Below are 144,179 nucleotides of genomic sequence, written 5' to 3'. Positions count from 1 at the left end.
GTCCCCTACCAACACTAAAATGGCAATTACTGTCACAGCCTTTAGCATGACAGTCAAAACGTGGCATTGTAAATATCAAAGAAAGATGCATGAGGCTCATCATTTGATAGTGTTTCCAATTTTTACACATGTGCGCTCTGTGTTAGCTGAAAGTGTATCTGTGTTACCTACTTGACATACATTGGGATACCTGCAGGGCAACATCAAACTTTTATTCTGCTGAAGTTGATACAATGAATTACTTTGAGCTGGGAAATACTGTTATTAGGTGCCAAAAAGCATATTAATTTATATTATGTGCTATACGAGTGACCTTTAATAGTGAAAATACAGGTATACACATGTGGATCTAACTCATTGCATGTTATTGAATACATATGCTAATTGTAATGTTTCTGATGCACCACAGCTGATCTCTCCCCTTGTTCTTCAAGTATCACGCACATTTTCTTTAGTTTTTCTTTTAAATTCCTTTGCCTCTTTATGAGGCTTACCAAAGCTAGAGTCCTATCCAGGTGCATCTGTTGGCCACCTTGTCAGCTGCCAGCCCAGGGTGCATGAATGCTTCCCTTGATGGCCTGCTGAGTCTGGCAACCAGGTGTGTCCCTGCTGTGCTGCTTTTGACCTCTGACCGCTATTATGGGCCTCAACTCTGGTAAAAGGCCTTCACTGACTCCCTTTACGGAATGGCCTGCAGGGGACTCTCTCTTCCTTCTGTAACCTTTGTTCGCTTTACAGCACGACGTGGAGGTGCAGCTGGAGTGCAGAGCGCACAGCACGGTCCTTACCCTGGGGGTCTTGTGCTCACTTGACATGGTGCCAAGCGCACTAGCTAGGCCACGCGTTACACTGTGAAGGCCAATGCATTAGAGCGACTTCCAGGGCTCTGTGAGACCACATGTGCCCCTCTAGTGGTAAACGGCGTGCAGTTCCCTCTTCAGGCCCTGATTACGAGTTGGTCATTATATTCCGCCCGTGCGCAAATCCCTGGATATGCACGGGTTGGAATTACGAGTTGGTAGATATTTAAAGCACCCGAAATACCTCAACCTTCGTTAAATTTTGGCAGGTCCAACCTGCTAAAATTTAGCGTGAGAAATGCATAAGGTATTTACCGTACCATGCGGATTTTGTTGCGTTAAACACAAAAATCTGCATGCTATTCTCCACCAACTCATAGTAGGTGTTAACACTGCTTGCTGATTGCGAACAAGGGGCACGCTTATTGTGGGTCCCATTAAGGGGACCCACCATCCTCTCTCCCCTTTGTCTTGGGCTAGTGGGGCAACCTAAACCACGGTGCTTGTTAAGGTTCAAATACATTAGATCAACACTGTCGGCTGCCATTTTGATAAAGGGGCTCATCTTTGATGCCGATGGGGGGGCGTGGGCAATGCTTTAAGTGGGCAGGTACTATCAGGTACTCAGTACCTGCACTTCTTTAATGTGAATGGGAAAATACTGTCACTTCTCAGTCCTGCTGCAATGCTTTTAATGGAAGAGTTCAGCACTTCTGAGCAGCAAACAGGTTCTCTGAGACAAGGAGTACCCGCACTTCTATATTTCCACTTCAAGCACTGGTTCGGGTAGATTGACTGGGTAGCTGGGTAGCTCTAGTCGGGGCTAGGTTTTGAACACGGGTTTCTAATTCCTAGATTGCCTCTTTTGCTTAATGCCATGATAGCTAAAGGGAGCGCAGTGTATTTTAGGAAGGTTAACATTGCCATGGAGACGGTTATTGTGCTCCCGGGATCTAACACCCGCTGTCTAGGGTTCATTGTTGGTACATAGGATGTTTTCTGCCAGTTGACAACAGCAAGTATCTCATAGTAAGAAGCTGCAATTATTGTTTGGCTTGACTAGAAAGGGTTTTTGCATGAGCATCAGCTGCGTATCTGAGTACCCCAAAATGGTATTTTTCCTCACATCAGGAGGGCTCGTTATATAGGTATGAAATCTCACTTTCTGTCCCAGAATCACAGCCCATCTTATTTTGATAATTTGCGTTGTTATTTAATGGAGTGGGTGTCTGTGTAAGAGGTGGTGCGCGCGGTGGAGCAGCATATTCTGCCAGCACGTTCCGTCCTACCCCAGACCCTGAAGGAGACGCGTCATTTAGCGCCACGGGATGACGTGATGAGCCTACATTCTGCATGTCAACACCCCACCTGTAATCTTAATCAGTTTTAGGCTGAAAGCCAAGACCATGAAAGTCCAGTAAGTGCTCTAATTAGCAGCAGATTGGTTGGCTGAGATGTCCTTTCTGCAAAGCTCTGAAAATGCATTTTGGCTCAGCTCCAAGCGCTTTCAAATTCTGAAGCCAGGCTGTTGACCGGCTCCATGGGATGTGAGCATATGTCTCACATCTTAAATAAACCTAATTGACTTCACCTCTGGAGTCACATGAAAGAAGCTGTTCCTCGTGTCCAACATGATCTGACCTAACCTATCAATGTCCGAAGACCAGCCTCACCATGACCACCAAAGGGTTGTCGTCCACTTTCCTAGATGCTGATGTGCTCCCTCTCCTGTGCAGTTACCCACCTGGTTACCCAATGGATCTCCAATTGCTAGAGAAACCTCAACGATAGGCAGGGCCGGACTGGCTACCAGGCGTTTTGGCATGCTGCCGAGCTGGTGGCTGATTTCATTGATAGTGACCTGCGTGTACTGAACTGTTTATTTCGAAGCACACACAGGTCTCCATCAACGAAATTAGCCCCCACTGCGGTGAAATCAGCCCCAGCTCGGCAGCATTCCAAAATGCCCTGTAGCCAGTCCGGCCATGACGATAGGTCAATTCTAGCTGTTGTTGTTTTGCACATTTGCAAATTGGATGATGTAAAACTGTCTCTCTCCCTATATATAAGTGTGTGTTATGAAGTTCCTTATTTATTTTATGCTGCTGACAATCTTGGTCCCCAGGCTTTCTTGAAACACAGTTACCCACTACGCTGCAAAGAACGATATTTCATCCATACTCTTGCTGCGACGAGGACCACACTGTTCAAGGTATACCTACATAGACGGTGACACATGTTCCTAAGCTCTGTGCAGTTCATGACAAAGGTAATCAACTTGTGTCACCAGTGAAATTGGCAGAGATATTTTAACAAGACTGCTCAAGGGTCACCAAGAAAATATCACAGTTTGGTGCTGTCTGGTTCTCAGTCAATCTGAAAGGGTGGGAGAGAGGGTAATTTTGCAGATCACTTAAATATTTATCTGTAGAGGTCTCCAACACCATAATTGTGGACCCCACTCACCTGAGATCTAACAGTTCCTCCTACTTGCATATAGCTGTAATGGTACAGACGAGCTAAAACACGATGGCTAGGAATGCACCACATAGGGGATTATCAGTGGCTAAGAGTAATTCAACCTATCACTTTTTATACTGTCCAGTTCACACATAGAGCAACTCATTTAAGACAAGATGATGTTCTAACCAATTTAGCATTATTAATTGTGAACCAGCGCCTTTACCCCATCTCTGGCCTTGATATAGCATAGTTTTGATTGATAATTGATTAATATTGTCCCAATTGGAAGCCATAGGTAGGACAATAAGTTCTCTCCTGCTCAGAGGCAGAGATTAATTTTGACTCTTCCTGATCAGTGCCACAAGATTAGATTAAGGAGAAATCAGTTTTCTAATTTATTAGTCCTGATAGTGGCTCTGGACCCACTGGTATTTCCAGTTTTTGAGAGTGAAAGTCTGAGCAGGATAGGAACCACAAGATGCCCTTGGACTCCCTGTTTTCAAATTAGATGTATTACAGGAATTGCTTGGGGGTGGTCGAGAGGGAAGTGGTTACCGATAATCTCTGAAAGTGGTGAGGCGCAATAATAGCCACGGGCCCACCAGTGTGCCATTGCCATAGTATTTTCATGGGTACCTCTTTATGACAAGAATTACATACAATAGGCCAGTACCACAATTTCACCATTGATACGGACCCTCTATCATTGGCAACCCATATGTCAATAATGACCTTTTTGACATATCATGATGATCATTTTAGAATGATTTCTTTCCTCCAACCTGACCCTCCACACTCGGCCCAAATATGCCATGGTTGGCAAAAAGTAGCTCAAGTATGCTAGCATCAGAATGATTCCATTGATGGGAAGAATGTCTTCCAGTATGTGAGGGCAAGTGCTTAATTTGAGCTGGTGGTTGCCGGTATGGTCCACCAGCACTCATTTTTGGGGACTGGCAATTATTTATGGTGATAAGATTTTTCCAGAGAACAAGAGAGGGAAAAACATACATAGGGGAAAAAGGAAGATGAGAAAAACATAAAAAATCACAAAGGGAGAAAGGAGTAGCTTGCAAGAGTGAGATAAAGGGGCAAGAGATGTCTGGAGGTGGATTGAAGAGGCTTGAGGTGGATTGACATTTATGCATCCTTGGTATTGTGTGTACTACCATTTAATAGCACCAGCTGTGACCTTCTAAGCATAACTATAGCACCTTCACTCATCCTTTTACAAATTAAGCACTGATAAGGACTTACATTTTGCCATACCTAGAATTACATTGAATATGCCAGTAACAGTATGTTAAGTTGGATGCCCCGGTAGGCCAGTGGCCGGCTCACAAGCATAAAACACACTAACAAAGACTCTCTCATTCGCAATCACACTCACTGTCTATCACATTGCCCAATGCAAGAGGGACACATGGTTCGGTGATTGCCCCAGACATCCCCCTGAAGACAGGTGTAGTCACTCACTGCACCGGCCTGCAGAGGGATCTCTGATTCCTGGTTAAAGTGCAGGCCAGGTGCTGCCTGCACTGTGAAAGATGGGGCAGCTGTTCCAAACAGCTGCTTCACCTTTCACTAATACATTGACCTCAAGGCAGCTGTGAGTTTCTGTCTGGCCTGGGGCATTGCATTTTCTGTAATAGGGCGCACTATCCCTGTTTGCGTCTGCTACACCCCGTTAAAGGTGCATTAAGACACAAACAGGGACAATACGCCCCATCGATAATACGGTTCATGGGGTACTGGTGCTTTGCTTTCTTATATAGTTCCCACTCGAACAGAAAGTATACATCATCAGAGACTGTCGGCCCAATTATGAGTTAGTTCACCGTGCCTCATGCGAACCCCTAACTGGGGTGGAAGGTGATTTTGGCAACCACGAACATGACACTCTGATTCCCAAGGTCGTGGAAAAAGATCTTACCCCTTTCATTGTTTACTTATGGATGCCTATAGTAAACACAAGGAAAGATACAAATGAAGTTTTCAATACATTTATTGAAACAATCGTAATCTTGCATAGAAAGAGTGAGCTGCGATTAACAGGCAGATAAAACAAAGCAATGTAACCAGCATTATGAACATGGTCAAAAGAATAAACAGTCCAACCATGGGAGCCTGATTATATATATATATATATATAGATATATATATATATATATCTATATATATATATATATGCCTTCTTTCATCAAGAAGAAATTAGCACGCACTCACAACATCATCCCATATTTCCAAGTTTTCTTTATTTGCAACAGAGCTTCTGTTTCAGAAAATACCATATATATATATATATATATATATATATATATATATATATTACCTACTGGCGATAGCCAGTAGGTATATATAGTTAGGATTTTTTCTCTATGGGATTTTTGAAAATTCTATGTCGAATAACTTTGGCGTTTGAGGACGGAATTGGCTGAAATTTTCAGGAAAATGGAACATTTCGTTTCTGAGCAGCCCCTGAAAATTTGGGGGGGTTTCGTCAAGGGGGGGCCGAGAAAAAAGGGGGGTCCCAAAACGCGTTTTTCCCATGCAATTTTCCATAGGGCGGTTGGCCTCACTTTTAGCTCGAACGGCTGAATGGATTTCCACGAAACTTGGCAAAATTGTAGGGACTGGTAGCCCGATGTGCCTTTGCTAGGTCTCAATATATGTGCTCCAGTGGATTTTGAGAAATTAACGTTAAAAAAAAATATATATCTGTAAGCGCGCTCCGGGCAGCGCCCCGGTTCGCGTACCTGACGCGTAACGGAACTTCGCGAAGCGAAGCTGATTGGCTCTCCGGTGTCTGTCAACATTCTAAACAGTCCGGAGCGGCCGCCATCTTGTCTCTCGGTAGGATCGAGAGACAAGATGTGGTGAAAAACGAAGGGGGGAATGAAGGAAAGGGGGCAAGGTAGACCCCTCCTGACCCCCTAGGATTGATGAGGGGGATATTAAAGTGCCCCGCGGGGCAAAAAATAAAAAAATAAAAATTTTCGCAGTAGAGGCGCGTCCCGGTACGCGAACCGGGCAGCTCACCGGGCAGCTAACCGGGCAGCTAACCGGCAGCGTAGCTGTCAACATTGTAAACAGTCCGGAGCGGCCGCCATCTTGTTTCTCGGTAGGTTCGAGAGACAAGATGTGGTGAAAAACGAAGGGGGAAATGAAGGAAAGGGGCAAGGTAAACCCCTCCTGACCCCCTAGGATTGATGAGGGGGATATTAAAGTCCCCCGCGGGGCAAAAAAAAAAAAAAATTGCGATTTTTCGCGGTAGAGGCGCTTCCCGGTACGCGAACCGGGCAGCTAACCGGCAGCGTAACGGGAGTCCGCCATCTTGTGTTTTTGGAGCGTCCGGTTCGCGTACCGGGTAGCGTCCCGCTAAGCGTAACAAGAGAAACAGTAAAAAAAAAAAATAATGGAATAGATTATCAAGAAAACTTTGAAAAATTGTAGGGACTGTTTGTTTGATGTGCCTTTGCAAGGCCTCAAGATATGTGCACGTGTGGATTTTGTCTAATTAAGGTAAAAAAAAAATATATATCTGTAAGCGTGCTCCGGCGCGCTTACGTTACGGGTTTTGTTTGCGCTGCAGAGCCGATACGTCACGGTTATGCAACGTGTCATGAGGCGTCTCACGTGGCTACGTGATACGTCACGTAATAAAGAATATATTTTACAGATATAGATATTAGCTTTTAAAAAACCAATGAAATTCACTGAAAAAACCATAGGTTATAGACCATATATAGTTAGGAATTTGCATTTACAAAACCTTGAAAATGCACTGAAAAAACCATAGGTTAGAGACCATATATAGTTAGCTGGACATTTTATTGACATAAAACCAATAAAATTCCATATATAGTTAGTTGCACTAACTATATATCGCGCACCCGCAATCCACTGCTGATGATGTCACATATTACATCATTCATGACATGGTCAGTGACATCACTGATGACATCACTGATGACATCTCAAATGACATCACTGATGACATCACTGATGACATCATCTAGTATTTGTGTGTTTTTGTAAAGTTTAAATATGTTTTACATATTGAAGAATGAGTGGATGTATGGAAGACTGAGTGTGTGTGTGGCTGGCTGGGAGGTGTGTGACTCTGTGCATATCAATATGTACTTGTATCAGTGATTGTGTAAGAGAGTAAGTATGTGTTAGTATATGTGTGAAAAAGTATGGTGTTCTGTGTTTAACTGTATAGATGAGGAAATCGAAGTGTGATTGATTCTTTACAGAACTGACTAGGTGTGTGAGTAACTCCATGGATGAGTGGCAGTGTGTGAGTGTCTGCATAGGTGTATGAGTGCATATGATAGTGTTGTAATAATGAGTGACTGTATGTATGAGTGATTGTATGGGTGAATGAGTGAATGTGTGTGTAGATGTAGGAATCAGTGAGTGCGTATGTAGTAACTGGTATTGGTGTGTCATGATGTTATCAGTGATGTCATTTGAGATGTCATCAGTGATGTCATCAGTGATGTCACTGAAGTATGGTGTTCTGTGTTTAACTGTATAGATGAGGAAATGGAAGTGTGATTGATTCTTTACAGGACTGACTAGGTGTGTGAGTAACTCCATGGATGAGTGGCAGTGTGTGAGTGTCTGCATAGGTGTATGAGTGCATATGATAGTGTTGTAATAATGAGTGACTGTATGTATGAGTGATTGTATGGGTGAATGAGTGAATGTGGGTGTAGACGTAGGAATCAGTGAGTGCGTATGTAGTAACTGGTATTGGTGTGTCATGATGTCATCAGTGATGTCATTTGAGATGTCATCAGTGATGTCATCAGTGATGTCATTTGAGATGTCATCAGTGATGTCATCAGTGATGTCACTGACCATGTCATGAATGATGTAATATGTGACATCATCAGCAGTGGATTGCGGGTGCGCGATATATAGTTAGTGCAACTAACTATATATGGAATTTCATTGGTTTTATGTCAATAAAATGTCCAGCTAACTATATATGGTCTCTAACCTATGGTTTTTTCAGTGAATATATATATACATATATATATACATATATATATATATATATATATATATATATATATATATATATATATATATATATACATATATACATACATACATACATACATACATATATATATATATATATATATATATATATATATATATATATATATATATATATCTTCCTATCACTGCCCCTACTCTTAGAGAATAGTGGGTGTACCCTCTGCCCAATTTCTTAGGTTAGCCCGAGTCCCCATACCTGGATAACCTGACCAAGGAATCGGCCTGATGTGGAATTGGCAATCCCTCTTCGTAGTTTGGAAGATCAGCGTAAGCAGAGCTCCAAGTCAAACACAGCATTTGTTCCAGGGCAATCATGGCTGGAGTGCCCTTCGGGTCCATAAAGGGACAGTGCACTGTTTGACACCACTGTGCTAGAGGTACAGTTCTGATGCAATGATGTGTCTAAATGTTAGAAGCTGTCTCTGAACGGGCAACGCAAGAACTAGGATATCTTGTTCTGTGTTCTCAACCTTGAACGAAGTGTACAGATTATGTAGCAGAAAGGCTTTCTAAAAACAAGCAGCATGTACAGTTGCTTCTCAGAATAATATTGTGAAAGCATTGTCAGCCTCAAATGTATAAAATGTAACACTAAAATGGAGAACAAAAGTGGGCCCCAGAAGGCCTCACTACTTGCTTTACTAAACAACTGCACCTCTTGCACAATAGATAGCTGCACCCCTGAATCACTCCCACTTGCGCTCTGTCTCCTCTTCACAATTCTAACTCACTCACATTCGTTCACGCCCTCACACTCGCTTTCACATATTCATACTCACTCTTATACTGACTCTTACTGATATTTACTCAATTTCACTCTTATTGTCATTGTAAAACACACTGAACAGACTCCCTATCACTCAATCTCATCCACGCTGAATCACTCAGAAATACAATCATAAACACGCACTTACACATGCACAAAGAACCAACACTTCCAGCCAGGCATGATTCCCAACAAGGAGCCTGTTGGTTTTAATTGGTTGTATTTTGTTCCATCAGTTTTGTAATGGATTGTTCGTCGTGTCACTGTGGGGTGGAATGTTCTGGTAGTGGGTGGCAGTTGGAGAAGACTGGGAAGAGTAAGGATATGTTTGGTGTTGCCCTATGCTGTGTCTTATTAAACCGCCTTTCTATCTCAAAAGCTTTGGGTTGTCTTCAGTAGCTGAGGAGAACGCAGCTGACCCAGTCAACGCAGTGGGGCCTAGGTTAAAGTGAAGACCACCTCCAGATCTTTTCCAGTTTACTGATAGGCTTGGAAGTGCGGCCTATCAAAAGCTGGGACAGTGCTTGGAATCCTGCCCCAGCTACTCTATGTGACTTCTAATTGGCCTTATGTGTGGACTGATGTGTGCCCTAACACTCCATTTTAGCAGGTATACTGTGCTGCCGGGGACATGCTTAGTGTGTCTGCTAGATAAAATGGATTGTGCCTGTGTGAGTAGGACTTAGTTGAATAGCTCCCCTCAGATGTGTGCAGTCCAGACATCTATAGAGTTATGACGTGCCATGTTTTTAAACAGCACTCTGTTAAAAGATCATGATTATTCCTCAGCACTCCCCCTACTTCACCCCTGAGGCTGGGAGGCCTGACCTGTGCACTGGCAGTGTTCAATGGTGCTCTTTGTGTGTGACTGCTAGAAACACTTTCAAAACAGAATCTATGTTATTTCACTTTAGATGTCCTGCATGTCACGTTCAGACACTTGTTCTTGAAGGCACAGCAAGGGCCATAATAGTAATGCGATCGTGGAAAATGAGCCCTTTGCCCGCCTGGTTTGGTAGTAAACAACAGCCAAAAATTCGTGCGGTGGGGCTTGGACCCCAATGCCACTACACCTGTTGCACTACTGATAGCTGCTTCCCTGGTCCCTCGCTACTATTTATCTAAAAGCACTTATCTGGCTATAGTGACAACCTGCATTGCAAACTACAATCTCTGTCAACCCACAATGCTTATTCCTAAACAATCTAGATTGGCTGAAGGTGTCACACGTGACATGGATTCACTGGACCCCTATGTAAAGTTGAACCTTTCCTGGCTGATGCTAGCTCAGATCACTCCAATGCACATGTATCAACTTCATTACAGATTCCATTGTTCACTCTCACAGTGCCCAGGCGGGCCACGGAGAGACTATTACAAGCAAAGCAGAAATCAATACATTGTCTGTGGTTGGCTAGCTCGTCTGCCGGCCTGGGTGATAGCCTCATCTGTGCGAGAGGATCCACCTGGAGAAGAAAAGCGTAACAAGGATGCCATAGGCTCTGGTGCAAGCAAGGGGAGTGGTCTCTGGCTGTTGTTGGGGCTGTAAGTGTTCAATGGGCCTCTCAGGATTCTGGGCCTCTGTACCACTGCACCTGCTGCACCACTGGCACCCACCCCCTTACTGGAGAGGTAGGTGTTATGTTATTTCTGCAGGCCTCAGACCACATTCCAGTCCACTGCTTGATGTTTGCCAGCCTGGACCAAGGAATGGGCCTCGTGTGCCTAACGGGGCAGCATATTGGAAATGTCAGTCCGTATTTCTGTATTTAATCAGACAGCTTCTGTGTGTGGCCCACAATCAGCTCTTTTACCGATGTGTTTGAATTGCTGCCAAGTGGGCTAATTTTTTGTGTGACATCTTTAATAAGCTCTTGTGTTTTAACGAACAACATCGTGTGTTCTGGGAATTGTAGTTTTGCGTTTTCCTTTAGAAGCTACTATTTGCATCTGTGGTTCTGCAGATGGATGGATGAATGTGAGAATGATTCAGTGGTTTGAAGAATAGAGCACTTTAATAGTTGGGTGAGCCAATAAATGAGTGATTGTTTGCATGCTGAAGGCCATGTGCAGCGGGCTTTGGCCACTAACAAATATGTTGATGCAGGACTTAGTGGAAGACCAGCCATACAATGCTACACACAGTCGACGGTCATGTGTAGTAGCATTAAATGTCCTTGGAGTGTTGGGTGCAAGGTGCAGTGGTGGGATTGATTGTCCGTTTGTCAAGCTGGAAATGCTATCATAAAGTGATGTCATAGATGACGACATTTGAGATGTCATGAGTGATATCAATGAGGTTATTTAAGATGTCATGAGTGATGTCTTGTGTAGGGTAACCACATATTCATCCTTTTGAACATATTCCCCCTGCCCGGTCTGGGGTTGGGCCGGCCTTTTAGTGGGTCATTTATGGCACTTGCGAGATACGATATACCCACCTCCTTCCCAAAGTAACAGCGTTCACCTGGTCTCCTTTTGAGAGTTGTGTCTAGCGCTGGGACGCCCCTTTGCTGGGGCAGCTGCTCGCTTTGGCAAATTTATAACATATCATAACAGAAACTGCACCGATACCAGCTGGCCCAATTACTGACTTTGAGCACTCACCAGACATTTTTTTCACAATATATCTTGTTTAGAGGATTCTATCTTGGTTGACTGGTGCTGGTCCAGGGAGAGCCACGCATGTCCCTCGCGCCCTCCTGGTAGAACACGCGCAGGAAGCTTGCGGTTCTCGCGAGAGCCAAGGGGAGCATCCTGCAGGGCTGACGGGCAGGCGGGAGGTACTGGAGCAGAAATTAATTAGTACCGATGTGTGTGTGGGTAATCCGCAGGCCTGCTTGGCTGAGAGCCAGGGAATCAGCAATCTCAGCACAGGCATAGGAAGCAAAGCAAGCATTCACGGTAGGAGCAGAGCCGGCCGGGCCAGCCTGGGAAATGGAAAATACAGGCTAGCAATGGAGTGTCAGACCTCAGTGCTATGTTACCTCTTTCCATTTCTCTCGTATCTTCCCTCCATCTCTTCCTTTCTGTCCCTTTCTATATCTGCTTTCTTCTCCTCGCCCCTATTATTTTCTCCTTCTCTCTGCCTCGTTCTCTTATTCTCATTCTCTTTATTTCCGCACCACTTACTTCCTACATCTGCCTCTGTCCCGCTTTATCTTTCGTTTGATCTCTTCTCTCCTCCCACGCTTATGCTCGCCCACATCTCTTTTCTCAAATCTTTTGATTCATTACAGCTGGTTGGAACGGAGGCAACCATGGTTACCAAGTACCCCATGCCATAAAAAACTCTTGAGATTTAAGACAACAAAATGTTGCCAGATGGGATTTGTAGTTTAGTGTTTACAATAGTGTTTATGGTCTCAAAGATGCTTGCTTGTAAAATCTGTTGGCTAAAAGTCAGTACTGATTGATGGTGCTGCACATGAATTGGGACTCTTCAAAGCCATGTTTGGTGAAGCTCAGGTTTACCCATGACTAGTTCCATGGGGCATTTCAACGTTTTATTCAACCCCAGTAGTTGGCATCTGAGCCAATCAGGTTGGTGGAAATGTCCGTGCCTGCTCCGCATGCAGCTTTGTAGTGACTGAATGGCGCATACAAAGGTGCATGGGTACCACATGTAGTGGTTACCCTACTGTCTCCCTCATAGCTGCCAAGTTTCCCAATTCCATGCTTGAGTAAGTAGGATAGTCCTGTTTTTCTTAGAAAACCTGGACTTGCAGCCTTGGTCTTATACTGGGGTATAGGCCTAGAACTCCCAGATTTCTAGGAAATAACTGAGGACTCGCCTGACTAGTCATGCAAAGACATGGGAAACATGGGCAGTTTCGTTTCCCACATGTTCAACCCTATGGTTATTCCAAGAACAAATCAGGGCAATAATAGTGAGTGATCTGTGCAGATAAATGCATACAGAGATGTGTACCAAGCATCTGGCCTACACACCCACACAGAGGTCTACCAGACTCGCCGGGGCGTGACGATGGGGTTGTGCCAACCGCTCGATTATGAGTCAGGCAGGAGGACTGCCACAGCCCCGCTGCCAGGGAAACGTCGTTCCCTGGCTGTGTTGCGGCAGTCAGGAGGCTGCAATATGCTTGACAGGACCATCATGGTCCCACCAAGCATATTACAAGTTTCCTCTCCACCAGGGTGTACGTGGAGGAAACAAAGAGGGCCCTACAGGTCCCCCTGGTGCCTCATGCCCTGTGGATGCACACAGGGGGGGGCAAAACATGTGCCTCCCTGTGTGCATAGCACACTAGTTACTGTACGGCATAGACTTTTAGGTCCATGCCTTGCAGTAACTGTTTTTGGCATTCCCATTACGGTGCCTGTTTTTAAAGGCACTGCCGTGCGAAGGCCAAAAAAAGCCAGCTAGACATGAGAAAAACTCATAATCTGGTGGGAGGCCTCACCACAGGTTTGGCAGTGCAATGGCAGGGCAAACCAGGTCTCTCTCTCTCACACACACACGTGCTGTGGCTCACTCCAGTTCATTACGGACACTGTTTCAAGCTCTGCACTTTTGTGTGATAGCTAATTTTATCCTAGAAGTTGTAGCTGTGTTTGCTTACATTGAACCAATTAGATTAATACATCTGAAATCAATGTATTTTGGTGTTCAGGACTAGATACACTCTCCGTAAAGATCTGGAGTCCTGGAGACCCTAGCGGTGGCAGTGCCACACAATCCAACACATGCACTCACAGATGCATAATAAACATGCCCACACATATTTACACTCACTTTCCAAGCTTCAGGAATGTCTATAACAGTGGTGGTTAGTGTTCTTTGAAAGTTGTGGGTAGTAATACCGGTCCTGGTTTCTAGAAAGCAAGTGAAGTGACTGAGTACGACTTGTTCTAAAGAAGTTGGTTAGGAGGAGTCTTCCCCCTGATAAAATGCTGTAAGAAATTGGGCCAAATTGAGTATTTAAAACACAATTTTCATATACATTTGCTAGATGTCCTCTGAATGGGCACTCATTAAATATTCAAGTCCTTTCATGGTGTGCCAAGCCAATGAAAAGGAATGCGTCCAGGAGTTGACCTCTTTAAAAAAAATGATGGTGGGCACTCCCATATGTCAAACTTACTTCATTTGTGCTCGTCCAACATATTGTCGTAGGTGCACCCCATGAGCCATGGTTGCCACATTATGCCCACATTATGCCAAAACTGAAATACAAATGCCAGACTTTTAGACTGTTGACATCGATGCCATCCACATATGTGGATGCCATCCACATAGTAAGGGTGACCCTAATGTCAAAAATGATCTTCAGTATGTCAGGGCCAGCATTTTGGCATGGTCGCTCTTGGACCTTGCTCTTTTTGGCAGGTTCACCCCGAAACTTTTTGCTTTTTGCCTAGCCTTTTTCTGTAACCTGGTGTTGGTGATTTTAGGCCTCTGCACACTTTTTCACTGTGGTACAGTGTAAAGTGCATGAGCTCTCTGTGTATGTGTGGTGAGGGACCTGCCCTCCCATAGGAATGCATAGGGAATATGTGTGACCCTGGTAGTTCCTGATGTGTGGGGAGTGCAGGGTCGAGTTTGGTATGTGCGAACTCGTGAGATTGAATGCTGCGCAATGATGTATGCGGCATGATTGTGTCTAGTGTGGAAGTGCCACTTCTAGAAGTTGGCATGTTAGTGTAATTTGTGTCTGGTGTGTGATTGGCTGGAACTGGCTGGTGAGCCTGGCTCCAAGAGTCTGGATGGGTCTGCCCCGGTGGTGAGTGGAGAGATTAGCATGCTGATGTAAGGGAGGGGTGCACCTGGGACCTGAATAGGGCTGGGCTTTCCCCACACAATGCTGTGGTGCGACTGATGACCGTAGCCTGACTAGTGAATGGGAGGGGTGGCTGAGCTCATCAAGAGTGCTCCCAAACCAGCTGCGCCTGGTTTTGCCCCCACCCTGCACCTTTAGACAAAGGATTGTGCTGTATAAAAAGGGGCCTGTGACCTCATGAAGTTGTTCTTGTTTGCAGATTTGAATCTACCAGGGGCGTGCTGCTGCTGGGGCCCAGGGGAAGGCTTGCCTCCCTGGGCCCTACCCAGCCCCTGGATGCTGGAGGACTCTTTGGGACCCCTCTGCCTTTCCTGGGATGATTAGAGACTTTGCTTTACCCTGGAAACCTTGTCCTATGTTGCTGGGACCCTTCTTGCTATAGGGGTCATCTCTGGGGGCCTGTTGGTGCTATCTATGCCCCCAGCGCCTTGAGAGCGCTTTATTTTCCTTGCTGGGCAGAGCGCTGTCGTTTTCCCTTGGAGGGAAGCGCTCCTGCCCCTTTTATGCTTAACTGCAATTTTTTTATTATACGGGAGCCCACCCCGTTTATGTGCTCTGTAGCGAGTGCCCACCTCGCTTCTATATTTTGTTTTACAACCAAGGGTGCCCACCCCTCATTTTGCCCCTGTTGAATCACCGCCGCGGCCCTCGCGCCGCAGAAATAGGAAGTCAGGCACCGTAGTGCCTGACTCTAGGCGGGACTTCCGGTTTTTCAAAGGAAGTCCCCGCCGCCGCACTGGGATTGGCCAGCGCCTGCCCGGAAGGGAAGAAGGAGCATGGCGGCCGAGGGTGCAGGCGGGGCTCTGGTGGTTGAGGAGAGCCCCGCGCTGCCCAAAGGAGACCGGTGATGCGGCCGCCGACGTCGGAGAGGCTCTCGAGAGTGAGAGAGCCCCGCTTGCTGCCGCCTTGGAGGAAGTTGCCACCCGGAGGAGCCCCAGCCTGCGAACAGCCCGGTATGTGAGGGACTGCGGGCGGAAGCTCCGGGCGTGGGTGTAAGTGCCTGAGTGAGGCACTGTGTCCGACCGTGCTAGGAGCGGCCCCGTCTATGCAGCGGGCCGCTCCCAAAAGGCCTCACTGACGTCAAGAGCCCCGAGTGGCTCCACCATGGGGGCCTGTCTTGTTTTGAGAGCCAGTGAGCTCCAAAGGGGGCATAGTTGTTTAAAAGGCCCCAGTGGGGGTCCAGAGCTACAGTGGTGCCGGGCCCGTAGTTGTCGCCAGGGCCAGAGGAGCCCGGGGATGCCCTAGTCGTGGGCCCATTCATTTTAAGAGCCATGTGGCTCCACCAGGGGAGCAAGTTTATTTAAAAGCCCCGTGAGGTGCCAGTGAGGGCACCATAGTTATTTCCTGAGCGGCCCGCTAGCTAGAGGGCCGCTCCAACGTGGTATTCATTTTACAGAGCCTAGGTGGCTCCAACGTGTTGCCTGGTGAGATGTTCCTGGAGCCCAGGGGTCCCCATGTTTGGCGCAGTTTTGTCCCAGGGGCTAGTGAGAGCCCTTGCCGCAGTTTGAAGTTCCCAGCTGCCCAGCAAGTATTGGGCAGCTGCACCGTTTAGGCGCAATGTGAAAGAGAGAGTCCCTGTGAGGGACAGAGGTGGCACAGAGGTGCCAGGCCTTCTACAGCTGCGCAGCACTTAGTGCCAGCTGCAACGTTTTGGCCCTGTTACTGTTCCCAGCTGCCCAGCAATTAGTGGGCAGCTGCAACGTTTAGGTTTACGCCGGTGGCGCACCCCTGACTGGCGCTGCGTTGCAGCGCGCCCTGACATTCTGGACACAGGGCATTTGAGCCCCTTCTTGAGATGGCCAGTTGGCCAGGGGGCTGGTATGTAGGTAGGGCGCAATGCCATAAGGTGATTTCTGCGCAATGTGATTTTACTATGTTTAGAATGGTAATTGCCTAATGTGATTTTTGCGCAATATGATGTTACTATGATTATGAGGTTATTTTACCTATGTGGGTTTATGTCAGTGAGAGTTTACTTCACTGTGACGTATGCCCCTAAATGTTATTTATTCTTAGGAGGCAGAGTCTAATGTGTTTAGACTAGTGAGGAGATTGCCTACTGTATTTTTACTGGTTAGGCCTAAATGTGATTGCTGCGTAATGTGCTTTGCCTTTATGCTTGTGTTATACTTCTAAAGGTGCTCATGCTTAGAAGTTTGCTTTGCCTAGTATGTTATACTAGAGAGGTTATGTATCCATGCGTGATCTAGGCCTATGGTTATTAGTATTGCGTAGTGTGTACCTACCTTTAACCAGTGGTTACTGGTGTTCTACAATTGTCCGTTTGTATTACAGTTATTCTAAGTGCTAGTTCTACTAAGTGCTGATTCTGACAGTGGCCCACGTGGCCCTGTCCTAATGTAAATAATCCCATGTGAATATTGCCCGTGCCAGTTGGCACAATGTATATATTGTGTGATTCTATCTGATGTGTTTTGACAATACAAAAGTTATTTTTATATAACCTTGTGTTGTGTTCCTTTTGTGGTGTGCCTAGGATGTTGTTGCTGTTGTGTGCGTGTGCAAATGCTTTACACATTGCCTCCGGGATAAGCCTGTCTGCTCGTGCCAAGCTACCAAGGGGGTGAGCAGGGGTTATCTTGGCGGGTGACCCCCTTGCCCTGACTAGAATGGTGGTTTCTGCCTGGCTTTGGCGTAAGCCTTAGCCAACCAGAAATCCCAGTTCTAACAGTCGCCACTTTTATGCTAAAGATTACCTCCAATATTCAAGCGCCAACATTTTGCCAAGAATTTTCTCCAATTGCCAGCACCAGTGTGAAAGAGGTACACATTTGTCAAAATATGGACAAGACGAAAGTAAAAGAAAATGAAGTGCTTACACATGAGGGGGTGTGCTGTGTGTTTGGAGTGGTAAAGTGAAGGAAGTGCATTCAGAATAAAATGAAAAGAAAGTGCTGAAGAGGAAAGAGAAGAGGTGTAAGATATGCAGATCGAGGAGATGTGGAGAGAAAAACAGCCCTTCATGTCTAACGTAGAGTAAGCATAACAGGAGTGATTGAGACACTCTGGATGCCCCCATGTGTCAAAGGTTACCTCCATATGCCAAACATTCTGTACTATATGGAAGAACCAGGATTACGCCATAGGGGCATCCATGGGAGAAAAATACTGGTCCTGGCAATTGGAGGATATTCCTGGCATATGCAATCTCTGTGGCAAAATGCTGGTGCTTGCATTGTGCTTTAAATACACCATTTAACCTCATTTCTTTTAAATTCTATCCAAATTCATGTCAGACATTTTTCCTTGATTATGTCAGGGTCAGCATTTGTCATGCTTTTCACCTCACATATGCCATGGTTGTCCTCTCTTATGCCGATGATTACATCTTTTACTATGTCAGCACCGGCATTTTTCAATTTGTGTCTTGTATACCAAGAATAACCTCCAGAATGCCAGCACCAGCATTATGTCTTGGATGCCTATCGGCCAATGACAATTTGCAAGCATAACACTACATTTGAACTCACACCAACCTATGTTAACTCACTCACACTTATCCTCACTCACGCGTACTCTTCTCTCACTCACACTCATTCATTCTCACTCACTCGTTCGGTTGCATATCAAACCCTCGTTTTCACTCATTTGCTCTAATCTCTTACTCACACCTACTCTCGCTCGCTCACTCATACATTCTTACTCACACTGACTCGTACTCTCAATCACTCATTCTCCGTTTCATTTATTCTCACTGACTCTTTTATAGCAGTGACTTTCCCTCACACATACTTTTTCACACACTTGCACTACCTCCTACTCAGTCATTCTCAGTAGCAGTTACACTCACTTACTGTCAAGCACACTCATTTAACTCGCAATCCCTCCCTCACAGATGTCACTGGCTGTTTCAGGCCGCTTGACCCCCGCTCGCAGTAAGGAGGCTCTTTTTTCTTATACTTATTTTGAATAATATTGTATTGTTTACTATTAGAGTGATAAATCATCCAAAACGGGGCAGAAAATAATGATGGCAGAGCTATGATGACCATAAAGGCGAACAGCTCCTGGTCTTTGTGTGATACAGTGATGGATGAGTGGCAATTTCCTTAAATTGAACAGTAAGAAGACCAAATTACTGTTCAATGTGATAAATGAGCACAGCTGGCAGGCTGGTATCTAGCCTTTCTCATTAGGTCCCCTGACCATTCCAGGAGCTAAGGTCCAACCATTAGAGATCTAACTTGATGAAGACCTTTCATTTAAGGCACAAATGCATGAGTATTTTTCTTTGCGCGGAATTGTTTAGGTAAATCCACCTTTCCATACCAAAACGGTGCATCTAAGGTCATTTCTGAACATGTACTCTTTAAGTTTGACTACTGCAATAGTTTTTACTTGGACCTCCCTGAACAACCTACATCTAAACATGTGCGACAGCAAGGCGATTGGCTGAAAATAAATAAGTCTCATAAGGAAGGCAACAATTTCATTAAGATGTGGCCTAATGGCTAGAGCCTGTGTACGTTTCAAGTGACGGGAGAAAGGCACAATAAAGTCACAACAGATTTCTACATATAAAGTGATCAAACATATACACAATATACACATCTCTACATGGACATATAAATCACACTCATATATATGATACATTACATATCTACAATATATACAACATATACAACATATACAAATATCACAAAATAAAGGATCAATAATTAATTCCCCTTTTGCGAACAAAACAAACAGAGCATACACTCTTGATTTAGAGTAATACACTTAAGGTAGTCCCTATAGCGCTTGAGGGATAACAACTCAAAAATGTATAAAGTGGCGCTTAATTTCTTTAACACAACTCTAAATGGGGGGACATCTTAATGAATGTCGACGCTGGCGATGTCGCGTTTCAGCCAGAGATTCCTTTTGGCTTCATCAGGACAGGGGATTCTGTATTTCTACAATAACAATAACATATCTCTTCACACTTGACCAATAAACTAAACTCCACTCACCCTTCAGTGGCCGTGCAGTGTCTAAGAGGATTACACACAGTGCTCAAAAGATGCACCAACGTGAGAAACACACGACAGTGCCACCAACTCAAGAACAAAAAAAAGCAAAGTCACAAAGAAGGAGCAGCAACCAACGTATAGCCTAATCAATTACATGCTCAAGGTATCAGTAGAGGAGAAGGAGTTGGTGGCAATGTAGTAGGAGTTTTGACCTTATTGATTTGGGTGTTCTGTCCTTGCTGCCTTAGTGTTGGTTTTTCCTCTATGTGTGGCGATGGTTGTGCCATTTTCCTTCTTCTCTACTGATACCTTGAACATTGCGAGGAAGAACATCACGCCGACTGAACCGGTACTTCCCATTTCCGTGCTCAGACTTCTTAAGAGACACGGCCGTAATACAGCTCCCGATCCTGGGCAGCCAATTCATCTACCCCCGCCAGAGCGCCTTAACAAGGCTCTGCACCCGCCCCGCCAGCTTGCTCACTTCGAGCACACCGGGGTCCTCCCCTCGGCAATAGAGGCTTACAACTATTAGGCATTAAACTAATGTCCTGATGATGGTCCCCATGACTTAATAGTGGGACCGAAACTCCGTCGACCTTTATGCGCACCTTATGCACAAACGTAAACCATGTGTTATATATAAGTGAAGGTGCCTGCTTGAATTTTCTGTGCATCTGTAAACTACAAAAATCTGCTGCTTTTGCCTAAAAAGCTCTGTTTTGTTTTCTTCACTGTACTGATCTGTATGTGCTTGGGTACAGGATTGTGCCCTACTACGGTGATTTGTTGAAGGAATCCTTTTTGTGTATCTATCATTAGGTAAAGATTGAGACCTCTGTCCGGCTGGACATGTCAAATTTAACCCCTTGCATGCTCATGACGGAACGGTTCCGTCATCAGCGTCGGTGCTGATGACGGAACATTTCCGTCATGAGTCAATGTGATTTATGACCCTTCAGCACTGCAGCGAAATTCGCGCAGCACTGAAGGGGTTAATATAGAATCGATTGTGTCAATATTTATTGTTTTTGAACATTTCCTGTGCATGGGACCACTGTTGTTTTGAAAAAAAAATCCCTGCAGCACGCCATATGTACAGAGGGTTTTATGGTTTGGACAACTCCTGCTTTAATGGGGTAACTTTTTAAGAATGATTGCAGAAGGGCCCTCCCTTCTGATTTCCGTCTGTTGAACATGGAGGAGCGATCCTATGAGGGATAAACGAATAGCGCGGAAAAAAGGCCAGAAAGAAAGAGAAAATGAGGGACAGACAACAGCAATCTGTGCCAAGGATTGTTTTCTTTTCTATTCTCAGTTTGAGTATTGAAAGAAGTATTTTATAGCGTCCAGGTGCTGCTGGGGTGAATGCGCGCGCTATAAACGATGAAGCGCGCGCTGTAAACGATAAAGCATGCGCGCGCACGGTCTCGTGATCCCGCGCGCGCTGCGTGCCCTTTTGACCACGCTCCGCCCCCGCCTTCACAGCCACCTCCGCTTGGCCAAGGACAGGTCTGCGTGACTGATCCGCGCAGCTTAAAGGGGATTCACGTCAGTGGTTTGCATTCCTTTTATTAAACCGAGCCGTCCGCCCCCTCCTTCCTGGTTGATATAAGGTATTGATGCCTGGATATTGTTTAAGCCGTAGGTTATTGCCGTAGCAAAGGCAAGTAATTAATCGTGCTTTCACTTGCAGCTGTGTGCATCCTTCCGCACGTTCCTGTCCTTGGAAAGCGGAGACCTGAATTCTGATCCAATATTCGGTACCTGACTTTAAAATCACGCAATTTCCCGTTTGCAAACCCTTCTCCCAAATGATAAGAAATGTATGTGTCATTTTCTTTGTTTTAAAGGCACGGACCTGGCCCGAGGGCATTAAAGCCCTTCGCAAACCGGGTCACGCATTTCTTTAGCTTTTTAGGCACACCGAGATTGGACGATGTGCAGAGAATCGCAGGAGGTCGAGTCGAGGCTGGGATTCGAACTTCTACTCTCCAATCTCTGCATCTCTAGTTACTAGACTGCATAACCTCCCATGTAAAAACATGCTAAATGCAAATGAACAGTTTGCTCTATAGTCACAGCTCCATCCACTACATGTTTCAAAATCCACTTCCCATCACACCCTGGTTCTGTAATCTTGTCTCAGTCAGATCTATGTGAGATTGTAGGGAAAATCGATCTTTCATTTGTCGTTTTTCAACCTCCTGTTATATGTGATCCACAGAAATAAAACCCACGCGAGAGGATTCTTTCCCTAAACTAGTTGATAGTTCATAGTTCCAGGCATACTCACAGAATTTGAGTACACTTGTTTTTAATTTGTGGATATATGTTATTCTGTTTCCTGATAATCTAAAATCTCCATTAATTGTGTAAGAGCATTTTGGCGAGAAATGTTTCACTCCCAGGCACTCAGCAGTATGAGCTTTTTCAAGTGTTATAGAAACTATTATGCAGGTCATAAGGACTTTGTTGAACGAGCATGGTCAGCATCTACCAACATTTGAACTAACACATAATATTTCACTCAACTTGCACGTTGAATCCTTTTTTAACTTTTGTACTATCCTCACAGGATATCAAATATACCTACAAACAGAATTACTTGTCCCACCATTGTTTCCCACCCTTTATTTCCCTACTGCGTTTTGAGAGAGGCGGTATAAATACATCATGCAGCACCTATGTTAAACCAGAATCTTCAACGCTACAGGGGGCTCAATTCTAACATCTCATTCGCACTCTGAATAACTCCATTTCCACAAAGACAGAATCTGCAGCTTTTTGCTCATACTGAAGCGAGAAGCTTCCATTAGGCATGTTTCTACAGTGGAGAAAAATCCATCAATCGCTTGTCAGAGGCTGCGAGTGAATAACCTGGAACAAATTAACAGAAATTGGTTTAGCACAGTTATTGCTCCTCTGGAGACATGTTTTGCGGTGGTGTTTGATGTGCCTTTGGGTGCATTGATCTGAACATCCGACAAAGGTATAGTTGGAATTATATTGGCGCCTGCTTGTTAATATGCCCCAACTTGTATTTTTCCTCAACACATTTCTTCCTACTGTTAATTCCTTTGTGAGATGGCATAGATATATCACATTTGCCCACATGTGTGGGCTCAACACAACTTACAGCAGAGCACTCAACTTCTAATTTACTCAATACCAAAGGCCTGCTCTTGTGATAGTACCAGGGGTAAAAAGGTAACTCTACAATGCACAATACATTTCCATGTACCAGTTCAACCTTCCAGCAATACCTAGCTTCCGATGAAAATCATCTGCAGGGTTCTCCATGGTTTCATCTTGTCCCGCCATCTTCCACCTCTGTGTGGATTCCTTGAGGCTCTCCTCACAACATCAACATACAGCAATGCACTGACGACACACAACTGCATTGATTGTTTCCTCTGCTCCACACATCCTGAAACACTGCTTGCACCTCATCCAGACCTGGATGTCCAGCACCTGGCTGACGCCTGTAATGTCCTGCGGGACACGTTCTAGTGTTCCGCAGGAAGCTAGACTTCCAGCAACTCCCTTGAGGGCTTGACACACTGCACCCCCACACCCATCCATCACAGGTGTCACGAGTGACGTGACCCCACTAATAAAAGGGCCCGGGTGCACGTGCTCGAAGCCAGTTACAGAAGTATATTCCTGAGTGTCTGTGTCCATCTTTTATGCCATGTGGGCCTGAGGCCCAACACCACACTGGCGACGAGGCGGGTAACTAACCCCGCAGGCCTGCTGCTCTGTCCTTCATCATTTCGCGTGGGGGAAGAGAGAAGCCCGGCAGGCGACATCCCGGCACGCTCTTTCGCGCCACCAGTGACTGAGGTGCAAGGTGCGCCTCTCCTGCCACCCAGGCACGCCTCCTTGCCCCGAGATCAGCGCTGCCTGCACAAGGGTTTGCACATAGCCCCATCGTCAACACAACGGCCGCAGCCGCGCTGCTGAAGGTGAAATACACTGGGTACTGGAGCCAGAATCACGGGGAAGACCTCAGGAGGCACCCGCAGTCACCCACACGAGGCCACCGACACAACCCCAATGCCGACCAGCCCGACAGCGAGAGGTCAGTGCACCCCCCCCGCAAGCCCGAAGCGCCCACAGGCAGCTCCACACTCCGCGCCAGCGCTGTGAGCAAAGGGGGAAGGTAGCACTCTCGTCATCTGCCAAGATTGCTGGGGAGCGTGACCAAACCCCCCTTGCACTGCCTGAACTGTGCCCGCAGCTGCACCCGGAAGGCCGCCCCGACAGGACCACAGCCCGGTGACCCCACAGGCAATGGGAGAAGGACACGCGAGGCCCTGCCCCAATCCTGCTTACCGTGCCACCTGAAGCACCTGCTCTTTGATGGCTGCCCGGAGTGAAGACACCACAGGGAGGAAAGGTGCCGCGGAAGGCCCCGCGCCAGCTGATCGTGGCGCGTCTCTCTGCCTGCGAAGAAAGCGAAAGCCACCTCAGCCTGAAGCAACAGCCGTTCCCTGCTTGTCGATGGCTGCCCGGAGAGAAGGCACCACAGGAAGGCAAGGCGTCGAAGTCACGGGAGGTCCCGCACCGGTTGCTCACAGTGCATCTCTCTGCCCGGGGGAAAAGAGAAAGCTGCCCCAGCCTGCTACATGGTGACTCCGCAAGCCGCGCCACCTAGCGGATGCTTGCCGGGGTCACACCATATGCCTCCCTCACTAGCGAAGGCACATGCCTCAACAGACTGCCCTGCCAACCGGCATAAGCACCCAAGCCACACTGCTGCTGTTGCACATCCGCAGCACTACAAAGGGCCCCAACAAGACGGTCCTGTCGACCAGCATGAACGCCAAAGCCACACTGCTGCTGCACATTATCAACCCCACCAAAGGCCTCAACTCCTACTCTCGGAAGTAAACCTACTGCATGCTGCAGGCACCGACAGCGCCCCCAGCGCTCGCTGGTCCCGCCGTACCGAGGCACCACCAAAGCCTGCATAAACGCACCACAAGCCTCTGCGAGACCCTACAGGGTTCACCTCCCCAGCGCCAGAAGCAGCACTGTGCCTGCGCCTGGGAGGAACACAGAGCTCCAGCAAGGGATGCCCCTCCTTAAAGCTGCAGTGGCCCAGAGAGAACTGACCACGACGCAGCGCCACCCAGCGGCCGCGTGCCGGCACCACACATAAGGGACCAAAGCAACCACCGGACATAGGACTCAGTGGAAGAGCTCCAGCACCCAGAAACCCAGCAAGGCACCAACCCTGAGAAGCCCCATGCAACCCAGATGCCACAGGGCGCACCCATGCGCAAGGCAAACACAACAGGAAAAGCAAAGCTGCTGATACCACCGACATCAGCCACACCTGGCAGCCATCCAGAAAGGGAACCACACAGTGTTCTTGACCCCACACTGCAGCCCACAGACAGTCACTGCACGGAGTCCTGCGCCACCCGACATCGCCCTACAGACCTGCAGTACTAAGACACCGCATCTTGTTAACCAACCGGCCCATGCCCAGCAGCCGAGACGACTTGCGCCAGGCACAGCAAAACGTGCCCTCAGAGAAGAATGCTCACAGAGTGGCCCTCTGCACCCTGCAAGTGAGAACTGCCAAGACGCCTTTGAAGACGGCGAAGTCTCCAGGGGCCTGCCACACTCAAAAGCCCCAAGGGGGCCCGAGCTGCACCAATGCAAACCAGCATCATAGAGGCGAGAGCACTACCTGCTACCTCTGCAAGGTATGGGAGAGACTAACAAACCCCACCAAGAAATGCAAGAAACTATAGCAGCAACACCGAAGACAACCCCCACCAGCAAGAGTGGAGGACAAGCCAGACAGCAACGTCTCAAGGTAACTACCCCACTACAAGCACAAGAAAGACTGGTGCGGAGCAAGCACCACACGTGGCTGCCCAACGCCACCACCAGTGAAGAAGGTCTCATTACCCACTCCTACTGGTGAATATGCTCAACCACTAGCCACACCACAGGCACCCCAAGTGCCAGAAGAAAGCGTCCAAGAACGACACCGGGCACGCAAAGAGCACGCACAGCCAGAAGCGCGCAGAAAGCTGTAACAGTGAGCCTGACTGCACAGACAGCACCCAGGAGACCTCTCCACACAGAAGCACTGCTGGATGCAGGTAGGAGAGCACCCACGTCTCTACCACCCCAGCGAAGCCCAGCAGTAGGCTGAAGACCACCAACGGTGTTCTCCCTCACACTGCCTCAAGACGGAGTCGGCCATGACCCAAGATTGGCAAGAGAGGAGTCGCACACCCCACATGGCAGGCGGCCACAGCACCATGCGCTCCAACAAACAGCGACACAAGACCAGACGTCATGTCGCCCAGCAAGCAAAGAGCATGTCACATAGTGACCAGTCCAGACTAGCACGCCAGAGCCAAGGCAGAAGCCGGCGCCATGACAGCGCCGCCTCGAGGTACAAGCGCAACGCCCTCGAAGAAAAGAAGAGAGTGACAGCCCTGTGACCCCGAAAACCGGATGCACAGAGGTGGGCTGAACAAACCAACAAAGGGAGAAGACCGAGGAATCACCGCAAGCCAGGAGCACACCCTGACACATCAGACAGCCACCAAGGCGGACCGGCGTCGCTGGATACAACCTCATGGGTGAACCGAACGTAAGCTGCAGCAAGCGCCAACCGCGTCTCATCCTAACGCTTACTCAGGCGACCGTCCATCCCGAGCGTCAGCAGTCTAAGTCAAGTGGCATCCCTGCTCCTGCCCGCAGATGCCACAGGTGAAGATCATCACAGAGTGTCCGTCCTCATACCGCCTCCAGATGGAGTCGGCAGTGGCCCCAAGCCAGGCAAGAGAGGATCCCCACACTCTACGTGTCAAGCCGCCACAGACACTCCAGCTCAGCAAGGCGGAGGCACATGGCTGCCAAGTCCCTCCGGACATTCAACACTCCCAGCAAGTCACCACCACCTGTCATCCCGAGTCACCACATGGCTGGCAACCACCATCACGCCAGCCATCAGCACCTGCGTCAAACAACACCACTCCCAGAAGATCGGCGGACTGGAGTCCTGCATCGTCGCCACACTAGCCGACAAAAGAAACCAGAGCCCACCTGTGAACCTGGCCTACACCGGACCCATGGCAGCGAGTGCAAGTCTTGGCCAAGACTCATCCACCCGTGAGGGTTGTGCGTGCGATTAAGTAACGGCTCCTCATCGGTCCTGCATCTGCCCCCAGATGGCACAGAAGCGGCCCCCAGGGCAGCCCTCCTACATTCCCGCAGCAACCCCGACAACGGGCCTCCCCAGGCGGGAGAGCGAGAAGAGACATTGCCCCACCGACAGTTTCCGGTCACAGCCCAGCAATTCAACAGGGACAGTCGGCCCAGCAAAACCTCCGTGAATTCTCACGTGGGACTCCATCCATGTTCACGACGCAACCCACTAAAAGGAACTGTTAGAACTTACCACAGACCATCACCAACGTCAGCATAGCGGGAGTCATGCAAGAAAGCAATACATGTCATCTTCAGCGTACCGACAATATGCAGCGGATGTCTCCAAGCCAGCGGTCGTGTCCTGAGCCCTCAGGTTAAACTACGGGTGCCCGCCAAGAAGGTTCTGCCACAAGCAAAGTCACCAGCCCAGGCCTGCTGTCGTCCTGCCACCTGACTCTAGAGACTGATGGACCCTGTGGTATCCAATAACTGTTTGCTTTATCCCTGCAGGTTGGACTAGCACTTTGTTTGTTCCTCAATAAAGTTGGGGAGGAATGTAATGTCCTGCGGGACACCTTCTAGTGTTCCCCAGGAAGCTAGACTTTGAACCACTCCCTTGAGGGCTGGACACACTGGACCCCCCCACCCATCCTTCACGGGTGTTACGAGTGATGTGACCCCGCTAATAAAAGGGCCCGGGTGCATGTGCTCGAGGCCAGTTACTGAAGTATATTCCGGAGTGTCTGTGTCCAACTTTTACACCATGTGGGCCTGAGGCCCAACACCACACCGCCTAGCTCCGCCGAAGTCCTGCTGTTCGCAGAGGAAAAGAAGCAGTAACTAGACCAAACAGGGCTTAAAAATAAGACCCTTGATGGATTCAAACCCCAATTTTCACCCAATACGAAGTCTTTCAGATTCACCCTGATCTAGCCCTAAAGAAACACATTGCCAAGAAAGCTAAAATGCCTGGTGCCAACTCTTTCTATTAAAGAAGGTGAAACGATTCTTCCCAAAAAGTGACTTCAGAACTGCTGTTGACCCTTATGTTCTAGCACCTGGATGATGGCACAGCCCTGCTCGATGACGTCCCAGAACCACATTAGCCCCCTTTGGGGTGCCTACATGCAGCAGGATGCCTCATCAGTGCAACCAAGAACAATTACATCATTACCTGGCACCCCAACCCTCATGGCTGCCTTGGCTCGCTTGCACCATCACCACAGCCAGCTACATCATCTACAAAGCATCAACAATTACATCTGCTGGCACTCCTGATTATCTGACTGACAAGCTCCACAACAATGATGGCTCTTGGCACGCCAGAACATCATCAAACTGTAGATGAAGAAGGGCAGGAAAGAAAAATAACAGGGCAACATGCCTTTTCATCTATGTTCCTAGGACTTGGACAGACATCCCTCTATCCATGAGGACTGCAGAACCATGCTCCAACTTAGGAAACAGCTGCATGCACACTCCTTTAAGGAATATGACATCTTGACTTAGTATCAGCTCACTCTTGCCTTAGACCCAAGCTACCCCTCCAAATACATTGAAAGTTTATTTACTTTGGACCTTGTACAAAACACAACCCTGCCTTTTGGCTAGAGTTTTGTTACATAATTACCACATAAATACATGCATACAAACACTTATTCAGGACATGGTCAAACTATTGTTATAATCAATAAAGTGTTTACTAGCTACCGTGCTATCAAATAGTTGGCTTCTGGGCTTCAAGAATACTAGTCAGTCATCACCAGTGCTCTATAGGGTCAATGTCCACTGCAATCTTTTTCCATGGCACTAACATATACTTGTGATTCAAAAGCATATCACACACTTGAGGGTTTTATCGCACTAAATAGAACCCTTCATAACTTCTGCAGCCACTACAAAATTATATAAAGTATTAAACAGATGAAAGATCCATTCATTCATCCTGTTCAACATAGCAAAACATTAATCAACTCTGTTTCATCAATTGATTGGGCTTCCCCAGTATTACTTCACTGCACTGGACAAAGTCCTATGGTACACCACTATAAAACGGAACATTTCCACCTCATATCATCGCCTGTCTGGTTGGACCGCTACAGAAATAGGGCCACATACAAGCGACTGACACATGTATATAAAGCTATTCGTAGTATGCCTATTAACTACCTCTCAGGTATGTTATGACACTCAAAAACTATCCAGATCTCAAGATCTACTAGTCGTAGTATACTAGTCTCACCCAAGACGCTGCGTACTCTATTAGAACTTTAGTCATTAATCTAATAGGACCTATACACATGCACTCTTAGCCAGAGGTCATTTAAGCAATTGCCTCTCTTCAGGAGTTAAAAAACGAAATGCCATCTCCTGCTACTAGAATGTGTTTAGCTTGATATAGATGCATACCTAGATGTTTGTTTGTCTTCACCACTGAAATCAACACAATAGTGCCTACTTATTCACAGTGCGATAGCTCATTTTTGTCTCTGTTATAGACTCCGACATCAGTGAACCGTGTATACTGCCAATATATACTTTGTACGTTGTTTCTGATTGAAATGTTATGGCTGAGTATTCCTCCATGCTTGACTCTTAAAGGTTGAATGTCTACGATGGCTGCTATTATGGGATCATGAGTGGCTATATGAATGACCGGTGTGGTGCATCGGAGGGTTGGCTGCCAGCAGACTATAAGTTTGTATTGACATTAATAGATAGACATGACAAACAGCATATATCCATTTTTTATCACTTAACCATAAAAGGTGATTCTAAAAAGAACCTTTTTTTGAACTTTTTCTTCCTTACTGTTTAAAAAACATAATTGGAATTGAACTTAACACTTGAAAAAAGGGCATCAAACTTAGATACAATGAAGAAAAAAAACCTTTTTCCTTTTGCTCACCTAATCATGTGCAGTCAGGCGCTGGTTCCTGGTTAGGGTACTTTGTTCCCCCTCCCCTGCAGGAACACATTTTCCGCAATCTATGTAGAAGAGTGCAGTATGCTTGTAGAGCCAGTTTCTGTCTTTATAAAGGGTGGCTGCAGCTTGAGAAGGAGTACTATCACCAGGCAGGAAGGTATGGTCTGGAGCACTTGATGTTGAGGCTCCTTCACCGTCCTGCCTCCTCCTCTTCGCTGCGTCGAGTAGCCTGGTGTGCCATGTCCTGAGATGTTTTGCCTTCTAATAGGCATTGAAATATTTTTTGTTGGGAAATTGCCTACTGCACAGGGAGCACATCACTGTTTTTACTAACACTTTAGTTTCCAAGCTGGTCCTGAAAAAAGTCCAAGGGCGATAAACTGTGGTGCAGAGATTGAGCCTTCCTTGTGCTCCTCCTCTTCCTCCAAGTGCTCCTGCGTCTCATGCTCTTAAGATGACCCCGCCCCCAAAAAAAGATCCAAACAGATTTTTTTAAAAGCAGATGACAGTGCACAGCGTGTGCATAGTTTAAACTGTGACATCTTAATAAGAGTAAGAGGATGGAAACTTCCTTTCTATACATAAAACAAATTATATCAGCGAATGAAATGGTGTTTCTCATTCTGCCACAGGTATTAAATCACTGTTTTCAGGTACTGTGGTACCAACAACACCTAAAAACGCAAAAAATCTACTAAAACCTTCAAGAGACCTTTCTTATTTGCGCCTATTAGGAAACCTCTAGACTCAAAGTTTAAATCAACATACTTCATAAGGAAGATAACTTTTTTTTTTTAAATATCTGGTTTCTATGGAACTCCTGCGAGACTTGGAACAGGGTTCCTCTTTGTAACAGCCCCCCCACCCAAGACTCTCTCATTGGTTCTATGGGTCCCACAGGAGTATTGCGGACCCTTATAGGTGGTAAAAAAAATGTAAGCAGTCATTTCTTTGGCTACTCAGGAGACACTATTCAAAAAGACCACACCCTTTAAAACTACATCCTATGATTTTGCCAAACACCATTAATGGATTGGTATTTTACAGAGACAGTTTGCAGGAAATACAATCGGAAGCCATCATGACCTCAGATAAAACTGGAGACAAGCACATATATCCACCAGGGCTATGCAAGGTATGCCATCTGAAGATGATAACATCAGTGTTCTTCCAAGCACTTCTACTACACCACAAGAAACAAGTCCAGTGAAGGAATCACTGGTGTGGCAGTTTTTCAAACTTCCAGCTACTGAAAAAAAAATACTGTTCAGATGTTTACCTTTACTTTGTGCCGGAATGTTGCTGCACAGAGTAAAGACTGGACAATATTCAGTGGGAGCCACTAGAATGTGGAAACACCTGAAGGCTTTGCAATAATACAGTATAGCATGTGTAAAGATACGGAAGAAGTGAGTTGTAGAAAGAGAACCATCTGCTCCTGATGGAAATGCTGAAACAAAAAGAGCAAGAAAATGATGACAGCATGAAGCATTTCAGGATATGCTGCAGACACTACCATAAAGTTGTGGCCTATGGTAAAGTTAATAGAATATACAGAAGGGCTATGGAACAGCATCTGTAAGCAGAAGAATTGTGTAAATAAATAAACTGAAAAAAGACAGGTTGGGATAGTGTCCCACAAATTCACCATGTAGGTACCCTGTTGAAATGATCCTTGGATGCCTTAGAACCACATTTGTTGCTCAACGTACAGTGGTTATTAATGGTCCATAGAGCCTGCTAACACTCATTAATTTCATCCTCTTCCTTGACTACATTTGGTCTAGGAAGATATGGCCCTGGACAATGCTACAATACATCTGTTTGTAATGTTTGTAATTCCTTATTGTTCCTCTTGATTCCTAGAAGTGATCTAAAGTTCTGGGGTCTGGTCCCCAATATATATATACTACAAAATCCTTTGTTCTCTGTAGCAGAGAAGCCCGGTGCTTGGTCCAAACCAATTCTGTCCTCTCTGGTGCAGCTTCCTGGCAGGAGGTGGAGACAGCATTGAGGAAGGCAGATCATGTCCATTCAGTTGAAAGGAGATCTCCTCCCCCTACTCTATATGCAGTCCAAATCTATTCAGCCCAGTCCTGACTCATCAGGTTCTCTGGAGCCACTACTGCTCCCCAGCCCCTGTCATTCAAAAGCCAGACATACAATACACAAAGCTAGCAGAGGCACACTGGATGGCTAAGCAAGAAAATACCTACTTTCTAAAAGTTGTATTTTCAAACACAGAATGTTAAAATCACCCTCACTAAACGATGCATTTTAACATTCTAAGTTCAGGCATATCACACTTTATTTTTCTTCCTTGTTCCCAGGGGTAGATATGTTTATAAGATGTTATAAGCAAACGCCCCACTCTATCCTATCGGAATAGGTAGCCTTGCAATAGTAAAAAACAAAATTGGCAGTATTTCACTATCGGGACATACCACACACACCAGGGCATGTCCTACCTATCACATACACTGCACCCTGCCCACAGGGGTACCGTGGGCCTACCTTAGGGGTGACTAACATGTAAGAAAATTGAAGGTTACGGCCTGGCAAGTGGGTGCACTTGCCAGGTCGACATGGCAAATACCAGACTGCACACAGGCTCTGCAATGGTAGGCCAGAATTACATTTACAGGCTGCTGATGTGGGTGGCACAATCATTGCTGCAAGCCCACGAGCAGCAATAGAGTTATAGGCCCTGGGAGCACACGGTACACTGTACTAGGGACTGACTAGTAAATCAAATAGCCAATTATGGAAACACCAATCCATAACAACAATTTACAGGGAGAGCATATGCACTTTAGCACTGAATATCAGTGGTAAAGTGCCCAGTCATAAAACCAACAAAAACAGGTTCAGACACTGGAGGCCAAAAAGCAAGACGTCTGGGGATAAACCCGCTGATAAAGAGAGGTGTAACAGTACCTTTACCCTAAACTCAAACCTAACCCAACTCTGACCCTAAAAGTGTCTATCTAGTGATGCCAGAAAGTGGTTGGTATAGCTAGTGAATTTTTTGTAGTGGTTGATATCAATGAAGTGTGCATACGTGAGGGTGTTTTGATGTAGTGGATTCAACATAGTTGAGCTTTCTGTAGGGACTCACCATAAAGATCCCCATTAGTGCTGCATGCAATGATGCTGTGTAGTGAAGGGAATACTAGGAACTTCGGTAAATGGTAGCTTTATTTCCCTGGGGCTACTAACAAGACACAAGGGAACCAACTTTGAGGTTAGAGGCTCTAAAATTCGGTGGAATAGCTACTGTTCAGATGTCTTTAGGCCATAGGTAGGAGGCTACAGGGTCACGTCTCCCACTTTTTGCTCCTATTGTGAACTGCAGGAGGGTTCATGTCCCTGATGCCTTCAAGTTAAGCAGTATCCAGAGGGGCTACATAGTTTGCTACATTTATCCTCTCCTGTTCTTCTACTCTATCTGCTCTCCTTGCCTACCTCTCTCCTGCTCTCTTTTTAATTGTTCTAGCTTGCTTTTTTTCTTCCTCCTCATTTTCTATCTTGTCTTCTTCCTCCCAGTCACCAGTTTTCTTCATCTGCTTCTTCATTCATTAATGAGTTTGCAAGCATTTGCTGTGTTGCGAACAGAAAGAACCATCATTTTCCAAAATGGCAGCCATTTTATATTTTGCAGTACACCCAGAACAAATGATTATCCGGTTCACGTTGATAAGATGAAGATTTTCATGGTGCATGTCTCTTTCCTAAAGGAAGCTCATTTATCTGCTGCTCTTTCCTGGCGCCAAGTCCCTACGCTGAAATTTCACAAATTCAGGCCCACCTCTTCATTTATTCATTTTACATTTCGTCCCTCTATTTTCTTTAGCCCTGTGCCAGATCCAGTTTTTCCTTCTTCTCGCCCCCTACCTGCACCTCCCACTCCTTTACCGCCTCCTCAGCCCCTTCATGGCATTACCACTCAGATGTACCGATGCACGCTTCTCGCTGGGGCCTCCAGCTCAGCTTCCCGGAATGGAAGATGAAGGAAATTGCTCTGCCTGGCTCTTTATATTTGCATTTCAATAACAGCTTCCTCTCTTTTGGTGTTTCTGCCCTGAGTAAGAAACCTGTCTTATGACAGAAGATACTGTTATTCTCAGGAGGTTTTCAGTTGTAGACTGAACTTGCCTGAGCTAAAATGTCCGCCTTGAGGTTTCTTATCTTGTTAGCAACAACCAAGAGTGGTATAATCTGTGGTGTAAACGGGTGGCTTTTTTGGTGCCTGAGGTGATGGTGGGTGGTATCTATGCTGTGAAGGATGGGCAGCTCTGCCCTGCCTCTCATTGGAAATAGTGATAATCATAATCCAGCCCACACACATTGTTTCCAAATTACCACACAGTACCCACTAGTCCACTTCAGCTTGGGTTTCAATGCCTAAACAACTAGGTTGAAAATGGATTATTTTGGGTACACTGTGTGAAGCTTCAGAGAGGTCTACCTTCTCAGAAGCATGTACCTAAAAGATCTCTTTCTCAGTCTCTCTCTCACACATACATACATACATACACACACACACAATCACACATAGACACACCTATCTCTCACCCACAGGCCCTCTCTTTGTCTCTATCTCTCACTCTCCCACTATCTATTTCTCTTTCCCTCTGAGAAACCTTAGGCACTCCCACTTGGTCTGCTGGCAATCACACTCAGACATCACACTCACTAACTCCTAGGTAGTCCATCGCAGCCCCACGTGTTCCAGCTTTTTGCTATGAGATCCCAGCAGATTAGCCCAACCCAAATAGGCTTCTGCACTTCAATCAGGTGTTTGTTAATCAATCAATCAAAGCTCTCCGTGGTCCCCCGCACCAGAAAGACCAGATTGGGAGGCCGCTCCTTCTCCTTCCGCGCAGACAGAGCCTGGAACGACCTTCCGCTCCACCTCAGACTGGAACCTGCGACTCACCCCCCAGCGCCTTGAGACCCTACTGGTGAATAGTCGCCCTTAACAAACACCTGATTGATTGAAGAAACTGAAGAAAAGGACTGACCCCTGCTGTGTGTTCTGGGGATGGCCTGCAGCTTGCTGATTTAACCATGGAGAGCCTAAAGGGACTTTGCTGTGTGCTGTGTCCTGAAGTAACTGAACCCCAAGGGCCCGAGGAGAGCTTGCTCCCTGTTGTGGAAACTCAGGAACACAAAAATTTCCAGGAGAGTCTCAGCGACGCTGTGTGAGTGTGCTTTTTTTCAGCCTGAGATCCTCGTAAGAATTGCCCTGTGATCGTGGGCACCTGGAGTCCAAGCGAGTCTCAGCAACGCTGTGTGCGTGTGCTTTTTGCACTCTGAGCCCTTTGTGAGGATTGTCCTGTGATTGTGTGCACCTGGAGTCCAAGTGAGTCTCATCGACACTGTGTGTGTGTGTGTGTGTGCAGCCTGAGACCTTCGTGAGGATTGCCCTGTTATCATGCACACCCGGAGTCCAAGTGAGTCTCAGCAACGCTTTGTGTGTGTGCTTTTTGCAGCCCGAGACCTTCGTGCGGATTGCCCTGTTATCATGCACACACGGAGTCCAAGTGAGTCTCAGCGATGCTGTGTGTGTGTGTGTGCTTCTTGCAACCTGAGACCTTCATGAGGATTGCTCTGTGATCGTGTGCACCCAGAACTCAAGTGAGTCTCATCAACGCTGTTTGTGTGTGCTTATGCAGCCTGAGACCTTCGTGATGATTGCCCTGTTATCGTGTTATCGTGCACCCGGAACTCAAGTGAGTCTCAGCGACGTTGTGTGCATATGCTTCTCGCAGCCTGAGACCTTTGTGAGGATTGCCCTGTGAACGTGCACACCCGAAGCTTAAGTGAGTCTCAACGACGCTGTGTGTGTGTGTGCCCTGTTGCAGCCTGAGGTCTTTATCGATAACAGCCCGGAATCCCCAAAGTCGGCATCGGAGGCCCAAGTCGCGAGAAGCAGAGAGGAGAGCCAGGTCGCACCCCCCAGGTAACGTGTGTCGCCTACAGGGGCGGGCTGCGGGCTTGCCGAGAAGCAGCAGTACCAGGGCCGGAGTACGGAGCTGCACTTTGTTTACACCATACCCGTGTTGGGGGCACCTGTTGACGGAAGCTGACCCCGAGTCAGTACGAGTGGCAGAGAGACCGCCTAAGGCACCGTGATCGGTGTTGGAGTGTATTACGCATTGCATTATTTCTGCATTAGGAACTACCTGATTAGTGTATTACGCATTGCATTATTTCTGCATTACGAACTACCTGACTCCTGCATTACACGTTGCATTATTTCTGCTTTACGAACTACCTGATTGTTGCATTACACACTGAATTATTTCTGTATTACGAACTGCCTGATTGTTGCATTACGCATTGCATTATTTTTGCATAACGAACAACCTGATTGTTGCATTACGCATTGCATTAGTTTGCATAATGAACTGCCTGTTTGTTGCGTTACGCATTGCATTATTTTGGCATTAGGAACAGCATAGCATTGCATTAGGACTGCAGTGGATCATCTAGAATTGCTCATTAATATCACCAGAACCAACAAGGGCTGGCTGGCCTAATAACCGGCCAGGAGGAATATTATTATTGTATGTCCCTCTAGGTTTGGCTGGGGTGGTAGTGGATGTTTGCGATCTTTGGATCTGACCTTCCCCGATGGAACATAAACATTAAGATGTTCATCTCTCAACCAACCCTTCAGTTACATACCATTAAATCACAGAGCTCTTTCATGCTATTCCATACCCTTGTTGAGTGCTAATGAATGACAATGGTTTAAACCTTCTGCTTCAGAAGTCTATGACCTAACCATTTTAATCTACTTGCTAATAGGGAAGGAAGAGCTGGGCGCCAACTTCCTACCAAGAATACTATTCGCCGATAGATTTGAGTCGTCTAAAGACACCTGAAATGGGGATGCATATATTGAATTTTATTATGTGGGTTTCAAAGTCGGTTTAGGATCACGGAAGGGCCACAAGAGCCCTCCTGTAATATTGAAAGTTGAGGTGCTGTATAAGCACAGGCACTGTCCTAGAGGGTGAGCCCCAATGGCACTGAGTGAATCACATGTGAACTTTCATACCCAACCCTTCCCTCAAGTGTAGCAAATAGTGTTTCCCCTGTTTAAGGGAAAGAGTGGTTCCTGCCACCTACAAAAGCCACTCCTGGTATTTATTATAATTGTAAAATACAAACTTCAAATGAAGTAGCAGGTTAGATGTATTTTTCATCTCACAACATCAACTGAAACAACAACTGCCTATTGGTCAACTCATCTGCTGTGAACATTCTAAGGATCGAACCATGGGAAAAAACACGGAGAGGGGCAAGCATATGACGGGAATTACCAAAGTGGTGATAAAATTGTCAGGAAAATATTAAACTAGGAAATGAGTAGGAAATACAACAGTATTCTGTAACGGAAAGCCAAATTACATGCTTGACCACAACACCAGAATGTTGACAGAAGATGGGGAACACAAGTGTGGGTGCAGTTGGGGACTGCACAGAACTCTTTGAGACCCAAGGTCATCCTTTGAATGAGGAGAAGAGACACCCCCTCCATAATCGAGACCATTGCTGGGATTAATATGCGCTGGATGGTCTGCTGCACCAGCGCACATTTAGAACAGGGTTGGATTGGGAATCAAAAATAGGCCCAGGCACCCTAAAACAAGTGGCCCACACTTGTAGATAGCGCCTTTCCCCAAAACACTGCTTCAGTGTTTTATGTATTATGAAAAGATGTAAGGGGGGGTCTCTAAAAGAGGCATGTTTTGTTAACTTCAGTTAGATAAAAAAAAGAAATGTAAATGTTGCCAGGACTCTTTGAGCACAGATTAGTTAACAATGGAGAACAGCACCTGAATATAAGTGAGGCCACTTCTGCTCAGGCACCATTCCCTGCTATATCTGCATTCATTAATAGTCCCAGCGAGAGACTGGGACTGACACCTCCATCCTGTTGACAAAAGGGAGGAAATAGAGGCCCATCTTCCTTCGGAATGACCGCTTAGGCCATCACTGACTGCTGGGCGTATCTGAACAGCACAGATACAGTCCAAATCGACCACCACGCTAGCCAAAAAAGCAGCCCACATCTGCAACTCAGATATTGGCCCATTGTCCATTTCCCCCCAACCTTACCAGTCTGACGCTGATGCATAAACTGTGAATCTAAACAACTGTGTTGGGGCTTTTATTGAAGCACAGTGCCCAGGGCTGGCTCTAAGGAAGTGTGACCAATGCGACCGCACCAGGCGCTGACTTCGTGTGGGGGTGTTGTGTTTGCAAGTATATTATGGTTTGAAAAGCACCTGCTGTCGTGTTCCTGGTCTCCAGCAATTTAAGGCAACAATACAAATGTCGAGATAACGCTGGTAATTAATATTCTTCCTAGAGAGAGACTGGAGGTTTGTCTAGTGGAAGTTTTGACTCATGGCAAGGTAATACAGAAGGTTACTATGCTTGCTGAAAAGAACATGTACCATGCAAATCACAAAGTGCAGATAATGTAAATAGATCAGTGGGTTACTGCTTTTGTCTGAGATATCCTTTTGTTACTTGCAGTTTATAAGTTAAAATCCTAACATAGAAAAGTGAACTATTAACTGTCATGAAAGAGCTGCATGCAAACTGCATGGTATAGGTTAGAGCGTTATTTTTTCCTCAGTCTTTCATTATCCTAATGTTGCAAAAAGGGTTAATTTGGATATAAATCACTTCTGATTATTAAAGAGAACCATCAACCATGCTGTTATGTTTTAAATTCTGAGTTTGTGCTTCTCCAGACCAAGCACCCTTAAACTATACTGTCTACCAGTATGGATGACGTGACTCCTCTGTCTTACGTAACATTTCCTATGCACTGATTTACACACCTATGACTGATTGTCTCTGTGTGGTGTGTGTGATGTAAAGTGCTCTGACACCCTACACAGGTATTAGTGGCGCTATAAAACGAATTAAATGCATGTGAGAGAGTGGTTATGGAGGCGTGAGGGGCACTGTTAAAGGGTGATAGTGAGGGAATCCGTGGCGAGGTGGTCATTGGGGGACGGCAACCAAAATTTGTTGCACTGGGTGCAACCAGCGCTAAAGCAGCCGCTGACAGTGCCCCAGACTGATGTGCAGATGCCCCTCCACCCCACATTCGCTTTGGTGGTCTTTACTTAAGAGTGTCTGTCCTATGTGATCTAGAAAGCCAGATGTGTCCTTTATATGCAGATATACTTAAATCTTTGTGGTATTTGGGTTCAGGCCCGGACTGGCCATAGCGGGCACTGGGCAATCCCCCGGTGCGACGCATGGGTGGGGGCCGGTTTTGGACCCCTGGGGGCCGTTTTTGGAGCATAGCTACAAAATCGTCCGAAAACCGGCCACGGCAAAGAGCTCGGCGGCACCTCTACCCCCCCCTGAGTGGGGCCGGCCGTGCACTTTGCCAGGGCCGGTTATGGTTCCCAGTCCGGCCCTGTTTGGGTTAGCACCTGTTGTGTTGCACGCCGGGCTGGCGCCAACACTGAGGTGACTATGGTGTGGGCGTGAGGGGGCACAGTAAATGAGACACGGGAGGCAGGTTGTGGGTTGCTACTGGGACTCGCTTCCGTAGCCTTAATGGCATACGTTTGCGCGTACCTTACTTTTATTTAATCTAGGTCACATGACCTTAACGTAACGTACGTGCCTGTTACGCCACAGGCATGATACAACAGCACCCTGTGCTTGGTACAGACCCCGGGTAAGAGGCTGTGGTTTGAAACCAAGAGTACAAGAAGGGGCTCGGTGATGCTACAGTGCCACCCACACAGTCCCATCAATAGCTATTAAAGGGTCTTTATGAAAAGAGACCCTAGCACAGTGACACACTAGATGATAAAAAAGAGCAGGCAGCCTCCAGGCCGCAGCGGTTGCTCGCGATTGCTCTGCCCACAGATGCTCCGATGCAGCTGAAGTCAGAAATAGAAACACATTTTGGCAAAAGCTTCATCCCTTCCAGGCACATACTCATTTCTCATTTTTTTTTGTCCGGGACATGGAGGCTGCGGTTCTGAGCTTTGCGTGGGTGGGCGGTGCTGGAGCGGAGAAGATGGCGGGGACGTACGTGCGTGAGTTTCACCGATCACCTCTATGGAGGCTTCCTGTTTATTGGCATGAACCCTGCGCGGTCTCCAATTAAGATCCTCATCATAACCTTTCCCGCCTCAGGGTGAGCGTAGAAGGGCGTCCATCTGCTTCGAGGGTGAAAGGAGATTTATAAGCTAGTTCTGGCTCACAGTATGTTTTCCCAGAGTTAGCGGATTTCAGTGAAGAGGGGAAGGACGACAAAACTGGACGACCTATTTTTTTTCATTTTTTACAAAAAGCCTCTTTCTATTTTAATTACTTTTTTTTTTTTTTAGAGCTCCAACTAACTGCTGTGCGCCATAATTCTAGCAATTTCCTCGCCCGGGATCGTTTTTGTGGTTTAGTATAAACCAATAATCTTTGAGAGTACCAGAAAACTCACAGGACTGTGTTTATCGTTATATTGCCATAGAAAATAAAGACTACATAACCGTTGAAAAAATAACACTGTTAAATGTTTTGTATTAGGCATTTTGAAGGTAAAAACATAGTGCAACTCAGCAACAGAAAAGCCAAAACCCTGTTTCTGGTGCAGAGCAGAACTGTTCTTGTGGGGTATGGTGGTGGATGGAGGACGAGGTTCAAAGTGCAAGGGTAGTACATGAAGTCAGTGCTGGCCATTAGTTGTAATAGCAGTAGGAGAAAGACCATGCACAACTGTGAGTGCTGGCCAATGTGAGATAAGAGCAAAGGAAATATGGAAGGGATATATTATATTTAATTCTGTTTTAATGAATTTTATCTTTTTATAGATATTTATATTTGTAACGGTAACTTGCAACGATAAATGTTATGTGTATTTATGACTGCCCACAGCTGTATTTAGCATTTTATTAATTATTTCTGCCTTTTATGATGTATAATCGCAATAAAGACTTTTTTGATGATGATGATGATGGAAGGGATAAATGCACCATGGAAAAGAAATAGGCTAAAGTTGAAAACATTAATCCCCTCTCGGAAAAACAATACACTGAGAGGAAAATGTGAAAATGTTTGTGGTCAATGTTTTAGAATGGCACAGAACCACCTGCACTGACATTCTGCTTGTATGAGAAAACATCCGGGACAAAAGTGTTGTGATACACGATTGCGGCTAAAATATTGGGAAGCAAAATATTGAATTTGCCTACTTGAATGTAAACTACAAACATATATACAACAAAAGCATATCGTTGACCAGCATGTTATAAAAAAACAGGCATTGGCAATCAGGGGCGGTGGGTGACATTTGAAAGTGGTGGGGCGCAAGGTGATTTGCATACAGCACCGTAGCGAGCGAGCGCAGCGAGCGAGCCCGAACCCCTTAAGGGGGTTTGGGGGTATAACCCCCCCACGAAAATTTTGAAAAAAGAGAAGAAAAATCATGCATTTTCCAAGCAAATTTGAGAAAGCAGGAAGGTTAATAAAGCAATTGTGAAAGTGCAGTTATTACATAAATAGATGGCATAACATAGGTAGCTGCTTATACAGTATAACCACAGAGCTTCATATATTCCGTCCTATTACGCTGCTGAATTCAGACTATAAGACTTGCATGAAAATCTCAGCTCTAAGAGTAGAAGAAGTTGCACAGCAGTTGGGAGACAGCCTTTACAAAGCCCTCTGTCCTACTCGTTTTTTGCACCTTTCTGCCCCCTGTTCCACTCGTTTTTGTGCCCTTCTGCCCTCTGTCCCACTCGTTTTTGTGCCTTTCTGCCCATAAGGGGGGGTTCGGAAAATTTTGAAAAAAGAGAAGCAAATCATGCATTTACAAGCAAATTTGAGAAAGCAGGAAGGTTAATAAAGCAATTGTGAAAGTGCAGGTATTACATTACAAACACACGCCCACACACAGAGACACGCTTTCACATACAGACTCACCCACACATCAATCCACACACACACTCAGACAGACACCCCCCCACACACACACACACATATCTAGATAGATTCCATTCTCCACAGTCACTACATGAGGTGCCAGCTCGCTACCACACATGCCTATTCTTTCGAAAAGGCAAATAAAGGATCTAGCATACACACACAGACACACACACTCACACACACACACACACACACACACACAAACACACACAAACACACACAAACACACACACACTCATGCAGATTGTGTTCCTGCAGGGAGCTTGCTGTCAGGCTGTTTGAGGCCTAAGTACTTGCAGCCAGTTTTTACAGTCCGTCTTTGTTTACATCTTAGATGTACCCCAAAAGTGAGCACATCCCACCAGCAAAACCGAAAAACCATAAATATTGTAGCAAGGCCAACTCTGGAGCAGTGTAGTCTTACAGGCTAAGGGAAAGATGGAAGCAGCGGGCTCACAAAAATATGGTGGCACTGTGGCAGCCATTGTGTGCTCTTTAGTCAGATTAAAGTGCTTTAACATTAACATAATAGTGTTTAAGTGTATTTAGGTTCCGACAGGACAGGATGTGAGGCTGATGCCAGGCTTCCAGGAACAGGGTGCGTGTAACACAGTAACCTAGAAGACGGCAAGGCGTAGAAAATTGCTGACATGAAAATTAAAATTAAGCTACTGCTTCTCCCTAGCCCACGCCATCTCAACCCCTTCATGGAATTCACACCGACTTCACCTCTATACTGTATAACAGGAAACAGCCCACAAACTTTCCATTTGAATCCCTGAGGTAGCCATAGTGATTTCTTAATGTTAGTTACTCAAACGCCATTGCCTAAAACTAAATCAGTAACCCCGAATGTCCAGACGGCCTGTTCCTGGCTCATTCATACCAGTTGTGATATACCCCCAAAATTCCTGTATGTGATCGTTGAACAGGACACTTGATTTACACAACACGACAGTCTGTGACATTATGTGTCTGCCAAGTCACACACCCACATCTCCCCTGCCTTATAATGGTTACCTATTGGTTACAAGCTGCATGTATATGGATCATTCTGTCTCTGCAACAGCTTCAGAGCTTCTCCGTGAAGTATGGCAGATGTGGAGAAAACTACCAGGACTGTTGTACATGCTGCTACAAGTCCCAATGAATTTCGCCTTAACTATTACATTCTAATCAGCAATGGTAAAGACAGCAGGGAATTGTTATAAATGAAGCTGGTCTTTATTTATTGTTTCTGTATGGAGTCTTGGATGCCTGTTTTGTGATTACCAAACCGCTGTAGCACAAATAAAGAAATACAACACAGAAACAAAAAACGATGCTCGAAGATAGCCTCAAATTTCTCCTTCATAAACTTTACGAGATTGATTTCATAACTCACATTATTCCGTTTCTTCAGGGGCCCATTTTCATGCAGGGTTCTTAACTGTTAATTTCTGGATTCCCAAAGCACCAGCACCTTTGGCAGCTCGTTATGCTATAGCCTCAATTGAACCTGACCTGATTATACTGATTTGGCATTGGTTCTGTTTTTCTAACAACTTTCCACCTATGAACTTTTAATAAGCAGTCTCTTTCACTCAGACCCAAAGCACTGCATATTCATAGCACATTCACTGCAGAGTGTGTACAGGTGACGTTTATCAATAATCTAAGCAGCCCAATAAAACAGGAGGAGCGTGAGCATTGCTCTCACTTACATGCTGAGTATAGCATCCTCTGGCCCAACACAGTTGAAAGCTATAAAGAACGTTTGTGTTTGGAAGAAATGTGCAGCCCTCTTGCACCCCAGATGAGTCCTGATCCAGCTAAACTTGGCATATAAATGACCCAAGAGAAGCACACTTCCTGTTGGAAGAGAGCATGAACCCACTCATCCAAAATTATGGGGGCTCCCTGCAGTGTGTCATGAGGGGCCTCGAGTCTCCCAAATCTGGCTTTCGGCCAGGGCTGGAGTGTACGAGTGCAGTTGTGTACCTACAGTGGGTTCAGGGGCCTGCTCTACCCCCCTGCACTCCTGCACTCTTTCTGGAAGTCTGCACAAGTTTATCCGACACAGTAACCAGAGTACAAAACTGTGAAAGCAGCGACAAGCCCCCTAGCAATGAGCAAATAAGGCAAACCACGCCCCAATTTGCATGACCTAAATATTTTCTACATATATTGCTTCGAATGAGGCACACATAACAGAAACCAAAACTCTCATTAGCAGTTGCGCAGCCTTCTCCTGAAAGGAACAAAAAATAACTTTGAAAAAGATACAACGAATATAAAGTCTCAGATGCTGACCTAGTCATTTGTGAAACCTCACTCAGAGAGGCCAAACATGAGAAGGAGGCTGTAAACATCAGAAACCAGAAAGCTGAGTAGGCCTGTGTACAACATGGACACAATACAAGACAATATGACAACTAATGATGAGGCATCATGGTGTTGGCTATTGCGGTGGTTTTAAAGTAAAGATACATTTGTTATGCTTTTTCATATTAAGAAGAAACGGAAAGTCAGGAAGGTGTACTCGTCAGTCAAGGAGCCATAACTCCATATCTTAATTTCAATAAGCTTCCTTAAATGTTCAGTTCAGAGTGCGCCAACTGTACATAACAAAATCCAGGATGCCTAAACATCCTACAAGAATAAAGCCCGTTTTAGTTTATGCTATGAATCAGGGTGGACGGGCCCATGCATCTGGGTGTGCCGTGTTCATCACTGTGCACTGCCCTTGAACCCGATGGTGCAGTGCCTTTGATCTACTGTGACCCTGGAATTGAAGTACACGAGTGTGACTGTGCAGTGCCGCTGCAGCCGAGCGCGCAGTGCTAGTATGAAGTGCTCCAGGACATGAACAGTCTATGCCACTGAGTGTGCAGCGTTCTCGAGTATACAGTATCCCTCGGGCGCAGTGTCCCATTAACTGAGTAGCGTGCCCCTACATGTACTGCTAGCTCCGTACAGTGCTCCCCAGTACTCGCTGGACAACTCCCGCACGGCTACCAGTACAAGATCGTCATACTACATTGCTGGCAGCTTCTCAAACTGCCTTTGGTTGTGCATAAAACCAACCCTGTAGGCTGATAGGGGGAACTCAAAACCTATTCATTTTTTGGCCTCTCTACTGAGTGGTGATTGTGATCTTCATTGGCTTTATGGTATTACTGTTCTGTCTACTGCTCTTCCTCTATCCTACTACATTATGCGTTTCACTCCATCGCTCCTGTTTGCCCTTGCTGTCATCGCCCACTCTATAGCATTATCCTCGCTTCCATCTCCTGCACACTCGTTTACAGTCATTCCGTTTCACTCTCTTTCGCACTTTCCTCTCACTTTCATTCTGTTTCCCACTCCTGAGTTTCTCCCCTTTCTTTGCTTCTTTTTATCTGACTTCCTCTGTCTCCTCCTCCTTCAGCCATCTGTTTCTCTCGCAGTAGTGGCTCCTCTTCCAGATATTTCTCGTGCCTGGCTCCTGCACTCACTCGGATCGCAGAGCAGCCTGTGTCTCCGATTAACAGCCAGGCAATTAACAGCCAGGCAGCGGCTTGCTTTTTAGGCAATAGGACGTGGCATCCTATGACTTGTAGTATTGCGGTTCAAGTTGTAAGTGTGGGCTGTAAACCAGAGCATGCACAGCCTTGTTGAATAACATGCCAGTCCTGTCTGAAGGGCTCATGGTGATATGGGGGTACTTCGTAACTGGGCAGATCTGATGTGAGTGAGCAACACGGGTCATGGGACAGACACATGTGCCTCTATGTCACCTACCTAGTGCAGAAGGAGCTGTAGAACCGAGAAGGGAAGTGTGCATTGATTACTGAGCGTCAATCACAGCTCTCGAAGGACCCTTGTTGAGGTGCAGCTTCACATAAAAAGGAACACTTCTCAACTTCACGTTCTTCCAATGTAGATTAACACAAACTTTGAGTTTGACCTGTGTGCCACTATCAAGAGACTGGCACACTGAAGCCTGCCTAATGCTGTTTCTAACGACCCTGGCGGTGAGTTGCTTAGGGGCCCAAATGAAGGCAGATACTTAGCATTAAACGAAAGCCAAAACTATTATCATTGTAAATGTATGATTTGAAATACCAGTGTATGAGGTTTATTTATCCTTTTTCATTCATACCTAAACATTTGGTCCACAATTCTTCTCTATTTTGCTCTTTCTCATTTTCTTGTTACATTAGGTGGTTTTCACATAGAGCCCATGTGCAAGTTACTTAGCGCCCTGGTGCTTTTCCTTGAAGACATACGTGTCCTTGCTCACAGAGTCGTCGGACCATGCGCAATATATGATGAGAGGGGCTGTGAAGGATGATGAGTTTCATCTGCGGTTTACATGGCATTGGCCCTTTCCCTCACTCTCTCCTGCTCTCATTTCTCCCACCACCTCTCACCCACCTTTCCATGACATTATGTTGTTCACTCTGCCTCTCCTGCCTCTTGTCCACTCCTCTCTTTCTATACCATGACCCCTTCCCCCAGCTCACTTCCTGCTCATCACTTTACTCGTGCATTCAATTTGCTCTTTCCCTTTTTTCCACAGTTTTTCTACTTCTCACAACCTTTTCGCTCGTACTCTTTTTCCCTCTCTTGTATTGTCATCTCAGTCTCGTGTCTCTCGCCTGTCCACCTTCTCTTCATCTTCCTCTCCTACTTCCGATACTTCCTCTGCCTGGCCCCTGCCTCTCATCACTCCTACCGGCCCGTGTCTCCATTTACCAGTCAGTGCAGAGGCCAGAATAGCTTACATGTGGCCCCAAATCATTTATGACAACTTCAGCAGTCCCTTGCTTTTCAGTCAACATCACAGTGCATCCTGGGATGTGTAGTTTCGCTTTCAAATTGAAGAATTCTATGAGTTTTGAGCACCTGCTTACAAAATGAGCGCATTAACATGCCAGTGTTGCCTGAAGGTGCCACTGGTGACATGAGGCCACTTGTTGGCTGTTGTCCGGAGCTAAGGTGAATGGCAACACATGACACTGGCACAGCCCCCTGCACATCACACACACACAGTCAAATCATGAGAAAAGCTTGCACTGCTGAATCAGAGTGTGGTGAGCTGAAAGCATTCCACCATTTATGCGTGTAATGTGCTGCAGCTGGTGCCGTTATTAAACTCTTCCATAGAACACAACAACTCCAGGGTCTCTTCACCAGACTCTAAACTGTCCATGATAGTGCCATGCATGACCAAAACAGCCTCTGTTGACTTCCATTTCAATACTGAAAACTCGCACATGACACTCAGAAACTTTCAAAAACAAAGCGCTTATTTACCATTACCTTTTTTCCTTCTGTATTTGAGCTATTCTTTTCTTCTATGCTCCTTCCGTATATCTTTCATCCCTCCACTTTTCCCTTACGGTCCCTAATGCCCTTCTGTCACTTCCCTTCCGTCACTTCCCTTCCTACTTTCTTCCTCATTTTCAATATTCACACGTTTTTTTACAATGATATGAAAATGCTTATTAATGTCACAGTTATGCGCATTTGTTGAAAAACAGTCCTGTGCAACGAGTCCCACAGTTTGTAAATAGCTCTCTGCTGCATGTTTATGTGGCAAATATGTGAAAGGCTCGGCTCGTGCACAGACTCTTAAGAGTCAGAGCCGACCCGGCTCGGCTCTGCTCTCCCCGTTTTTTTGTTGCCTCACTGACCGGGCATGCTCCACTTGTGCCAAACAGCCGCCTGAGTTTCACGCTGCCTCTCCACGCAGAAGACAGACAGCGCCAGAATCTCTTTTGGAACTCCTAGAAACCAGTAAACCAGGGCCAACCCATGTCACGATTATCCATCACCTACAGAACTTCCACAAAAGACAAATTTGAAAGCACTTGTCAAACAACCTTCGCTGCCTTAGGTTGGTAATGCGGTGTGATCAAGCAAGTCATCACTCTCGTCTTTAGAACGAGTCTAATGGCCACAAGAAAACGCTGGAGTCCACAGCGCATGTGTGAGATCCGAGCGCCAAGTGGCACATCTACATTTGTGTTTGGTCAAATTCTTCTCTCCTAAAATCTCTACAAAGAAAACGGAGAAACGAATGTTATTCATGCAAAATGCACAAGGCCAATATCTTGCCTGAAAACCTAAAGCAAGGGCATACCTTTCATACAAAATAAAGAGATACCAGCAGCTACACAAGGGGCCCTCAGTGCGGAAGCTCAACTGCACAGGTTGCATCAGGGGGAACTCTCTTCCTACATAGGGGGCACAGACAGGTGCTGCGCGCACATACACCACAAAGCACCGTCGTCCGAACCTGCGCCCCCTGCGACGATAACACACAGCTCTGCAATTTCTAGCAAATAGACGTAATAAATCACTATCACACTGTTTAATTTCCGACAACCTGAATGACAGGATGTTGTATGTTAAAAAGGTGAGGTTTTGTAATAAGCTCAGAATCTGAACACCCTTCAAATCCCACTTGATTAACACCACCAAAACCCGGGGTGTAGCGTGGGCTCTTAGGGTACATTCAATGTGTTTCGATTCTTCACAGTGCAAGTGCAAAAAAATACAGATTTCTAATTTTGCGAACATAGCAGCTTGGAGAACAGATACGTTTGAATTGGTTAATTAATAGAGCTAGTTCGTCGGTCGTGACTAATCAACTCAATGTGTGCCATGAATGAATGAAGGAAAAACACAGGTAGACAGTATGAACGTGGGAAAAACACAGTCACTCTACAGTTTTACCGCGGCCAGCTTAACTTCCCTGTGGAGAAGATACTAGACAGCTCGCTGGAATATTAAAAGCAGGGTCCCCCCAGGAACGGCGGCATCTGGCACTGAAAGCTTCACTTTCAAGCACGCTAAAAAAAAAACGCACCGAGACAAAGAAACACGTTCAACGCCCCTACTTCCTCAAAGTGTTAATCAAAGATGTAAACAGCACAGACAACTACTAACACATTGTTATAATCAACTGACTGGCAGGAGACTGTTACCGTTTCCTGTGTAACAAGCCACAGTTAGTACAGACCGCAGAGCGACAAGGCCACGTTATGCGCTTCCTGTGCCATGATCTTATGCTGCTTGGTAGTCTCGTCTTACACAGGCACTATCTTACTATCGGCGGCTGGTGAGTCACTATGACGTTGGCACTGCAGTGATAAACGCCCAGAGCTGTTTACGGTAAAAGCAAAGTTTTCAGTAGCTCTCCAGCTAAGATGAACAAACCCAGGCAGGCAGTGTCTGACTGCGGAGAGAGGGGAGCTGCCTTGCCCTGGGTGTGGAAGTGGCTGGCTTCACAAGTCACATCAACTTTACAAATAACATACCGGACTTAGAAGTTCGAACAACTACCTCAGGGGAAGCCCAGCAAACCAGTAAATGTAATAAGATCAATTGACAAGAGCAAGGGGATCCCAAATGTCATATTGTGCTTCCTGTCAGTGTCACGCGCAGGGCAGCTGCACCCCCGCTCAGGGGTTTAGGTGGGATGAAAAAACTGGGGGGTCTCAAAGGGGCGTGGCCAGTGTAATTGGGGGCGTGGCTTTAAAACACTCACTCTAAAAATCTGTGCTTCGCATAGTGTGCCGCCCGACTTGTATTTTGCTGTTTCGGTCATGGCATCCAGATATGTGATACAACAAGTAACATCATACCCACAACATGTAAGGACTATTGGCTTTGTCAGTGGTTGTTAGTTGCAGAAGATAAATAAGCTGCAACTATGGCTTGTATGTAATATTAAAAAAGCTTCCACTTAAAGCCCTAGTGACCCTACCACAATGTTGCTACTCTTGCGTTTCAGAAAGAGAAGGGAAATCCAGAGAGAAAATGACTCTTTAAAGGATTTCCCTTCCTCCACAACGCTCACCTTGGCATGACGTCATGCCGTAACTTCACTGCTAATGAGAAGTGAGGAGTGTGAGCACACGCACATAGATGTGCAGGCTGTCTCGAAACGGGTCTCTATCGGGCTTTGGTTTGCATCCTGGCACTTTTTTCCGGACTGCAGTGACAGCAAACTGCTGTCACTGCAGTCCGGAAAAAAAACGGACCGCCTGTGTCAGGGCTCAAAACAGAGCCCGATACAGACCCGTTTCGAGGCCCCCTGAAAAAAACTGCCGGTGCTCAGACCCCTTGAGACCCGGCCCGCTTAAAGCCCTGCCCCCGCTTACGTTATCTGCTTGTAATGTAAACTACAGTTCTGTGGAGGACAATTAAGCTGCTGAATGTATTTTTCTTTTCAAAACTACTATGGAGAGGGTGGTTGTGTTGGAGAGAGGGGTGCTGTCGCCAGTACGTCAGACTTGGCTTTAATTGCACTCCACAGTTTTATGAGGTAAACATTGAGGGGGAGCCAGGCATTTGGCCGAAAGCTGCAGGGACTTCACCAACTATTAAAACGATCAGGGATTTACTCCTCATAGACGGATAAAAAGTCAGTTTAGTTGTGAAGGAAGTTTAGTACAGGCACCGCAACTGCATTTTAGATCTCTTGCATGTTTTAAAGCATATCGTAATACCACGTGCATTCAAACAAACATTCTACAGCAGGTTTAATTCAGGACCGGCAATCCGCCCCTTTAAGGGCAAAATAATTCACAAACAAGACTTTAGTGCGGTCTCTTGTGTGAACACCATGCACAAATCAGATCGATGTAAAATGAATGAAGCACAAAACAAATTCGGGTCTCGGCAAACAACAGGTACAACTCTGCACAGCACGCTACCGCTTTTAACACTCCCGATCTAGTCCACGGGTCCGGCCAGGGTGATGGGCATGATTACAGGAGGAAGGGCCGAGGAGGAGAAACGGAGTGTAGGCAGCAAGTTTAGCCAGGGCCTGCCTGAGGCCTACGCTAAGCCTAGGCCTCACTCAGGCAGGCCCTGGGCACTGGCGGCTACACGCGGCGACACACTGATAAACAATCACCGCCCTCCCCACGTGATGAGTGATTCAGTGAATGAAGACAGTGAGACTGACTGAGAGTACTAACTTTACTTACGTGACGGCCCATCAACGACGAACAGAGAGTGAGTCAAGTGAAGTGACGGTCTGCTGCCTGGCCTGCACCGGGGAAACGTCACGGCGCGCACGTCATTGCATGGCCAATCACTGAATGGCTTCATATGCTGAAGTCACAGTGATTGGCCATGACTGGTAAGAGTGCTGAGCCTGCCCAGTCCAGCCTATCCTGGCGCTACATAAGCGCCAGGATTGGCTAGGGGGTCACACACACTACTCGCCCTGGCGCCTTCTCAACGACGGGGTTCCAGCCAGCGACACACCCCCTGGCCCCTTCGGTCCTCTCACTCAACTTGGCTGCTGACGCGCATGCGCGAGCAAGTTTCCGCCCGACATTATGATGCGCAGCAGAGTCACTGACACTGATGGTAATTGTAACCCAGCCCCACCCCCTGCGCATTCTCTCTGCAGCCGCAGCCGGTGTAACCCAGCCCCACCCCCTGCGCACTCTCTCTGCAGCCGCAGCCGGTGCGTCCAACAGGCTTAGTGGGGCTATGCCCCTACGCCCCAATGGACGCACCGCTGCTGTTGGCAATGCCAATTGGTCCCGGTATATTAATGATTTTAGTGGTGTAGCAGTTACAGCATAGTTACCAGGACAGCAGTAATAACAATATATACAGGATAACTGCTACATTAGAGTTAGTAGGATAACAGAGTGAGCAGTACAGCAGTGACAACAGAGTTATCATGACAGTAATGTGAGCAGTGAGAGCAGGACTTTAGTGACAATTAAATTAGCACACACTAACAGCAAAATTAGCAGATGAGTAGTAACAGCAGTGTGAGGAAAACACTAATATTTGAAATTGAAATAAAGGACATTTAAGGTGACAAAGAGGTGAGAAACATGACTATAGAATGGGGTAAAATGAGCACCAGCACGTAAGGTGAGCTTGTATACATGACGTACTAGCTGAAGACAGGATATCCTTGCTGTGGTTTTGTCCTCTGCTTCTCCTTGGGGATAATACTGAAGGCTTTGCTCATGGAGCTGCAGGGGAGGTCTGGGGCATGTACTCTGCGCTCAGTGCCTGGAAGCCTGTGCTCCATGGTTGGCTGTAGGTGCTACGTGCACTCTGTTGTGTTGGACAAGCACAACAATAGGTACTCTGCCATTGCTGCCATATAGTGTGAGGTACCTTAGATAACAGAGGGCGAGGAGAAGACTGCAGGGATTCCCACAGCCTGTACCCACCTATGGAAACAAACAAGCTGGAGGAAATTCCTTGTATTCTCATACAGGGAACTACTTGCATTGAAATGTCTATTCTGCAAATGTTTTTGATGCAGTATTAATCTCTAAGTACGAGTGATAAGCTAATTTTGCAGGTAAGCAATCCTATATTCAGGTGACCCCACACTTTCAGGATAAGCTGAAAGGGAATGTATTCTGCAGCCACTGTACTTGTGAGGAGAGGTGAAGCCAGGGAATACTATCCATGGTGCAATAATTGTCAAATACAAAAAATGAGACGGCAAACGAATCAACTCCCATCACGTCTGTCTATAGAACTCATTACATAACTCGGGCCCTAGTTTTTCTCTCCTTACTTACCTTGGTACCTTATCCATCATGTCTTCCATGTTGAATACACTAAACAATTTCCTAATTTTTCAAAGACCATCAGTTAACAATACAAACGGCCATTTTGTCTGCTCCTCCCGGGGGTGGGCTCCGGCCCCCTCTTGCTGCTGGGTCTGTTGTGGATGATGAGCAGCCGTCGGCACCCCAGCTCTGCTTCTGGGCACAGGGCCACCTCCACAAACTCACCACTGGCCCCGCGGGAGGGGCCCCTGGGGCTGAGGAAGAGCCTCCGATGCGCCCTCCGAGGTGACCCCGCACCCCTAGACGACGGAGTCTGTGCCCCCTGGAGCAGAACCCGGGAGGGTCCATCCTCCCTCGGGCCGGAGGCAGCGGGGTCTCTGGAGCTCCAGGGGCTGGTCCTTGCACTCCCCGGTGCCCCCTCTGTGTGCCCAGGTGCCCCGCTGGTATCTTCCACAGCGCCTGGAACACACTGCCTGCTCTCAGCTGGGCGAAATGCACTTCGCTCACAGGAGGCCGCAGACAACAGCACCCTGCACTCACCCACGTTCACAAATTAGTAGTGTCTGCTAGTGCCTGCACTGACATGGAAATGTGTCCGTGATTAAAAATAAATAATTAAAAAGCTGTGCGCGTAGAATCGGCAGGACACTGCATGTTAGCAGGGCGCCATCGCGTAGGGCATTGCGATCTACAAGTTACCAAACCATAGACACTGGCTTCGAGAAAAAGAATGTAAACAGACCCGATTATGGCGAGCATAAATCCATGCTTCAAGAAACACCACAAATCAGCAGTAGCACTTGGGAAACAGAAAGTATCAAGAGGTAGAAAACGACTTTTGGCGCTCATGCGTACGATGTATAGCATCGCACGCATGCGAGAGGGACAGGTCAGGCAAAATAGAGTGCGCATACAGACAGCCAATCAGAGGGAAAAACAGCATTTACAAATGCAATAGGACTCGTATTTACGCGAGTCCTATTGCATTGTAAATAAAACTATGGGCTCCAAGAATGAAGGAACATGAGTGGGTGGATGGGTTGTGGTGGGCAGAGAAGTGAGGGACTGCAGGAGGGAAGGGGGGGAGGCAGGGTAACAAAACAGTTTTAAAAGTAAAGGGGCTGATAGCTATGGAAGGAGAACTATGACGACATGCACGTCAGGAGGCGGGATTAAGCTGAGGAAAACCAATCAGATTGCAGCATTTAGGAATTCGGCCAATCAAGAAGATAGGCAGAAAGTGGGCGGAGCTTTTCCCACTATACTGTGTACAGCATCTCTCTGACGAGCAGCTGCATAGTCGGAGACCTAAAAATAGGTAAATCGAAATATTTGTGGATGTATATAGCATTCCATTTTGTTTTAAATATTAAAAATAGAAATATTATAAAATGATTATTGTTAAATCTAAGTAAATACAAAATATATAAATACATTCAAACAATATGTAAACAAAAAATAAAATACATGAAAATGAGCCGAAATAAAGTTATTCTTGACTTTAACCCTTTTACCGCTGCCGGAATTTCCCGCCGGTGTAGGAAAATTCCACTTGTGCTCTGATCGGACGGCTCCCGGCCGTCCGACGAACACGCCCACCATGACGTCGGACAGCTGGGGGCTGTCCGACGCATACAAGGGGTTAAGCGAGAAATGAAAATCTATCGAATTATATTGAAAACAATGAATTTTAAAACCAGAAAGACTAAAATATAAACAAAAAAATGTAAAATATTTACCTATATAAATATTTCTAAAAATGATTAAAAAGAAATAACAAATAAAATAAATATTAACTATCTTAACTGAGCAATTAGCAGGCAAGGTGTTGTACAGTGAAGGAGTCATGCTTACTGTTCCCACTTTAACATAAACAACAGTAAGTCAAAGTTACTATTCCCACTCCACACACAAAAACAAGTAGGGAAAGTGTTAAGATTTAGAGGAGTCAAACTTAGTATTCTCACTTCAGTTGGAGCAACAGTAGTGAAAGTGTTGGACTTTGGGGGTAGGGGTTACATTTACTATTCCCACTCCAGTCTAAGTAACAGTAGAGAAAGTGTTGTTCTTTGGAGGGCAGGGTCACATTTACTATTCTCATTCCAACGTAAGCAAAAGAAGGGAAAGTATTGGACTTTCAGGAGGTTAGATTTACTATTTCCACTTCACTTTAGCAGGGGTAGATATACTGTTCCTAATCCAATCTAAGAAACAGAAGGGTAGGTGCTGGACTTTGGAGAGGTTAGGTTTACTATTCCCACTCCAGTCTAATCAATAGAAGGGAAAATGTTGTATTTGGAGGGGTTAGAATTACTTTTCCCAATGCAAATGCAAAAAAAGTCAGGGATGTGTTGAACATAGGAGGGGTCCTATTTACTATTCCGACTCCAATTTAGGCAAAAGTAGGGAGTGTGTTGAACTTTAGTGGTGTTAATATTACTATTCCCACTCCAGTTTGAGCAACAGAAGGAAAAGCGACAGTAAACTTAGAAAAGAAAACAAGATAGTAAGTTTTGGAAGCGTCCACAACAAGAGGGGGAAATGGCACCTGGGAGGCAATTTGGTGGGAAAAAGTTCCAGTTACAAATATTTAGGGGCACCAACTTGGAAAGCAGCTCTGACAGCAATCAAAGCTAAGCTGGTACCAACATTAGCCTATTGGTCAGAGGCCTTCACAGGAAACCTTAGTCTATTTCTGAAGAACTCAAAAAGCAAGACTTTCTGACTCCTATTTAATCTCCCACAGTACACCTCATCTGCACATATTCGCCTTGAGTTCGGAATATAAGATAAAGGCCTAGCACTGCAAGGCATCATTTTAAAGTACATGTCATTGCTAAGAGAAGCCAGGCCGGATACATTAAAATCTCTCATTTGGCAAGAGATTCAAGAGGGCAGTAAAACGAATTGTTGAGTCTGCGCCAGTAGCAAGGCTATAGAGGTGCTGAACACTTAGCACCTCTGGGAAGCAAATGCACCCCATAATGCATTTAAGCTCCCCATGAACAAACAAAATAAATTACTGTTGTGGACATAAAATAAGGAATCCTTTAAAAACACAGGCATTCGTGCACATGCATGAACACATACAAGCCACAGAAGCCGCAAGACTATTTATTTGAAATAATCAAAGGGTTCCACCAACTCAGATTTGTAGATCTGAGGTTTAGCCTATCACCTACTAACAATGCACTACCCATATGGGCGTCAACACATACCTCAATGTCATGTAGACTGTGCCATGGGCAAGAAGAAACCCTCTTGCGCATACTGCACATTTACCCATCTTTACAATCTGAACGTACAAAGCCCTTAAGCAACAATTATAATACCTATGGAATCAGGACATGCCGTCACTCCCTTCTTTTGTGTTTACAAGGCTCGAGCACCCAGGTAATATTCTGCTTAGCAAAATTCATCCCCACCACTGGAAACTGATCAAATTGGGACCTAATATACTCTGACACAAATGAGCGTTCACAAAAAGCTTATACATCTAGACTGCATCTGAGTGCACTATGTCTTACAGTCAGGCTTTTTGACGCTCACCTCATTGAACTTTTCAAGCACTTGGCACTTTAATTGCGCGGCACCGCACCATCATCGGATAACCGCTGCAACAGCTTAATGGTAAAGGTGCCCGCTATTCATACGAATAACCAGTCGGCAGAGCTGCCATAGTATATACCAAGTATTACTGAGTGCACTTTTAAACACTCGGACCACATCTGAGTGCACTTTATAATAGAACCAAGATCTTCAACCGGGCTTGTTTGACGCATGCCTTGTCGCAGTTTTCAAGTATCTGACATGTTAACTGGCTGGTATGGTACTATCACTGAATCACCGTGCAACTGTTCAATGACAGCAGTAACCACAGCTCTAATGTTCAATCAGACGCGAGAGCAGTTACATGAATCCGGATTTCACTTGGATGCACTTCGGACTTGAACTAGATGCCCTGTTGGGCATTTACGCATGCCTCGTTGACCACTTTAAGTATTGATCGTTAATGGTGTGGTGTTGCACCATCACTGGACATTCACCACAATGGCATAATCACTGGAACATATAATCAGCTGGCACAATATACTCTGGTTCTTCCAGTCATTTTGCACAATTTGAAGAGACTTGATCGAATATGTTTTTAAACGTTCATCTTTGACTAGGCACATGGTGCATTGCCCCTTGTTTTTATTATTTTCTTGTTCTGATGTACATTGTTTTTAGCATGTAAGGTTTTAAGTTACTGTACCATGATCAATGCATTCATTCATTCAGCAGGGACAGTGTTAGACTTTGGAATGAGGAGTCAATTTACGTTTCCTATTAAAAAACCAGGGAAAGTATTGGACCTTGGAGGTGTTAGATTTACAATTCCTACTCCACCATAAGAAAAAGCAAGGAAAGAGCTGGACTTTGGAGACATCAGATTTACTTTTGTCAATTCACTTCAAACATGAGAAGGGAAAGTGCTGGACTTTGGATCTGTTGGATTTACTAGTCCAACTCCACATTTGAGGGGTTCGATTTACCATTCCCAATCCAATCTAATAAACAGTAGGGGAAAGTGTTGACATTTGGCGGGATCACATTTACTATTCCCAGGCAAATTACGTAAAAGCAGGGAACGTGTTAGACTTTGAAGAGGTTTGGTTTTACTATTCCCACTCCAGCATAATCAAAATAGGGAAAGTGATGGTTTTTGGAGGGGTCAGATTTACTATTCCAATGCAGATCTACAAAGCCAGTCCCCAAGGCCCAGCCAATAGCCACTGTGGTTAAATCAAAAAGCTCCAATTTTTTTGCTTGCTTGCCACTGTGATTTAAGCCACACTACTTGACCTGGGAAATCAGACCAGTACCTGTGCTCTCTTTATAACCAATACACCTTTTTCCAAAGTAAGGCCAGCTGATACTAAGCCATGGTACACAAAGTCTTAATCCAGGGACTAGAGGTCCCTGCCCAGGAAACTGCCTTAGTGGGTGGTTTATTTGGTTTCCCACCCCCTCCTGGGCTCTTCATCACTCTGTCAGGTGTGACCTGGTGCTAAGTGGAGCATAATAAATCAGTGTACCTACCTGCCTTCTTGGTCTGCTCAAGGCCTGTGAATCTTTGGTCTGGGCCTGGTTTTAGAGCAGCAGACACAACCCTGTGGCGTAGAGCTCACATACACCATTTCCTTGGTATCATTAATATATATGGTAGCCAGGGCTAGTGCAGTGATATTTTTGCACCTGAAAGGTGCCCTGAAGACGGCGGCCCTTTAGCTAATGTCAAATGTGGGCAAGGAAATTGGCCCCAGTGGCCTTTTCATGTTCTGGTCAAACTAGGCTGCATCAGGTAAGCAGGGACAAAGGCTGCAGCCCTAGCCCTTCTCAGCAATACGCAGCACGGGAGGCTGAACGCATGCTAGCCATACGGCGAAGGGGCATGCATGCTGGCTCGCTCCCATTGCGGATATCAAGGAACTAGATTGCAGCCAACCAGCCATGATTGATAAAGCGCTGTGGGGGCTTGAGCAATACAGGTTGGTGGGGCTTCTGAACCACTCCCAGTGAGGTACAGGAGCTCTTCGGCTCTTGTATTTTTAATGTTAATTGTAAAAAAAAACACCCCCCTCAGTCACAGTAATCCATCTATTATTCTACATGTATCTTTATGTTTATTATGCAAGGATTGTTTTAGCGAATCGAACATTATTATGTCTTTTTTTAAGATACTACATGCTTTTGTGGTTGCTTGTGGCCCATTTGTAATTTCCTTCAGGATACTTTGCTTCTTGAACATTTTCATTTCCTCCTTTAAGAATCTTGGAGGGCCTCATTGGTTATTACACAGTCTGTAAAGGGCCCCGGCTTGAACCAAGGCCTTCAGCTTCTTTGCAAACACATCAGCCACCAGAAAAGAGACTCTTGTTGCCCTTTATTAGTGCTGACATCAATAAAAGGAACAAATAATCAACTAACCTGCAATTTGATTAGCCTTTCATCCAATTGATTACAGTCCAGAGGCGCCTTAAGGGGAAGCGACCTAAGTAACTTCTAAAGGGCGGGAAGCAATAATGACTCATTATTGTCATGTTCCCTTTCCTGTGGTAATATTGTCATTATGAACACCCTCCTCACAAGATAGTGGTCTCTTGCAGGCTTGCCAAAAAAAACAGTCTACAATTGTATTTGCAATAAAGTGCCTTCAAGGAATGGCCAGACAGTTGCACATCTCACATTTTCTTTTCACACTTTGTTATGCTATTTGTGCAAGCAGGGAACCTTGCCCCACACTTTTAGCAGCACATTGCTGAACCTATAGTATTGCAGAGTTAAAACCCATGCTTTAATTTGGGATTTCAGATATGTAGATGGGCTGGTCCAAGGTGGAATAAGCCACAAGTTTGCGCCATGTGCTGTAGTTGCCATGTTTTCTCTTTCCCTAGAGGGCACATGTCTTATACTTTGAATCAGGTGCTGTGCTATCTGCCATAAATGGAGTAAGTGGGGCTCCGTGTGTAGATTTAGACCTGTACCCCGCAAAAAAAGTCTGACAGGTCTGTACTGTGGTGACACTATAGATGCAACACCCCTGTGCTGGAATCTCGGTAGTTGCCATTCTGTAGAAGAGCAGAGGAAAGAATTAGGCCAAAAATAGACAATGATTCCCAATCCATTGCGATGACCCACAGTATAGCTCTGAAGATCAGGGTAAGGGCTTCAAATGGCACCGCTGAAGGATCAACCGAATGTGGCGGCTTTTGTGGGCAGTGTTTGTTGTTTGAGTAAAGATGGACAGCAATCAATATGCTGAAGCATATGCCGTCTTACAGGTGCTCACATATGAAACCCAATGGTCAGCATTTTTCTGTCGAGGAAGAAACAGGGGCGGAAAGTATCCTTCTGTGGGGGTTGACAACTGTAAAAAAGGTAAAGAAACTTTCATGAGAGACTGGTACCAAATGTATTGATTGAACTTGTTTATAAAGGTAAGAGAGTATCTATATTTGTGATTTTCTCACAAATAAATGAATGAAGGAATGAATGAGCGAATGCAATTCATTAAGTATACACAGCTGTCAGTCATGGCTGGCATTGCTCGCGGGTGGGGGGGCGGGTGTGAGGGGTCACGGATGGAGGGGGGATTTGCAGGGGGTGTCGCAGGGGGTCACGTATATATCAAAAAAGAAATACATTTAACTTACCTTCCTTCCCTCCGGGTTCCGTGTCTTCGCGGCTCCTGCTCTCCTGCCTCCAACAGGAACAAGAAGTAGGCAGCCAGGCTCCCGCGGACCCTCCCCAAAGCCAATCACAACGCTGCAAGCAGCGTTGTGATTTGTCAGGACGCCGCCCAGCCAAGGGCTAATGGGGTGACCATGTTCTCCATGTAGGCTGATATGCAGCCTGCATGGATAAAGGGCAGAATGTGCATGACTGCAAGAGGGCCGACCAAACCAGGCATGCGCACTGAGGAGCACTCCTCCCCTGCCCTGCTCGAAGAGCAGAGCAACCCCACCCACCCGCAGTGTACAAAGGAAACATAAATGGTAATAACTTTAAGTAATTAGCATTATATGTTTTATGTTTTGGCTTTCTCGCACTGCAAGATAGCAGTGGGGCGACGTTCCATCCACAAACTGGCAGGTTTGTTTGTTTTCACCAACGTTTACAGGGAGTTTCCCACCTGAATACACACCTACATTTACTTCTATTGAGGGCAGAAGTTAATCTGAAGGAAACCCCCACCACAATTGCTGAGACATAGCAGAATGGGAGGGAGCTGGAAAAAGTTTTTTATCGGTGTGAAAAAATGGTGAAAGTGTACACCAGCATTACATACAACTGTGCTTAAACACGTCACATATATTCGCACAAGCTTAACTCGTAGCAGAAGCGAGTAACAGATATTTCACAAGAGTTTATCATTTGTGCAGTTGTCCCAGGAGTGTCAAATCCTTTCGGAATTCCATGGTTTTCTAAGTTTACTCCAAACATTGGATGGATCAGGCATCCACATGTTTTTATGACCCTTGTGAATAAGTGGTCAGTCTGAAGCCTCATAGTGTGCATCACAGAACATTTTTATTATTGTCTATTGACAGTCATGAAGACTACTGAATAAAGATTGTCCCGACTAGAAGCATTCTACTATATAGTGTTGGGCACAGCTTAGAAGAGGCCTGAAGGCGTCTAGAGTGGCTATGTACTCAGTGTTGGTGTAATACGCGCCAAATAGCTTTAGCAATTGTAAAGCCAGTATGAAGTCTGTGTTACAGATGGACAGGACCGCAACCTGCTAGGAAATTAATCAGGGTAAGGTACCAGGTGAGTTACACTCAACTTCTACAAATATCTCAGGGCTTTTTCTCGCCAGGGGTCAAATGTGGGAAACATTTCACTTGGTTCTTGTGCAGATCTGTCACAGGAAAGCCCTCAAGGTGCCTTATCCCCTGAAATTATGTATACCTCTGTCAATGAAGAGCGACACTCTCCTTGCCAACAGTCACCTTTCTAACAAAGTGCTCTAATAGGGTCCTTGCCAACTAATGACGAATACACATGGTCCTGGTGAGGCTCTTGACGGCATTGTTGAATGAAAGACATGTGGTCACCTAGGAGATACACCGTTCACATCTGGAGGACGGTTTGATCATTCTATCTCTTTCCCTGGAGGAGAATGACATCATTCTCATTTGAAAAACTTTACCACTCACTTACATTTCTGAAAGTACATGTTTCACATTAGATGTATTGCCTTTCCTTTTTGGTTCATGTGGTAAGAGGTTAGAGTTTAAATACCTCTTTCTACTCTTGGCAGCACAACTTTACATTCTTGCTTGACTCTTGGGGGAAACAGGTATTCCCCTCTCAATGTGATGTTTTGATACAGCTTCACCTCTGCTTCTCACAAGGGGAGCACAGTTTCACCTTGATTATTTCTGTCTTGGAGGAAGTGTCATCCGTTCTTTTTGTGTCACTAGAACATTTCTTAATTTCCTTTGACTTTTGCTTCCTATAGAAGAAAGAGTCTCCCCAGTCCACTTTTTGTACAGATAAAAGGAAGGATTTTCACTATTCTATTCTATGTTTCAGTGGGAGAGGATCCCACATTTGTGTTCTGTGTCTTTCTGGAGAAAGGAAAGTTATCTTCTGTGTCTTGGGAAAGATTGAGTTTGACCATTTTCTTCAGAATTTTGGGCAAGACTGGTTTCGATCATTCCCTGCTATGTCCTGGGAAGGATTTTGTTTGGTTAAGTTTTTTGTGTCTTGGTAAAGATTGAGTTTGATCATTCTCTTAAGTGTTTTGGGGGGAGATCAATGTTGCCTATTTTTGTTGGTATATTGGTTTTAAATGTATTTTGATCATTCTCGCCTGAGTTTTCAATAACATGGGCTCAGTTCATTTTCTTCATGCTCTTCTAATAAATGGACCCTGAATATTCTCTTTTGTGTGTAGTATAAGAAGCAGTTTGAATATTCCACCCCATGTCTTTGATGCTACTGGCTTTGGCTATAATATTCTTTCCCGAGAAGATTTGCAATAGCAATTCCCCCAGACACACAAAAGGTAACGGAAGGAATGCTCACAAATAGCCTAACTACTGGAAATAATTCTGGGTAGTATTCCAACCCCTCTTTTTTGTCCCCTGTGCCACTCAAGACTAATATATTCTACAAAACAAGAGCAACCCAAATGTCCAGGCGAACTTGAGTGTTGAAATAAAAGTTAACCAAGCGTTCACTTGGAACTCATATATGCAGTTTACAATAAGACAGCAAAATAACTATCAAGATTGAATCAAGAGGGAACCAGCATGTTGTAAGTATTTTCAAACAATTACCCCAAATGTATTGTGCATGGAAATGCAACTTTATAGACAGAATTAAAAATGCATTGTAAAGTGTGCATTACCCCAAGTGGCATACAATAACCAAAAGGATTTTGTGAAAACTGTGTGTGTGTGGTAGGTGTAGTGGTTTTGTCAAACAGCCATATACAATATTTATGCCTGGAAATACAGAAGCAGGAAGTTGAATTCAAATAGTGTGCTGATAAACAATGGTCTGTTTGTAGAAGTGTCACTCCAGACAAAGGCATGCCTTAGGCAAATCAGTACTGACCGTTCTCAATTGCCAGGTGAGGTCCCCTCCAGAAGGTAACGTAAGCAACTTTGTGCTGGTTTCGACTTTGTTAGGCCTCATCAGTGAAGTATAGCTTGGATTTCATGGCACAATAAGCAAGGCACCCAAGGCTGGGCATGCCCGTGGCCTCCATTGGCCTTAACATCAATCACACAAAAGAATGCTTGTAAATAGTCTAATTACTTTTTTATTTTAATATACATTAAATCTATATAATTAGTTTAAATTAACATTAACATATTTTTACCAATTTGTTTAGTTAAATAAACGTTTTACATTTTCTCCTATATTTTACCAAAGGGAAACTCCACAGTCTGGGTGGGGATTTCTGTTTGGTAAAGTATAGGGGAAATTAAAAAGGTTTATTAAACTTTACAATAAATTAGTAAAATATTTTAATGCTAAATATTAATGACACGACTGAAAGCAGCACAAATACATGACTCAGCTTGTACCCTCATTGCCTCCTACTTAGAGAATAGAACTTTCTCAGTAGAATCAGGAGAAGCGAAATCCAATTTATTTAACCTGCCATGCGGGGTCCCGCAGGGCTCCTCAATGAGCCCCACTCTTTTTAATCTATATGTGGCTCCCCTTGCTGAAATAATAAGGAACAGTGGATTCACTCCAATATCCTACGCCGACGATACTCAAATCGTGGTGTCAATCAGTAGGGATGTGGAGGACACTGCAGAAAAATTTCAACATTGCATGGTACAGGTCAGTCAATGGATGAGAAGGAACTGCCTAAAACTTAACGGGGACAAGAGTGAGGTCATGATACTAGGAGGTGACACAAATATATGGTCCCCCTCATGGTGGCCAAGAAATTTGGGAAGATGCCCCGAATCATCAGATAAGGTGAAAAACCTGGGAGTCACCTTGGACACCAACCTCTCATTCGACGCCCAAGCCAGCAAGCTGGCATCAACACTTTGGTACATCCTAAAAATGATTAAGAAAATACTTACTTACCTACCGCATGATTCGCGCAAGACAGTGGTGACAGCATTAGCCTTGTCAAGACTGGACTACGGGAATGGCCTCTATGCCGGAGCCAGGAAGAAGATCCTAGCCAAACTTCAACGTCTGCAGAATGCAGCAGCCAGGCTGGTACTTGGCATACCTAAGTTTGAACCAATCAGCCACAAACTAAAACACCTACACTGGCTACCAATTGCAAAAAGGATAGAATTCAAATCATTATGCCTGGCCTATAAGGCAATCAACGGAACTGGATCACAATTTCTGAAGTCACACCTAAAACATTATGAGCCAAATAGACTTCTCAGATCCGGCCAAAAGAAACTCATCAGGGTCCCGAGATTCAAAAGAGCCAACTGGGGAGGAAGAAGTTTCCTGGTACACACAGCAAGAACCTGGAATCAACTACCCCTGGCTATAAAAATCAGCCCATCCTTGAAATCCTTTAGAAAGGAAGCTAAAACATGGCTTTTCTCCGCCCAGCTCTAATCAACATCTTCAAGAGCCAATGGTATATCTCAGCGCCAAGACGCCTTCGGGCATTCACGCGCTCTACAAATGGATAAATCAAATCATATTAAATCATATATATTTACTTTGAATGTAGAGCTGACCAAAAGTGGCACAACATAAGTTACTTAATTTTGAATTAAATCTTTATGTAATTGAAACATATTAAATGAAATCAAACATATTTTTCCCCGAGTTTAAATTAAAAATAAATTCCCACCTAAAGTAAAACAAGTATTATGTGTTAATAATTTTTAAAAGTGATTACAGACTTAAGTTACAGTAATTTAATTATAATTTAAAAAAAGAATGTTGCTTTAATGTTCACATTTAGATACAGTTATTAAAATATTTTACCATAAATATGTATTAGATTCGATTTTGTTAACATTAAATTATATTTATTTATATGTGCGACCTATCCTTGGGTGCTTAGAGGCAGAGGGAGTACCACTTACCCTTGGTTGCTTAGAGGCAGAGGGAGTGCCACCTATCCATGGGTGCTTAGAGGCAGAGGTAGTGCCACCCTTCCTTGGGTGCTTAGAGGCGGAGGGAGTGCCACCTATCCATGGATGTTTAGAGGCAGAAGGAGTGCTGCCCATCCCTTGGGTGTTTAGAGGCAGAGGGAGTGCCACCTATCCATGGATGTGTAGAGGCAGAAGGAGTGCTGCCCATCCCTTGGTTGCTTAGAGGCAGAGGGAGTGCCACCTATCCATGGGTGCTTAGAGGCAGAGGTAGTGCCACCATTCCTTGGGTGCTTAGAGGCAGAGGGAGTGCCACCTATCCACGGATGTTTAGAGGCAGAAGGAGTGCTGCCCATCCCTTGGGTGTTTAGAGGCAGAGGGAGTGCTGCCCATCCCTTGGGTGTTTAGAGGCAGGGGGAGAGCCAGCTATTCTTGGGTGCCTAGAAGTAGCCTTTCTGTGGGTGCTTAGAGGGAGAGGTAGTGCCAGCTTTCCTTGGGTGTTTAGTGTCAGAGGGAGTACCACATATCCATGGATGTTTAGAGGCAGTAGGAGTGCTGCCCATCCCTTGGGTGTTTAGAGGCAGAGAGAGTGCCACCTATTCTTGGGTGCCTAGAAGTAGCCTTTCTGTGGGTGCAAAGAGGCAGAGAGAGTGCCAGCTTTCCTATGGGTGCTTACAGGCAGAGGGAGTGCCACCTATCCATGGGTGCTTAGAGGCAGAGGTAGTGCCAGCTTTCCTTGGGTGTTTAGTGTCAGAGGGAGTACCACATATCCATGGATGTTTAGAGGCAGTAGGAGTGCTGCCCATCCCTTGGGTGTTTAGAGGCAGAGGGAGTGCCACCTATTCTTGGGTGCCTAGAAGTAGCCTTTCTGTGGGTGCAAAGAGGCAGAGAGAGTGCCGGCTTCCCTTTGGGTGCTTACAGGCAGAGGTAGTGCCACCATTCGTTCAGTGCCTTGAAGCTTGCAGAGGTTCCTACCCCTGCCCGTGTTTGAAGTTGCACTGGGTACCGTCCATCTGTTCCCCTCTGTGAGCAGCTCGGTGTGGGCAACAGGGGCAGAAGCAGGGCGTCGTCGTGTGAGGGCCCTGCCGCTGCTGCTGCGGCCCACGTAGCGGCCTCAGTAAATCCCTCAAGTGTGAAATATATGAGTTTTTCTAGCCTCTCTGTATGTGTCAGGAACATGTTCCAATTTAGAGACTAGCTCTGACACCTCTCCAAGCAGTAAGCCCTGAAACACTTTGTATGCTAATGGGAACATCTTGAAAATCAATTTTTTAAGAAACAAATACGGCTGTTGCGATTCCACTCAATAACATCTAATGCTTGACAGCCAACCAGTACTTGAGCTGCTAAAATCAGGACTAAATTATATCCTGTGGCAGATAAAAGGAGAGGCAGAGTACTAATGCATTTAAGAGAAAGGTTTTCCTGTCTACAATATCATGTTTTTTTGTATAGCTGCTGTATATAGCAAACCTCCTGTAGTCCCGCTGTCAGCAGTATATGTCTAAAATTTGGCGTGTGGACCAATCATGCATTACTTGCTATACTTCTGTAAAATAAACTTCTAACTCAGAGTCCATCGCCTTTGAAGAGCGCTTTTATGTACCTTATGCGGCTCTCAGCCAGGTCAAGCGGAATGAGGTACGATGGCTCCCCGTGGTGCTTTCAAAAACCTTTAATTGAAGTATTTTCAAGTAACACACTTACTGTTTCCAGAGAACAACAGACCAGCAACAAATCAATAGCATGACTTCATGATGAGGCTTCTCAGGGATCCTGCGGACTCCTCCGCGAGAGCATTGCAGGGACTCGTTTGTGAGGGTATTTGAGGGGGTGGAGACAGTAGTGTGTGGCAGCTGGGCCGGACTGGCTGTACCGGGCCTTGGGCATTTCCCCGGGAGGCTGGAAGGATGGGGGCTGGTTTTCCAGCGGTCGGGCTGGTTTTGTTACTGGGAGCTGGTTTTGCAGTAGTGCTGCTATATCGGCCCCCAATAACAAAAGTGGCAGTGCTTGAAACTGGTAGCACCCCTGGCCTCCAGGGGGCTGGTCTGACAAAATTGCCAGGACTGCTTTGTGGTGCTAGTACGGCCCCGTGTGGCAGAGGTGGAGTGGAAGGTGGATGTTGTGGTAAAGTAAGGAGGTGGAAGCGTTACATCGTAGTTCATCGAGAGGGAGGAAGCAGAGGGGAGGAATCAGCACCTAGTGGCTCTGTGAGGCTGAGGAAGGAGTCTTAGGACCTCATTAAAAGTTTGGCGGACAGGTTACTCCATCAGAAACACGACGGATATCCTGTCCACTAAATTACAATTCCATAGGATATAAAAGAGTCGTACTTTGGCGCACTGGAAATCCGTCACATTTGTGATGGAGTAACCGTGTCCACCAAACTCGTAATCAAGCCCAAAGTGATGGGGTGGACGCAGTACATTATGATTCAGTGGGTGGGGGTGAAAGCAGTGTATTCTGGTTTAGTGAGGGGAAGACGCCGTACATTGCAGCTCACTGAGAGGAAGGAAGAAGTACATGGTGTTTCAGTGAGAGGATGGTAGTTGTACATTGTGGTTCAGTGGGATGGAGGAACCAGTACCATGAGGCTTTGTGAGGGGTGGGAAAGCAGGACAGTGTGGTTATGTCAGAGGGAAGAAAGCAGTACACCGTAGTTCCCTGACAGGAAGGAAGCAGTACACCGTAGTTCCCTGACAGGAAGGAAGCAGTACATTGTAGTTCACTGACAGGAAGAAAGCAGTACACCGTAGTTCACTGACAGGAAGAAAGCAGTACACCGTAGTTCACTGACAGGAAGAAAGCAGTACACCGTAGTTCACTGACAGGAAGAAAGCAGTACATTGTAGTTCACTGACAGGAAGAAAGCAGTACATTGTAGTTCCCTGACAGGAAGGAAGCAGTACACCGTAGTTCCCTGACAGGAAGGAAGCAGTACATTGTAGTTCACTGACAGGAAGAAAGCAGTACACCGTAGTTCACTGACAGGAAGAAAGCAGTACATTGTAGTTCCCTGACAGGAAGGAAGCAGTACACCGTAGTTCACTGACAGGAAGGAAGCAGTACATTGTAGTTCCCTGACAGGAAGGAAGCAGTACACCGTAGTTCACTGACAGGAAGGAAGCAGTACATTGTAGTTCCCTGGCATGAATGAAGCAGTACATTGTAGATCACTGACAGGAAGGAAGCAGTACATTTTGGCTCAGTGAGAGGGAGGGAGCAGCACATTGTGGGTCAATGGCAGGGTTGTGGAAGCAGTACATTGTATCGCAATGTGGGGCTGGAAGTAGTTCATTGTACCGTGGCTGTTTAGAGGCAGAGGGAGCGCCACCTATCCTTGGATGCCTGGAGGCAGAGGAAGTGGCACAGGAAGTGCCACCTTTCTGTGGGTGCAACGAGGCTGAGAGAATGCCAGCTTTCCTTTGGGTGCTTACAGGCAGAGGGAGTGCCACCATTTGTTTAGTGTGAGGGAGAATATTGTGGCTCAGTGAGGGTGTTGAGGCTGTGACGTAAAATGACATTGTGGTTCAGCGGGTGAAATGGAAAAAGTACATTATATCTCGATGGAAGAAACATTATAATGTGGGTCAATAATCAGGTGGTGGTCGCAGTTTATTGTGTCAATATGTGGAGTATGCTGCTATCACTGTGCTACTCAGTGAGTTCGTGAAGTCAGTACGTTACTTTCTTGTGAAGCAGGAGAAGGAGTACATTATGGCTTATTGAGGATAGCAGCAGTGCACTATATGGGATTGTAGGGGCTTGTGGCTCTGAGGGGTGGGAGCCCTGCAGTATGGTTCAGTAAGGGGGCGGAAGCATTTCATTGAGGCTCTGGGTAGTGGGAGCTTTATGTTGTGGTTCAGTACGGAGTGAACTTCATAAATGTTGTCGCAGGGAGGGGAGGAGGAATGACACTTAGGCTCTGGGTAGTAGAAGCAGTATATTGTGGTTCAGTGTGGGTTCTACTTCCAACATAGTGTCATAGGGATAGGAGGAAGCATTGCACTGTGGTTCTAGGTAGTAGTAGTAGTATATTGTGCTTCAGCGTAGGATCTGCTCCACTCATTGGGTCGCAGGGAGCAGCTGAAGCATTACACTGTGGCTCTGGGTAGTGGGAGCGGTATATTGCTGTTCTGTCTAGATTATATGTCATACACTGTGTCGCAGTGAGGGGTGGACGTATAACGGTGGCTCACTGAGAAATTGTGTGCGTCGGTACAGCGTGGCAAATTGAGAGGGTGAAGACATCATGGCTCTGTGAGGAATTGGAAGCGTTAGTCCTTCAAGTTACCCAGCTTGAACTCGTGAAGCAGAATGAAGTGGGAAAAACTCAGGAGGGGGGTTCACCTCTCTCGCAGATCTTGATACACCCCCCTTAAATCAATGAATCCACTGCCAAAGTTTAAAAAGTATATTGTCTCTGCTCTACATCAACTGCATTCTATCACAGAATGGGTTTTGATGCTATCCCGACCATCTGGCCTGCAAGACGTCCCTGAATTCTCTTCTCTTTACTGACTAATGATTCACCTTCCAGATCCTAACTGTTCTCTGTTTACAACTCATAAGAGTAGCTGTGTGCTCTGTAAAATACTGAAAAATAGAGGTGATTGTGGTCACTAGAAGGATCCTAGCCCATGTATGTTTGTTGCTCTCTTGGAGAGAATGTATGTCCTTTGAAACCTCAGATAATCTCCCTTTTCGGTAGCAGTGCTTGAACAAATGTCAAAAACGCTTGAACTGATGCATCTCTTAAAAAAGGAGTGTGTAAACACGTTAACACTAGGTGCAGATTAACACATATATTTCATCTGTTTTCTTGGTTTCATTTTATTGGAAAAGCATTTGATAACATGATCTTATTAATAAACAAAACGGAGGAAAAAAGTCCTGTAGTGTTGAAAATTCTGACTTCTTGAAAAAAAAGGTTTCGCTGCTCTTGTCCCTCATAAGAAATACTCAAGATGTATAAGCAATAGACTGGTTGCATTCTCTATTTAGGTACTTAAAAGTAAATCCTTTACTTATTCCAAATGGTCAAATGCAGCATACAGAATTTATCCTGGGCCAGTAACTGTTTCTTACTCATTGCACCTTTCTAGTCCAACCTATGATTTTTCAACATAACTCATATCCTCGTTGGTTCATTCCTAGAGGAGGGTTTGCCCATATATTCATGATTCTTTTCTGTCTGTAAACATACGCTGCAGGAACATTTGGAAACATTTATACTCATTAATGCTGTGTTTTTAAATTACATACCTAAGCAACATTTCTGTGTGCGCTGCTTTTCCATTTCCTCAAAGCTACGAAAAAATAATTTGCATCTGTTGTTTCCATGAGTATGGACATTTATTGTGTAGCAATTCATTAAACTGGACACGTTGTCATTATTTATTAACATTACACATTATTTAAATTTAATAGTTTTAAACTAAACAAAAAACTATTTTTAGCCACTGTCTAAAGATTGGCATTGGCAAACTACAATCAAAATATCTCATAATGATCACTAAGAGGCATAACTCACTTTCAATTCCTAATAATAGACTGGTGGTGATAAGTTCTGAGGTCTCTCATATTACTCAGTGTCATCAACATTCTCCCCCAAGGTATACTCGACTCATAATTGCGTTCTCACCCAGTTTTACAGCCTTGAACTTGAAGAACGACTTTTCTTACAGCCTTTGATGTCTACAAACATGGCTACTTCTTTATGGTGACATTACACTCACTAAGCCAAAAATAAATCCTGCAGGACAATAGTGAATTACAATATGGTATGTCTGATTTCTCTGATATGCTCTTTTAATAGACATACCACGTGTTTAATGGTTTCATTATATTTCTGTTGCTAAGTGTAAACTGTGACAGATGTCAATGTTTAATTCATGACCAAATATGATATGTTTATTACAGTAAATTGTACACATATTATACAATGTCTTATCCACCAAATAGTTACTTACTAAGAATCTACTACATTTAAAGGAAACTGTAAGATGTGATTGTTCCCACAATCAGGTTACCAAGAACTATGTCTGCATTAAAGGGACTTATTTGCATTATGAAGTTTATTTGTAAATGTATGTGTCTTGTAAAGCGCACTGCTGCCCTGAGGCGTCGTGGCGCTGTAGACCGCTGGGGAACCCGTCCTGGCTATCCCTGTGAGATGGTCCCTACTGGGTATCTCCAAGGTGAAACCAGGCATCCCCGGCAGAATGTGGGGGGCAGTTGTAGAGATGAGGCAAGCTAATGCCCAGAGTTGCCGAGTGTGATCCCTGGTTAGAGTAGACACCGAGGCGAGAATTACCGAGCCCGCTGACCCTGGTCCACGACCCTGCCGCGTCGGGAATTGAACCCTGGTCCCGGGCCGTTCTCTGCTTCCGGGTCTGCCGCCTCTAACCAGTGAGCCACACCACTCCACGCTATTATTCATGTTGTGTGTTCGACAGTAACTACAGCCCATTCCATAGACTATTAACACGTTCTCAAACCTCAAGGGAACAAAATAGACCATCAAGTTCAAGGATGTGAAACCGGGCCAAATACCGAACATGAGTTGCAAGTTTTTCATGATATTGAAGTGTTTTCTGAGCAATATGAGATGATTCTAAGGCTTACTGTTGACATTTTGATGTCTGAATGTGTAGGAGAACTGCTTCGTTTTATGTATTCCATATTTCATTCTGATTATACTTTATGAAAAGCATCCAATCAATCAAAGTCATCTTTATCCGGTCATTGTAGGGCCATAAAAGCACAGGATAAAACATTTACATCTTCATACAACATAAATAACACTCTAAAAGCATCATAAACAGATAAGGCATTCAATATGGATCCGTTATGGCAAGGGTGTTCGTTTTCATTTTTTCATTTGAAATCATGTTACAATAAAATAATGAATATTGTTTATCCACAGTCAAAGGTTTTACAAATGTTTTTCTTATAAACAACAGAAAGTACAGTTGATAAAGAAAGATGAATGTGTTGTCTATGGCTATGATTTACAATACAGCTTTATGGATTCATACATGTTCCTATGTTGTTGAAGATCATTCTCACTGGAAGTACCAACTCAAAAACATAAAATCAATTCCACATTTGTTACATTACTTATGGGACCAATCCACTGGGACATAGATAATTTTGAATGAGGAATAAGCATTTACCCGTGTTGTATTCTTTTTCAATGATTTTCATAAACAACATGATGTCATCTGGATGTATTAGGACTATTGTTTTTCAGTACATCAATACATACTTTTTGTGCTTCATAATAGCACTCCATTGTGGACCAGGGACATCACGCAAAGGCTTTAACTTTTTTTCTAGTGGGAAAGCAAAGAAACCCATCATATCCGGCACCACCTTCAGCTGTGGAAGCTCCTTTCTACGAAAAGTCATCTATTTTTAATCTCGACCCTTCTTTCAAACAACCATAACTCATTTAAGATAGGGAAAAAGACAATAATTCCAGGGTGTTTTCCCTTTTCATGTTCACTTTATATACTCAATCTTACCTCAGCACATAACAATACCCTGCCTGTCATTACAATGCGTAGAGTTTACTAGTCTGAAGGTTAAGCCTTATGATTAGCTAAAATAGTTTAAGTTAGGATTAGAATGTGGGTTAAAGCAAGGGTTGGGATTAGGACTAGTTTAGTGGTAAGGGTGATAATGAGATTTAGAGATAGGGTTTGGTTTAGGCTTATGAGTAGGGTTAGTGTTAGGACCTAAAGGCTATTGTGCGGCAATGGTGCAGAGCTAAGGGTACATCACAAAAAGATAGTAGGCCGATAGGGTAATGGGAGTTGAGGAAAAATTCACAAGGCTATGGCAGACACGTAAGTGGTAGAATAGGTATTGGGCATAGATTCAGTGCCATATTTCAAAGATGATAAAAGGAGTGTGTTTATCAATTTCTAAGAACCTCCTAGAATATTATAATAATAAGATCACATTGGTGCCACACTGGTTCAGACCAAGCAGCAAAACTCCGAGTAAAATGGAGATGAATTAAAATGATACCGAGCAGTACTCTCTGAGCCATTAAGGTTATTCCTCCTACAGCCAACAACTGGTCAAACTCAATCTGGGAAATGGTGTAAGTTGTTTTTAATGAGGATGGAAGGGAATGACACAAAATTAAATAAATATCAACTGAAATTCAAGTTTGCACATTATTCCAGATCATGCACACTGCTCCACCCATCTGTTTGCTGCTAATCCAATACACCTATTGCTTATGCAACTGTAGACAAGCGAATCCCTTTTTTCCGCTTGACTCCCACATCCCACCTCCGCTTCCACAGTCCAGGAAATCAGCTGAGCACACACTTCAAGTCAGTCAAGCTTTCTGAGCAATGTTTCCTATTTCCATCTCTCCACACTGTTTGAAACCCCTTCGCTTGTGTTCTAATTAAATCTGTGTTTCCGTTCCAATAATTAAAATGAATAAATTATAGTTCCCAGCACTTTAATGGACTCAAAGAGGTTTCTTCTTCATCTGCGTCTGCTAAGCACTGCGATGCTGATGCTGCGTACAGAGCAGATGGCAGGCTAGAAGATGCGGGAGACTGAGATGCCTGCTTTGTTATATGTATTGCCTACTACTATGAAATATCTTATCATGATAGGGCTACTTGGGAGAAAAGTATGAAGAGCCCAGTTAATGCAAAGAAATGATTAAAAAACCTAGAGCAATAAATTAAAAATAAGTATCCACTTTACACGCTTTCTCAGTTTCATAAAGGAAATACATACAGTTAGCATTAGAAACTTTCTAAGGTGAATAATAGGTACAGGGTCTGGCCACTCTGTTGTAATGTAATGTAAAAAAGATGGTTATAGCATGTGCTAATCACCTGTGAAGGTCTCTAGGTGCTGAGTAGGTGCGGAGGGTCAGACTCATCAGATGAAGAGCTAGGTCTTCAGTTTCTTGAGGAATGTTGTGAGAGAGGTGGCTGTTCTGATGTCCTTGGGGAGGGCGTTCCAAGTTTTGCTGCCCGGTAGGAGAATGATCGGTCTCCTGCTCTACTTTGGAAAATGTGGGGAATGAGTGCGAGGGACCGCTATGCCGATCGGAGGTTGTGTGTTGGCTGGTGGAAGTGTAGAAGGCTGTTAAGGTAGATGGGTCCATTCTGGTGTAGAGCTTTGTAGGCGAGGGTGAGTATTTTGAAGTGGCAGTGTTTCTGGATGGGGAGCCAGTAGAGTACCCTTACGTGAGGCGTGATGTTAGTGTGGAGTGAAAGGTTGAGGAGGTCTGAGCTTGTGTATGAATTGGGTGGGTATTCCGTAATAGAGGGCGTTATCATAGACTAACTTGCTTGTGATCATGGCCTGGGTGACAGTCTTTCTGGCGTGTATGGCCATTTGATGATTTTCCTGAGCTTGGGGAGGATGTTGAAGATGGCAGATGTGGTGGCATTTGGAGTCTCATGGAGAGTTCGGTGTCCAGGTTACCGGACGGTGGGGGTCAGGGTGAGTCCCAGTTCAATGGACCATCAGATGGTGTTCCAGGAAGAGTTTGGTGGTTCTGAAAAGCAGGACTTCTGTTTTTTGGGTTCCGTTTTCCTAGTGTTGTGTTTTCAGGCGGTTGGTGCGCCTCCAGGTGGCCACTTCTGTCATACAGTGCTTGAAGCTGTTTTTTGTGTTGATGGGGTCATCTGAGAGGGACATGATGAGTTGAGTGTCATTGGCGTATGAGATGATGCTGAGTGTATGGAAGCAGGTTATCTTTGCCAGGGGTGCAAGGTAGATGATGAAGAGGGTGGGGCTGTCATTCATTGCAGCGATGATGGCCGTCCCGTGCTATGGTTGTTGGCAAATTCGATTGTGAGTCATCAAGGAGTTTGTACTGTTCGATGAAGTGGGAAAGCTGGCTGTTTATGGCTTTTCCAGGATCTTTCCAGGAAAGGGAAGCAGAGATATAGGTTGGTAGTTGCTGAGGACTTTCAGTCTGCTGATGGAGACTTGAGGAGAGGGGTGACCTTGTTGTGTTTCCAGGCATCCGGGAATGTGGTTTTAATAATGGATATGTTGATGATGGATGGTAGTACTGAGTTTAGTGTGATGCTGCCGAAGTTGAAGAGGTGGTGTGGGCATGGATTTGTGTGGGTACCTAAGTGAGTTGATGCCATGAAGTTTGTGGGTTCTTCGGTGGTCAGTGGGGTCCATTTGGAGAGGTTTGGTGCCTTAGGTACAGGCGGAAGGGTCATAGGAGGAGGTGCAGGGTTGAAGATTGTGTATATGTTGGAGATTTTGCCATAGAAGAAGTCTGAGAGTTAATTGCAGAGGTCCTGCGATGGGGTGATGGAGTTGTATGTGGCTTCAGGGTAGGTGAATTCTGTGACTATCTTGAAGAACTCCTTAGCGTTGTTCTTGCTCGCTTCAATTCTCTGGGACAAGGCCATCTTCTTAACCTCTGTCAGCTTTTGATGGTAGGATCAGAGCATGCCCATGTAGGTGTTCCTATCAGTGGGTTCTATTTGTAATATTGCTATCGAATTGAAATCTTACATGGTCAAAATGTCATGAGCCCTCATTACCAGCAGACTTGACACCGGCACCCTCATGGGTGATAAGCTGCACCATACAAATCTACATTACATAACACCCCCCGCGTCCACAACAGTAGATCAGGAGGTCGCTCGATCTCCTACATTGCACCCAAGCATGGAATGACCTCCTACAACACATCAAAACCCTCTTTGCACATCTTGAGTTCTTCAAGATGCTGAAGACCTGGTTCTTTGAATAACTCTGGAGGAATCACATGCCCACACACCTGCTCAAGTGGCTTGATACCCTCACGGGTGATTAGCGCACTCTACAAATCGACATGACATAACATAGGCTCTATTGTCTTTACCTATAGTCAAGGGTCAGTTGATCATTATCTCAAAATAGCTAACGCCAAATCGTCAGGACTGCATTAAGTGCGTTTTGGGTCAACTTTGATCTTTTCCTCTTTATTAATATCTCTAAAGGTAAAAATGCTCCTAAAGCTACATTATGCAGGATGCCTTCTGTGCTGTGGCTGTTGCATCCCTATCACCTTGTAAACAAATGATGGCCACTCCCAGGTTTGATCCCAGTATACATGACTATCTGAGGATCTTTTACAGGTTGCTGAAGGATCCTGAGTTAACTCATGGCCGTGGTCAGGGCACAAGTTGACGGTAGACATGGGTAGATGCCGTCTACTCACTCTTTTCACAGGGTGGATTCCATCTATCCAGCCATGAGGGGCCCCACAGAAAAATGCTAAACTTGTGCCGGTGTAATTTTCAAACACAGCGATACATTCAGCAGCGCCTGCACATTGTCTGCTTTCCTTCTGGGCAGCAACATGCAGGCCAGGAGGTGGCTTATCAGGTTCCAGTTGGGCCCTTATCAAAGGCCGAAGTAAAGAGGCCATCCAAGCCACGGCCCTTTTTTCAATTTGCTGTAGAATGTGTTAATGGTTTTTTGATACAATTTTGGCCACAAACCATTGATCGCGTACCGACCCCTGAGTTAGTAACTAATTCACAAAGTGCCAGCTGTCCCCCAGTAAGTGGCCTCAGTGACTCCCCTGACGTGTTTCCCAATAGGAAGCCTTTTTCTGAAAGCAGCGCCTGTCTTTTTAATGGACATGGAAATGGAAACGCTTTTTTTAATGAAAAAAAAGTTTTTCACTTGGCAATGTAAATGCACGGATGGAAATCTACTGGACCATGAAGGCTGCCATTCCTGCATTCACAGCCAATGACACATGAATATTCATTAGAAGGGTCATTTTATGAGCCCCTCCTAAGGCAAAGTTTGTGATGCGATTTCTAAGTACATCGGTGACATCGCAATTTGTATTCCCACACCCACGCTGCAGGCAGCCCAACCCCACCTCAGCCCTTGTTAAAGTTGGGCCGGGCGGTCAGGAACCTACCAGGATAAATAAAAGGGAGGCTCGCTGGTGAAGTGAACCACTGCATGGGGCCAGGCAGGCTTCAGGGACTCATGCAGCAGCTCACAGGAGTCCTAGGGGTGATCTTGCAGCAGTGCATGGAGAGGCAGGGAGCAGGGTCTCGGATGATCAAAGGCAGGGAGTGCCAGACCACGGTCCCCATCCCAACGTCACACAGTACTCACTGGGACTAAGGGCTCAGCAGTCTTCCTCCTGCTCCGGCCGAGATGTTGAGGGGAAGCAAGGTCATCGCATCGCAGCCAGCTACGGGACCCTGGGACTCTCCGACAATGAGGATCACCTCAAACCAGTCCGAAGGCACTCAGTCTGCACTGTGAGGGGTAATTAGGTCTCTGAAGGCTTGTGGGTGGCAGCAGATGACGGAGGGGTCCGCAGCAATTCAGAGTGCGCCCGCCATCTTGATGCTCTAAGCCACGTCCCAATGGCAAGGTTTTAAAAAATTAATGTATAAATTGAGGCCAAGATTTTGCGTTACGGTTGAGTCACTTTTTTGGCACAACCCTGATGCAAAATCTCATATGTTAAAGATTGGACTGCGCTCAAATGTATTAATGAAAGACCTGCCTTTTAAACATATGAGTGAGGTCCGAATATCTGATGTCACTTCTTGTGATGTCACGTTCAGTGAGGTTTTGGGATGCCATGCCACTTCCTGTGATGCATGTGCGATGTCACGCGCCGTGATGTTGCGCACTGTGATGACACGCATCACAATGTCACTTACATACTGCCTAGCTTGGTTATACCACCACTTCTTTTTTTAGAATTTATGCCTAGGTGTTTCTCATTTTTCAGGATCAATTGCTTTACCGCTGTTTATATCCACATTTTTATGCTCATTTCTTAACATCTCAAATGGCCTCCTGCACAAACAGTAGCGTAGCAAGGAGGGGAGCAGCTCCCCCCGCTCTTAACAACGACCGTTGCATGCGGCCGCAGAGGAAATCGCCAGCACACCCACCCCCTCCTACACACAGCCGCGGGGCGGAAAATGCCTAGGCCGCCAAGGGAGGCCATAGGTCTAGCTACGCCACTGTGTACAAAGCTATTTTGCAGTCGCAAAGCCTGTGATTAATAAAAAAAACTTGTTTGAAACCGCAGAAAACCATTTAAGAATGTATCAAAGCTTTTTAACAAGTTGGAAAAATCTTTCAGTTTTGTCAAAGGGCATTTGAGAACCAATATGAATCTCAAATAAGTAATTAGGGGTGTGAAAGAGGCATCCCCCGTTTCAATATACTGGGGAATGTGTAAATGGTTTGTGACTGCAATTGCGGCCACAAACCATTGATCGCTTACCGACCCCTGAGTTAGGGTGGTAATTGATTCACGAGGGGGAAGCTGCCCCCTAATAGGTGGTCTTAGTGGCTCCCCTTGATGTGCTTCCCTATGTTTTTTTAATTAAAAAAAAGTTTTTCACATGGCAATCTACTAGGCCATGAGGGCTTCCATTCCTGCATTCACATCCAATCACGGGGGTCACTAAATGTGACCTGGCACATGAATATTCATTCATTAGAAGGGTCATTTTACGACCCCCTCCTAATGTAAAGTTTGTGATATGATTTCTAAGTACATGGATGACATCGCAATTTGTATTTCCGTTTACAAACCACTCGGTGTACAACATGCACATCTCTGGTTTGTGTATGGGATTAGCACATCAGGCCCTAAACAGTGTCGTAACAAGTTTAAGGCCCCCCCTGCAATGTACACGGAGGGCCCCCAGCTCTGGATTTAATCCGGAGCGCTCAGACCTGAGTACTGTGCTGAGGGGGCCCCCTGCAGCTGGGGGCCCCCCTTCACCGCGGGGGATGCGTGGGCATGTGTTACGCCCCTGGCCCTAAATTTCCAGTGCCGTTTTCTTAAAATAAAGTATGAGCTTGGGTGAGCAAAGTCTGAGAAGAAGCACCAACCAGTATGTATGCTATCAAAATGGCCGCCACGCTTCCTATCCATACAGAATGCGCTTCAGTTCCGGAAGTTACGAGGGGAGATGGGCAGCTCCTTCTGTGAGATTCACTTTTAGACAGAGTTCCTGGACATGAAAGGCCTCAGTGTCACAGTGTGAAACCACAGTGACCTGCTGTGTTGATACTTTCCTCAGCAAGCCGCACTATAGGTGCTGTGGCGGCAGCTCAGAAACAATGGCTCGCATTCTACAAGAATGTCTTACCTGAGAACCTTAATGTGCTGTGCAGCATCACCGATACCAGTTAAGTGACGGAGTAAGGAGACTGTGACCTGCTGCACGGCTATAAACGGTCCGTGAGTGGAATGAAATGGTATGGCCCATTGTCCTCGAGCCCCAGGTCTCCAGGGAGTGACGTGGCGCGCGCACTCACAGCGTGGCTATAAAAGCCAAGGGCAAAGGAGGGATGTAGCAACTGCAATAAACGAGCACTGATGCGTAGCACATCTTGGAAATTAATAAGCCAGCACCAGAGGAAGGCCGAGTGTGTGGGAATGAAGGGGATGGGGCAAGATGAGAGAGAAGGAGCTAGATTGAGGGAGCATCAGAGAGCAAGAAAGTGAAACAACACGGAATGTTACAGAGCACGGGAAGACTATATCTGGATCCCAAAAACATATCTGCTGAAGTACAGAAAGGTGGAGACATCCAGGCACGTGCCACTTTACCTCATTCTCATCCAGTCACTGGTAGGATGAGCGACCTGACAAGTCTGCTTGTATTTTTTCCAAATTTCCATGTCTGTGTATCTGGACGGCCCAGACAATCTGTCCTCGTTTTAGCATATGTGGCCACCCTAATGCCGGAGTGTCTAGCATAGGTCCAGGCACACGTTCTCCGTGACAGATTTTCAGGCTAGCCATTTAACATATAATTGCATACAATTAGTGTAAATAGAACTTATTTGATTAGTGGTTAATTTGAGACTGTAGTTTCCGAAGGGGGCCACAGCACTTATTTTTGGGGACCGGCACTTAAATTTCCACATTGGATATTTAGTGAGTGCAGGGTTACCAGTTGCTCAATAATTTTTGCCAATCTTTTTGCCAGAATTTTAGAGTATACTTTTACATCTGAGTTCATCAGTGTTATGGGTTTATAAGACCCGGGTGCTTCTGGTGGTTTACCTTTTTTTAAAATAACAATAATATCAGCTCCGCCCCAGGATTCCGGAGTAGATTCCCCTATTTGTGCTTGCAACAATGTGTAAAACATATCTGCAAGTAGCACATCCCTAAATATTTGGTAGAATTCAATTGGTATTTGGTCTGGCCCTGCTGCTTTCACTACTGGTAGACTTGCAAGGGCAGACTTTAGTTCTTCCAGGTGAAAAGGACCCTCCATTATCTCACGATCTTCTTCGGGCAATATCGGTGGTAAAATATTCATCAAATAATTTTCAATATTTCCCGGGCTTGCTATATCCTCCGGGGTGTATAAATCTGCATAAAACCTTCTAAAGACTTCCCTTATTAAATTAGGATCTATAACCAAATTCCCCTGTCCATCCCTTATCTCTTTTATTGCCGCTGCTGCTGTTCTCTGCCTAGTTCTTATTGCTAGTACTTGCCCTATTCTCTCACTATATTCATATGTTCTTTCCTTTTTCGTTAAATAATTATCTGCTGCCTTCCTGGCCAATCCTTCAACAGCTTCGGCTTTCAATGCTATAATTTTAAATAAAGTTTCTTCTAGTGGTAGCTTCCGTACAATTGCCCTACTCAAATTATCTTCCTCTCTTAATAACTTTTTTTCTATCTGTTCTCTCTTATCCCTTTCCCTCTTCTGCCTTGCCAGAACAAAACTCATAGTTTCTCCCCTTACTCCAGCCTTAAAGGTGTCCCAGACCACCCCTGGGGATGCTGTCCCTCTATTGATTTCCCAGAAGTATTGTATCCATGGAATCATATGCTCCCTATATGCAGCATCTTTTAACAAAGCTCTCTCGAAAGACCATTGCGAGGGTATTCTTTGTGTTTGAGTAATTTTAAGCGTGCAAATCAATGGGCTATGATCCGAAATAACCCGTGGAAGTTTTTCTATATGTAAGCCAGGAAGTAAAGTAGTAGACATTAAGAAATAATCCAATCTTACCATTACTTTGTGCGGTGCTGAATAGAAAGTGTTCCCATCCAAATATGGGTGTAACTTTATCCATGGATCAGCCAAGGCATTGTGCAACCATAGCAGCTAGTGCATTATACACCTTCTTCTTCCTTCCCCGATATGACCCCCCAGGCTGTGTAAATGAACTCTCTGGATCATGTAAATTAAAGTCCCCACAGCACACTATAGGCTCGGGCCACTGAGCTAACTCCACATCTAAGAATTGAAACACGGGTTTATACCCGGTAAAGGGACAACCCAACATGTTAGGGCTGTAGTTACCATCTTTGATGCTGTAGGTGTCTTAGGAGACCCTGTTGCAGCGCTTTTTCTTGACGCTGAGAAGGCGTTTGACCGGGTCTCCTGGGACTATCTATGGTATGTTATGAAGTGGTGCGGGATAGGGGAAAAGTTTATAAAAGCTATACAGGCCTTATATATCACCCCTATTGCCAGAATTAGAGTTAACGGAGGGCTCTCAGCTGCAGTAAACATTGCTAGGGGGACCAGGCAAGGGTGTCCTTCCTCGCCCCTTCTGTTCGCGTTATATCTGGAGCCGTTATTGCGGCGTTTTGAAACTAATGTGGACATACCACCAATAAGAGTAAATAATTGTATAGTGAAGACCCTTGCATACGCAGACGACGTAGCAATTTTAACATCAAACCCTACTCTAGCTATAAAGGAGGTAGAAGCAGAGGCCCTGATGTTTGGTCAGATATCTGGGTATAGTTTGAACAGAGCCAAAACGCAGATTATAAAGAACTCATACGCTAGGTGCGATGATAACAGAGTGGTTAGCTCGGCAGTATACTTGGGGGTCTCATTATCGGTGGACCTGAGAGCAGTAGTCGAGAGTAATATGACTCGATTAAATTCGAAGGTAAAGAGCGATTTAGAGAGAATGAACAATCTTCATCTTTCCCTGATGGGATGCACTAACGTAATAAAAATGCTGATTCTGCCCAAATTTCTTTATTTCTTTAGAACTATTCCCTTGGTTTTTGAAGTTAAATGGTGTAATTTGTTAGAGAATGTATTGAACAGATTTATTTGGGCACATGGGAAGACCCGGCGTGCATATCGCTATATGTCTCTTCCGAGAGAAAGAAGGGGGTGGGGGGGCCCCTGATTTTAGAATGTACCAAATGGTAGCAGCATTACAGTATATGCAAGGACTAATTGGGGGTGGGGGACTCGAGCAAAGAGTTACGACCATGTCCACGGAAGTGTATTCAGCAGTGCTGGGGGTCGAGACAGAAAATTGTTTATTAAATCGAGTAGAGTATGGGTACTATAAAAGGACTAGATTTAAGACCGTAGAAGCAGCAGTTAAGATAAGGAATGCTTTTTTAAAAAAGCGAACCTAGGAAGATATAACAGGTATATCAGGCTATACAAGAACAAATCCTTCCCGGCGGAAGTCTTTGCTGATTCAACAATGGCTGGGTGGGCACAAAAAGGGATAATACAGATCGGGGACTTAATGGATGAAGAGGGGATTGTCCAATTTGAAGATTTAACCCGCAAATATGGTATTGGAACTAGGGATTTTTTTAAATTTTTACAGATAAGGAGCTTTCTCAGCAAAAAGCGGAGTGGAGAAGCGGGCTTTAGTCGTAATGAAATACTTGAGAAAATAATATTAGGAGGGGATTGCACGATAAGATCTTTTTATGCAAGTCTTGCAAAAGGGAAGGTAGACGACATGAATAAATTTAGTAACAAATGGGTTGAAAAACTGGGGGGGGGGAACCTGAAAGCTTTGCGGAATCACTCGACCTGGGTCGTACCATCTTATGCTCGGGTCCCCTCCAATCTCAGCATTACAAGACTCTGTTTTCGCTGTACCACACTCCGGCCAGAATAGCTAAATGGGGAGGTTTGACTGGTACCACCTGTCCTCGCTGTAATGCATTAGATGCAGATATTGTACATATGTTTGCTACCTGCCCCCAGATACACACTCTGATAAAAAATGTAGAAGATTTTATGGGTAGCACTTTAAGATTACGAGTACAACTGGCACCGTTGTTAATCTTGTTGGGGAGGGATGCGGGGGAAGATCATACCTATAAAGAATTTACGTTTATTGCCACCGCAGTATTAAGGCTGACAATAGCAAGAGCATGGTTGGATAAGACCCCCCAGTAATGCAAACTTGGCTTTCAAATTTATTAGGCATGTATAATCTGGAGAAGGCAATATATTCACGTAAGGGGAAAAGGGGAAGAAAGTTAGGCCAAAAAATTTGGAAGCCAATTGCGAAATGGAAAGAGACCATGGCAATATAGCAACCTATAGTTTTTTTTAATGCTATAGGAAATATGGATATATTTGTAAACCATAAGTCTAGGTGGATATTGTGTAAATGTATTTTATAATTTCCCTTTTTTTTCTATAGTAGGAGCAGTCTCATCAAACCAGATGTGGTTAATTATAAATTCAAAATTATTATTTGGCAAATGTATAATATATGTAATACAATGTGTGTAATTTAAGGCGGAAAAAAAAAAGAATAAAAAAAAAAAAGGATATTTAGTGAGTGCAAGAGAGGGAAAAAACACAGATCGAAAAGCTGGAGGAAAATAAAGATGACAAAACCATCACAAAGGGAAAGCCAGGAACATGCAAGAGCGTGAAAATGGGACAGGGAGTATTATGTAGCGGATTATAGATGACCATTGACCAACCTTGGTATTCGGCACAGAGAACTTTAATTGCACAGGCCAAAGGCTTCAGAGCAGAGCTTCAGCACTGTTTAGCCTTAAAATCTGGCATTGATCTTGGCCTTCATCTCAGAACTCACATTTGATACCCTGATTTTAGTGTGACTGTAACCGCCGCCATGGACTAATCTTACTAACCTTAAATTTAACATGTGATCAAGCACATTTATTTATTTATGTAGCAATTATATAAAGTGCCATTGCACCTTAATAGCACGCTTGACAAAAAATAAGAGAATATGGTTAACTTTAATCTGCCCAACATAGGATAGTTGGACGTACATATGTATTTGTGGAGTTTGGAAATAAGATAACTTTTAGGGTTCACATTATAGCTCAAGTGAAGATAGAAGAGATTCGTTTTTAGTAGTTTGCTGAAAGAGAGTAGAGTTGCTCAGCTTTTTAGCTGCCTACATCGGCGTTTCCCAGAGAAGGGGATCGTATGGACGAACCACTGTGTATGTATTTTGGTTACTAGGCTTGCCTTGTGTTCTGGCTCTTAGGAACTAGTAAGACGACTCGACTAGAGCTTGGGGCTTCTTATAACTTTGGTCGCTTACTCACGAGTAATGGCAGTACCATTATATGCAGTTTTTTTAACTTCAAAACTCTTTGTGTTAGAGAAAAGCATCCACACCATGTGACATATAATAAATCCTTTCAAAGATTGATGGAAACTTCTGGACACTGCATCCCGCATCTTCACTCATACTTTGACTGACCTTGTAGATCTCATAAGTTTCTGTAGTGGGGAATAGCCATAAATATGCTGCTTGGCCTTTACAGTTTCCACGGCAAGTATGCCAAGTGGTACCAAACGCAGTGCAAGGTCAAAATAAGAATTGTGCAACGTTTTTACATCAAAACATCACATCTTGATATCAGAGTTTCACATATTTGATAAAAGATGATGCTCCACAATAAACAGCCCCATTTTTAGGTCTCCCCTGAGACAGCGCATGTGCTAGCACTTACAAAACATTTGTTTACTTACAGGAGGCTTAGAGCCTGCCCATTGCTTACCATTGGTTGGTTAAATTGTCACTATCGTTTTCCTGCTTATCGTTGATCAGTACATGCTGGCTTCCCTTCCTCTACATGTTGGTCCCACCCCTAGTGCAAGGACTAAGTACTGCTTCCTTGCGCAGGGTCCTTCCGCCGTTTGCGCTTTTAGAGTTACTTTTTTCTATTAGTTGAGGCACTCCATGATAATGCATGTGTTTGCAGGCTGTCTCCCCTCTGTCCTACTCTGTATTGTTGCTTCCCCACTCCTGGGTAGTTGCTTGCTTGCCTGTCCCACCCACCCCTCCCACAGTGGTGGTATATCAATTTTGCCTTCACAAACAGGCCGAATTGCAGAATCGGCCCGTTTGCGAATGCAAAAATGGCTATATACATGTATCATACCATATTTCGAAATTGAATCGCAAAATGGGTTTGCAATTCTATATTTGGAAGAGACGTGTTTAGGGCATCCCTTCCAAATAGTGAATCGCAGCGATATTTATGAATGTTTTGTGACCTTGAATGCGGTTGCAAAACATTTGCAATTTACCACCAACTTCAAATTGGTGATAATTCATTCGCAAATGGGAAGGGGTCCCCTAGGGACTCCTTCCCCTTTGGGAATGGTGGCAAAAGCGTGTTTTAAGAGCAGGTAATGGTCCCATGGACCACTCCCTGCTCTTAAAAAATGAAGAGAAAATGTTTCATTTATTGTTTTTTAAATGCAACTAGTTTTCCTTTTAGGAAAACGGGCTGCATTTAAAAAAACAATGCTCGCAATATTTACAAGCTATCATGGACTTGGTGGTCTGCTGACCCCAGCAGGCCACCATACTCGTGATTTTAGCGATTCCTAGGTAGTCGCAAATTGCGGCCTACCTCAATAATATTCATGAAGACGGTAAATTTGCGAGCACCTACGAATCGCAAAATGAAACTCTTGGTAGTTTCATACATTTGGAATTGCGATTACCTAATTGCGATTCCCTGAAAATCGCAATTAGTAATCGCTATTCCAAATCTTGAAACATGCAGCCCAATATGTTTCTCACTTCAAAACACCTGCAGGCGAAAATTTTGATTTATGTTTTTAAATCAATATTTTGATGGCAATAATACCATCTACCCTGCAGCACTCAACATACAATGCGCCTCGGTGCCTCACGTGGGGATATGAAGCACTATATAAATGCAATACAAAACACTTACTGTGCACATTGCTAGGGACCTTCAGGCCAGATGTATCAAAGGGGTTTAGCCATTCTGTGTCTGTGGGAAAATGTGCTAGTAGTACATATGTCCCACTGTCCAGAGTCTCTGACGCTTCTGCCTCCTCGCCTCAGGCCAAACCTCCAGCTCCCCTGATAAGTGTAACCCTGTTCCATCCCCATAACTCACAGTGTGGACCATCTCAGCGCTGTGGGTAGTTTCTCTTCTGTTACCAGCACAATTTACACGATTTCTTGCAACATTCAAACGTGAAGAATTTTACGGCGCAGGAAATGGGTTTCTTTATGAGATTTATTTGTTTACGACTTCCCCTCCGGCGACAGCGGCGCTTTGAAATAGGGGCAATTTGAGGACAGGTTTAAGGGGGCAGAGTAGAATTACAACGTTGATCATAATGAACTGTGAGCGCGAGAAGCAGAGAGAGCGGTGACTCTGCCTCAGAAGGAGGATGGCTACAGAGATGCACCAATCAGCGAGCGGAGAATGGGATCCAGCTCAGGCCTCCGTCATCGTAAAACGGCCCCAGACAGATTGGAAGAACCGCAGGGGTGAAACGCACCGTGCGAAGTGACGTCATTCCTAGACGCAGCAGTGGAAAGAGGCATTAAGGGGTTATCAGCGTTGTGGGACTTGGTATGTTGTGACCCACCTGAAAGCAGCTTGGGTGTTTGCTGTGTCTAGGAGCAGTGGAGGAGCTTCAGCGAGTCCCGCTGACCTGGGGACAAATCCTTGTGCGCTGCAAATCCTTGTGCGCTGCTACCGCTCGCCGCACCCGCTCCGCGGGTGCCGCTTCGCGGCTTCAAGAGGGCGGAGGCTGTTTCCTGTCGTTGGCGCTCTGCAGGGACTCAAAGACCCAGGAGTCCCTGCTCTCACAGGTGCGCTAGCGGACGCGCCCACCACCAGCCACGCCCCCCCGCCTGGCGAAACGGAAAAGGCGCGTGTTTCCCTTGCTCATTGGGACCCACCTGAAAGCAGCTTGGGTGTTTGCTGTGTCTAGGAGCAGTGGAGGAGCTTCAGCGAGTCCCGCTGACCTGGGGACAAATCCTTGTGCGCTGCTACCGCTCGCCGCACCCGCTCCGCGGGTGCCGCTTCGCGGCTTCAAGAGGGCGGAGGCTGTTTCCTGTCGTTGGCGCTCTGCAGGGACTCAAAGACCCAGGAGTCCCTGCTCTCACAGGTGCGCTAGCGGACGCGCCCACCACCAGCCACGCCCCCCGCCTGGCCAAACGGAAAAGGCGCGTGTTTCCCTTGCTCATTGGGACCCACCTGAAAGCAGCTTGGGTGTTTGCTGTGTCTAGGAGCAGTGGAGGAGCTTCAGCGAGTCCCGCTGACCTGGGGACAAATCCTTGTGCGCTGCTACCGCTCGCCGCACCCGCTCCGCGGGTGCCGCTTCGCGGCTTCAAGAGGGCGGAGGCTGTTTCCTGTCGTTGGCGCTCTGCAGGGACTCAAAGACCCAGGAGTCCCTGCTCTCACAGGTGCGCTAGCAGACGCGCCCACCACCAGCCACGCCCCCCGCCTGGCCAAACGGAAAAGGCGCGTGTTTCCCTTGCTCATTGGGACCCACCTGAAAGCAGCTTGGGTGTTTGCTGTGTCTAGGAGCAGTGGAGGAGCTTCAGCGAGTCCCGCTGACCTGGGGACAAATCCTTGTGCGCTGCTACCGCTCGCCGCACCCGCTCCGCGGGTGCCGCTTCGCGGCTTCAAGAGGGCGGAGGCTGTTTCCTGTCGTTGGCGCTCTGCAGGGACTCAAAGACCCAGGAGTCCCTGCTCTCACAGGTGCGCTAGCGGACGCGCCCACCACCAGCCACGCCCCCCGCCTGGCCAAACGGAAAAGGCGCGTGTTTCCCTTGCTCATTGGGACCCACCTAAAAGCAGCTTGGGTGTTTGCTGTGTCTAGGAGCAGTGGAGGAGCTTCAGCGAGTCCCGCTGACCTGGGGACAAATCCTTGTGCGCTGCTACCGCTCGCCGCACCCGCTCCGCGGGTGCCGCTTCGCGGCTTCAAGAGGGCGGAGGCTGTTTCCTGTCGTTGGCGCTCTGCAGGGACTCAAAGACCCAGGAGTCCCTGCTCTCACAGGTGCGCTAGCGGACGCGCCCACCACCAGCCACGCCCCCCGCCTGGCCAAACGGAAAAGGCGCGTGTTTCCCTTGCTCATTGGGACCCACCTGAAAGCAGCTTGGGTGTTTGCTGTGTCTAGGAGCAGTGGAGGAGCTTCAGCGAGTCCCGCTGACCTGGGGACAAATCCTTGTGCGCTGCTACCGCTCGCCGCACCCGCTCCGCGGGTGCCGCTTCGCGGCTTCAAGAGGGCGGAGGCTGTTTCCTGTCGTTGGCGCTCTGCAGGGACTCAAAGACCCAGGAGTCCCTGCTCTCACAGGTGCGCTAGCGGACGCGCCCACCACCAGCCACGCCCCCCGCCTGGCCAAACGGAAAAGGCGCGTGTTTCCCTTGCTCATTGGGACCCACCTGAAAGCAGCTTGGGTGTTTGCTGTGTCTAGGAGCAGTGGAGGAGCTTCAGCGAGTCCCGCTGACCTGGGGACAAATCCTTGTGCGCTGCTACCGCTCGCCGCACCCGCTCCGCGGGTGCCGCTTCGCGGCTTCAAGAGGGCGGAGGCTGTTTCCTGTCGTTGGCGCTCTGCAGGGACTCAAAGACCCAGGAGTCCCTGCTCTCACAGGTGCGCTAGCGGACGCGCCCACCACCAGCCACGCCCCCCGCCTGGCCAAACGGAAAAGGCGCGTGTTTCCCTTGCTCATTGGGACCCACCTGAAAGCAGCTTGGGTGTTTGCTGTGTCTAGGAGCAGTGGAGGAGCTTCAGCGAGTCCCGCTGACCTGGGGACAAATCCTTGTGCGCTGCTACCGCTCGCCGCACCCGCTCCGCGGGTGCCGCTTCGCGGCTTCAAGAGGGCGGAGGCTGTTTCCTGTCGTTGGCGCTCTGCAGGGACTCAAAGACCCAGGAGTCCCTGCTCTCACAGGTGCGCTAGCGGACGCGCCCACCACCAGCCACGCCCCCCGCCTGGCCAAACGGAAAAGGCGCGTGTTTCCCTTGCTCATTGGGACCCACCTGAAAGCAGCTTGGGTGTTTGCTGTGTCTAGGAGCAGTGGAGGAGCTTCAGCGAGTCCCGCTGACCTGGGGACAAATCCTTGTGCGCTGCTACCGCTCGCCGCACCCGCTCCGCGGGTGCCGCTTCGCGGCTTCAAGAGGGCGGAGGCTGTTTCCTGTCGTTGGCGCTCTGCAGGGACTCAAAGACCCAGGAGTCCCTGCTCTCACAGGTGCGCTAGCGGACGCGCCCACCACCAGCCACGCCCCCCGCCTGGCCAAACGGAAAAGGCGCGTGTTTCCCTTGCTCATTGGGACCCACCTGAAAGCAGCTTGGGTGTTTGCTGTGTCTAGGAGCAGTGGAGGAGCTTCAGCGAGTCCCGCTGACCTGGGGACAAATCCTTGTGCGCTGCTACCGCTCGCCGCACCCGCTCCGCGGGTGCCGCTTCGCGGCTTCAAGAGGGCGGAGGCTGTTTCCTGTCGTTGGCGCTCTGCAGGGACTCAAAGACCCAGGAGTCCCTGCTCTCACAGGTGCGCTAGCGGACGCGCCCACCACCAGCCACGCCCCCCGCCTGGCCAAACAGAAAAGGCGCGTGTTTCCCTTGCTCATTGGGACCCACCTGAAAGCAGCTTGGGTGTTTGCTGTGTCTAGGAGCAGTGGAGGAGCTTCAGCGAGTCCCGCTGACCTGGGGACAAATCCTTGTGCGCTGCTACCGCTCGCCGCACCCGCTCCGCGGGTGCCGCTTCGCGGCTTCAAGAGGGCGGAGGCTGTTTCCTGTCGTTGGCGCTCTGCAGGGACTCAAAGACCCAGGAGTCCCTGCTCTCACAGGTGCGCTAGCGGACGCGCCCACCACCAGCCACGCCCCCCGCCTGGCCAAACGGAAAAGGCGCGTGTTTCCCTTGCTCATTGGGACCCACCTGAAAGCAGCTTGGGTGTTTGCTGTGTCTAGGAGCAGTGGAGGAGCTTCAGCGAGTCCCGCTGACCTGGGGACAAATCCTTGTGCGCTGCTACCGCTCGCCGCACCCGCTCCGCGGGTGCCGCTTCGCGGCTTCAAGAGGGCGGAGGCTGTTTCCTGTCGTTGGCGCTCTGCAGGGACTCAAAGACCCAGGAGTCCCTGCTCTCACAGGTGCGCTAGCGGACGCGCCCACCACCAGCCACGCCCCCCACCTGCAACACTTTTCTATTTTGACGCTCTGTCTGGCGCTCCGCGGGACGCGAGCGGGACGCCGAGCGAAGCCCGAGCAAAGGGCGGGCCGTCTGTGGCCGTCCGGGGCAGGAGGGGGCAGGGCAGGGCCACCCCACTTACATCCACCGTACCGGTTTCAACTTGTGGTGCCTCATTGTGGTGTCGCAACTCAACATGTCAACTCGCTCCGGTAAGGCCTTGAGGGGTGGCGGGGAAAGTGCCCCAGGGGGTACTATGTTCGGCTCCATGGACAAATTCCTGACTAGGGTGGCGGCTGTCATCGACAATGAACTTGCCATATCTGAACGGCGCCTTTCTTTTGACTTTCCTCCTTCTAAAAGTCCATCTCCAGCAATAGTGTTGTCCCCTGAAATTTCTATTTCCCCTGCACCCTTGCTTGGGGATCTACCTGGGGATCCTTTTATTGCACCATTAGAGGGTGGTATAGAAGGGGTAGAGAACTCATCGACCGGTAACCACGGTACTAGCTCTTGTGCCGTGCTTATAGATCCATGCACTGAGTTTTCCTTAGCAGGTTCACCTGGCATTCAGTTCCAACACTGCCCTGAGGTTCCTGCTCTCGTCCCACAAGCTCCGCCTATAAATCTACCTTATCAGGAGCCTATCAAAAGGAAGGGGAAAAGGGCAATTTACACTCGAAAGGGCTGCCCATCCAAGATTACTAACCATCCCAGGTACCCGCCCCAGAGGGGTCCTTCCCCCCTGGGTGCTACAGGACCTGTATCTTTAGGGACACCTATCTGCGCTCCAGCTGCTATTGATACAGTACTACCTTCCCTGCTGGCCCCACCAACGCCTGACCAGGCCAACGTGGGTCCCTCCTTGGAGTCGATTGAGAAGCTGGTCAAGTCTCTTGTGTTGCCACTTATAGACCAGGTCAAGAGGTTGGGGGACAGGCTTGACTGCTTTGAACAGGTTACTAGGGACAATTTTTTTGCCCTAAAAACCCTGCTCAAGCACCAGAAGAAGCTCAGTGAGGATAGGACAGATAGGTTAGATAAGACCAATAGGATAGAGGTCCCAGTGAGACCCCCCTCGGGAGATCAGCTGACGCAGCCGCCCAAGCAACCAGCCCCTGGGAACACTATCTTGGCTGCTCCTAAGGTTGGTCCTAGGCAGATAAAGCCGAATGCATCCACTCATGTTGCTCAAGTGCATGCTACCCCTCCCCCAGTAGTAACAACCCCGGTGTCCACCCAAGGCCCAAGGCAACATCAGAAGGGAGGGACGGGCCCTACTTCGCAACCTGGGGCCGTTATATCTGCTACAACTGGCGGTGTTGCATCAACTCCTAAGGTTGCATCTATCCCCGTCCCACCTATAAACCGTTCCCCTTTAGGTCCTCCTCAGAATAGTAGACGAAAGTGCCCCCCAGTTAACCTCCCCCCTGAGTGTCACCCGTATGTTGTTATCCTTACCAAAGTCCCCCCTATTGGGAGTACCCAGCGGGAAAACCATCAGGCACTCAAGAATAAGGTCATCCACTGGCTGAAAGCCAACAGGCCCTTGCCTGTGGGAGTGGATGGTATTATTCTTGGTGTACGCAGGGTGGGATGGATTGGAAACGGGAAAAAATCGCTTGAAGGGGATTGTGTGGTGGTAAACTTCCAAGATGCTAGGGTCGCCCATCTAATATGCTCTCAAGGTCAACCCACGGTTGGAACGGGTATCGACATAGTCGACTTGACATTCTTTTACCCACGGTCTAGTATGACCACTCCCACCATCCACCTTGGACAACCCACCTATATTAGCAGTCCTGGGGGCCAATTCTCTGTGGAGAACACTGCCTATGGCCTTTCGACCCCGCGAGTTTTTCCCCAGCAGCTATGCCTAGCTCCAGTAATACCAAACTGGGGACCCTGGAGCTGTTGACTCAGTTATGTTCCCGGGGAGGTCGCTGTGGCTCCAAGCTTTGTTGCTGAGTCAACACCTTACCTCAAATCCAATGGCTCCTCCTCCTCATCGCAAATTCAGGCTACGGCCGAGCTTGTAGAGGAGAAGGGGGAGACTGGGGCATCCTATAACCTTTTGGCCAGTCCCCCTGGTGTGGGGCCTGTGGTCATACCACCCCCTGTCGAGGATTGTAGCATTGCGGCTGTAACGGACCCCCAGATTAGGGTTTTCAGCTGGAATGTGGCGGGCCTCGAGAGGAAGCTGGCGCTGCCGGACTGGAGCGAGCGTGTGGAGCAATACTCCATATGCCTGTTCCAGGAAACCTGGAGTCGGGTGCCCCTACACAAGGCGGGCTACTCCACCCACTTTTTGCCGGCAGTAGAAAGTGCAACTGGCAGGGGCCGCCCTTCCGGTGGCCTGTTAATCTGGGTAGCCACTGAACTCAACTGTAGGGTGGAGGAGAGGGACACTAATTGCCCTGATCTCCTAAATATTTTGCTCAGAAATTCCCAGGGCAGAGTTATTCTAAACATTTTTAACATCTACGCCCGTGGCACTAAGGGGGGAAGAGAATCCCCAGTAATAGCTTGTCTGGAAGCCCAACTCCGCTTATCTCCCCACAGGTCCTGTACCTTGCTGGCAGGTGACCTGAACTGCACTTTCGAGCCCCTGGACCTGGACATCCTAGCAGACCAAGAGGAACTTGATAATGGGTGGGGGATTCCGCCCCTCGAGCTTAGTCCTATTAAAAAGTGGACGGAAGTGGCCCTCCAGATCAACTCACTAGTTATGGAGTTTGGTCTTAGAGCTGCTAACGGCAGGACTAGGTCCGACAAAATAGGGGCGCACACCTACAATAGGCCAGGACACATGTCACGGATTGATTATTTTCTCCTTGACATACACCTGTGGAGCCTGGTGGAGGACATGGTAATTGTACCTTCTGTGGAGAGTGACCACAATCTCCTGTCCCTCACCCTGTCCCACAGGTGTTTCAATAGCACCGTGAGTAGATCTCCTTGTAACCCCGCCCCGGACCTGTCAGTGGTTACAAACTGTGGTCGAAGGCTAAAGTGGGCGAAGCTAGCTCTCTCGGAGGAGAAAACTTCTGCGATTAGGCAGCTTCTGGTCTCAGCCCTAGCTAATCTTGATTGCCAAGAGGAAGGGCTGATGGAGGTGGCACCCAGGTTCTGTGTCATAATTCAGGCCATTGGTGACCTCTTTGTAGTTCCAGCTCACCCGAGCGGAAGGAAATCAAGCTTACGATCGGGTCAGGGCTGGTACAACCAGAAGTGTAGGGAGGCGAAGTCACTTCTCATCGAGGCAGTCAAGTCCAAATTACCGTCTAGGACTAGGGAGGCCAGGAAATACTATGCACTCTGCCAGAAAAATGCAAGGATGGAGTGGGAGGTTAATTTCTGGCAGGACCTCCTGGCTGCCAGTCGTGGGAAAGATGCTAAAGGTTTTTGGGACATGGTGGGCAAAAGGAATCGTCCTGACGATTCCCGGAGGACTTGTGCCATCAACGCCCAGACTTGGTTCTCCCATTTCCAAAATCTTTATTCTGCTGCCGAAGGCCCACTTAATGATTCCTTTAAACTCCCACCCTTTACTCTAGTTCGTGACCTGGAACTGTTTTCTCCCTTGGATGTTACAAAGCAGATCAAAACTTTGGTCCCTTTGAAAGCAGCTGGTCCGGATGGCCTACCGGGGGATATCCTCCGTGCTTACCCGGAAGAATGGGGGGTACTAATCTCTGCACTCCTCAACGCAATTATGGGGGGAGGCCCTGTGCCTGACTCCTGGAGAGGTGCGGAGGTGGTCCCCATTTTCAAAAAGGGCAGTCGGGACTTACCCGGGAACTATAGGCCTATAAGCCTAATAGACTCCAGCCAGAAATTGGCTGGGAAAACCATCTTGGGGAGAATCACTCAATGGGTGGACGACAATCACATTCTGTCCGACATGCAGGCTGGGTTCCGTTCGGGTACAGGAACTATTGAACAGGTCTTTAGGCTTTTGTTGTTACACTGGAAGGTGGTGGTACTGGGCAAAGGCAGTCTTTACTTGGCCTTTATTGACCTTAAGACTGCCTTTGACCTGGTACCAAGGGAGGAACTCTGGAGGGTGCTTCATGGTTTAGGGATGCCCCCGTACTTACTAAACCTCCTTATTAACCTGCACACCAACACCTATGCCCAGGTTAGATGGGGGCTGAATGGGGAAAAGACCGATAAGATCAGGGTCGAGAGGGGAGTAAGACAGGGCTGTGTTTTGGCCCCTACCTTATTCTCCCTCTATATTAACGGGGTGGTAGATCATTTACTGGGCGAACCATCAGATGCTCCCATCTTGGGAGGAGTAAAAATTCCAACTCTGTTGTTCGCCGACGACACCCTCCTCATCTCTAAAACCCCCCAGGGTTTACAGACACTGCTGAACCGCTTCCAGGATTTCTGTACCACCAAGGGCCTCGTCATCAACATAGACAAGACCAAGTACCTAGTCATGCATCCACCTCGCAAATTTGGCCGCCCTCCAATTCTGAACTCTATACCCCTAGAAAGAGTGGCAGAATTTGATTATCTGGGAATCCGTCTGAATGATGTGATGAGCTGGACTGCCCACATTGATAAAATGACTTTGGCCCACAAAAGGGTGGGGGGCGCCCTTCTTAAGGAGTACAATAACTCCACAAAACATTGTGTTGCTCCTATACTTGAGATCTACAAAGCACGTGCGGTCCCAGCGTCACTCTATGGATCGGAACTGTGGGGCTTGGGCAAAGTTGACTCATTGAGCAAGGCCGAAAATAAATTTATCAAGGATCTCCTTGCCATTCCATCGAGCAGCCCGACCATCCCAGTGCTCATGGACACTGGCTGTAAAGCTATAAGGGACCAGGCTCGGCTTCGTCCCCTTCTGCTCTGGGCACGCTTGTGGAGGGTCCCGGAGCTACAATCTTATGCCAATGGCTTGGCAGAAGTGATGCACGCAGATGGTTGGAGTAGCATCAAATGGCTGAAGGACATAAAACATCTCTTAGGGGAACTAGGTTTGGACTCTTGCTGGCATAGTCACTCCGCTCCTCCAAAGAAGATTTAAAAAAAACTTTTCTGGGAGTGGGTCTGTGTGAAGCGCTCTAGAAGTCAGCAGCACTGCAAAACCACCGCAGCTTTCCTGCTGTTCAAAGACGCTGTCTTGTACGAGCCATACATGGATATTATATCAGTTGCTATGGATAGGTCCTTGTATATTAAATTTCGGCTAGGAACTTTGCCCTTGGCCGACCTCTGCTCGAGGTGGAATAAAGCCCAGCCCACATCACGCTTCTGTGCTCTTTGCCAGGACAAGCCAGAGACGGTGCCACATTTCCTTTTCGAATGCCCGGACTATGGTCGCCCCAGATCACGTTGGCTTGGTCCCATCTGCAGAGTACTGGGGACTCGTCAGCACTCCGTTGCCCTTCGGATTCTTTTAACTAATACAGCCCCTCCTATTGTTTGTGCTGTTGCTAAGTTTTTAAAATGGGCTTGGTTGATTAGACTTTGAAGACTGTCCACATCAATTTAATTCTTTTTTACCTAATTTATGCTGACCTAACGTGTTTTTAATTCTCATACTACTTGTACAGTCTTACCTATTTCGACATGCTGTTTTTATCTTTTTGTACTGCTTTTATGATATGTGCATATCGAAATAAAGCAATCAATCAATCAATCGGTATGTTGTGAAACATAATTTTCGGAACAGTTTGCGTCTCCTGTCTTCTCTTTTGTCGGTATCAGCAAACAGACCTCATTAAGCAGACGCTGCTCAAATCTGATTGGCATCTTAAAGGTCTTGGCAATACAGCTCAGCATCACTGGGAGAAGTCATGTGCTTTTGTTATTGGTCTGACCAGAGTATCCCCGCGGTGCCCATTAATCAACATCCCCTCTCATCCCATTAGTCAAGCAATTTCCATCACAATATAAATCATATGGGATCAGACCTGGCTTCTATTGGCCTCAGGGGTGGGCGGGGGTGCAGGTGCAGGTGCATGATGAATGCAACCTTTAGATTGTCTTCAGTAATGGCGATAGATTTATTGATTGGAAGAATATCTCTGTAATGAAGCAGTAGCCCCCTGACTTACGAAATGACACTTTTCTATGCACATACCTGCCAACTAACAAATTGACTTGACCGTGTGAGGAAGGTGCGGGGCCTTGGAGGAGATGGGGCCAGGGACATCTTGAGGATTTTGGGGGCCCTGACCCAATCGTATTTTGGGCCCCTGTTCAGAACAGCTTTGAAATTATAATTCAATTTCATCCTTGTTAGGGCCTCTTTGACCAGGTCACTGACAGTGCTCAGACACAATGGTGCAAATTCTCAATGTGTTTGCCTCTAATATTAAATATTAATGATATGCGTTTTCAATATTGTAACACAGCAGCAGATCACTAATATTAGTGCAAAGAATCTCTGTGACCCCCCCCCCACTCCTGAGGTCCTGTTTTGATCTAAAAGAAACATTTTTGATGGATGTTGCATGAAACATAAACACATTTTACTGCAAAATGTCAGTAATGTATTCTCACAAATCACACTCATTAAAAACACATTTAAGGAAAACGGTATTTAAAATCATCTGTTTAAAATTATTAAATGTCATCAGGGCAAGAATCTATGCAGAACAGAACTGGCTCTATCAGGGGCCCCCCTGAAAGGCGTTGCCCATGCCTTAAAACGTCTCTGGTGGGGCCTGATGCTGAGAGCTATCTAAGAGGCACCCTGCCCCTCACCAAGTCCCCCACCCCCTTCCAAAACCCTCCCAAACAAAGGATCATCGAGGCTGTCGCTGATGTCCTGGGCTGTTTTCACACCTTTTAATGGACATTGGCTGGTTACTGGCTCTGAAAATGATCTGGAAATCCAATTTTTATAGTGGTTTTCACCTCATTTCCCCTGCAAACGTGTGATTTCGGCTCCCCACTGGGTGACCGTGTGAAGGGAGCAGAAAGCTTGTGAGTTGGACTGGTATGTATGTTAATGTTTCTAACGCCACCCTTGCTCAATGCTGCGTTTCTGACTTATCACTGTTGCAAGATAATAACTTTTATACATTATAAAATGCTTCGGAACAGTTGGATTCCTGTGTTGTGAACTTATACAAATTGACTAGATACAGCATATAAACAATTAGCAAATTCTCTGTGCACCTGTGGCTCCTGCGGAAACTGGAAGGTTGTGCTGGAAAATGCATCTTAACTTGAAACAGCATAGTTTTCGAACACATAGACTGACCCATTTTATCCGATACCAAGGTGTCAACTGTGCCAGTGTTAGAACCAAAACAAGTTTATTGATCCCACCGCATTGAGGAATTCAACGACACCTCATATTTATTCAAGGCCTATCACTTTCTAATGAACACAGATGTGTCAACAACAGGTGTGCTCTTTTCACGAACTTTGTGACAAATCCCAAAACTGCTGTATTTCCAGAATATTCAACATTACAACCACATGGAAAATGGCCCAATAGCAAGAGTGTGTATCTGTATATCAGTTGTCTCTCACTGTTTGCCACTAGCAACAATCTTGGGTCATTATGAACCAAAGACAGGCAAAAACTTAGCTCCTCACTCAGGGTTTTCTGAAGATACTGGCCCTGCCTTGATCTATATGTAACTGGTACAATATCTATCGGAAGACTTATTGTTCTTAGCTAACCAGAGCATCATTGGAGCTAAGTAAGCTCAACTTTATTGACCTGAGAGCAACTTTTGACAGAAAATTGCCTAGCACTAAAAAAGAGGCTAAATGCATAGGGGCATTAAAAAGGGGTTAGCTGCAATTACCATGCAGCTGTACATAGGCCCAAAGAAAACATAACAGAGGTAGTAGGCTGAGCAAGCAATTTGCTATTGAAAAACACTTTAAAAAGGGTCCCTTTGAGCCCAATACTGTTTTCTTTATATCTAGCACAACTTATAGACTCTGGAAGACGTGATCCGTACACGCTCCCCTTCCTCCCCAAACAGGTAACAATCTAAAACCTTTAATGGAAAAAAAAGCAGCCAATACTGTCCTCTACGGCCTAACCGCTGTAGGTATCTAAAGAGTGCTATGTAGATTACCAAAATATAAAATGCAAAACTCGATCCAGGTGCATATGGCGAACACTAAATCTCCGTGCAGAGAATGGCACGGCCATTTTAAACAACCTACTAGTAGCATGTTTCATAATCCTATGATATGGCGGTCATATTTACCTCAGTGCAGAACTAGTTACATTTAAAACAGGCAATGGCAAAGCCAATAAGTATGGATAATGCAAGTTTGCAATGTTTTTTATTTATTTGGAAAAATATGCAAAATGATTTTAAGAGTGGAAGAGTAATAAAAAAGTAAAAATGCCACTGTCTAATGGTGGCGAGGATATGGTGAAAAAATAAAACAATTGCAAAACAAACGACCGCAAAAATAAATAAAAAAACAATTGGAAGCAGAAATGAAAACGGAGATTGTCCTGCTAGACCTGGCAATGAAGTGGATTACTTTTAATGCAAACGCTGTCACTCACAGTGAAGAGAGATTATGGTGGAAGTGGACTGATCCCTTTCCTCATGCTGTATTGTGGTTGCTGTAATCAAAATGCGAATGTCACTTGAACAGACCAATGAATAAAAAGGACTGAGTTAAACATGCAGGTGAAGTCTTGTTCAAGAGTGTGATCTCATTAAGCTGAAAAGAGAATGAACACTATTTGGGAGGGTGATATAGGTTTGAAAAGTGGGTGACTCAATCAAACTCCAATTTAGACATTTTGGTTGTCTTGTGGTTTAATAGAAATAAAAAGAGGGTGACCCTCAAAATTTATATTATATTTTTGGGGAAAACATGAGGGTGGTGACGCGGTGTGAGAAATTGGGTTACTGGTCGAGGGAGGTGTAGCAGCAACCACAATCCTTTTCAGGTGAGGCTCCATCAAGCCCCAAGTTAACCTCTGCTTAACCCTCTGGTAGCTTGGCACAGAGCAGTTAGGCTTAATTTAGAGGAATAGCGATTGTGAAAAGAATTTTTGCAATTAACTTACAGGAAATGTGAAAATAATGTTTGCAGCACTTCAAACAGTTTTAAAGTGAAAACAAAACAGAAGAAAAATCCCACACAATTTAGAAAACGATATCAAAATTAAATAAATAAATCAAGGCTAAAACCACAAAAATCCAATTAGTAGAACCGGAGATATGCAATGTAAAATATTTAAGTGAAAATGCCGCTTAAACAAACACAGAGCGCCACTCGCATTTATCTGGTCATGCAATATGTCACAAGTTCAGGGTGACCGCGATGGAGCACGGGTCAGCCCAGGTTAGACAGGCGATGCTTTAATGCAAAGATCCTGTTGTCGTCATAAATAGTTGAACCAGTACTTCACGGTGGTGGTTGTCGCGAACGGTCTATGATGTAGCACGAAGTGTCGGGTTGACAGAGCTTCGCTTTGGGGGGCAGTGTGAGTAACAAGGTTTTGGCACCAACAAGCTGTTCGAGGTCGTGAAGAGCCTAAAAACTACAATTCGGGTCCACTGAACTCACATCAAAGGCTCAGGACAGTAGGGGCACCTCTTGGTGGGTCAGCAGTTTGTGCCAGCTGGATCTGGGTGCTGGTTCAGGTGGTTTTGAGTATATTATGTCCCTGTGACTCTGAAAAGGATGCCAGTAGACTTGCCCTCGGGGTCGCTCTGGGAGTCCTGGATTCATGTGCAGGTCCGATCCCTCTGACACAAGCAGGAGGGCAGCAGGGCAGCAATCCAGCAGAGCAGAATTTCTATTCAGCAGCACAGCAGTGTTTCTTCCTGGCAAAGTCTCCACAGGTTCAGACGTGTGCTGAATAGTTGGTGTCTGAGGTCCAATATTTATGCCAGATACCTCCTTTGAAGTTGGAGATGCTTCTAGACATTTCCCTTTGTCTTGCCTCCTTTGTGTGGAGGCAAGACATAGCCAATTCAAGTGTAAGTAGGACTGTGCTCAGCTCTGCCCTCCCGCCCTGCCAGTGATGGACCATCCAAGCACACCTAAGCTCTCTATAGAGTGTGGCTGTTAGGGTGGAATACACATAGACCAACTGCCAACAACACTTAGTCATGGGACCCAGAGATACGTTGCAGGCACTAAATGACTAAGGCAGGAAAATGGCAGCATTCTAAAAGTGGATTTTTCATAATTTTAATTCAAAATCGAACTTTTCCTTAAAAGAGGATTTTTAATTTTATTACTTTATTACAAGTCCAAAGACACCAAACAGGAACAGTATACCCTTTTCAATTTGGAAGGTATCCTTATTAAATGTAATAAGGTAACTCCAATCTTTTCCTGAGCGAGAGGAAGGCCTTACAGTAGTGAAAAATGAATTTGGGAGTTTTTTATTACTAGGACATGTAAAACCTGAAAGTACATGTCCAACTTTTTAAATACACTACACTCTGCACACTGGGCTCTTCAAGGCCTACCCTAGGGGTGACATATATGTATTTAAAAAGAAGGTTTGGGCATGGCAAAAGGTTTATTTTGCCAGGTTGAAATGGCAGGCCAAAGCTGCACACACAGGGTGCAATGACAAACCTAAGATAGTTCTGCAAGGCTACTTAAGTGGCTGGCACAACAAGTGATGCAGGCCCACTAGTAGCCTTTACATTATATGGCCTTGGTACAATTAGTAACCCTTTACTAGGGACGTATCACTAAATTAAATATGCCATTTGGGAACAAGCCAATGTTATCATGTTGTAAGGAGTGAGTACATACACTTTAGCACTGCTGGTAACGTGCAGAGTGCACAGAGTCCTAAGGTCAACAAAACAAGATCAGAAAAATATGGAGGAGTAAGGCAAAAAGCTTTGGGGAAGACCTGCCACTGCTAAAAAGGGTCTCCCTGAAATCTGATAGGCCAGAAAATGATAGGCCTATCTCATCGCTTCCAGTGATAAGTAAAATCTTAGAGAAACTACTAAATGGTTTTCTCTCTAACCTTTTGGATATTAAAAGCTGCACCATACGCAAACTGGTTACAATTCTGGTTGAAGCCTGGAGGCAGCTCTTCTGCTGGCCACTGAAGTAGTGAGAATTACTCTAGATCGAGGCATGTCGGCTGTGCTTATTCTTCTTGACTTAAGCACAGCTTTCCATACCATCTTTCACTCAGTCTTGAGCAATAGGATGAAATCAATAGGGATCACAAGAACATTACTAAAATGGCTAACAGTGTTTATGGCCAACAGAACCTTCCAAATCAGGGACAAATCTTGTCAGAAACATATAAGTTGGAAAGTGGAGTGCCGCAGGGCTAATCTTTGAGCTCCATGCTTTTCAACATAACTGTTTGACCTTTTTCAGACATCATTTGTGCCCATGGCTTTACAATGGTGTCCCACGCAGACGACACTCCGATTGTCTTTTCTATATCACCTGACACCAAACCGAACTCTAAGAAAAGTAATACATGCTTAAAACAGGTGACCAGTTAGATGGCCACAAGTTGTCTCAAGTTGAATGAGGTGGTTGACAATACCCATCGCCCTGGGAACAAATCATATGGCCCCTTGTCTGGGTGTGTCCCCCACCTGAAGTCAAGAATCTTGGCTTTACTTTGGATCGAGATTTGACTATGATCGCCCAGGCTAAGAAGGTGGTGGGTACTTGCTTTGGCCTGTTAGGATCCCTTAGGAAAATGCTCAAGTGGCTTTCTGCAGAATGCCAGAGGACGGTGGTTGTGGGCCTGATCCTATCATGCCTAGATTACGGCAACTCCCTGTACATTGAGAGTCCTGCTATGTCACAAACATTGCAGGTCTCCCTAAATACCACTGTTCGAGCCCTCTTGGGCCTGCCTAAAATGAATTCTGCATGCCCAGCTCTCTTGCACAACTGCATTTTTTACCTATCAACAAACAAATAGAATTTAAGTCCCAATTCATCGCCCACAGGTTAAAAATTCACCCGATCTACAAGTCCTGCAGCACCTCATTACACCACATACAGCCTCCAGAACACTGAGATCGAAAGACCTCTCCCTTCTTGCTGTTCCTAGGGTCAAGAGAGCAACAGGAGGGGGTCGCTCATTTGTTTACCTCACTACCAAATTATGCAACTCTCTCCCTGTCCAGCTCAGGTCAAATAAGAAACTGTTAAGTTTTAGAAAGCAACTAAAAACCCATCTCTTCAGATAAACCTTCAGCCAACACCCTCGTAGACAAACCTTGCTTATCCTCCCATCAGGGCTGGGAAGCTCGAGCTGGGCAGCTAAGCGCTCTACAAAATGGATTAACAAAACATAGCTTAGCAAGACCACCTTAAGGATGAGAGGTCTAACACCCTCCAGGAGTCAGCCAGATCCCATGTGTCTCCCACTCCTGAATTGTTTAGGCCACATGAATAGGGGTGAATCTCTAGGAGGGAGATTTGAACAATCCAAATTTGTGCCGGCCACACACTTGAAGTCCCCTCTATTTATGCCTGAGTATAGCATATGGGGTGCAATCAGCTTGGAAATATTATCAATAAAACCCCCATTTCAGAATTAGATGCATATAGGTTCACTACACTCACATCTTGACTGTTTAGTGGGCCACTAATTATTACATATCTCCCATCTTTATCTTTGATTTTAGTCAGCACCTGGGTGTTCTTGATCTACCCCATATTGGTACTCTGTGGAGAAGGCTGATAACTCAGTGCAATTCAACTTCCCCTCCAGCGTTTGATGAGAGCCATGCCCCCCCTCATAGTCAGGTGAGTTTCCTACAATTACGCAACATGTATCCCCCTTATCTTTAAATAGGTCTACGCCTTATTTAGTTTGCTCATATTTTTCAGGCCTTGGACATTCCAAGACATCATCTTATAACTGGGTGTCATTCCTGCCATAACAAAGAGAATGTTCTACTCCTGTCGGCCAGGTCCCCTGGTCCCTAGTTCTAACCCTTCCTCCGAGCCCTCTCTATATTTGCATTGTAACAGGATCCCGACATGTACAACCTCAGAACACACCCAACCCCCCAGGATAGTGAGGCAACATCCCCCATCTAAACCAACATTTTTCGAGCTATCTAATTTGGCACAATCACACAGTTCACACTGCAAGGGGTCAAAACTTGCTATCAGGCGCCGAGCCTTATAGCAATCTTATGATTGATAAATGCTATGTTCAACCTCCCCCCCAGAGGCAATATATTGTAGAAGGTGGCGACCTCTGCATCATGAAGGGCAAGCTTCTCAAAGGATGCTTTGGCAGTGGTATCTACTGATCTGGGTGTGAATCTTGGTAGGTCCAATCACCTGTCCAATCCAAGTATCAGGGCCAACTCTGTGTCAGTGCCCATGCCTTTGCCTGTTTCACCAGTCTGTGTGGGGTCCTTTGATTCGGCAGACTTCTTTACACCTGCAGCCACCTTCTCGTCCCCTTATTTTTTCAATTCTTACTTGGTCCTTTTCAGGATAACCCCAACGAGCTGGTTTATTTCTGAGTCTAGCCTGTCTCAGGGGTCACCGGGGTCTCCATTCTGCTCTGTCCTTATCTTGTGGTGTCTGAATCTCCACCTAGTTTCAGTCATCCTGGGGTCCTGTGATGAACCGCAAGCCCTCATCAGTAATTGCCCATATCTTGGCTGGAAACAACATTGCATATTTTACACCAATCAGGTGCAGTTGTCTCTTGACTTCATGAAAGAATGCCCTTTGTCGCTGTACTGCAAGTGTAAAGTCGAGGAAGATCATTACTTTATAATTCTCTACTCAGAGCTCCTGTTTTACGTTGGCTTGTTTCAATATGTGATCGCAATCGTTGTAATGCGGCAATTTTGCAACTATGGGGTGACCCAGGGCGCCAGGGACAGGTGATCTCGCCGGCATTATGTGGGTGAGCTTCAGTGTGAAGAACTGGGATAGTCACAAAGGACCCACTGTTTCTCTTAGCCAAGTTTCTAGGAAGGTCATCCTCCCTCCATGTGCTCCAGCAGACCAATCACACAAATATTATTCCTCCTTCTTTGGGGAACAGAGTCTTCTGCCCTGTACTCTAGGAATCTAGCTCTCTCTCTTAAGTCTTTCATTTGCTTGAATAATTCTGTAGTGGTCGGTTTTAATTGGCGGCGACTTGTTTGGTTTAGTGATCCTGTCCCTCCATTTTGTGCTGAGTGTCATGCAACAATTGGATTTTGGTCACCACTGTGTTTATTTTGCACTTGAGGGCCTCTCTAGTGCCTTTAATAGCGGCTAGTATGAAGTACTGTATATCTGGCTGTGTTTCCGCACAGAGTCCTGAAGAATGCTGCTGTTGCCCCTCGTGGTTGCTTGGTTGGTTGGGTATGCTGAAGTCTTTCATGTTTCCAGCTTTCCATTTTGAATGGCGCCCCATGCTTCTGATGTTGTCACCAGTGTGAGTCATTTGATAAGTCTGCAGTAGTAAATCCCTGGTAGTTCATAGGCATCTCCATTGCCAGGGACCCCTATTGGTTCTGTCTAGTGCCCTGTCCTGCTTCTTAGTGATGTAATGGTGATTGCATATAGAGAAATGATTCACTTTTGACTTGGCTTCAGCAGGGGCACCCCTGGCACATGCGTTCCCCCATATATGAAAATAAACAAGGACCCCCTGATTTGGATCAATTTCCTGGGTCAGGGCAAAACAGTATATGTGAGTAAAATACCCAGGCAAATCCTCAATAGAACACTAGGACATGAACAGTGACAGGAAACCATCTTTTTATTGTAATATATATGTACCTACTTATGTCTAAATTCATGCATATGGTATAATGCTGGAATTTTTTATCATGTATCAATACAAATGTACTTAAACCCTTTTTTTATCATTGAATCATGTTTTATAATAGAAATTAAAATATACTTAATGTGCAAAAACTTTTTCTGATTATTTTCTCAAAAATTCTTTTGAGCTAATGTCACTGTTCATGTCCTAGTGTTCTATTGAGGATTTGCCTGGGTATTTTACTCACATATACATGCGTTCCCCCATGCCATATTATGACTGATGCAGAATTCGATGCCCCTACTGGTGGTCCAGTTCCTCAGTCCTTATCTTGGGAGTTTCTTTCAAAAAGGGCGCGAGGGGTGTCACCTGCCCTTCACTGTCAGTAACTATTGCACACCCCTATTTATGGAGACAAACCAAAGGAAATGCTTCAGCGGTTTCCAGCCTCCGCCAACTCCAGTGGCCCTCATTGCATATCCTAATAGCCGATGTTGTGTGAGCCATCGCTCCTTTGCAGGCAGCTGGGCCTGCCACCCACATGGCACCGCTCAGTGCAGTCTGGCACCGGTTACCCCTTCAGGTCCACATTCTTAGCGATATGCTCTCCTCGTGGGTCTGGGTCTTCAGCAGCTACTCTCCATGGCTAGCTGTTGTCTGTCTGTGTCAACCCCTAATCAGTCCCCCAGTTCTGTGGCCCTAGCAGCCAACACCATCTTGATATGGGCTACGGCTGCCATAACTGTTTCCTCAGGACCTTCACGAAACCCTTCAATCTCTGGGTTACCCAGCAGTCTCAGGTGCTCTGTATTTTACAAAGCATTTGGAGTGCAAGAGGGTCAATTAAGAAGTTGGAAGGGGCCAGATGTCGGTAGCCCGCTGCGAACTCCGCAATGTGCTTCCTGCTTCTTCTATGCCAGGCCACAGCCCTCGCCTCCCCTCCTACATCTTTGTTCTTAAGTAGACAACAAATGAGAATACAAGTAATGGAACTGCTGGTCATGATTGCCAGTTTGCTCCTCTCTGGCACAAACATGCAACATAGGTCTATTAATGTAACAAAATATCAATTGGTTCTGAGCGATCAGGGGGAGGGAGCTTTTTTTAGATTCTTCATTAGTGTTTCAACTGAGTAAATGTTTTTGACAGTGCACATTGTAGATTTTGCACAGTGACAGAAAAGCTTGCTTCCAACGTTTGCTTTGATCTGAAGATCATAGGTTCGAATCCTAAAAAGTTTAATCTAGCCTTCCATTCGTTAGAAGTCCCTTGAGTACCATTAAGTAGTAGAATAACATTATGTGTAATCTACATGGTCTCGAAATAGTACAAGTGCAGAATGAAACACTATATATGAAAATAAGTTATTATTGTTCCTAATATTACTATTTTGTAATTATTCTTAGCTCCTGATGTACCAGAGCTGCCCCCTTCAGTGTTCATTTGCTTGATTGATCTAAGTGGGTACTTTCTGAACACGTTTTCTTCTTTCTCAACAGGAATGAAAATGTCTTGCATCAGTTTTGCTGTCCAGCAGCTGATGCTGACCAGAAGCCTTCAACTGCGTGCTCCTTGCCAAGGTGAGACACTCCTGTCATTTTCTCTCTCCCTAACTCTGCCCTACTTCTCTCCTCTTCTTTCCATCCATTTTCCCACTTTTCTTTTTTTCTTACCCGATTTCTAAGTATCTTCCTCTTTTTCTTCTCCCCTTCACCCTGGGCCTGTCAATGAACTTGGATGTGTGCAGTTGGTGAAAGAGTTTGTGAGAGGAGTTGTCTGGTGTTGCATGGTGTGTATTTAGGTGGGAAAGCCATGTTGCTCTTCATCACACGACTAAAAAAACCCGAGGATGTGTTGCATTGATATGCAATTAATTTTTCCTCATGGGACAGTTTAGGAGGTAAATTAGATATGCCTTGGTCTTTCCACAGATTTGCTCCAAAGCATCTTTGGAAATACACTAGCTTGTTTTTATCCCTATCTCTTGACAACGCATTCTAAGTTTCGGTCTGCTTACATATTTATTTTTAATAATTTATTTTACTTTTGCTCTGCACCTAGGTAGAGAACACTTCAGCAATAATGTCAAGCTGCGCCATAATGCTCCGACAAAGGATTCTTTATTAGTTTCTAAAAGAACTCCAAATAAGGTCCATCTTGATATTCCTGTGGGAGGGAATCCCCTAGTTTTTCCGCTTGCAGTGAGGATTGAAAACCCTACCTCAATTTATGTAAAATCAAACCTTATATCCCGCTGAACGTATGACTGACCTGATACGCTTGGGCACATAGAATCCAGCTCATTACAGCATTTAAAGGCCACACATCTAATGAACAGTATCCTTTTGGCTACAGGTAGCATGTCATTTGAAAGTCCCATGGAATCCTCTATGAGGACAATGCACTGTTCTAACCCCACAATCTTGAATTAGGTATAATGAAGAAATTGATTTTTGAGCGATCTCCCACACACATTATAAAACATCTATTATTGGCTTACGGGGTGTGTCCTAAGCTTATGCTCTAAGGGCAGTAGACACAAATACCATATGCCTCCTCAGCATCAGCCACTGGATGCTACACCTTTTTATTACTATTGCTCTGTGTTGGTACAGCAATATCTCTGCATCCATAATGGCCCACAGCTTTTTCACCTTCTTAGCAGAGGGCAGAGACTCTTAATATTTGTGGAATTCTTGGCCTCTGCTAACCCACTTCTGCCATACAAAATAATGACTTCCCTTTTGGCTTTTAGTTTGTCATCACTGTTGAACATTCTTTTCTGTATGACCTTCAAACAGCTGACTAATATTTTAAAAAGTACTTGTGAATGTAGCATATCACCACATAACATCCACTCATCACTAGAACCGTGGCAAGGAATGCAAGTGGAAGAGACAAATCCATATGAAAGTTTATAGATAAGAGAGTGGATCTTTGTAGGCATGAGCTTCTGAAAGAAAATTACCTATAGTTCCTGTTTGTGATAATTGGAATCTCCAAACCAAGACAATCCCTGATTCTTTGTCTCTAGCCATGAGTTCTGTTCTTTGAAATAGTACCCTGTGACCCTTGGTTTCATAGCCTGTGCCTAAATTGAAGAGGCTTTCAGTGATTGCTTGCAAAATGTAAAACTGTAATTCGATCATTAAAGCCTTTTTTACTATTTCTTGGAGCTCTAACCGAATGTGAAAATGGCCATAATGAGATTATAGAAATCCCTGAAATGTCCTATCATCTTTTTTTCTGTAAATGTGGACATGGCTATCAGACTGAAAACCGATCACACAATTGGCGTGTTAGATGGGGCCTACAATTTCTTAAATGAGAGCATCACAAGGCCCTTGTTAAGGCATACTAGAACTGTCTTGCCTCCAAATTTCAATTTATGAGCAGTAGAACTAAGCGTCCAAAAATAAGGCATATAGATTTCATCACCCAGATGGGACCTAGAGGGAGTAGGTAAAATTCAGATTGGATATAATGTCTCTAATATTCAGAAGGTCACAAGTTGGAGTGAAAAGAGCTCAGTAGCATCAGTAGAGTTAGCCTGGAAGAGAAATGAAATGAGGACATTTTTTAAATGAAAGTAATTTTAAAGTTATTATTCACAGGACACCTCTTCTTTAGTTCTCGTTAAAAAAAGGGTCTTGATAAGGAACGATAGTACAGTTTTCACCACCTGATAATGGCGTCACTCACCAGGAGAGGAGCAACGGGGAAGTATGTTCAGAGAATTGTGAATTGTGTAGGGTCTGTTCATCTTAAAGATGTTTATGAAGTCTTTGCTTCTTTGCATCACTAATTAGAAGGATTTGAGCTGTGACTGAGCTTTCATCTCACTTGTTCAGGTTGAATAACATGTGTAAACCACTCTTTACCGTAAGGATATCCTCTTACTCATCCTGGGTAGAGTACTTGAGTACTTAAACTACTATTCAAAGATGTGCAATGGATGTCTGGTTTTATTGAATTTCAAACAGCAGTACTGTGGAAAAGTAACGGGATTAAAGAGCCACCCCCAAACAAAAAGCAGTAAGTACCACAAAAATGAGATTAAAATGGTAAAGTGAACCTGGAGATGAAAACCCCTTGGACGGATAAAGTCCCCTTAATCTATTTTTCAACAAATAGAATATAAAAATTGCCCAAAACACAAGAAAAAGAGTTTTTGTTTTAAAAAATAGGGTTTCCCTAACAAACTGCTCAGCTATTGATTAGAAAAGTAAAGGTTAGTGAGGCTGCAGCAAAGTTAATTACTATAGGAGAGCCATAAAGTTTCATGATGGTGATGTTGCTTACTTTCCAATATATATAGTGCCACTTCATCAGTTGAGGGACTCTTCAAGACTAAGCTCATACCGTTTATCCGCATAGCACCTAGCGAATCACCAAAAGCCGGGCAACTAATCAAAGTGCAAAGTGTCTTTCTAGTTCTCTTTCAGGGCGTGTGATAGGAATTCTGCCCATCAAGATGCAGACATCTCTGTATCTGAGACATTTCACCTCCCAGGCACTCCAGGCTTGGTAGGCATACTGAAACAGCAGGCCACACACTCCACAACAGCCTACAAATGCAATGTGCCCATAAATAAGCCTATTGGCTCTAACAATGATAGCAAGTCCTTAGTCCATCAACTAGTCCTGTAGAAATCAGGGCAGGTTTTCTAGTTCTTCCTATGAGTGGAAATGGAAATATGCTCCTTTTTCATGAACTTTACAAGGGACACTTTGTCGGGCAGATAATTATAGAATATCAGATTAGATGGTACAGGAGTTGCTCTTCAACCAATCACTAGTTGTTATTAACATTTCCCACACACAGTGTTTATAAATTATGAGTTGATGCAAAAACTTAGAGAAGTGACCTGTGGTCAAGGAAATCTCAGAGACCAGGGTTAGTCCCTAAAACATAAAATAGGCCTACATTTGTACGAAACAAATGTGTGGCACTCCCAAATATTCAAACAGCCTGCACAAAGCCTTGGAGAGTAGCAGGCAGGAATTCTGACAGCTAATTGAACCAGACAAGGTCCCCATTGAAAATGGAGAGGTAAGAGTGAGTCCTTCACATTACTTCCGGATCATTTGTGAATTAGACTCAATTACCAGGTTTTTTCCTGCATTAGAAAATGTAATTATGTTTTTCAAATTTGAGAAATAATATTGAAATAAGTCTCAACGTTTCATCTTAACAGTTGCCACAAATCAAAGTATAATAATTAATTATCATTTCAGGAGGGGTATAGTTGTGTGTGATTTGCAATTGATTGATTAGCCAAAATTGTATTGACTTTTGTCAAGAGAAAAACCTTTCGCATTCACACACATAGGTAGGTAGAAGAGGCATATGTGGAGAAGGCGGGTCTTAAAGCGGTTCAATAACAACAGTGTAATTCAGAGCAGATGGAGAAGGATACATGAGTATGCTCACAGATTATGTGAGCTGTATGGAATATATAGAAAGAGAGGGCCCCATGCAACTTAACATAGCTTGAGGACAATCGTGTGCAATAGGAGCCCCGGAGAGAGGGATCAGTACAGTTGTGGTACACACAAAAGGGATAGGGCAATACATACATGCATCAAAGTGGGCAAGATGCAGAAAGGTTGTGAGATGTAATTCAGAGACAGATCTTCATGGTTGCCACAGAAGTCTGCAGGGGGTGTTATGTGTCTATTGAAATATCTGCAAGGATGACATCAATCAATCAATCAAAGTACTTATAAAGCGCTCTACTAACCCGTGAGGGTCTCAAGGCCCTGAGGTGAGGGGTGCCGCTACTGCTCGAAGAGCTAGGTCTTGAGGAGTCTTCTGAAGGCGAGCAGGTCCTGGGTCTGCCGTAGGTGGGTAGGGAGTGTGTTCCAGGTCTTGGTGGAGAGGTAGGAGAAGGATTTGCCACCGGAGGTTGTTCGTTGGATGCGGGGGACGCGGCGAGGGGTAGGCTGGCAGAGCTGAGCTGGCGGGTGGGGCTGTAGAATCTGAGTCTGCTGTTAAGGTAGGCTGGTCCGGCGTTGTGGAGTACTTTGTGTGCGTAGGTGAGGAGCTCAAAGGTGATCCTCTTGTTGACGGGGAACCAGTGTAGGCCCCTCAGGTGGGGGCTGATGTGGCTGCGGCGGGGGACATTGACGATCAGTCGGGGGGAGGCGTTTTGGATGCGTTGTAGTCGACGTAGGTGTTTGGCTGGGATTCCTGCGTAGAGTGCGTTACCGTAGTCCAGACTGCTGCTGACGAGGGCCTTTGTCACCGTTCTTCTTGTTTCGGTCGGGATCCACTTGTAGATCCTGAGGAGCATGCGGAGGGTGTTGTAGCAGGAGGAGGAGACGGCGCCGACCTGTTTAGACATGGAAAGGGAGGAGTCGAGGATGAATCCCAGGTTGCGTGCATGGTCGCTGGGTGTCAGTGCTGTTCCCAGTGTGGTCGGCCACCAGGAGTCGTCCCAGGCTGAGGGGGTGGGTCCGAGGATGAGTACCTCCATCTTGTCCGAGTTCAGTTTCAGACGGCTGTTCCTCATCCAGTCGGCGACGACTTTCATTCCCTCGTGGAGGTTGGTTTTGGCGGTGTGCGGGTCCTTGGTGAGGGAGAGGATGAGCTGGGTGTCGTCGGCGTAGGAGATGATGTTGAGGTCGTGCTGGTGGGCCACGTGTGCGAGGGGTGCCATGTAGACGTTGAACAGTGTCGTGCTGAGGGTTGAGCCCTGGGGGACGCCGCAGATGATGTTGGGGGGCCTCGGATCGGAAGGGCGGGAGGCGGACGCACTGGGTTCTGCCGGAGAGGAAGTACGTGGTCCAGTCAAGGGCCTTCTCTTGGATTCCGGCTTCTAGGAGGCGTGTCTTTAGAGTGCGATGGCAGATGGTGTCGAAGGCGGCTGACAGGTCCAGGAGGATGAGGGCTGATGTTTCGCCGTTGTCGAGTTGGCGCCTGATGTCATCTGTGGCGGCGATGAGGGCTGTCTTGGTGCTGTGGTTGCGTCTGAATCCAGACTGGGACGGGTCTAAGATGTTGTTGTCTTCCAGGTGGCGGGCCAATTGCATCTTGATGATTTTCTCGATGACCTTCGCCGGGTACGGAAGCAGGGAGATGGGCCGGAGTTCTTGAGGTCCTTGGGGTCCGCCTTGGGCTTCTTGAGGGGGCGTTGATTTCCGCGTGTTTTCAGCTTTCTGGGAATGTCACTGTTTCGAAGGAGATGTTGATGACCTTCTGTATTTGGGGTGCGATGGCAGCATCTGCTTTGTTGAATACGTGGTGTGGGCACGGGTCTGATGGAGATCCTGAGTGGATAGAGTTCATGACCTTGCGTGTCTCGTCGTCGTTGACGTTGGACCAGGAGGCCAGGCGGTTGGTGCTGGTGGTGTTCACAGGAGAGGTGGGGTCTGGCGTAGTCAGGACGGTCATGGTGTTGAAGCTTTCATGGATGTCAGCGATCTTGCGGTGGAAGAAGATGGCTAGTGAGTCACACAGTTTTTGTGAGGGCGGTATGTCGTTGGCGTTGGCGCTGGGGTTGGAGTGTTCCTTTACGATACTAAAGAGCTCTTTGCTGTTGTGTGCGTTGTTGTCCAGGCAGTCTTTGAAGGAGGATCTCTAGGCTAATCTGATGAGGTGGTGATGTCTGAGGGTGGTGTCCTTGTGGGCTGCGTGGTTGTCCGGAGTGCGTTCGTGGAGCCATATCTTCTCCAGTTTCCAGCATGCGCGTTTGGAGGCCTGCAGCTCGTCGGTGAACCAGATGGCTCTCTTGCTGGCGTGGTTGTTGGAAGGTTTCTTGAGTGGGGCGAGGGTGTTGGCGCAGTTGTCGATCCACTGTCAGAGGTTGCGGGCTGCGATGTCTGGGTTGGTAGGGTCGGTGGGTGGGTTTTGGGCAAGGATGGTGATCAGCTGGTCTTCGGTGACTTTGCCCCAGCAGCGGCGAGGTAGCTGTTGGTTGCGGTGGTGCGTGGTTGGTTTATTGAAGGTGAAATGGATGCAGTGGTGGTCAGTCCAGTGGAGTTCAGTGGTGTGGTTGAAGGCAACGTGGGTGCCTGTGGAGAAGATGGGGTCCAGTGTGTGGCCGGCGGCGTGGGTGGGTGGGTGCGGTGACAAGTTGTCTGAGGCCGAGGTTGGTGAGGTTGTCGATCAGGGTGGTGGAGTTGGTATCGTTGCTGTTCTCGAGGTGGAAATTCAGGTCCCCGAGGAGGATGTAGTCCATGGAGGCGAGTGCTTGGGTGCTGGCGAGGTCGGCGATGGAGTCACTGAATTGGGCTCGGGGTCCGGGTGGTCTGTAGATGAGTGTTCCTCTGAGGGTGGTGTTGGGGTCGGTGTGGATCCGGAAGTGCAGGTGTTCAGCGGTGCTGAGGGCGTCGTCAGCGTGGGTGGCGACCTTGAGGGTGGACTTGTGGACGATGGCTATTTCTCCTCCGATTCCGTTGGTGCGATCCCTGCGGGTGATCTTGTAGCCGTCTGGGGTGGCTATGGCGATGTCGGGCGCCGAGGAGACGTTCCACCAAGTCTCAGTCAGGAAGGCCACGTCTGGGGAGGAGGTGTCAAGCAGATCCCAGAGGTCGACGGCATGTTTGCGAGCGGAGCGGGTGTTGATGTGTATGCAGCGGAGATGGTTGGGTCCAGTCCTTGGGGGTTTGGTGGTTCTGTTGCAGGTGAAGCTACAGGTGTGGCAGGAGAAAGGTCAGTGAGTCTGTTTCGGGGCGGCTTGGAAGCAGGTGTGGTTTCGGCCGTGCATGGAGGGTGCTGGCGTTGCAGCGGAGTCTGGTGTTGTGGCGTTCACGGGGTTTGCGGGGTCCAGGGGTTCTGGCGCTGGGTGCGGTCAAGTCGTGGACGGGCGCAGACCGGCATGCCTTTGGAGTGCCTTCCGCGTGCCAGCGCCACGCCCGCTGCACGTGTCCACTGCGCGGTCGCTGCATGGCCTCCATAAGAGGGGGATAGGGAGGGAGAAGCAGCTGGGAGGCAGGAGCAGGTGGCCAATGGGGACCAGGGGGGCGGGGCCGCAGGGACACAGCAGCGGGAAAGGACCAGGAAACGGCAGGAAACGGCGGCAACCAGCGGGCGGCAGGAAGCAGGACACGAGGCAGCTGGCAGCTGTGTGGTGGCGTGAGGAGCGACTTGCCTGCGAGCAGGGTCAAAGGCCCTGGAAAAGCTTGCGCCCATAGACCCTGAGTTGTGCCATGGAGTTAAAATCCACAAGAAGTGAGAGGTACACTACAGCAAAAGATATACACATAGGATGAGATGCCTATTGGTAGAGAAAAGTATAGATTGAAGGGATCTGCCCTAGGAGTGACATCTGCCTTAGGTGCCCTTAGCACAGAGACGTACCATGGGACAGAGATCCTCGGGAGGTGCCCGTGCAGCGGTGTTGGTACCATGAAGGCTGCCTTCAATGAGTAAAAATCAAAATGGAAGCAGGCTTCAATGCGCTGGGGGTGGTTCCTGGTGTGCTTTGATGGCGGTGTTGTACCTTCTAGTGTGAAGCTGCTCTAGTGGGAACAATTGCCATTGTGGTGTGGCTGAAATGGGGGTCTGGTATTGCTCCATTAAAGGTGATGCCTTACTGGAAGAGAATAGTTAGAAAAATAAAATACTTTGAACCGGAATGCAGTGAGTGAGGGAGCAAAGCCAGCAGTCTTAAACCTTTTCGATTTAAAATGATGTATGTTACAATGCAATTTGCAAATACTCTGGCCATTAAATATTCTAGAAAGTCAATGGCTGACTACTGAAGCTGCCCTTCATGAGAGACGCTGGAAGCTATCCCACAAGAAGTTTCTTAAAAACTGGGACCAAACTGGGGTATGTGCAGAAGAATATTCACAAACATTTACCAGCGGTTTTACAGGGAGCTTTAAAGAGACGTTATACAAATATTCCAATACTTTCATGGTGTGGTAATCTATTTGGATTCTGGCAGGTGTGTTGGGAACTTCACATCTCCAGTCTCAATCGGTAATACTTTAGAAGTGCAGTTTGTGAATATCATTTTGTAGTATGTTTGCACTTCTTTTGTAGTATTACAAAATGTAATACAATATGCAGTTTGTGAATAGCCCCAGGCTCTTCATATAAACCCAAGTAAGCCCTAAACGTGTGCTAGATTCTTATTGCAGATGGAGCAACATTATAATCTATTAAATCAATCATAAGATGTGCTTGTACAGTGTACCTCCTGAACTCAAGTTTTTAAAAGTGCTCTCATACGGGATAATAATGTAAAAGGAGGCTCTGAAATAAAATGTCTGCCTAGGATCACACAATTTGGACATTTTGGGAAGCCGGAATGATCCCAAGTTTCCCATTTTGAAATTCAGACACCAGATTCTCTCTGTCCCTGTCTTTCTTGTCTTACATTGTCTTACATCAAAGCACTGTTCTGCCTTTTATTCTGGGACCATGATGAAAAACCGACACAGACATAGCTGATCCAACTACCAGGCCAGAAATGCATTTATTTGGGGGTGTTACACCCCAAACACCCCCCTGAAGCAACATCTCTGCCCTTCTCCCTTATACCTTTAGCTCTGTTTTTCATATTAATTGTCCTGAACGCTTTCCTATGCCCCAATCTTCATTCCTTCTCTTTTTACTTTTGTTTCTATTTTCCTCCTCACTGGTCTCCTCTATCTTTTGCCTATCTCTCCAATTGCCCATGAAGTTTCAATCTCCCCATTACCCCCTTGTCTGCTGTTTTTTTGTGTGTTTTCAAATGTGTTTTTTCACTTGATTTCACACTCCTCATTTACTTCTTTTCTCTCTTTTTACATTTTTTCCTATTTGTAAATGTTTTTCTTCTTGTCACTTTATTATTTTTTCTTCATTTATTTGTCTGTGTCCCTCTTTTTTGTTTTTCACTCTTCTTTCTATCTCAGTAATTTCAGTTTCCATCCTCCTTCCCTTTCCACCGTGCTCTTTCTTTCTTTGCTGTATCTAACTTTCATTTAACTGTTATTCTCTTTGTTTTCGTCCATATTTGTATTTGTGTCCTCCAATTTACCTTTGTTTGCACCTTCATTCTTTCTCATACTTTCATTTGATCAGCTTTTATTCTTAATTTTCTGTCTGCCTCTCTCATGCTCTCCATTTTGTTTTTCCTGTCACTTTATTTATCCTTAATTTTCTTTCTTATTTCCTTCCTTTCATTTCACTTTCCCTCCCATTGTTCTCTTTCCCTGTATTTAAACTTTTCATATTATTTTTATATTGCTTTCCATCTTTACTTCCATTGTTTGTCCCATTGTTCCATCTTTCCCTTCATCTTCCCTCCCATCATTCTTTTCATTTACATTTTCTTCCTTCATTTTTCTTTGGGGCTTTATTTCTCTGTTCTCTCTTCTTCCCTGTTTTCTTTCCTTCATTCTTTTGTTCAACCTTTCTTTCTTCATTTTATTCTTTTTGGCATTCAGTTCTTTCTTCTTTCTTTTCCTATTTCTTCTGCCCTTATTTTTGTCTTACTTAATTTTATTGTTCCTTTCATTCCCCTTTTCTGTTTCCTTTTCATTCGTTGCTTCCTTTTCTGTCTTCCTCTCCATCTGTCAATTTCTGTCTCTTCTCTTCCTTCTTTTCTTATTTCCATATTTCTCTCATTCTTTTCATTCTATTTTCTTATGTTTTTCTTTCCTTTTTTGTAGCTTTCAATTTTTTCATTCTTTTTCCTTCCTTTCTTCTTTCAATTTCCCATTCATTCTTCCCCTTCTTATTTCATCCATTATTTCCTTGCATCTGTTTTTTGTCTCTTCTTTTCTCTTGTTGCACTTCCTTGCTCTGTTCAATCAATCAGTGACATTTATAGAGCGCACTACATACCCGTAGGGTCTCAAGGCGCTGGGGGAGGGGGGGTGCCGCTACTGCTCGAACAGCCAGGTCTTCAGCTTCTTCCTGAAGGAGAGGTGGTCTTGGGTCAGGCGCAGGTCGGTTGGGAGGGAGTTCCAGGTCTTGGCGGCCAGGTAGGAGAAGGACCTTCCTCCTGTAGTCGCTCTTCGGATGCGGGGGACGGCGGCGAGGGCGTGGTTGGCTGACATATTTACTTCGTACTATTAATTAATTCCTTCTTTCTGTGTATTTTTAATTTCTTTCAGCCTTTCTTTCCATTCACCTTACTTGTTGTTCATGTTTTATTTCTGTCTGCTATGTCTCTTTCTCTTTTCTTTACTTCTTTCATCTTTCTTTCCTTCTTTTCATTTTTCTTTTGTTTCTCCAAACATCTTACTTTCTTTCTATCCTTCCGTCTTTATTTCCTTCATTGCAGCCTTCTTTCAATCCTTATTCCCTTCATTCTGGTTCATTCTGTGATCTATAATGTCTTCCCTCGCCTTTTTTGTTTGACATTTACATTATTTCTCTTTTACGCGATCACATATTTGCTTCTGTTGGCACACCCTGGCCGTGTTATGGGATCATCTTTCTTGCAATGTTATTTATAAGTCTTGACTTCACTCCCAAGACCTGGAAGGCACAGATCAAAGATAAGAAGGGCCAGAAAGAATTATACAATCTGCCTTATGGCAACACCTGCTAAAGCTAGTTCAGCGGATGCTTGACTTTGCCCTTGTACTGCAAAAAGAGCAGCTTCCAGTGTGCTGTCACAGCAGTAACGGTTGTCCCTGTAAAAAAGGGAGACAGGCTTTGTGATACCACTGGAAGGCGGATGGCTAGTCATGGGCTGTCACTGCAATGAGGACAGCTACCTGTGCTACCACTGCATGATGGCCCTCCACCCGTGTTCTGTCAAGCAGTAAAGGAAGCCCTCAGCCTGCCATCACTCGGGAAAGAGTGGCTACAATGTGACATCACTTCAGCGCGAACAGCGGCCAATATGGCAGCTTCAGGGACCGTATTGCAGCTAGTGCCCTGAGATGATGAAGGATGTGCCTGGGCCAGCTTTTTGCACCTCTGGGATACTATGGTATTACAAAAGGCCCGCAGACACTTGAGCCGACCCCCTCTGTAATACTAATAGCACTGGCACACATGTAGCGCCAGCGCTATCTTCAGAAGGGGTTCTCTCATTTGCATGTGGGGCGTGGCCCTAATGTAATGAGGGAATCACTTTGAATCTGCGCCCACGCCATATTATGGACATGGGTGCAGAGGCAAACATGCCCTTTGGAGGCGCACTAACAATGCGCCACACAAAGGCAGCGCACTGTCAGTGCGCCTCCTGAGGGCAGCAGTCTGGAAGGGGGAAAGAGGGTCCAGTGGACCCCCCAGACATCCACCTGCGGGAGGGTGATGTCACTCAATGCACCGGCCTGCAGGGGGGTCTCGGCCCCCTGTTTATAGTGCAGTTGGGTTCCCACCTTCACAGAGAAACACCGAACGTCTTTGAAGCTGCAGTTCTGTATTTCACTGAATGCACTTCCCACAGGGCAGCGAGAGTTCCCGGCTGCCCTGAGGGCAGGGTATGTATCATAATAGGGAGCTTTGTTCCTGTATGCGTCTGGCGCACTTGCTTAAAGGTAGGCTGCGGTATAAAAGGGGGTGTGATGGATGGAGCATCTGAACCAATCAAACACTCACACCCAGTCAAAGGATCTGAGTTTGACCCATCACCGTGCTTTATCCCACTCTGCCACCCCAGTTCAGACATGGCTATATGCAAATCAGTCTGACCCTGTGCCTCATGGGAACAGTCCAGCCTGAACTGCCAAGCTTGCTTGAATCCAGTGGCAAAGTGAGCAAGGGACTCACGTCTGAGCATACCCTGCCACACTTATGGTAGCCAAAAGCGGTACAAAAGGGGGTGGTGATGAACGGAGCATCTGAACCAATCAAACACTCACACCCAGTCAAAGGATCTGGGTTTGACCCATCACCGTTCTTTAGCCCACTCTGCCACCCCAGTTCAGACATGGCTATATGCAAATCAGTCTGACCCTGTGCCTCATGGGAACAGTCCAGCCCGAACTGCCAAGCCATGCCTTCCCTGGACCGGAAACAAGCTTCCGAGGACCATTTTCTGGCATTACAGCCGTCTTCAGCCCGGCTCGCTTGAATCCAGTGGCAAGGTGAGCAAGGGACTCACGTCTGAGCATACCCTGCCACACTTATGGCGGCCAAAAGCGGTACAAAAGGGGGTGGTGATGGACGGAGCATCTGAACCAATCAAACACTCACACCCAGTCAAAGGTTCTGGGTTTGACCCATCACCGTTATTCAAGCAAGCCGGGCTGAAGACGGCTGGAATGCCGGAAACCGGTCCTCGGAAGCTTGTTTCCGGTCCAGGGAAGACATGGCTTGGCAGTTCGGGCTGGACTGTTCCCATGAGGCACAGGGTCAGACTGATTTGCATATAGCCATGTCTGAACTGGGGTGGCAGAGTGAGCTAAAGAACGGTGATGGATTAAACCCAGATCTTTTGACTGGGTGTGAGTGTTTGATTGATTCAGATGCCCAGTCCATCACCACCCCCTTTTGTACCACTTTTGGCCACCATAAGCATTGCAGGGTATGCTCAGACGTGAGTCCCTTGCTCACTTTGCCACTAGATTCAAGCAAGCCGGGCTAAAGACGGCTGGAATGCCGGAAACCGGTCCTCGGAAGCTTGTTTCCGGTCCAGGGAAGACATGGCTTGGCAGTTCGGGCTGGACTGTTCCCATGAGGCACAGGGTCAGACTGATTTGCATATAGCCATGTCTGAACTGGGGTGACAGAGTGGGCTAAAGAACGGTGATGGATTAAACCCAGATCTTTTGACTGGGTGTGAGTGTTTGATTGATTCAGATGCCCAGTCCATCACCACCCCCTTTTGTACCGCTTTTGGCTGCCATAAGTGTGGCAGGGTATGCTCAGACGTGAGTCCCTTGCTCACTTTGCCACTGGATTCAAGCAAGCCGGGCTGAAGACGGCTGGAATGCTGGAAACCGGTCCTCGGAGGCTTGTTTCCGGTCCAGGGAAGACATGGCTTGGCAGTTCGGGCTGGACTGTTCCCATGAGGCACAGGGTCAGACTGATTTGCATATAGCCATGTCTGAACTGGGGTGGCAGAGTGGGCTAAAGACCGGTGATGGATTAAACCCAGATCTTTTGACTGGGTGTGAGTGTTTGATTGATTCAGATGCCCAGTCCATCACCACCCCCTTTTGTACCGCTTTTGGCTGCCATAAGTGTGGCAGGGTATGCTCAGACGTGAGTCCCTTGCTCACTTTGCCACTGGATTCAAGCAAGCCAGGCTGAAGACGGCTGGAATGCCGGAAACCGGTCCTCGGAAGCTTGTTTCCGGTCCAGGGAAGACATGGTTTGGCAGTTCGGGCTGGACTGTTCCCATGAGGCACAGGGTCAGACTGATTTACATATAGCCATGTCTGAACTGGGGTGGCAGAGTGGGCTAAAGAACGGTGATGGATTAAACCCAGATGTTTTGACTGGGTGTGAGTGTTTGATTGATTCAGATGCCCAGTCCATCACCACCCCCTTTTGTACCGCTAAAGGTACGCTGCGGCACAAACAATGACAGTGCGCCCTTTCAGTAATACGGGCTCTGGTACGCTAGTTGAACTTCTGTTTTTCTGTTTCCCCTGAGTTCCTGTTTTAAATTTGAATCCAGAATTTGTTGTGTGAGGCTGCTGCGTGATTTGCATGAGTTTTGTGTGCTGACCACTCATGGATAGTACTAAAAACAGGGCTTTCACATCGGAAATACAACAGAAAGCATATTTTAAGTTGCTTGTGTGTTTGCATGGTTCTACGATGTGCAGCCAACACTGCACTGGCAGCACGGCAATAGCACCCAAAAGGTTCGTTTCAGCTACATTTTCTCTTTTCAAACCCCTGGAGAGACTGAGTTCCATCAGTAACTCCTGTATAAGATGATAGTTCACCTATGGTCACTTGCTACTTCGTCACAGATTAACAGATAGGCATCTGCCATCTGTAACATCACAGTCGCTGTGATGTTAACAGATGCTGACGTGTACGTCCAGAGTACGATGCTTAAATGGACCAAACCTTGTTTAGCGAATACAACATCTATGGAAGATTATAGCGGCAGAAGCAAAGGCATTGAACCTTTAAAGATTAAACAAAACCATGTTTTAATTGTTTATAGTGGGCAGTCCTTAAATAGAATGCCAGTGGAGGAGACAGTGTTTCTCGTTAGGTGTTGTGCACTGATTTTTCAGTTTTGTCGCACTGAGGGCGGCTGTCCAACATGTCGCTCATCGAAGACATGACAGAGTTACATGATTTATAAAATGTGAGTTATAACTAGAGGCAATATATTCAAAACTATTTTTGTAAAAAAAATCTCTGATTTTCAAAATCAGAGCCTTTGCGACTGCAAAATAGCTTTTGGCTATGTTCAAAACCCAGATTGTGATTCGGTAACTTTTTACTGATTCGCAAAACAGGTAGCATAGCGGGTGGCAATTTCAGTGGGCTCCCAATCAGCCCAAGACCAATGAGTATTTGTAAGATATTGGAGACTTAGGGGCCCCTCCTCACATTCTGCCGTAGGGCACCATCATTTTGCGTTACGGCACTGAAGGCATCTCTTCCACAAGGACGAGTTGTCCTTTGGATGGTTCCTTACATTTTGTGGAGGCTTTTTCAGGAATTTGTTTACATCACAAAGTTATTCTTGTGGTCTTTCACCTTAGATCCTATGCTTCTTCAGCTAATGAACTTGTGTGCAATCTATATGTCTATAGAGCTCTAAAGCTCTACATGGAAAATAAAACAAACATTTGTGGACTCCTAGTAGCTGTATGTGACTTGGAAGATCTTTCTTGTGGTATTAAAGCAGCTAAAGACTCTCTTGTAGTTGGGCGGTGGTGAGGGGACACAGGGATTGTCCCTTGATTCCTTGATTTTTACTGTCTATTAATTTAGAGAAAGTCACACTTATTAGACTTCATGCTTTTTCCACCAGAACAAGGACATGGCTTTGTAGGGTAACAATGACCGCCACACATAGACCAACTCATCGGAAAATTACTCCTTTAGAAGTTGCACTACACATACTTTTAATCAATACCCTGGGCCGCCAACATTAAAAAAAGATAGGTAAGGATCCCCAGAGGTATTTTTTATCTTTTATTTTCACTCACATCACACTGTTGCACCAACACCCGCTCCGCTGTAATCAGGCATCGTAGAACAACCAGGTGGCACTCGGCCGCCTGGTTGGGACCCCGATGATGAAGCATGACACCAACTAGGTTGGTGTGTGAGGGGTCTTCTAATAACACCTAATAGGTCCTAAATCCAGGCCACTAAACAGTGACTAAGATAATCGCATACACATAGTGCGCCTCTCCACATTGTTTCAACATAACAATGTGGCTACTCCACTTCCTTTCTCAAGAAACATCTTAGCTGAAATCAGCTTCTTTTAGTGACGCTGCAGCTTTTGACCAGAAGTTCTGCACAACTTGTGGATATCCTGTGTCTCCCCACCCAGTGATAAGAGCCTGGGAATCATATTCACATCATTTTGAAAGGAGTCTGCGTAAGATTGCAGAGTAAAGAAATATTACGTTTATTGGGTTTCTGGAACTCCTTTTCCCTCCTCTCCCACATCCATCTATTTACCTTTTCAATTGGAATGTGCAATACCACAACCTTGTCTGTTGAAAACAGAATGCAGAAACTGGGTATGGTTGATGGTGACACCTGGGTAAATGATGTAGCTCAAGCACAGACATACGTTCCCCCATGCAGGGCCCAAAAATGATTTAAAGTGAGAGTTATTTCTTCCAAGCTTCTTTCTGTCCTGCCTTCAATGGATGCGGTTCCCAAAGATTTGTGAAGGCGGGAGCAGAAGGACTAATGTACGGATATTTCAACGGTCATGTGATAACTCTGGAGGCACTAAAGTACCACTAAGCCTACGTTGAGAGGATTGTGTCTGTGAGAGAAAGGGACAGAGGGGAAACATCGTTTACAACGCGTTGTTTACACCGCACTGCCTTTACCACGCTGCCATTACAATGCAAGTTGTTACTACGACTTGCGCTGGATGGTGCTGTTGGTTAAGGAATATTGTAATTTTATATTCCAACACCTTCCCTACTGTTACGTGGGCTGGTGTTGGAATATAAAATTATATTAATCCTCAATCCGCGCACTCCAACGTAAGTCGTTGTAACGACTTGCATTGTAGAAACGGCGTTGTAAAGTACCGCAATCTACCGCGATCTAAAAGATCGCGTTGTACTGACATACATCCGGGACAGAGGGAGGAATAAAATAAAAATGAAAAATAGTCAGAGAACATGCAATGATGGTGGAAAGCAGGGCCGGACAGGCCGTAATGGGTATCAGGTGTTTCCCCGGGAGGCTGGAAGATTGGAGGCCGGTTTTGCAGTGGTGGGACCTATTTTGTTACTAGGGGCCGGGTTTGCTGTGGTGCTGCAATATCGGCCCCCAGTAACAAAAGCAGCAAGCAAGCGTTTCCCGCCTCCCGGAGCCAGGCAGTGCTTCTCCAGGAGCTGATCCGAGAAAAGTGCTAGGGCTGCTTTTAGTTCCCAGTCCAGGCCTGGTGGGAAGAATAACACCAGAAATAAATAAATGTAAGCAGGGGAGTTGACCTCCTCTTTGTAGAAAGATATTGGTGACTCAGTAGCTAAGGGACGTGGGCAGAAATCTGTCACATAGTTAATATAACATGTTCTTCACACTTTAATTTCTTTTCTGTTGTTTCCAAATAGACATGTTCCCTGCCTGACGTACACTCTGCAAGGCTTGCGTTGTTGTTAATGTCCTTTACCCATCCAGTTTTTAATTAGAGTTTGCTTCATTAGCGCCTTCGCGACTCTCTGTGTCCTAGATTAAATGGTGTGCTCGCAGTTCATTTGCGGAAAGTCAGATCTTCGGGACTGAGCAGAAATCCCTTCGCTAAAGACCCCGGCTGATCTTTTCTGTGCCTCATCAGTCTAAGCCGATTAAAGAGATGAGGGAATCAGAGGCGAAACAAATGCTGCATGCACCCGGGCATCTTCAAGGCTTTTCCCAGCATCCCAGCAAGCGTGGTCCGCAGCCATTTCTCCTTGTTAGTCTATCTCATGTAGGAAGGAGGTGGGAGCCAAAGGATTTGCCCAGAAGACAGCAGCGGAGGGACACTTTCCAGTATACATTTCATATGTATGTAGCTGTGCCTCTCTCACAAATACTTTTCAGTACTGGAATGTTTCCAGTTGTTTGGAGTTCTGGTAGGCAATTGGAATTTTGAAAAGCCATTAGAAATCCAAAATTCCATTTTGTTTGCACTGGACAGCTCAACTATGACTGAGATGAATCAGTCCAAATTCATAATGACCCATAAGGATTTGAATGGGGTTTGTAATTGTGGCTTCAGGTTATGAGTTCACAATTGAAAATGTAAGTAATAATCCTCTTTGAATGTTTTGCCTGTTTACGCAATCCCATAAACTAGTATGACTGGACTTAGACCCTAAAACAAATGGAATAGTAACTGATGGGTTAAGGAGGGATGCTCTTGGTGTTGGAGTATTGATGTGTGCACCATGAACCTGTAGTTTTTGCATTACTAGGCATTGAAACACTAATAATACTGGAGCAGTAAATAGACATCTTAGTGGGATGATGTCTGTACCCGAATCAATGATCTTTTTACCTCATGCAAAGAAAAAATTGTATGTTTTTGTCATATTCAGTTTCATAGCTTCTGTGTGCTTCTGCCACTGTAATCTTACAAAATGTAATCTCTGTTAGACCTGTCATTTAAAATAGACCATTGACAATAGTGTCCTTCAGCAGTCCTGCAGGAATAAAATGGCTTCCCTTCAATGGCACTACCCTTTCTTGGTGGAGAATGTGCTGGAGGTTGCGAGGAAAGTAATCCGTGAGTCAGTTATGCTCGGGGTTCAGATGGGAATTGGACAGAGTCTTATTGTTCAAGATTATTGTTGGTCCAATGGAAGACATGGTCAAGGGCGTTCGACTTCTTTGTACTTTGAGGCTTACAGACAAATATTTCACCTCTATCCTATTGAGTTCCAGATTTTAGGATACCCTTTTGGCAGGCAGAGAGGGCGAGTGTGCAAAGACACTGATACGTGCTATGGCTTAGCGCTCATGGCAGCTTTGACCGAAAGATTGCCTTGAGGCAAACCAAAGACTAGGGGCCTGATTTAGATATTGGCGGACGAGGTACTCCGTCACAATGGTGACGGATATCCTGTGCGCCGAAATACTAATCCCATAGGATAAAATGGAATTTATGTTTCGGAGGATGGGATAACCCTTCCGCCAAATCTAAATCAGGCCCTTTTTAAAAGTAATGTACCTTTCTCTTTACTAACATGGGCTGAGCTCAAGTGCTAAACTTATTCTGCGGGTTTTATGGGGGAAGTGGGAAGAGGTGCAAGCGTGAAGACCTAAATTAAGCAATACATAAAACTGAAAATGTATTCACTAATATTCAAAAGATTAAAAATAATGATAAAGGAAAAGAAGAGAAAGGTATTTTTAACTGTGTCCTTTGATGTAAATGGACACTACTCTTAATATTGGCTACTACTGAAATCAATGCGAAGAGTAACATGGTGGAAAAATATGACCAGTGGGGTAATTTGCAATATGATGGCTGGCCTAAACACTGCCGTTGGCCACCCAGATCTTCAATTCCAATTTCCCCAGCAGAGGACCACCGATCATTTTGATAGTCCCTCACTTGCCTACAGGAATCTTATTGCTGGAATTGTGAGAGATGAACTTTAGCACTGGTGCATGCTAAGAATGGTGCTATGTTTTTCTTGGCCCACTTGGTATTCTTTTTCAGAAACTAACATCAAAATGCATGATTGTCTGTGAAAAAGAAAAAAAATTGTTCTTATGATACACAGGGACATTTTCCCCCAGATCATGGGACCGGTTTTTCTTACCCAGTTCAGACCCTCAATGATTCACATGAGTAGGGGAAGTATGCATGGGGATGACTGCCTTAAATAGGGCATTCCTCTAAATGCATGGGAGGCAGCATCTCTGCATCAGTGGTGGTCAATCCATGGTTCCGAAGATCTAAAATCGATGGGGGAACTATGAGTTTGGTGCGGTGGAAGCAGCACTGGAAATGTGGAGGCTCCATCGGGATCATGGATCCAGCAGCTACTACGGAGTAGGATCCATTTCGAAAGGATCCATTTATACAGCATTTACTAATTAGTCTTTATTTCTAGCCAGTGGTGCCCTTTTTGAGCAACTTTAGAATAATGACAGATTGAAAAAAACTCAATAAAGTTCTACACTTATGCTATGCAATTTGCATGCAGCTCATTGATGCTGGTTAATAACTCAATGAGCTATATTTCAAGGATTATAACTTGTGAACTGCAGGTAACACAAAGATCTTCACAGCTAAAGCAGTAACCTACTGAGTTTACATAAAATACAAATCTGTTACTTGCTTCTTACATGTTGTGCTTTGCAGCAGGCATATTAATTCTTTATGCCATTTTATTATGAGTGAAATTTGTGACTAGCCTGCACACACATTTCACCAGCAAGTGCTTTAACGACCAGATTTACTTATTGTCCCCTGGAAAATGCAGAGTACGCAATGATCCGTCCAGCAGATGCCTTTACCTGTTAGAAGACCAATTGAGTAATTCTGAGCATATTTACTATCACATGTGTTGTTGCCAATCTCTTTGGACTCCACCCCCTTTCTGGTGCGACCCTTTAACCCTGAGTATTTACTTTTCTATTTCCATCCCTGGGTGAAAAAACTCTGCAGTTCTTTCAATCCCCCACACACCAAATGACCCATTGAGACTTTCCAGCTGGCCCACATCTTTTCCTCAGTTGTTTATACTGTTAGTTAGTTGGTGCCCTCCAAAGTTGGAGAGAAAATATGCAACACAAACAGACATGGGTGTTAATTCACCAAAATGCCATGTATAGTGGAAGTGACTTCACACACACTTTGGTTTCTGTATCATCACAAGAAGTGTAATCATATGACCTGTAACCCTGAAACTTCCCAGTAAGCGAGGTCACGTCCTCAATCCCAATGATATTAACCCTGCTAATATCACTGGAACTAAAGTTCCATAATATTTGCATATTTAATATAACAACAAAACACACATAGATGTGTATATTAGATACCACTTACAGTTTAATTAGGATTCTGACAAGGAAGCTTTGCTCATTTTCATTTGTCTTACCTGAAAAAAATATGTGTACATTTGAAGAGGAGGATGCAATGCCACAATTCCCAGAACAGTGATGGGAATCTAAATTATTTATATCACAACATGTCATTATATTATGGGTCCACTAGTGTATCCCTCAGTGAGAAGTGCATTGATGAATCACATGGAGAGGCAAAAGTTTAAAATTAAACAATAATAGTTATGTTCAGATGAATTAATTGATATTGTTCATGGCCTATTCACAAAGGTAAATTCATTTAGAAGCATCATTTTACAAGTGAATTTATCTAACTGACGACTGCTAGGAATTCATTTATTAATTCCTGGAAGGCGTAAACAGACGTAAACACTTTGACAGGTTTGGAGGTTTCGCCATGAGTTCGGAGCTCTCCACAGTCAAAATTCCCACTCAGGGTTTGGGAATGAGGGGGTTCTCGGCGTTTTGGGATGTGGTTTGCCTTGGAATATTTGTGAACTCACTGTTACGGGAGTTGACTTCTTCCATATTTCTAAAGACTTGAAATGGAACAGAATTCGAGAAGATCTTTGTGCATAGGCAACCATGGATCCAGGATTAGTAGTTCGGGCTGAACTGTTCCACTGGAGCAGGGTCAAGACTGATTTTCATCTGACTGGGTCCCTACTGGGTCCCTACTGAGGTGGCATGGTGGGTGAAAAACAATGGTTTGGGATGCTGCCAAAAACGATTGTCAGTGGCTGAGATTAATACAAGCATTGCATCCAATAAGAGGAAAAGAAATAACGTGGCTGTTCTATTCAGAATTGAGGACTTCAACTCAGCAACCATAGTAATTTCAGACTAATTCCATTGGTCTTGTCTTTGATATCACCAGAGATGAAAGGTTATCCATATGTTTATATATTTTATTGATAAGTGTGATCTCATAGGAATGTCCTTTCCATTAAGCTGGATCCAAACAAATGTAATTCTGTCGAAGGCAATTCTTTCACGGACGCACCTAAGCTGCTTTAGTGAAAATGTTATAATCTATAAATGTGTTGTATGCTAATTGTACATTATGTAGGTGCTACCTGTAAAAAGTAGTTTTCCAAAACTGATAAGTGCTCAATTGGAAATGGTGCTTGCCAGAGGGGGCCCTGAGTAACCAGGGTGGAAAGGGCTGCAGCAACAAATGATGGACGGAATGCTGAATGAGTCAAACATTTCCCCAAGTCAAGAGATCTGGGTTAGATCTATTGTTCTTTTGCTCACTAAACACCCCAGTTTGGACCCTGGACCGGAAGCAAGAATCCTGAGACCGGTTGTGGGATAACACCTCTCATCAACCAGGCTAGCTTGAATCCAGTGGCACACCCCAGTTTGGACCTAGCCATATGCAAATCAGTCTTGACCCTGTTCCTCATGGGAACAGTCCAGCCTGAACTACCAAGCTGGACTGGAATCAAGCATCCTGAGATCAGTTTCGGGGTAACACCCCTCATCAGCGAGGCTAGCTTGAATCCAGTGGCACAACAAGCTAGGGACCCATGTCTGGGCATACCCATCCCACTTAAGGCAAAACGAGCTGCAGCAACAAATGATGGACAGAATGCTGAATGAGTCAAACATTCACCCCAGTCAAGCGATCTTGATTAAATCCATCGTTATTTTACTCACTTTACTACCCCAGTTTGGACCCAGCCATATGCAAATCAGTCTTGTCCCCATTCCTCGTAGGAACAGTCAAGCCCGAACTGCCCAGACGGGTCCTCCCTGGACTGAAATCCAGCTTCCTGGGATTGGTTTCGGGGTATGTCACGCCTCATCAGCCAGGCTAGCTTGAATCCAGTGGCACAGCGAACAAGGGGCCCACGTCTGGGCATACCCATCTCACTTAGGGCAAAAAGGGCTGCAGCAACAAATTACGGACATGTTTGGGGCCCTGCACTTGTTTTTCCGCATCTTATATTTACTGAGAGCGAAAGGAGGAAAAAACACACAAATCGGAAATACAGAGGAGGAGAAAGATGGAAAAATCATCACGAAGCGAGAAAGCAGGAACCTGCACGGGTGAGATAAAGGGGCAGAGAATGTCTGGTATTGGGTGGTGTAAGACTACCAACTCTAGTATTCATTGTGCCGATTTTTAATTGCACCTGCCACGGGCTTCTGAGCAGAGTATCAGAAACCAGCACTCTTTTCTTTTTACAAACTTAGCACTAGCCGTATCCAGTGCTGCAACTCTGTGAGCCCATACTAATGGTAAAACAGCACTACTCAAATCTCAGCTAACATAACATAAGGTACGTAAAAGTAATATCCAGTTGGATTATGCGCATGCTGTTTGAATCAGTATAACATAAAAAACATAGAAGTCAAGCACTAGTTTCATAAATTCACAATATGCTCAAGGAAACAGAAGACATTTCCTTGAGCAGCCACTGGAGCAGGCGCTAATGTAAAGTGATGTGGATAAGCTACAAAAGTGCGTTTGTCACAACTCGTTGCATGAGTGCTGAAATCCTATTGGATGCTCTGCATTGCGCGACCTGCGGTGATAAGTCGCGTTCCCTCCAAGAGGCCTCGGATTCACATTGGCAGGTGAAGTAGAGCCTGAGGCTCCAGGTCAGTCAACAGTGCCTACTTTCTCCCAAGAGTATGGGAAAAATGGTGTAAGCACCTGTCTGCCCATAGGTCTGAAACTCTATTCTCCCTTTAACTGTGAAAATCGATGCCAGTGTCGCAAGAACAAGTCCTCTAAGTGCCTTTGCTATGTGCAAGTTACTGTGTGTTCTACCCACTCATGCGTACAGTGCTCAGATGGTTTGCTCAGGTCTACATGCTCATAACCAGTTACATGAAGGGGTGAATGGGCACCGCATACCTCCCCAATGACCCTACACGGAACAGAGAATTCTGATTAAGAGGCCAATATTATATAACTTCATTATTTTTCTTGAAAAGCTGTGAACTATACAGTACAGGCCAGCAGCACCAGCAATCATGGTTCTTACCTGTTATACTGTTAATCCCGATACCTGTCAACCACCACCTGACTCCTATGTGTGGAATTAAAAGTTGTCCTAATTCTTTTGCTGACCGTCCAAATTCAGCATGATGGCATTGCTTAGTGTCAAAACATAATGGCTGTCCCGTCTGCAGTATTACAAGTGCCATTAGCTATAATGCATTTGTAATACAGTGGACGGGGCCTCTCCAACGTCTATGACAGAGTATCCTGTCTGGCAGTCTCTAAGTAAGGTCAGCAGGTGCCATCTTTACCTTTCATTTTGCCGGGACTGCAATTTTCAGCCCGTTAGTGCTGTGTGAATCATAGCAGTGAGATCCAGTATGCATCTTCTATTCCCAATTTTATATCCACTTAACATAACTTTTTAAAACATTTACAATATTTGACATAGCATTTCATTATTGCCTCATAGACTGCTCCTGAGGGCTGTTTCAGCTCTCAAAGCCCTGAGTTAACGAGAGAGAGGGCCTTTAACAACCGGTTCAACCCAAGGAGGGAGGCCCATAAGGCTGTTAAAACAGTCCATCCTCTGAGGATAGAATGTTCTGAATTTAAAAGGGATAAATGTAAAGACAAACATTGGGATGCAGGAGAAGAAGTATAATACTAGCAATCATTAGCCCAGAGCCCCTGCATTGCCTTCAATGGAGCTCCCAGTAATGATTTCATTATACGTATGGCTCAAAAGAATTACTTTCTGCACACATTTTTTTTTTATTGAGCCTGAATAATGTCAGTAAAAAATCATGTCTGTGTAAATATCTGTGCATAACTTCATTCACATAATAGTGATGTCATGAGTCTAAGTGCATGGGCGTGTCTGTTCCACGTTTTAAATTTGAGTCTTCAGTTAGTTCATTGTGAAATTTCTCTGTGCCTGACACTTTCTGTGTGTATACCTTTGTAGTGGTAGCATACAGTTTACCGTTCAATTGTGTTCCTGGGAGTCATTTTTTCAGGGCTCACATTTGAAAACCTTTTGCAGCCTTCAACCCCTAAGGAGGTAAGCAAGGCTTTCTTGGCACTTACAAAAGTGATGATGCTGAAAACAACAGTTTTTTGGTAGACAGGTTAAACCTGTCTTGCATTAAAACCTACCAAATTTCTAATATTGGGAAGTATGACAGAACCACACCCACATTCCTGCCTAATAGTTTAGGCAGGCAATCTGTGAAACGTATACTTTCCCAAGAGTGCTTAGTATTGACTTTTAAGTGAACATCCTAATCGTTGCAACTTCTGATGTCTTTTTCCACTCACACTTCAGACTATTAAACCCACATCTTATCAAACACATCCTGAGGATGTTTTAAAGTTTCCTGCAGCTCGATTTTGACCGTCGAAGCACGGGCTATATACGCCTTAAAATGTTATCAGGAGGATAAAATATAAAATGACCCATGGGCACACTTAAACGCTATATTGTTTTTTGCTTAACATCCACTTTCAGCTACATCATCGCTCTTGTTTCTACACATTGGCATAGTCTAACATCTGTACAGCCATGCCATCTGTCCATTGTGACCAGTGGGATTCGGTGCATTTGGCAGACAATCAGCTTGAGTAAGGCCGGAGAAATGCATATGCGCTCATTTAGGAGCATATTATGAAATTTACGAGTAGTGATTAACTAGTCAGGATTTTTTGCGAATCGCAAATTGGTCATCCCAATTTAACATTTTATGAAATTTGTTGCGGGTGAAATAGCCATTTGGTATTTATTAGGACTGCTATTTAGGTATTCATGAAGAGCAATTACCTAAATAGTGAATCAGTCAAATAGTCTGATGACATCACATCCAGGAAATTGTTAACATTTGAACTTTGGAGAGAGGATTTCTGCATGAGTTATGTTTGTGAATCCATTCTCAATCTCCCGGAGGGTTTGCCATCCACCCCTAAAGTACTTGGAAATGGCAAGAAAGGAGACAGACAACGAAGCTGGAGCCAGAAAAAGAAAACTCAAATTTTCTAAGAAAAATCTGGAGATATTAACAGAGGAATGTGTGTCCCACTACGATTAACTATTTGGAAAAGCATCTGTTTCAGTGCCAGAATCACAATAACAAAATTGGAAGTCAATGCAGCAGAAAATTAAGGCAGTGGGAGTAACAGCAAGATCCATTGAGCAAAGCTGTAAAAGATGGTATGACCTCAGATCCAGGACAAAGCAGAAGGTAGCAACTTTGCTAACTAGATAAGAGCAAATGGAGAAGGTCTCCCAAGGCCCCCCACAAACAGGTATCAATGCTCATGGTAGTGATGTTTCTGAAGCGAGGGGCTTTAGGTTCGCCAAATGCAACCCAAAGAGCCTCTGGATGCTGAGGGCCATAACACAACACCCCAAATTGAACCAATGAGTTCCACAGTCATAGAACAGACACAGTCAGCAAATTATGTTAGTGGAAGAAGCACCCAGAGTGTAAGAAAAGAACCTGTAGTCAGGCCAAGACAGAGACTTCACACTCGCCATGTTGCTAACACTCCTTCCTAAACAAACATCAAAAATGGTAACATCTCTTAAAAAGTATTTGGTGACATGGAGGCATCGATGCTCAAGGTTCAACACCTGCAACAGAGAGATATAAAGCTGCTTAATACAAAACATCCTAATATTGAGAAAAGTACTACCACAGGATTACATACTTTTGCAACAACCCTTGCGAATAATCGAAGTACCATGAATTCAAAGATTGACAATTTCTCAGATGCATTAAAGACTCTATGCATAGATCTTAATACCGACCATGAACATAATAGACATAGGGAATTCAACAGTCTACCCACATTGATGGATTGACAAGATCAATTAACAGACTTGCACGTGACATCTGTGTTGTCAAGGCGTGCTGCCAATCTCCAAGTGGAAATGGGGCATTGTAGCGGTGATGTGGCTCGTGGCATATACAGATAACAAATGCTGTATGTAGAGAGATTACAAACCACTCAAATAGCAGGTGTCAGTCAGGTAGTACGTCCAGAGAATGATGACCAATCTAGTGTCAGTAACATACTTGTCAGCGACACTGAGTGTGTATAAAACCAGGCATCGCAGTGTTGGAGGTGTAAATGGTGGTGCCAGCACTGCTGTTCATAACAAGTGCAAGTCATAGACTATTAGCTTCATGTTTATCTTGATTTTCCTGTGTCTGTAAACATATGTCAACATATATTTCAACAATACTTTTGACAAGATGTAATAGCATATTTCTTTGTTAACATTCCTAGCAAAACATAGGAATAAAGTTTGGTTTATGTTTAACTGCAAACATGGCTTTGTTTTTGATTTTCTAATATTATGGTAATGGTTCACTTACCCAGAAAAATAATTGTCAGTTATGGCAGCACGATGCCTTCGACCCTCATGTTGTATGTTTCGCGGTAGCGGTTCTTCCTCATCATCAGTTTCAGACTCAGATACAGTAACCTTTAAGCTTCTGTGAGTTGCATTATTGTGTAGAATTGCACATGTTACAACAATCTTGCAACAGATTTCAGGAGCGTACTGTAGGCACTGCCACTCTTATGCAGGCATCTGAATCTACTTTTTAGTTCTCGGCCTGCGTAGGCTGCGATTGCGCAGTCTCGCTGGCGAGATATTATGTCTTTTAGTAGGGAGGTAAACGAGCCAGCTCTTCTCCATTGGTTGGCTTCCTAAACGGCGGCCAGCCATTGAAGAAGAGTTCTGTCTGTCCCTTTAAGCCTCGTCCGTTTTGGATTGAGGGGCGTGTTTTTTCATGTTCTTTCTCTCCGTGACATCATCGGACCAAAACACGCCCCCAGTCTCAAAAGGACGGGGCTTACAGACTCCTGCAGCCCGTCTCACTGTCTCCTTCGCCTCGCCTCCTCCTGGATCAGCGTGGAGGGTGAAGCCATAGCGGATGACGTTTTCTAGGAACCTCTAATTGCACAGCACCCTCTACTACCCGTGCACGTCTTGGTCGCAGTGTTGGCAACTACTAGGTAGAGTTCACAATACGGGAGCATATAGGTTGGTTTCAGAAAATTCTATTTTTTTTTTTAAACTTTCTTTTTGAAATTTTCAGCCAAAACAAGTCTCCAAAGAGTGCATTCGTATGTACACAGTTTAGACTATAATCACAATGCATGCATAGTACCAGGCCACCGGATACAGAATGAGCAGTACAACAATACAGCATCATTACCAGTTGGTCAAACAGCGTGAACAACTATAATATCCATAACATTACAGGTATTCCGGAGCAGCAATACTTTTCTACAAAGGGGAATCTTTCATAAGTTAACCAATTTAGGCGAGAGCGCTCGCCCTACAGCGGTCCAGATTAAATACAACCTCAGTACATTGAAGTCCTTGCATGTTTGTCTGTAAACAACCCCACCGCCAGGGCAAGACCACAACCCGCACCCTCCATAAACAGATCAGTTCCATCATCTCAGCATCGTATACATGCGTATGCACTGAAATAACACCTTAAGGAGCATCTCAAAGGGACCCCCTAATTAGCCGCCCCCTCCTCGGGATCTTCATTCACCTGCAACAGGTAACTCTGTAAAGGGGCCCAGATGTCCCTGGGTCGTGAGGCGACTGGCAACAGTTTGGTGTATGTATGTAATTGTTCTTGACAATAAGTAAGATCGCGCAGCCAGTCCTTGAATTTGGGGGCCCTGCCCCTGCCCCATTTGCATGCAACTCTCCTTTTGGCCACCAAGAGGGCTAGCGCAATAAATTTGCGATGTACTGCCTGTAGGGGCTCTACATACCCTAATAGAGCTAGAGTAGGGGAGGGGTCGAGATCAGCATGAATCATTTTGGACAGCGCTGCAAGCACCTGACTCTAGTAGAGCTGAACAGCATCACACGACCAGGCCAAATGAAAAAAATCGGCCCCTGGGGCATGGCACCTGTCACAGTTGTCAGTAGCACGAAGTTGGAATCTATACATTTGTGCTGGAGTGTAATAGAGTCGGTGCACAAATTTGTAGTGTATAATCCTATATCTACTGCTAGCAGATATGCGCTCCGTCTGTTGGAGACGGAATTCCCACTGTCTGTCCGTGAGTGGTGTCCCCAAGTCTTGATCCCATTTCAGTCTAGCCGCTAATGGTAGATAATCTATTTGTGTGTGTACTGATCTATATATTGTCGATACCAGTTTACAAGGGGTGTCATTTTGAAGTATAATCTGCAGAGGAGCGAAGGTCAAAGGCTCATGTGGAAAGTCAGGCGTAAGTGCCCTCAGCCCCTGCCAAAGTCGAATGTACAGAAAGACATCAAGCAGAGAAGCTTGTATGCCTTCAAATAGATGGTCCTTAGAGCGGAACGTCCCATTATGATACAAGTCTCCCCATGTCGTAACAGGCAGCCTGTGGAGCTGGTTTCAGCAAATTCTATGCTTCATAATCTGTACCGCAGCAAGTTGGTAACACGGTTGCACTTTATACGAATTACAATATCTGCGGTGGTTCTATAGTAATTAGCATGTTTGAAGCTTCTAATATGCTGGCAATATTGTGGTTGCCAATCTGCAGTGTGTACCCAGGGTGGCGCATGCGCAGCTCACCTCCTGAAGAGCAGGATATCTTGATAGGCGGACCTCCGCTGGTAGAGGACCTCCTCCGCCTCCAGGGTCAACGCCTGCCCTGGCCACAGGATGCTGGCGTCCGGAAACCATGCGTCCCGAATCAGGGTCTCCATGGCAGGAGCGGGGCGTGCAAGGGCCGGAGCAGGTAAGGATGGAAAAGCACCCGCCTCACACAAGCTGCTGCGGGAGCAGAGGGATCGACCTGCCAATGGGAAGCGAGTTCAAGCTCTGCTCGGGCAATCAAAAATCTAGCTGTTTTGAAGGGCGGGGCCGCTGGACCAGCAAGTTCGGGAGTCCTAGTTGGAAAACGAAGGTTGCCCACGTGGGCTTCCGAAATTCGGTGCGAGCGGAGACATCCCTACAACCAGAGGATCGGTTCCCAATTTGCATTAACCGGGCACCGCACACCATATTGCATGTCCCAGTAAAATTCTTAGTCCGAGTCGGCCGCATAGGGTACTTTCGGGGAAAGCAGTCGCGGTTTTTAAGGACCGTTTACATAACTCTCAGATGAAGCTGCAATTAAGGATCGGCCCGCTACCAGTTTTTCTGGCTGCCGGTCAGAAAAGTTTTAAGTGACATAATTGCCCCAATGCAAAACAGACCTACATAGAGAGGCTTATGTTTCATCAGGCACGGCCGGTAGTAGGTGTAACTGCAGGGCGGTGATGTAGGGTGGGGGGTTGTAATGTATGGATTACGGACTATAACAGGTAAGTAAACATATAAATAAATAAAACGAATTTCGTTGTGTGCACTGCATCACATTTGGTGATGCAGTGCACACAACGAAATTAGTTTTATTTATTTATAAGTTTACTTACCTGTTATAGTCCGTAATCCATACATTACAACCCCCCACCCTGCCCCTCCCCCTCCCTACGTCACCGCCCTGCAGTTACACCTACTACCGGCTGTGCCTGTGTTTTATTAAGCGACGTGAGGCGGATTTGTCAAAGATAGTAAACCCTATCCTACAAAATAGGAAAATCTTCACATTTTAAATGACTTAGTAAAATGATTAATTTTCGGTTTGCTGAATTTACTTGTTATAGAATTTACAGACTTTGTATTGCAGTTGTTGCGTGTACCATAAACGCGTGTAATGACTGGCCAGCTGCGTTTCTTTCTATTCTGGTACCCGGGCATCATTAACCGATCCCCACGCTACCTCCACACTCGCATAACTCAGTTGTGCGTGTACAGTGACCAGAGTCAGTGCTCCGATTAGGTGGAATATGGTGAAACAGCCCCCAAGCCCCGGGGACGCGAGCTTCTTTGTTCTGCTCGTGTGTCGGGGCTGAGATCTCGTTGTGGTGGTATGGGGGTATACATTGCTGGACCCCACTTGTGCCAGGGGCCGTGGGCATCCAGAGTGCTTGCGGGCGTACATTTTAACAACCTCATGTCTGTGGCACTGTGAGGAGCTGTGTGCTGCTTTCGGTACTCGGGGACGCACCACGTGTCAATGCTCTTGCGAGCAAGCTCTTGACACGTACATCCCTTCACTGCGCATTACAGGGGCGGAACAGGTTTAGACACCCCATGTCGTCTCTGATGCCACGCTTTTTTTGGGGGGGGGGCCTGAGGCCATCTCTACAACATACGCTTGGTGGGAGCGAGGGAGGAGGGGTTTAGGGGTTGCTTCCTCCATGTGTGTTGCTGCGAGCTCTTTGCAACCCTGCACCTCCAGTGTGATGGTGTTTTGGCTTTCCTGAAAGATTCTGACTTGGTGCTACTTGTGTGTCGTGTGGTGTGCTGGTTTAAGCTTCGAATGAATAACCAGTGCTAAGAAGGTGCGCAGAACTACCGAAGTCCCATCCCTGTAACTGGGGCTCCAGTTCCTTCTAGTGTTAGACAGGAATCAGTTTCTTGCAGATCCTGCTGGACTCATTCATTTAGGCTCCGTTCGGCAGTGCGTTCAGTGGGGGCTCTGTTCATCCCAGGTGGTGAGCGGAGGCCGCTCTCGCTTGGAGTGGATGTGAACCCATCACGCAGTTCACGATGAGGCCAGCGATTGGGAGGTGGCATTGCCCCTCTTGTGGTTTCACAGTGGTAGTACTCCCCTCTGGTTTCATTGTGTGTTCGGGGTACCATTGTACCCCTTTTGTGGTTCTGCTGAGCCTTCGGCCCAGTCCTGCGGTGGCAGGGCGAACCTCTGCTGGTCCTGGGTTGCAGTGCGCCCCTCCTGCGAGTCCATCTTGCAGATCCCTGCGGTTCGCGGAGTCATTGACCCCATTTTGTATTTTCTCTTGTGGCATGGGCGCATCCCTGCCAGGCTTAGACCCGGTCTCTGCAGCCGGCGCGGGGGCACTTGGGCATCGTGCCGGCGAGGTGCCATGCCCAGGCTCGCACGGCTCTCTGTGGATACTATTGGCAGTTTACTGCACTAGCCAATGAGCCTGTGGCTCGAAAGGAATTAATACATGGGAAATATGCACTGTTTTTATTTCACGTAGTATGCTGCACCCTCCATTGTCGCGCAGTGACGCTCCACACAAGCCCCGCCACAGAATGTAACCAGAACTTCGTTTCTGGAAAAAAAAGTTAAATGTGGCTAGATCACTGTTTGAGAGAGCCCTTCCACCAGAAAATTAGAGTGCAACAGTCACCATCAAAGAAAGGTGGTGGCTTGGTGTGTTGTGTAGGTGTCTGGCTCTGTGTGTGTGTGGCTCTGTGTGTGTGTCTGGCTGTGTGTGTGTCTGGCTCTGTGTGTGTGTCTGGCTCTGTGTGTGTGTGGCTCTGTGTGTGTGTCTGGCTCTGTCTCTGTGTGGCTCTGTGTGTGTGTGTGGCTCTGTGTGTGTGTGTGGCTCTGTGTGTGTGGGTGGCTGTGTGTGTGGCTGTGTGTGTGGCTCTGTGAGTGTCTGGCTCTGTGTGTGTGTGTGGCTCTGTGAGTGTGTGGCTCTGTGTGTGTTAGTGGCTGTGTGTGTGTGTGTGTGTGTGTGTGTGTGTGTGTGTGTGTGTGGCTGTGTGTGTGGCTCTGTGTGTGTGTGACTGTGTGTGGCTGTGTTTGTGTGTGGCTGTGTGTGTGGGTTTTTGAAACATAAATAAAACACGTTGTTATTTGCAATGCACCCCTTCACAGGGGTACGTACGTTTATTAGATCTGCAGGTCGCACATTTATCCCTGCAGCATCTACAGTGCTGCAGTGATCCAATGGACTGTCTTATCTGCTTTTAAGCCTGAAAAAGAATGGCACCTTATCATCTGAATTGTATTTGCTTTCAGATGTGGTGCTCATTTTCAGTTGTCTTGTTAATGAAGTCTGACTGCACTTCTCCGGGCAGATGGCAGCTACATCTCCACAGATGCGACATTAACTCACTGGGCTACCTCGCTGCCGCTTCCCAGTCCCATACAAAGCTGTTTTATATGAGACTGACTTCATTCAGCACATTTTCCAGTCGTCTGCAGAGCCATCACTCCACCTCCCCGAAAAGTTACCTGTCCCTTCCACTTCCTGTGATGAAGAGTTTGGTGTGTAGGAACCGGGGGACAACGGACGACAGAGCTGGAAAGCCTCTGCCGGAGAAAGGACGGACCCCCAGCAGCCTCTGAGGGCCTACAAGACCCCCCATGGACTGCTACACAGGCTTCTCATAACATGGGCGCTCAGCCTGCTGACCGGTAAGGCAGCCTGCTTAGAATCAGGCACTGGTCGCTGGTGTCGGAGGCAGGCGACACCATAAAAGTAAAGGCTGCTAGAATAGCACCCATGCATCTTTAAGAGCTTGAAGTGCATTTCAGAAGTGAACATACTGGAGCGAAGCAGCTTGTTGTGCTGTGTAAATAATAACTGTAGTGTGGTGGGGCGCCTTCGCTATGAACCGCAAAGCGGTATATGTCCGAAAAGGCTGCGTGTCAGAGGTCTGTGCATCAGTGTGGCAGGTATCTCATAGAGGGTTCTGTGCACGCGTGGCTGTGTCAGAAGGGTCGGCGTCTCAGTGGGCTGCGTGGCTAGGATGCCTTTGTGGCAGAGCTGGCTGTGGACCAGAGATGTCTCCATCTGCGAGGGCTATCATGTGCTTTAGAGAGCTGTAGCTCCAGGAGGTGTGTTCCAGAGAGGGTTGTAGCATGAGAAAGACTGTATACGATGGGTCAGTGTCTCCGAAGGATATGTCCAAAGAGGGGTGTTTGCCGGAGGGGACGGGATCTCGACAGGGCTGTGTGTTAGAGAGCTCTGCATGTCATACAGGGCCATGCACTGGCTACAAGGTTTCTGTGTCGTAGAAGGCTGGCAAATAGAGGCATTGGTGTCACAGAAAGTTGTGTGTCAGATCTGTGTGTCAGAGAAGGCTGTGTGTCAAGTCTGCATGTCAGAGAAGGCTCTGTGTGTGTGTACGGCTCTGTGTGTGTGTGTGTGTGTGTGGGTGTGCGTGTGTGTGTATGTGTGTGTGTGTGCAAATGCAATAGGTCTCGCGTTTGCGAGATATTAAGCTATTGTCATTGTAAATGACAATGACATTTATTTATCTGTTTTCAAAAGCAACACATAACTAAAAAATGTGTCATTTACAATGCCAATAGCTCTAACTTTTGCAAAGGCGAGACCGTTGCATTGTAAATGCTTGTTATTATTCCAAATGCAACAACACTTACTGCATGTGGATGGATCCATATAAGGAGTCAATATGGTATAGGCATTATCACTTGAAATAGCAATGTATATTTTTACACATCAAGTAACAATATTTGTGGTATTCTTTTGCAATCAGAATGTAACATAGACTTATTGCATAAAATATATCTGTCATCAAACTCTCCTCTTTCTTGCCTCACATGAATGTCACTGTGTCTGAATATGGATGAATCATGAGTGCTCCCTGAGAAACATACTATCTCTGTAATCACTTTTCCCATCACACACCGCTTTTATATTTATAGAATGGTATTTTTCCTGCTGCGGAGTATATACTAAATTGCTGCAGGTGGGCAGTGTGTCACATGTGTACCATCTGCACATCGTATGACATTGGGAAAGTTGGCTATCTGATAAAAATCCATGTTGGTAGTATGCAATTCCTGTTCATTTACAGGGAAAAATATGTAGCTATTAATGCACATTAACAAAACATCAAGGAACGCACTTAAAAACCGTAACAGTGCACTCTGAGATGCACCACCATCTGCTGCAATCACACCTTGATAGTTACTTGACGCTAATAGATGCAAACTGCATAATACCTGCGTGTGGGTGGGGATGGGCTTACTGCATAAGGTGTTTCATTCAAGCTAAGGCTTTAAATCAGCAATTAAATCAAGGATTACTGCACTATGTAGCCTAAACTTGGTGTATACCTCTTCCTCTCTTTGTTGAAAAAGTGTGTCCCGCAGTCTCTTCTGCCTTCTCTGTAAACATTCCAAAATCCTAATTCTCTTTGCCATGACATACAGAGCAGTCATTTTGGAATAATCTGATGTTTTCTGGGGCTGTTTATATATTTTCCGTATGACTGCTACCTGGGTCAAGGTGATGGCAAATTTCATGCGCCATATTGTGTTTTTGCAAATGTTTACTATATCTGACTGGGATGAACATTTGACTAGCAAACCGCAAAAAATGATTTCTTATTTGCAATTTGGAGTCGGCAAATTGCATAATTGTTAATCATTTGCAACACTAAGTTTAGGGCTACAAATGCATTTTTTACATTCCAAATCCATTGTTTTGCGACCGATATTCAGTTTGTGACTAAAAACCAATTTGCAAAGGTTTTGTAGATATGTCCCTTAGAGTTCTTTTTTTCACTCACAGTGAACATATTTCCCCTCTGGAGACACCTCTTGATCCATCAAATTTGTGAGTGGGTCCTATGATTTCTTTTTTTATGTTTCCGTTTTTTCCACTTAATTTTACATCTAAATTAACACTATGGCTGCAGGGATATTAATAGTCTAACCATACGACAAATAGCAAGTTGCTATACATTCCTTGTAACACCAGACTCTATAGGCAATTCTAACCTATACATATCTTAACATTTTCTGTACCTGACTTAGGGCCTGATTTAGGTCTCTCCGGACGGGTTACTCCGTCATAATGGTGAAGGACATCGCGTCTGCAGAAATATAAATCCCTTCGTATCCTATGGAAGTTATATTTCGGCAGACGGGATATCCGTCATCGTTGTCACGGACTAACCCGTCTGTTGAAATCTAAATCAGGTCCATAGTAATCAGCCAATTCCTGTACACATGTTCCAAGCCAGTTTTGTGTCGTACCCATACCAACCCGGGAAACACTAACTGGTACCCATTTAAAAAGTACCTTTACAAGTGTTTCTATGGTAGGAATGACGACTCAAGATGTTTGTGAATATCTGCAAAGGCCTATGCTTGTAGGTGCTCTACGTGTTTGGAGTGGCCACTTTCAGAGGCATAGGTAGGCCCCTGAAGGCAAAGGGGGGGCCTAGGAGGCTCTCAACCATTCAAGGAGGCCTCATTCAGCCCAGGATTAAGGAAAAATGTAAATGTGTTGTATTTGTAAAGCACACGGCTGCCCACGCGACGGGGCGTCCCGGCGCTGCACTCATACCGCTGTGGAACCCTTCCTGGCTTTTCCATGTGAAATGTCCACTCCTGGGCACCCCCAAGGTGAAGCCAGGCATCCAAGCGCTGCTGAGGATGTTGTGGAGATTATGCAAGCTATTGCCCAGAGTCACAGAGTGAGACCCATGATTAGACTAGGCACCGAGGCGAGAATAATCAGGTCCGGGGAGATTGAGTCCAAGAGCCGCCAAGGCGGGAATTGAAGCCTGGTCCCGAGCCAGACCTCTGCATCAGGGTCTGCCGCTCTAACCATTGAGCCACGCTTCTCCAAGGAATATATGTAAGATATGGAAGACTCGGGGGACTCTAATCACATTCTGCAGGGGGTTTTGATTATTTTACAATACAGTGCTGGCCATTTTCCCTTTCTCACTCCTAACTCTAAAAGTATGACAAGGAAAATTGGCCATACACTTGTGTTTTAGTGAAAAGATAGCAGCATAGGGTGGAGGATACTTGTGATAGAAATAGCATGGATAGGGGCACTGGCTAGGCAGCCTTGGCCAATCAATTGGAAGCATTGTGGAGATAAGTCATATTTACTAAGAGTTTGGGTGATGTGCTGTTTGTCTGGGACTTGCCGGAGGGCTGGCTGTGATCTGATTGTGGTGCAGTGAATGTGGTGCATGGCTAGGTTGAGGAGTGATAGATCAATGTTTGCAAAGCTGTATGAAGACTTAGCTCACAGTTTGTGAAGCATTATGCAGCACGGTTTTGTGTATGAGTAGGAGGTAACTGTTAAAACATTAAATATACAGTGATCCTAGTGCAGGAAAAGTGCATCCAGCTAAAAGGGAGAGAGTAGTATTCAGATGTCAACAATATGAGATTTACCTAACCCAGTGCCTTTCAAAGTGGGGTAATTTGGTGTAACTAGCGTATGCTGCTTGTAAATGTAGACCAACAATCTCTGAGGTTCACAAATCTAAATGCCAACAATCTCTGAGGTTCACAAATCTAAATGCCAACAATCTCTGAGGTTCACAAATCTAAATGCCAACAATCTCTGAGGTTCACAAATCTAAATGCCAACAAGCTCTGAGGTTCACAAATTTAGATACAATTGAGCTCTAGGGTTCACAAAGCTATAGGTCAACAAACTTTGAAGTTCACAAAGCTATAGGCCAACTGAGGGTTGCAAAGCTATAGGGCAACATGCTCTGAGGTTCGCAAAGCTCTCTGGCAAAGAGGTTTGAGGCTGTCAACGTTATAATCACAGAAGCTCTGAGGTTCACAAAACTATATGGCAATGAACACTGACATTCACAAAGCTATAGGCCAGTAGGGGCTGAGGACACAAAGTTATAGGCCAACCGGCCCTGAGGTTCACAAATCAATAGGTCAACGAGTTCTGAGGTTCACAAAGCTATACGCTAATTAGATCTGAGGCTCAGAAAACTATAGGCCAACAAACTCTGAGGTTCACAAAACTATAGGGCCACAGATTCTGAGGTTCACAAAGCTTTATGCTATCAAGGTCCTAGGTTCACAAAGGTTTAGGACAATACGTTCTGAGAATCACAAAGCTATAGGCCAACAAGCTCTGGTGTTCACAAAGGTATAGGTCAATAAGCTCTGAGATTCACAAAGCTCTAGGTAAACAGTGTCATTCACAAAGTTTACGAAGCTATAGGCCAACGAGCTCTGAGATTCATGATGGTATAAGTGAGCCAGCTTTGAGGGTAACAAATCTATAGGTCAACAAGCTCTGAAAGTAAACCAGGAGATTTTCCTACAACAAAAGCAAATCTGAGATCAAGGAGGCTGGGAGGCCTGGGGCAGAGTCAATACCTTATTGGCGCCTTACATTAATAAAGGGCACTTTATGTTAAAATCAATAGAGTGAAAACACATGTGCTGCTTTGTTGTATGTGAAATGATGACAGGGAATACATTATTTGTAGTCTGTGTTGACACCAGTTATGCACTTTAATCTTTTAACCTAGCAGAACCTTTTTCTGGTTCTGTGCATTTCAAAATGGACTGTGAATATAAAATTAGGACTGCCTCCGTGCGCAGACACGATGCCCAAGCTGTTTTTTTCTCACTGTGTCATATGGATTCAATTATGCCCTGTTTGAAGATGCCCAAAAAGTCGAACCTTGTGTTGAGACTTGTGTTTTTGTTCAAAGGTGATGGGGCTTCTACTTGACTGAGTTAAGTTTTTCCATCCTTCACTTTGATGCCTTTTCTTTCTTAGATGAATGTTATGATTTTTTTATGTACAGCGGAATGTTTTTCTTTTCTGTTGAGCAGGCGACCTACCCTCTGATGAAGACTAGGCTAGACAGTTGAATAGATTAAGGCACTGTTTATGAGTTTGGCAGTGTGGGAGCGGGTCGCCATGCCACAATCCTGCTCCCACACCACCAAACCTCACCGGCGGCTGTCCTCCAGATTACGAGTTATCTTGTGGTCTAGCGGGCGGCCTTTTGGCGTTCCCACAGCAGTGCCCATTAAAAGGGCACTGCAATGGGA

Source organism: Lissotriton helveticus, chromosome 1_1 (genome assembly GCF_964261635.1).
Source record: "Lissotriton helveticus chromosome 1_1, aLisHel1.1, whole genome shotgun sequence".
In the NCBI taxonomy this organism is placed as follows: Eukaryota; Metazoa; Chordata; class Amphibia; order Caudata; family Salamandridae; genus Lissotriton; species Lissotriton helveticus.
Note: the sequence above shows the minus strand (reverse complement) of the source record.